Here is a 113,680-nt window from a genome sequence, read left to right as displayed (position 1 = left end):
TTCTAATTCGTTTGTTGCCATCATTGTTACAGCAAATATTTGATTGGTAATTGAAATTGAATCGATTCGAATTTCGATTTTTAACGGAACTACTGTCTTACAGGTGATAGAATTGCGCTGGTTATTCTGTAATGGCAACGGAATATCATGTTGTCGATGATAGCCTTGTCGATCAAATAGCGCACCTTCACGAATCCGGCTACAGCCGATACAAGACCGAAAACAGCCATTGTTGGAAGAGTTTACTTTCACTGCAAATTTTAAGAGAATTTCATTTTGTTATCCTGATTCATCGGTAGATTCGCTGATATGAGATTGTACATGGAAAATAAGTAAATATTGTCGGCCCGAAAGCACGTCGAACGTCCTTTACGCAATTTACAGCACAATTTCGTGCTAATACATTTTTTCTCTGTAAAGATAATCTGATAGAATTATACCAAGGTTCCACCAAAAATGTTACGTAATAAAATGAAATTTAAAATTTTGAAGCCAGTTGGGTAGAACAAATGGAGTGTTTTGAAATTCTTTTCACCTTCTTATCACTAAAAAAACATTTAATCTCAAAAAGAGAAATAAACATTCTGAAGTTAATCGATATGCATGTATATGGCAATAGAATGTATGGTATACACGTCGTAACGACACATGAATTTACGCTCGAAATTATATTTTTCTCGATTGATTTCAATATTTCTCGTTTTGCGAATAAGATTTAACACAAATTCTGTGACGGACTATTTCTGACAACACCCTGCGGTGCTGTTTCTTTTACTTCCATTGAGGAATGTCAACTGTTAAGAATTCCTTAGGCCATAAATGAGCGAAGTCAAAATAGCATGTTCCCTAATGGCAATTTAATGAACTTTCACGCTGCACAAAATATTGTAACGCAATGCCATTCAATTTTTGCATGAACAGCGGTTTCAGAGGTGAAACCTGATTTCGCATGAACTTTAGAATAGACCAATCAGATGACCAATTCTATTTCTGCAATATTTTCGTTCAAATTCAAATAATTTGGTTTTGCATAATCGTACCTAGATACCATAACGTCTCATTTGTCTGATGAGATTGGTATATATGGTGGATATTTAGAAGCGTTATAACTGTAAAGGTAATTTTGATGGACATCTGAAACGTGTGGGCTTATCCACGTGTAAAATGTGATTTTAATTCAGCTGTTTATGTTGGTGTGACTACATATAGGTAGAAATTGTCTTTTGTTTAGAGATGCCTTCAGTCCTTTTTAAATCGTCTTATCAATTTTTGGAAAATCATTTCAAACATCGAACAAACAGAGTCTATTACTCATGCTCTTTGACATTTCCACCCTAATATTTAACAAAACAAGTTTCTCAGGTGTGATCAACCGTTTATATCCGTAAGTGCACATTGGTCTGTTGAATCATCGATGTCGTCTATCGGGAAAATCATGAAACATATTTTTTTTAGCCATAAAAAGTCCGTATAGATGACTGAATCATATGCTCACAAAAATCCGAAAATCATGGAAATTAAACATAGCACAAAGACATATGTTGTGTTACCATAGTTTTGGTTGAGTGTATGCTAAAATGTGATTATTCAATCTGTATGTTTCCTGTGTCGACGATATTTGTTTTATATGCTTCTAAGATGGTGGGTCCGGTGGGCTTTAAATTCATTTCAATGTTAAATTCGTTCACATATGCGTCTTTGAAAGCAATCAATTATTCTGTCGGGAAATTCTAATAATATCCGATCGGGGATCTGTGTCCCTTTTTCTTTGTTTCTAACAAAACATAATAATCAAAATGACTGCCGCTATAAACGTAAGTTAAATGAAACCTGCACTTCACATCTATATGCACTCATGTTTTATAAAAACTTATTTATATACGAAATGAAAACACAATTGTGGACTTGATGAATTTAACATTGGTGTGTTAAACGCTAGCTACCTTTTGCGTTAGAATTATTTTTTTTAATATGACGGAAAACCGAAATGATATTCCGCTGGTGTGACGAAAATATTTCGAGCAAATTGTTTAATCATTCATCAAGCATTTCACATAAATTGAGTTAAATTTCATTCTTTTCGTGCATCTTTTAACGAATTCAACAAGAAGAAGTAAGAAAAAAAAACTTTAAAACTGGTTTTGTTTCCAGACGTCTTCAGGTACAGCAAGGTATATGTAACCATGTTTCATACATTTCTTGTATGTAAATTCTTTTGACCCGAGCTCGTCTTAAAGAAAAAGAAACCGTTTCGGAACCGAAATTTGTCACTTTTATCGGGCTCTGATTTCTGGCTAAATGAATTTACCTTGTTTGGCACTTTAATTACAATTTACAAGTCACTAAACATGCGAAAGTTGCTATTGTTAAAAAACTTTATTCCAACAAAAAGAAAAAGAAAAACGCAAACTTGTATATAAAATTCGAGTTGATTTGGGTTGAGGTCTTCAGCGTATACTAAATGAATGTTCAGCTTCGATTTTTCTATATCCCCCCATTTATTCGTGATCGCTGTCGTATATGGTCTTTTCATTCGTTTTTTGAAAGAGAAAAATGCTACCAATTCATGTTCTCATCTCGTTCGTTCAGACCATAGCATTGTTCAATCCATACGAATTTTCGAAACGATGTAAAATGTCTCATCGTTTGGACGATGTTATAAACATGTTGGTTCAGCACAGAAGTCTTGCATTAACATTTTTACCTGCACGTTTTGAAAGTAACTTCTGTTTCTTAATTTTATTAGTCGTCTTTGACTGTTCACTGTTCTACCTTTCAATAATAACAGACAATTCAAGGAGCGAATAGAACGTTTATCTGCACATTATGGTGACTTAAGTTAAAGTTATTGCTAATCTCAGTTTCAAAATGAATCTCAGTCGAAGCAGTTGTATTTATGCGCAAACAATTCATTGATTCACGTGATTATGAATCAAAATCTATTAACTTATTGAATACATGTTACATGACACATATATACTCACCCTTTTTCGAATGCATCGCCGGTGAATCATAATGTCCTTCGGGCGACAATGGATAAATGGGTCCGATGTGATAATTACAGAGCAGAAGTTATGTAAAAAAATAATGTTTGTTTCACATCTGTTTCTAATTGCATTAATGAATCAAACCGCAAACTCGCTAGCAATACACAATAAACAAATTATTGTCATTGCAATTGAATTGAATTGCATAAATTATTTTTACCTTATCATTTCGTCAAATCGAGGTATCAAATCAGATACGGGCTTTTTGTTTGTGTTAACTTAATTTGTATACAATGTACATTATGAAACAAAAGACCCGTACTAATATTTGCAGCTTTAAGTTTTATGCAAATTTTACATAGCTCTAAAAATTGTGTCTGCCTTTAGATCATCTATCAAGAAAAAATCGAAAAATTCTAACGATTTATTTTGAAAAACTTCAACTGCGGAGATGTTAATATCCTATTGTTCAAATTGTTATTATCAATTCAACCGGCAACATATTTCACCTGTAGAATTTTCGATTGTGTTACTTCTGCTGATCTTGGTATTTTCAATTGATAAAACTAATCTTGTACTTCGATAGTTTTAACATTTCAATAAAGCTATTCTTCGGTAGTTTTGGCTGTCTCTGTCCATAACTGACTTAACCGTCCAAATTCTTTGCATTATACCTTTGAAATATATTGCATGTGTGCTAAATATCAGTAAAACATTGAGCTGAAGGTACGATATTACAGCGACAAACAACAAGAACCGCAAGAACCTTAACAACTCATTCATGCGTAGAAATTTGGACGGTTAAAAAATGATTAGCAAAGAGTTAATGAACTCTAAGTTTATTTTGCAACGTTTACTTTGAAAATGTCTTAGTGGCTTATCCACAGAATAGAACAAGAATCTTACAGGCATTTAAAACGTTTAGCGAACGTTTAGTAAACGATGGATGGCCCCTACGAAGCAATACTTATATCGACATTTAATTGTATAGTTATAATCGAGCAGCTCTTACGTAATTATGTATACCAAAGGATTAACACTTTGTAACAATTCAGCTTGAATGTCACATGCAAAGTCGTCAGTTTAATTTATCATTTGAATGTTTTTTATCAATTAAACATTTTTATTAATTGATCAAATTGCACGCATAGGCATATCTTCTACGCTTATGGTACCTCAGATAAAAATGTTGCTTATAAGCAATAATAAAGTTCTTGATGCGCTTAAAACAACAATTTATTGTTGACCTCACTCGTTTTTGTATTTTTTTTCTATTGTTGGTGAAAATTGAACATATATTATGACGGTAGGTTACAAGCATATTCCAGTGACAAAAATGTTTACCATATAGTCTGACTATTTTATCACAACTTCCCATTTACTCCAATGCACGTAAAGTGTTTTCCGTATATGTTGAATAAAATGCATGAAGCATGAAATGTTGATAAAAGGCAACGTACGTTGGTTCAATATTTCTATTTATTTACTAATACGAGCTAGCGAACTGCACTGGTATTTAAAAAAAATCATTTTTTTAATAGTCACACTGAGTTCAGCTGACTGCGCTTCATACTATCTACATATATAATATACAACTGTTCGGTCGGTATATCATACACATTTACCAGTTCACTTGAGATCTGTGGTTCGTTAAAGAATGAGCTCACATGTTGGGCAGTGTATTTGAACTTACATTATGTTCAAAGAATTAATTAATTAAAAAAGTAGGAACAACACACAGAGTACAAGCGTCCACGTTGGAACGTGGGTAGATAAAATCAGAAAAACTAAATCACAAAATCAAGATGTCAACAGAAACGTTCATAACACTGAACAATAAAAACAAAGTTGTGCTGAAGTGGGAGAAATATAAAAATTAAAGACCTGAAATCCGGCGACAACATTTACAGATTTCTAATTAATTATTATTTCGGTCGAGATTTGCGTCGAAATCTTGGTTCAAATGTACATACGAAAAAAACATCACCAGATTCTTACAGACTACAATTACCAATACAATTTATCAAAAGAAGTAACAGATTTCTTATAATCTCAGCATTTTCAACAGATTTGTTACTGCTGTCGTTGTCAGTTCTTCGTTATATTCTCTTGGTCTAAGGACTAATGACGGAAATTGCACAAGATTTTACCCTAGAATGCAATCTCGTAAAATGGTTTTTAAAGATATTTTAGAAAGTATCCTTCATTGGAGCTTGCAAAAAAATTCGTGCAGGCTGAGAATCACAGATTCAAAAATTTTGTGAGTCATCATTTAAATCTTATAGACCTATCACCGTTATAAAGAAATGGAACAATTACAGTGGTACTTTTGTTGAGCCCTCCAAAATTATTTTTTAATTTACTGTCTTCATCTAAATTTTTGCTTGAACAAGACACATTTGACCATATGCCATTGGTAGGCCTCCCACACAAAATTCAACCACATCATTAAGAGGGTTTTTTTGAAAGTGGACCAGGAGCTGTTTGGAAAGGTACTGTCCAGGATAAACGGGGCAAGCACAAATATCTTACATGTCCTGTACCTGCACCAAAATATCAAAAATAATGTTTCTGTCAAATGCCAGAAATTTTAATTAACTTCAAAAGGTGATATATCGCATCAGGCGAATGTTTATGGTTAGATCAGTGGATGCCCTGATATAGGCTTAACATAGCTTTACAATTGTACCACAATTGTCATAAAGTCACAAGTTCAGAATACTTTTTTGGATATAAAGGGTGTAGTGTTCCTTCACTCGATGTCTGTAACCACTGATCTAACCATAAACATTCGCCATGTGCGAGATATCACTTTTTGAAGTTCATCAAAATTTCCGCCTCTTGACTGAAACTTAATTTTAGTCATTTTTGAACAATGGTACAGGACATGTACGATATCTGTGCTTGCCCCGTAACTCCTGGACGAAACCTATCCAATGAGCCCACACACATGTATGCCCAATGGGCATTGCCCATAGTCTGTAGCAACAGTAAATCACTGACAAAAAACACCCTTTTTCGACTAAAGGTTGCTGTTCACGAGCCAATAAAAGAATATTAAAATAAAACGACTGCGGTTTTAGATTATTGGGGACAAGGGCTAACTGGGCATGTAAACAAAGAGTCGCTAAAAAAAAGATCCGACGGAGCTCTAAGAAATTTAGGTGGTTTTTGCGCAAAAAGAAGGAGAAAATAAGGAATTCTGATGTTCAAATTAATGAGAAAATTAGGAGTTCTAGAACCAAATATTTCAAACAAACAAAAACATATCGAAAGAGATGTTGAGACGGAAAACATTCGTTCCCACACATATCTTTTCAACACCGATTTGTGAAAGTCCCGCTATGCTTGATTTTCGTTGCGATTTTCAATAGAAATAGAAGACCAATGATGAGTTTTGTATCTTTAATCAATAGAGCTCAAAAATAGATGAACTTGGATTGTAACTTCAGGCTATGTTAGCAGAACTTCTACCATATGAATTGATTGCTAGTTTAGTAACTTTGGAAAGGAAAGTATAAATGTGAAAAATTAAATTTTGGCAAGAAATTAAATGAAAAATAAGGAAAAATAACCAAATTTTGAAAAAAGGGGAATTAGGATGATATATCAAAAATAAGGAAATTAAGAGGAGTGGGATGCCTGCATCAGTGGACATTTACAAAATTTTAAAAAAATGAAAAATAGCCGGAAACACTTACAAATTCAGTTTTTGTTGTTGTTGTTGTAAACAAAATCCTATATGGCATATACACCGATTCTAATCATGCTTCCGCTAAACCTGCCTTCTCTTCTTATCTTATTCGATTTTATCTTATCAAAACTGGAGGATTGTAAAACATTCATTCGGCATATCTCACACGCATATTAACCGGATCACAGATATTGTGAACAGTGATAATGTTTGTGTTGTCGCGGTTGAAGTATACATCAAATTAATTATCACTAATTAGTAACGTTACACCTTGTAAATGCGACGGACAAAGTAATTTTTTTTAATTAGAGACTTTCGATGTTAGCGTTAGATTTGTCGTAGCATTGTTAAAAATTTCCCTTTTTTCTTGCAGAAAACTTTTATTAGATCTCGTTCCGAGAAATGGGCCACTGCCTGTTGATCCGAACAAGCACAGCATCGTTTCGCTTTATCATATTCATGTCACTAGTGCAGAAAATGCTAAGGCATGTTCGGTAAGTTACATTAGGTAGAAATACCGGCTTTAAAATAGAGGCAACTTTGTATCGATTCCTCATTGATTCGGTTTCAGAGTCGTGGCACGTTGAAGAGAAAGGCACAGAAGCGGACGTTCACGTATCACGTGTATTTTTGTATGCGTGATTTCGGTCATCGAATTGGCGACGATGCGGAAATTTTTTTCTTTCTCTACGATGGAAATGCTGCCAGAATGCGGCCGTTATCGGAGAGATTTCTGGTTCGAATATCGAAGGATGGCTTCTCGAACTACATGGAAAAGCTTCACAGTAATTGCACGGTTTTCATTGACTTAGGTACGATTTTTGGATTGGCTTTTAAGTTTCATTTAAAAATATCAAAATTATTCAATAGGAGAGTCAGAGATACTAGCTGATCTCTACTTGGTGGCGAATGTGATACGAGTTGGGAAAATTTTGCACTCGGAATCGACAAAAAAGGGTGACAAAACAGCTGGATCTCATTGTTATAGACGACCGTATGGGATTGGTGTGCTTCCGCTAACCGATGCATTGATAGACAAATCAGGTGGTGATCCAGAAGAAAAGGAGTTTAGCTTCAAGGTAATAGTTCTTACACTTTATTTAACTGTGTCATCAGATGCTCGCAATTCCAATTTTGTTCACCCAGATATTCCAGTGCGAAGAGAAAGACTACCATCAATTGCACGAATTAATTATTAAGAAGGCTAGCGGCAAATTTTCACCAATCAGTTCGACCAACAGTCAAGGAAGCTATCAAAAAATGCCGCTTGTTGTTTCCTTGAAATTGATTCATGGCGGGCTCAGTCAAGCTAGATCGGAACAGCCAATGTTATTTCAAGGGTCCACAATAACAAAAAAAATTGGCTTTCCCGATATAATCATGCCGGGAGATGTGCGGAACGATATATTCTTTACATTGGAGAGGGGCGAATTCGAAAGAGGCGGAAAAAGTACGGCCAAGAACATCGAAGTAACTGTAGCCGTGTATGATCCGGCTGGCAATCATCTAACCGATTGCTTGCATGGTGTGTCGTCCAGCGTATACAAATCGATGATTTTATACCACAACAATTCCCCGCAATGGAATGAAATGTTGCGAGTGAGTCTGTCGATTGATAAATTTGCCACTGCCCACATGCGGTTCGAATTTAAACATTGCTCCACGCGGGACAAGTCGGAACCAAAACTGTTTGCATTCAGTTTTGCACGCTTAATGGAACCGAACGGAGCGACAATAGCTGATGGATCCCACGAATTGATCGTTTACAAATGTGAAGATCCATCGAAATTGATCGCAACGAATTACTTGAAGTTGCGCTGTTCGGCCACCGACTATCAGTCGACTTTGGACAGTTCGCCCTTGTATCATCGCAGTCCGAAGGAGGTGTTTACGGTGAAGTCGTTCTTGTGTTCGACGAAACTTACACAAAATGCTGACCTACTTTCGCTTCTGCAATGGCGTACGCATCCCGAACGTATTCAGGACTCGTTGACTCGAGTGATGAAATTGAAAGATGAAGAGTTGGTGAAATTTTTCCAGGACGTTTTGGATGCTCTTTTCTCAATATTTTCCAACGAGGAAGGCAATAGTACCGAGAACTCTGGCTCGGTATTTCATGTCCTAGTCAGCATATTCAGCTTGTTGCAGAGCAACAAATTTCAACATTTCAAACCGGTCATGGAGGCGTACATCGAAGATCATTTTGCGGCCGCCCTTGTTTACAAAGGTCTCATGACGTCCGTTCAACATCTCGCTGAATGGGTAAGATTACGCTTGATACAAACGGAATTCGATTTAATAAATTTTTGCTTAGTTGCCGACCGCAGAACGACTGGAGCCAGTCCAAAAATGTTTCGCTTCGTTGGAATACATTTTCAAGTTGATCATTCAATCGAGGAAGCTGTTTGCAAGAGCTACAGGTGGACAGTACGAAGATTCATTCAAACAAGACTTGTATTCGATGTTCGGCGTGTTAAGTGCAATGCTAACGATACCAGCCAATGAAGACATTATTCCAACACAAGAAGCGGTACTTATGAATGCCAGTGTTGTACTCGAACAATTGTTGGACACACTACCGGCAAGCGAGCTTGGAGCATTGGCAAGAAATATACTGGATTCCGTGCCGCGGGAATCTCCTGGTCGAATAGTTCAAGCCAAATTGCAGGCCATCAAACATTTTGTTAGCGGAAAACTGTTCCACATCGACGATTGTCGATCCATTTTGCTGACGAATGTGTGCAAGCATCTTCGCTTACATTTGGCCAGACGTGATGAGTTAATGATCTGTGCCGACATCCTGTCAGAGATATTGACCCACCTATTCGACTTAAGAATGAGGCAAATGGACAAGCCATCAAATATCTTGCAGCATGATTTGAATGCACTTTGCTGTAACACCTTGGACATTCTGATGGAGACCATCATTGTCATTGTAGACGGATCACCGAATATACCACCGTCTTTGGTGTCCGCTCTGCTGGGTATGCTGCAACAATTAGACGAATCTCATTACATGAATCTTTGGGAGAAATTGTCGGCCAATGGCAATTCTAAAGATTTGAAAGATTTTCTGCACAAGAGCTTGATCGTGTTCAAAGAATTAATGGCTCAAGACTGGCAAGTGTTCCCCAGCAATTGGCTAGTGATGAAGCTGACTGCAAACGATGTTGTGCGCAAAGCCATGGAAGAATTCTCAAAGCCACTGGTCTACCGCTTTCTTTCCGATTCACAACTGTGGTGGTCATATTTTACACTGGCTGTTACATTTTTAACTCAGTCCTGCTTGCAACTGGAACAGTACCATGAAGCAAAACGACGGAAAATTTTACATTCGAATGGTGATATGCGCGTCATGATGGGCTTTCAAATACTCAGTATGTGGTCGCAATTGGGCGACTATAAATTAAACTTTATTCCGTCCATGGTGGCACCGTTTTTAGAAGTGACTCTCGTTCCCGAACCGGCATTGCGTAAGGCTACATTGACGGTGTTCTACGATATGATGCAATGCGAACAGGTAAAATGACGAACGAACGACAATGAATTCAAATTCTCCCGTACACGATGGTCATTTTATTTCCATTTAGGTGTCGAGAGGATCATTTCGTCTAGTCGAAAGTGAATTGATTGATAAATTGGATTTGCTTATCAGTGAGAACAAAGGAGATGATGAATATCGGGAACTATTTAGCACCATGTGAGTACAGAAATTCTTTGTATAGGCATAAGTCGCTTACATCCTTCCCATTTGGACTTTAGACCCAGGCTTTGTATCGAGGATTTTTTTTTACATTTTATTTAGTAAGTTATCTTATGACCCTTGAAACCTTGAGACCCTTGGAGACTTATAGACATTTTTAGGCATTATCTCGATACGAATATTTTCTTGTGCAAATTTTTCACTAAATACAAACTTATGTTACATGCAAACCATTTAGGGAGCATCTGAGCGTTGTGTAAGTGTAAATGTTTACCAAAAAGATTTTGTTTTAATTCATCGGCGAACAAATCTATTCAACGTCGATGACGATAATTAACGATAACAAAATTAACTTCAGGTTGCTTGAGCGTGTCCAACAAGACGATCCCGTTTGGCGTGAGTCGGGCGCTGCGTTTATATCGTCCGTAACGAAATTATTGGAGCGTTTATTGGACTATCGAAGCGTTATGCAAGGCGACGAAAATCGTGATAAAAGAATGTCGTGCACGGTGAATTTACTAAATTTCTATAAGAACGAAATCAATCGCAAGGAAATGTATCTGAGGTAACGTTCTGCTGACAATTTTTTGAAATTGTTTCCTTCGGTCTGAGTTAATACATTCATTGCAGATACATTTACAAGCTGCACGATTTGCATTTGCAAGCCGAGAATTATACTGAGGCTGGTTTCACATTGAAATTGTATGCGGACATGCTGAACTGGGATCGTGAGACAACTACATATGCTCCGAATGACGCAACCGGACAACCGGAATGGCAACGGAAAGAAAAACTCTACAAAGAAGTAAGTTATCTCAGTTAGTCCGTTGGTTATCGCCGAGGCGACGAACTCCTTGTGTTCACTTATACAGTAAGGTATCGGTCGAATCCGTTGAAGTGAAATATTTTGCACCAAAGACCAACAGATTTAGTGACTCGATTACCGTTTCTACACAAAATGTCTCTTCAGTGGTTGCTCGGTCGTTATAGCAAAATTTTCGCGTCTATTTTCAGATCTTAAAGTACTTTGACAAAGGAAAATGCTGGGAAAAGGGTATTCCATTGTGCAAAGAGCTGGCCGATTTTTACGAAACGAGACGATTCGACTACAACCGGCTGAGCGATACGTTGATATTAGAAGCGAAATTTTTCCAAAACATTCTGACACAAATTCGACCGGAACCGGAATACTTTCGTGTTGGCTTTTACGGCGTTGGATTTCCACTGTTTGTTCGGGTAAGCTTACAGCAATTAACTTTTGAATATGAATGCGGAGAATGCGACGCTAAAACTTTTGAATTCTTTGCAGAACAAACAATTCATTTACCGCGGTTTGGAGTACGAACGTATCGGCGCTTTCACACAACGGCTACAGACCGAATTCCCGCAAGCTCAAATTCTAACGAAAAATTCGCCTCCTGATCCAACGATTTTGGCCGAAAATGGACAATTCATTCAAATCAGCAATGTTCGACCAATTGCCAATAATCCTCACTTTCGCACATCAACGGTTGCCATACCAGAGAAAATTGCCCGTTTTTACGAGGTCAACGACGTAACAAGATTCCAACACGACCGGCCCATTCACAAAGGTCAAATCGACAAGGAAAATGAATTCAAAAGTCTGTGGATTGAGCGAACCACAGTTGATATAGCGTCTCCGTTGCCCGGAATTTTACGTTGGTTCGAAATCATTAATAAGTAAGAGTGAAGACGGACTCTCGAGTTTACATGTTTTTTTCTTTAACTTCAATTCGATCTTTGTAGGAATGTCATTGAACTGACACCCGTTGAGTTCGCCTGCGAAACGATGGAAAATGTTGAGAAGGATTTGTGCGTACTGATTGCCCAATACAAATCCGATCCAGCCAAAAATATCAATCCATTCTCAATGCGCCTTCAAGGTGTAATCGATGCCAATGTCATGGGTGGTATCAGTAAATATCAGGAAGCATTTTTCACCCCTCAATTTGCTAGTTCCAACGAGGGAAAATTTCAACATGCCAATGTACTGCGACTGAAGAGTCTCATTTTAAAGCAGATGTCCATTTTGGAAACAGCCTTGGAATTACACGGTCAATTAGCTCCCGTTGGCGTCCAACCATTGCAGAAACGTCTCCTTGAACGATTCTCCCAGCTCAAGCAAAGTCTTTCCGGTATGAACAAATTGAAGCGACAGAAATCGGAAAGCATCGTAAACACGCCACTACCGCCACTACCTCAACATCAGCATATTGAAAAACGGGCCACGAGTTTGAATTGCCAGAATAACTTCTACGAACACGACGACATTTACACACATCCATCCGATAATTCGTCATTGAAACTGGTCAACGTTGACAGTATGATGAATTATAATGAAATTCAAACGACCCCTCCGATACCATGCCGACCGAAATCGACCGGATACATTGCGACTAATAACACAACGCCCGGAATTCCACCCAAACAGCTCAAAGATAGGTCAGCACCTCCATTACCGCCAAGAGGCATGGTACCAAACGATAGACAGAACAATGGCGTTGATAAGCGGTCATCGAACGCAGCACTGAAGTATGCCATCGTTAATATTCCGTTGGATGTTGACGCTGCCGAACAAAGTTTTGACCAATGTGACAACAGGGGTGACTTTTTCGATAATGGGAACAACGACTCGAACGATCTCGACAATCCGACGAATCGCAGTTTGACTGATAGTAGTTCCGTGCCGGAATCGCTAAACATACAATCGATGGACGAAGACGGATGTCGAAACGCTCCGCCTATACCTCCGAAACCGATTGGTAATAATATCAGTGTTGCGTCTGAAGAAAATGACGTTGATGAGTAGAAGATTGCCCGGGGATTTTCTTTTTAAACAGTAAGGTAAAAGTAGTCAGAGAAAAACCAGCACAACGGAAAAATCGAAGGAAAATGAGAGTGAGAATATAATTTTTGTAATGCCAAAGAAGAGATTTTTTTAATTTATTTTTTATTTTTTATATAAATTATGCATGTCAAGTCAAATCAAACCGCCAAGTCATTAAATTTTATTCTATACAATGCAATTGTTTCATTTTATAGCACGCCGAATATACTGCCATACTCTGAATAAATATCGAACCGGAAACCGTCGCAACTAAGCCTGTAAATTATCTTTCATTCAGATCCATGTTCTCAGTGGAACGTTCGGGAAAGGACTAGAACATTGGAAACCTCCCGGAGACCAGGTCAGATTTTTTCTGTCAAAGTATCTGGGGTCCACCAGTGATTCAGGTTACTCATTTTAATTTCTACTGATGATGATGATGATGACTCGGCTAGATGGGTTTCGGTATGACAACTAGGCTAGGTGGGATTCGGTATGACACACTCTCTGGTGGTCCTATAATTACCACGAGATTCTTCAGGAGAGTATACTGGACAAAGAATGTTCCCGTATGCACAAAAACATTTTTCTACTCAATATTGAACCAACAGAGACCAGGAACCAAGACAACCAACCCAATCCTTACACCTTTTTAGTTTTTTGTTTGAAAATTTTTGAGCGGAATCCACCGGGCATTGTTACCAAAAAAGTTGGTATTTATTATCAGGACACCAAGCTCTGCCTAACCAAACATCATTCAAAATTCAAAAATTAATAGGCTAATAGTGATCGTCGAAGCAAAGTTCTTCTACTTTTCTTCCAGTCAATTGAATTGTTGATTTTAAATGGTAATTAATCACTCATACTAATGCAAACAATATGAAGGGCTCATGCCTGACTTTCGTTCTTGCACAAACATTTTTGCATGTCCGCATGTATACGGAGATGAAACAAAACGAAAGCTCGTTGACACTTACGCTTCGCTAAATATGTACATGTTAAATTGTATGACCTACTTCTTCCGTAGAGTGATTCTGCCTAGCCACCAATCGGATGAATTGGGCCCATAACAATAAAAAAAAAACAAAAAAAAAAATCAAAAAAAAATTCGGGAAAGTTTGTTTTTGTGTTTGGTTACACATTTTTGTATTGCATTGAAGAAATGCACAGCATCGAAAGATGCGCCTAATTATTTCACAAATCGAAAAGAGGATTTAAGTCTCTTCTTGTAGGGAAACATTTAGAAGTTCTTTTGAAAGAGATTGAAGCAGTTGATGTATTTTGTTACGTAGTCGCCTTGAACGAATTTGTTCTTGCGAAAATTTTATGTTTAAAACGCAGCTAAAGGTGTTTCTTTTTCTATTTGAGTACGAATCGCGGGATCTGAAATACTTTCAAGAAATCTACAAATTCTTGTAGTTTTTACCTGTGAGGTTATGAATTTTATTTTGGGAATCGAAAATGATGCTGAAATTTTGAGTAAAAGTAAAAATGGTTTCAAGCCAAAAAAAAAACGTATTGACGATGATTTCCTATTTTGAAGGCTAGTGCTGAAGTGAATTAAGTCGTGGACTGTGGCCTTGGTAATAGTTAATATTCAAATGCAAGCGAAACTGAAATTGTAATTCCAAAGCTGCAGGTTTATTTAACTATTTGAACAAAACATTTCTTCGCAATTTGCATGCAAAAAACGACTGAATTTTTCCAAAAGAAATGATTGTTTGCACAATCCGTTCAGTTGACATCCGGGTATGATCAGTGGTTTCTCATTGTATAGAAACAAGACGTCATTGTCGCCATCAGCACAGCTAAAACACAAAGTTTTTTTTTTAACAACCTGACTACTGTTACACCCAACATTACACTTACTCGTATCGCATAACTGCCAAATTTGCGGCCATTGGTGAAATTAAGCTGGTCTTCCATAACCGTTGACTTTGTTGTGCAAAGTTGTGTCGTGTCAGCGGAACATTGTCTTGGAAAGCGCCAAACGTAACCAGCATAATCATCAATGGCGTTCCATTTGTATTGTAAATTCTTGCTTTGTGATCATCAACATCATTTGATTGAAGGAAGCTCAACAGATCTTGCATGAGAAAACAAGGCAAATTTTCAAAAAGTCTACGATAATCGGAAAACCCATAGCCACTTCGATAGTAGAAATCGAGATCTTGATAGTACTCCAGTACTTGATGATTTGCAACCGAAAAAGCTCCACATAATGGTGACGGTGCGCTTAAATTAAAGACTTGATCATACTCGCAGATCGTAGCGAACATTTCGACCTCATTCGCTTTCAACGCATGCGATCCATGGAAACCTAGTTTAGCGCTAACCTGACTGAGCATTTGTTCGTATTCGGGTCCCTCTCGAAATTGTAAGTGCTCGATTTGTGCAGACGTAACATTATTCCAAAGTGGACACGAAGTCTGAGGTAGAAGGAAAGTGTCAACTGCAGGTACATCTTCGAATTGAACAAGATCAGATTTGTTTGCTCCAAATAAACCATCAGCAAAGGCACGCAGACTGAATTCAGACCGTTGTGTATTAGCAAAGCGAAAAAGATAGTCTTGCAGTGAATAAGTTGACGACAATACTGACGGAAAGGCAGACTGGTAACGTTTGGCCAGGCCTTCTAATTCATCCCAACCGGAAGTAGTTAAATGTTGCGAAACTTCTAACGTTATGTTCGTATCGAACGCCCAGTTTCTTATCAACGCAATATCGGCAGCACATAACGACGTCCTTCCATTTTCGTAATTTGACAAAACTGCTCTGTGTAGACGTTCGTAATTTTCCAATATGTTCACCAAATTCCCGACGGCAGGCAATCTCGTCCCGTGTCTGCTAACTAGCCAAAATTTAGACGGGGTACAGTTCGATACATTCGGATATATTGCCTGTCCTCGAACCGTTTCGTAGGCTGTAGTTGTTGCAAACATGCCAATTTGAGGTCGAACTGGATCTTGAGAAAAGCAATAGAACGGATTGTGCATCGATACACTTCCATCGGTTAGCATGACAGCTAAGGAAACGAAAAATAAATGTGCTATAGCGACCATTGTTAGTCTGTTTTAGAGTTTCGCTTGTAACTGATTAGTTTGACTATTTTCCATCGAAGCAGGGCACTTATGATCAAACTATTATCTATCTCTTGAACGAAATTGTTTATCATAGGCTTTCGACACAATAAGAACTAGATAGCGATACTCTCGCGCGTGTTACAGCAAAATAGTCTATTTACAAAAAATTTAATCGACATTACCAAATACAATGGTAAACCGTCTTTCGATTTTAACCTTTCATAGACAGCAAACATATTCGCAGTCAAAGCAGTGCTTTGCCGCAGTATTATTATCAGGTCTATTACTTCCTTCAAAGGCTCTATACCAGGCAAAAGTTGACCGATTTTTAAACGTTGGATTCGTTCCTTACATCCGCCGTTTATACAATGCGACAACAAATGAATGAGGGTATAGAGCCTTTGCTTCCATCGATCAAAGTATTTTTAATCTGTTGATTTCAAATCTTGTACTTCAATTTTTTTTAACATGCATTGTAATATATAAGGGACCATATTACCCAGAGTTTGTTATTATTTTTGTCGTCGTTATCGATGATAGATGAATAGCCGTATGTGACAGGTTAATACGGTATGAACGAACATTTATAAATTCAGTTATTCTGGATAAATATGCAGTTCTGAGCAAAATTATCGCTCAGAGATGATCCTATTGATCGAAAGAGCGATCATTATCGCACAGAACACCATAATATCTCCTGGAAAGAGAATGTCATTCTATGGACATAATTGCTATATTCGTGTCTTCAAATACACATTTTAGAACTTAGAACTTAGAATTTCGACAGAGAATCATCTGTCAGGAATATTAAAATAAAATCAAAGTTTGAAAACTGTGTTCAGTCCGTTCAGTCTGAGGTTGCTGTACGGTCAAAATGTGTCAAATGTGTGTGATTTTCCCAGCTATTTACGAGACTACTTAAAACAAAACATTTTGTTGATAATTCTTACCACTACATTTTTCGTTTCGTCTTGGAATTCAACATTGTGGTGATAAGAATTTCATTATTTTGGTGCTTTGGCTTGTACAATATCACGACAGAGTAAAGTTAACCAGGCAGTAGCGCTGATTTGACTAGGGACCTGAATAATCTAGTGGCCCTATATTTTTTGCGAATAAAATTTTTCAATTTTTGTCAGTATTTATTTGAGTTCATTTTCATCCAGTGTATTAGGTCCCTTATTTGACTTTCCGAAAATGAACCGTTCCTGCCTGGTTTATTTTACACTGCCGTGACAATATATAAAACTGTATGAGCACTGAGATTTCGTCGAAACAAAACAACAAAGACTTTTTAGATTTGCAATATTCGAATCTGTTTGTTTTAAGATTACATTAAGCAGGGCCATAGCACCTAGCATAGTAGTAAAATATTGCGTGTTGCAAATAGATTATTATCTATTCTATGTATGTTTAAAACAGTGTCACTTTTGCTTGAAGTGCGTTAAAAGAAATCGTGTATTTATTGAGGATATTAGCCACCAAATAACAAAAATACAAATTTTGGTACATCTTTTCAAATTGAGTAACGTAGAAATGAACAAAGTTAGTTGAACTCGCAACATAAAATCACACAACATCAATTAATGACATGATTGAAATTTTAAAAGCTCTTTCTATCTCAGGCCCTTAACTAGGTTGACTTTAGGGCTGTCTGAATCTTCAGATTTGTCAGACAACCATTTTTCAATAATTTTTTTTCGTTATGAAGTTGCTTCCATACTCTTTCCCTCTAAACCTAATTACTTTTATGTACTCAACCTTTCAGAAATGTTAAACGAACCACGATAATTACATCTGTTACGTTATTTTATTGAACGTTCCTTTTTTGCTACAAAATCTTTTACTTCGTTTATTTTAAGATTCAACCGGTCATTTGTGTAGCAACTGCTGTTTGCCATTCATTTATTCAAATTTCGTCCTATCTATGTAAAATAGCCGACAGCTTCAAGGGATCAGGTTGGGAAAGTTTACATTACAAAAAAAAAATTTAAAAAAAATCCAGAAATTATTTATTTTCACACTTAAAAAATATGTACAGCTCGCTATTATATTAATTTAATAAAATAAAAATGACGAAAACCAAAATTACAATTATTAAACTTTTCTTCATAAGCTTTAGCTCAATATGGGGAAGAGAGTATATAATCATGAACTGATAAATTAACCTTACAAGGTATATTGCTGTCGAAAAATTCGGCTAATTCTTAGGATAAAATGAAGTTATTTTGCTCAAAACACGTACACAGATCATGAAAAATGCTCGTTAGTAAGGATTTCGTTCCATATGAAGAAAAATTATTGAAAAAGTCAACTGAAACTGCGCCATCAACTACACTGCTGTCTAACATACAAAGCAGTGTTTCTTAAAGGCTCTTGAAGTTCGAACGACGTCCGATTTTTGAAAATTCGATGGCATAATTCAGACAGTTTTTCCAATCATTTTCCAACTTGTAGAACAACATTCCATTTAAAGAATTTTTCATCTGTGTACAGACCTTCAATGAATTCCACCCACCGATTAATGCATTTAGTATTTTTTGGCTGAAGTTTTCTTAAACTCCTTCAGACCGTACTCCGAATATTCACTCGGTTCATCATTGAGTGTATCGTAATACGCGTAATCGTAACTCGCATCTTTGTCGGATGGTGTTGACTTCTTGGTCGATGCAGATGGTGTGGGACTCGGCCTTGTTTGAACGACTGGATTGAATGTGTGTTTGACATCGGATTTCTGTAAATTTTTTGCTCTTAGCTCGTTACCACTGGCAGCAATATTTTGTGAATGAGCGGTTTGAAGGAACTCGTCCTCTTCGTGCTGGACGAATGAACTTTGATGCTGATTTGACTGTCTATTCTGGTAGTGATTGCTTCGGAAACCATTGTCAGATTGAGTGACTTTAAACTGATTTTCCACTTTCTTTTGCTTTAGTTTGTACTTGGGCAAGTCTTGTTCGTAGAGTTCTGGATGATACTGGCCGTCGTCCTCTATATTTTCAGTTGCAATTAATGGATTTACTGTTGTTGTGGTAGAAGTTGTGGTGGTAGTTGATGGATATGTTACTTTGCTTGGACTGTTGTAGTACGGAGCGGTGGACTGTTTCGAATAAAATTGATTGTTGTTGTCGAATTGGTTGGACGAAGCGATTGGTGATTCCGATAATGACTTGTATGTTGTAGGTTTGAATGTGGTTGGATACAAATTTTTGGGTACTAGAGTTGAAAATCGCTTAGGCGACGTGGGTGTCTGCGTTTCTGCGAACTGAGTTTCGTAATTTTTCTCATTGAATGTTTCGGTCTTCGCTGTTGTCGACGGTAATGAAAATCCACGGGGAGTGGAATTAATAACCTGCGATTTGTTTGGTACACCATTATGTTGGGGACTATAAGTGGTTGGCTTTACATCTGCTAGGGGAAATTTGTTGAAATTCGGTTGATTGTTGAAAAAACCATTCTGCTGGTTGAAGTTCGGTTGTTGATTGTTGAAGTTTGGTTGCTGATTGTTGAAGTTTGGTTGCTGATTGTTGTAGTTAGGTTGTGGATTGTTAAAGTTAGGTTGTTGATTAAAGTTCGGCTTCTGGTTGAAATTCGGTTGCTGATTGAAATTGGACTGCTGATTGAAATTCTGTTGCTGATTGAAGTTGGACTGCTGATTGAAATTTTGCTTGTTATATTGGGCATCGTTCTGTTGTATTGCAGTTGTTGGAGTTTGTGTTGACGATTGTTGTTTGGAGAAGTAAGGATCATAGTACTGGCCCGTGCTAAATCGATCGAAGTTCCTGTTACCTTGGAAGTAATCTTGTTTCGGGGACTGCACGTCATGTGACTTAGTGGTAAAAGTATTTGAAGTGTCTTTTCCGCCGGTACTGTTTTGCAACAATGTTCCAGCGTTGTAGTAATTCTTTGCGTTGTTCAAATCGGTTTCGATTCTCTTTTCGTTCTCCTGATTTGATTTGGCTACTGGCCTGATCGTGACATAAGTTGTGGGTCTTGTGGGCTGAGTTTGAAAATTGTTGTTGCTGTTCGGTGCAGTATGATTGTTTTGATTGTTGGTACTGGCCTGTGAGTTGAAATTATTTTGACGACCGTTGTCGAATTCATTTCGTTGAATAGTTTGCACTCTACTGGTTTGGCCGACATTAAATGCTGGTTTATCACTAACTCGGTTAGTGTACTGGCCGCTGGTCGTACGATGAGTAGAGAATCTATCGAAATTATAATTGTTGTTCACATTCGGTGCATTGTTGTTTTGAATTCTGATCGATTCAGTCAATGGTTCCGCTTTCGTCGTGGAAATTGGAGCCCGTGTAGTCGGTGTTCCGTTTGTAATCTGACGGAAGTTATCTCCCCGTTGCGCTGTTGCACCGAAATCGTTTCGACTTTGGAATGGCTTCCTTTCTCTGTGAATTGCATTCGACGTTGATGATCGATGATGGGATGGAGTGGTGGCTGATGTACTTTCGAAGGTAGAACTTCGACTGCCTGCTTCCGAATTCTTGAACACCTTTCGTCCGCGGTGTCTGCGATTTGGTTGAGGTGATGCGGGTTTGGCTCGAACAATTACATCGTCGAATCCCTCGTCCTTTCCGTTTCGATTGTTAAAGAAATTGGAACTGTGCGATGCTTTGAAGATTTCATCGGTGTCGTTATCTGATGAGAAAGTAATATTTTTTAGGTCAGCAGTTAGGCGACTATTGCACTGGTGTCGCTATACTGTACTGTACTTACCAATGTTCGAATCTTTCTGGGGATTTGTGTTTAGGGAATAATCTTCAATCTTTGCTGCTACGTTAACTGGCTTCACGAATGGTTTGGTTGGTGGACTTTTCGTTGTTGTTGAGGTTGTGGTGCTTTGGTAAAAGCTAACTGGATTCAATTTGGTGTAGTCATTTCGCAATGATGGCTGTGAAATAGATTGTGTTGTTGGTTCACTGAAGTGCCGATTCTGGTATATGCCAGAAACTGCCGTTGACTTGATACCACGCAGATCGTCTGAAAAACAATCAATCAACCACACAGTTTCATTGAGACAAGACAAGAATAGTTTACTTGATTCGGCACGTTGCAGATGGAATGTATCCTCGTCATCTTCAGCAGGCGCTTTCTTACTCTCGAATCCCGAACCAATTCTGTACAGATCAAAGTTATCGCTGCCATAAAATAGGGTAGCCTGGTCACAGTCGACATCTCCCCAATCGGCACAAGTTTGGGCTTCTTGATCAAAAGCTGTGCCATTGGGACAGAGGAATCGGAAATCTTGGACCTTAATGGTTGGATTGAAATATCGTTCATTTTTGGCTGCTTTTGTGTTTTAAATGCTGAATGTTAACTTACACCAACACCAGCCACTTTAACGCAAACATGGAACATTTGACATTGAGTTTCCGAATCTGCATAGTATCCACCAAGAATTTTATCACGACAGGTAAAACCCGTCTGCGGCATATTGTGTAGGCTGTATCGTGGAAATGGTTTTGCAAGCAGAGCAGAACAAATGGACATCATCCCCATAACTGAAAGAAGATAAACGCATTCGAATTTTATTGAATTTGAAGTTGCATTCATTGAAATATTAAAAAAATATTTCGCCAAGGACGGTCACGCTACTATCACTAAATGGCACTAAAATGACGATATGCGTGACCTCCCCAAAGTTTACAGCCTTGGTTTTTGCAACAACCTTATTTTCAACACTCAAATGCGGTGAGAAGATGGCATTTGGTTGACGCTCTCTGTGATTAACAGTTCAGATGTGAAAATTTTTATTTTCTTAACTCTTGTTTTTTCCCATGGGGCGAACAATAGTTTTTTCTCTCGCTACGCTCGTTCGTTTTATGTACAGAAGCTTAAAATGCTCAATATATTGTAGCAGGTATGTAATCAATATTACCTGGTGGGGCGATGAAAGTTGTGCTTAAAACACTGTTTTCGACGCATGTAGCATGTAGTAGTATTTTACATAGCTAGGGATTAAAAGATGAAAAGTAGAGTTTTCGTGTGAGTTTTGTTGATCTGAGGCGAAGCCGAGGTCAATAAACACACGAAAATGAGACTTTTCATGTTTGTCCCGAGTTATGTAATGGATTTTACATGCTGAGGGCTTCGAAAGAAGTGCTTGAAACATGAAAAGTACGGTTTTCGACGCATGCAGCATAGCATGTAAAATTATGTGTTCACCTTGGGAAGAAATATTAAACTTTCGCTCTTGTTGAAATTTCCTATTTTCTCCCCTTGGTAAACAAATAACCATTCCAACCTGAACCCTTTCGATAAAAAAATAACTAAATAATAGACTTATCCTCTCGTTTACACATTGCGTATTGCGTAATTTCAACATAAACTCAAGCCCATAAATGAATAGACAACAATTATTCCTCTAATGCATACAAATAGGATGCGCATTTAGCTGAGTTGAATAGGTTGAGTGTATGTTTTTTGCGTATTTGTTCAGCCAAATCAAAGTATGCGTACCAACAGCTCATTCTTGCGTCAAGCATCATTGCGAAAAGTCGATCTCTCATTCACTGTCCTGACGAATAAGAGTTGATTGACAATTTAACAATGTGGATCCACGAAAGTGAAGCGCACAAATATATCGCGCCTAGACGTGTGCAGAAAGGTGTTCTTCTGTTCGATCTGAAAGTCACGCTCATTGATACGGAGCCCGAAGTTTGGCGAACTGTCTCAGTTCCGTCAAATTTTACGCTGGAACAATTGGGCAGAGTAGCTGCACGGGCTATTGGCTGGATTCCACGTTACTTTCACTTCTTCGACCATGACGGAACGTTTATTGAAGGATACGATCCCTACAACTTTATGGAAGAGGACGAACAAAAGGAGCACGAACAAAGTAAAAGAAATTCGTTTATTGAATCCCGCAGTGTAGTTATACATCATCTTGTTATTCGTTTAGAAAAAGCCAAAAAGGATATTGCACGGAACATAATAATCTCGAGCATATTTTGCAACACAGACCCTGCGAAAAGAACAATCACTATGGACTATGGAAGCGATGGATGGTTGCATGAAATCACGTTCGTAGACATGAAACAGCCGGATAAGAAGTTCTATCCGAAATGCATTGATGGTAAGACTGATTTTTTAAGTAAACAAAACGTCAACTGTAATTTCCAATCGTTTCAGGTAAAAATGCATGTCCTCCGGAGGATTGTAGTGGTGGTCCGGATGCATACAGAGACATTTTGGCCGCGTTGAGCGATCGGAAACACGCTGAACATAAGGAAACGAAAGAGTGGTTGGAAAATTCCGGTTACAAACGATTCAATCCGAAAAAATTTAGCGTTGCGTCCGTTTCGTTTTAATTTGAAACACTCGCATCGTTCTGTTAGTTTTATTAGCATCAGACCAACTATAGTTATTAATTGGAAATGAATATTTTTTGATTAAAATTTCGTTTTTGATTAGATTGAAACAATGATCTGTCAATGATTGATGATAGTTCATGGTGAGATGAGATAATGTATCTTCGAATTTAAAATTGCACTGAAAAATCGACGACATGAGAAACGACGACGTTCAGAAGAAACAGCGAGTTCCTGAAAAAAAGGAGAGTAGTCGACGATTGTTCATGATCTCATTTTTTCTTCAGGAAGTCGTCATTTCTTCTTCAGGAAGTCGTCATTTCTTCTCGCCTTTTTAACATTTCGTACAAGGAATATTCTCTTCTACAGAATGTTAAAAAACGGCGATTTCTTGAAGAAAAGGTGAGTTCTTGTTGACTCGGCGACTACTCATGGCTACTCGTTTCTTCAGAAAGTCGTCGTTTCTCGTGTCGTCAGAGCAATAAATTTCAATGACGACGTCAAAGGATATTTCGCAAATTTTCAAGAGATTTAAAGAAATCATTTCATCTTTCATGAGGGGTCATTCAAATAATTCACACTCTAAAAAAGACGGATTTTAGATCCACTCCTAAACACAAAAACGCCGCTCTATCCTACCGTACAACGCATAAAAACCTTAGAGAGGAAATTTGTGATTGTTTTTTACATCATCAATATCCACTAGGCCATTCCTGGATACTCAATCAATATTCCGAAGGTACAAAACAATTAGATGGCATTTCATCTCCACTTTCGCTTCACGCGATCCATGGGAAAGGGAAGAGCAATTATGCTCTGTTTGTTTGTTCTGGTGTATTCGTTGGAACTTGATTTTTTCTGCTTAACAGAACACCTCCCCTGAATTAGTGTGTTTTCCAGGTAAAATAAAGTTTTGTACCTTCGGAATATTGAATATTGAATCTATATTTTCTCTCAGAAATTCGCCTCTCTAAGGTTTTTTAGCGTTGGACGGTGGTTTTACTTTATCAAACGAGCCGTCAGAACAGTCGGAGCGTTTGCTGCGACTGAGCCCCGTACGAACCCGTACATCTATTGCGCACGTGACCCTAGTTCGTCCGTAGGCCTACTCTTCCCGTAAACGTCAGTAAAGTAAAATTCTTATGAAACTTGTACGTCTTAAAAATTGCGTATAGGGCAATTACGAAGCCCCGTACGATGTTCCTTTCAAACGTAACACAAATTTCAAATTGACCTACAATTTCCTCAGTCCTATATTAACCTATATTTACCTATAAATAAACAATTTACTGATAAATATGCTAGTATATAGCTCAAAATAAATATCTATACCGTTATATAGCTCAATATACTATATATATTTATATACAGATATCCATATTTGGGATCCTTGAAACACCACACACACATAACCAGTCACTTCCCACTGATCAATAACTTTGTAAGAATTATTTTCACCGATTTATATTGTTTTTACAAAAATCCAAAATGGCGGCCGACGGCCATTTTGTTAGGAGGTGGAAAGTAGTACGGCTGCTTTACATTCGTTAGTACCTTTCAAACAAAAAAAAATTCATGAAATTTGGTCAAATTTTACTCGAGATATTAACAAAAAACACCACCTTCACTCTACGGCCGAGTAGCCTCATATAAGCTCACTCCAAGAGAAATAGCTCACGCTCCGGTGAACCGAATTTCATGAACTTATTTTTCCCTGATTGGTACGGTCAATACCTATCTAATAAAGCAAAATCTATCTAAATCCGTTCAAATTTGGCCAACGTTCAAGCAAAAACGGGTTGCCGCCCTGTACCTAGTTCACACCAAGGAGTCTAACTCACGAGTCGGTCATCCAATTTCCATAAACTTTTTTTTCGTCGACGTGACAGACAGACGGACAGACGGCCCAAATTTTTATTGTGGATTCGTCATCTACGAACATAGGCAAACACTTTGCCCTTACCGTCTGCTTCGAATTCCATCAATTACACACGGCATCGTAATCCTATAAGCCCCTTCGTACTTCGTACGGGGCTAAAAAAGATCTTGTTCAGAGAAATCATCAAAAAACGAATATTTTTGCGCACAAATGTAGGCTAGAAAATTGCCAAGGGGTGAGCGCTCTTAAGGCGATATTGCGATAATTGAAATATAAATTTACTGACATCACTCGTTGGCATTGAAAACCCTAAGGTTACGTAAATTAAGTTTCAGGGCCTTTTCAAGCAGAAATACGTTGCTTCGCATTGTTCTAGATACACTAACTTCGAAAAAGTGAACTAGCAGCTAACATTGCTGCAAAAAATATTTTTCATCAAAAATTGCACTTGCATGAAATTCTTTGAGTAGCGATACTGAGCATCAAATTTTCATTCCAAAACCACATTCATCGAATAGTAGTGTACCCATGCATGTTTGGTATTATTGGAAAGCTAAGACCAGTATCATATGGGGAAAACAGTCTTTTTTTCTGTTCGGATGCATGGGAACCGTTAGAAGTTCGCCGAAATTATCCATTTTTTACCCATTCTGTCAACTGTTCATAACTCAGTGTGGATGAATTTTAAACCCAACAAGACCCAATCTGCCCCGAAAGAACATGCAATTACCTTTCTAATGACACCCCACACGACTTTGTACGTTTCGTGGCCTACGAGAAATTGGTCACCTCTCACCAGCTAGGACGAATTTTTTTGAAAGTGGTTTTGGCTTCTAGAGACATCCTATCTATCTAGGCACATATCAAAAAATCCACTAGAAAATGTGTCCGATTTCGGCCGGCTGTTTTTCAAAAGAATCCCTCTTTATTTTGATATAAGTATAAGGTCATCATGAATCGTAAAGGACTTTTTGAAAAATTAAAAAAATAAGACGTTCACTTTTAACAAAAAAAAAATCAAAAGTACAATCGCCAAACCGAACTGATGTGCATACGTTATTTTGCACCAGCTGGTCCCATTTGGAATTGTATGTGACCAGCTGGTGCAAAATAACGTATGCACACCAGTTCGGTTTAGCGATTGTATACTGAATCAGCAACAATAAATAATATGTTCTAAGTTAATGTGACCTGCTTCTGCTGCTTGAAAACAGTGTACAACTGGTACAACTTCTATACATTGATTTTCGATAGTTTATAACATCATAACGACCTTGAGAGTTTTGCAATCGAAATAAATACCAACTCGGAAAATGCGAAATAAAATTGGTATTTTAGCCGATTTTCAAAGAAAATGGACCGTAGACTATCAAGCAAATTATTTAGGAGATCGATAGCCAGAGGCCCATCTCTTTATATATTTTTTTTGTCTGCGATCAGATGATTTAGCAGTTCTCATAGGTAAGCCATTGAAAATGTTGCGCGCTATAACGCATTATAGCTAATTTACGAAATCTAATCAGATTTTTTTTTCGTAACCCTGGTCCAAAACTAATAATAAAAAAAAAATGAAAGAACTGGAAAGTATTTCGGAGCCAGCAGAAATAATTACTTTATCCATCCTAGGTCAGGAGGATGCATGCATATATTCGTAGTACATAATAGATAATGATTTTGTAAAAGATTTTTGTTAATTAAAATGTTGAAATGCCAATTACATGGACTATTAATTAAAAAGTACCGAAAGAAACACATAACATCAAAAAAAAATGTAAAAATGTTCAAGTTCATGTCCCAATTACAAACAAACTGCATCGAAAAATGTAAAATCCATTGTAAATTATCTTAAAAATCTAATATTGAAAAGCCAATATATAAAATGTTGAGTTGTGTATACAACACATTGTAATTTGACTAGTAATATGCTGTGAAAAAAAGTAACACTCCGAGTTAAATCGAGTGAACTGAATATTGCACAAAACAGATATACAAAATATTCCATCTTGTGTGTACGTTATAGGCTGAAATCAAAATAAATTCTCATATACATAATTGTTTAGATGCTGTATTGCTCATGTTATTCATCATTCATGGTTTTTTTTAATACAATTTTTGTATTTATATATTTTTCTGTATGCACAACAACTAACAACAATGTTCATAGACGAGAGAGCTAAATACGTTACATGTAAACTAAAAGCAGCATACACGAAAATATTATACAGATAATTCGCAGGTGATCATTTGAGATGATACGGTGACGGTGTAATTAATAAAAAAGAAGTTTTTTTTTTATTGTAACTCACCTTTATGAATTTTTAGTGACTACCGAATGGTTAAATATGATAAATAATAATTTTTATCCCACGTTTGTAACGCTGCCATATAAACCTCTTTTTTTGTAGCATTAAACACAATTATTTAATGACTTTTTTGTAAGTAAATTCGAGAAGAAAAAAGTGTTGCAGGCAGTACAAAAACAAAAAGCAAACTTCGAATGGCAAAGATACTGTTTCCATATTACATATTAAACGTTCCGGTAAGTCAAACATATCAAGGGAAGAAATTCCAACAACAAATTATGACGGGCAGTTAAAAAACCATTTTTTATTATAAATAACTTAAAAATTGGCATGAGTCATTAATCTTTTGCCGTTAATGTAACTTAATCGTCTGTAAAACGATGCGGCGCTTATATAATATTCTCTATTTTATTTCAGTCACATTGTGAAACGACAGTGTTAAATATGATGGTAAAAATATGATTGAAGAAGAATATTATGAAGAAGCAGCGCGGTCTTTTCTTTCCATTTTTTTTTCGGTTAATTTATCAATTGAAAAGCACATCAGGTTCAAAATGTTAAAGTGATAGTGTTATTTTGTGTGCCTATACCTTTTATTGATTTTGCGGATGAATAACCGAAGATGGCTTGTATACACATTTCGTGGATATAACGTGTTATTATAGGGCTTACGTTACAATTTCGATAAAAAAAACGTAAATTGAAAAAAGAAAAACAAAAACATCGAAAAAAGGTCTGAAAAAGTGGCTACAATTCGATTCGGCAATTTTTATCTGATCTTCGCCGAAGCAAAAAGAAAAGAAACAGCACACAGCAATTACAAATATTTCATATTACGTGAAATGATGTACGAAAGGAAATAAGATACATAACACACAGGTAAAAAGCGAATGAAATTAGCAAATTGATTTTTATCAAAATCTTATGATGGATTCTTCTGAATTCCTGTTGTCGTTCATCATTTCGCGTTGTTTTGTTTTCATTGAATTTCATAATATGAACGTTCAAGAATGGAGATCATCTGTACACGAAGTAAGAAATCCCTTCGCTTTTCTCTAATCCTCTCGTCAACAGGAAGTTTGCTACCAATTCACTGACGAAACCGATTAGAGTTCAATTTTACATTAGAAGGTAAAACCATAGCACTCTCAAGAAGCGAGAGTGCTATCATGGCAGAATAAACCAGGCAGGAGCGGTTCATTTTCGAAACGTCAAATAAGGGACCTAATACACTGATTATGAACTCAAATGAACACTGACATAAATCGAAAAATTTTGTTCGCAAAAATATAGGGCTACTAGATTATTCAAGTCCCTAGTCAAATCAGCGCTCCTGCCTGGTTAACTTTACTCTGTCATGGTGCTATGGTAAAACGGAAGATAGTGTTGAAGACCGCGCTTTGACAAGATTGATTTCTTAACCTGTTACATACGGCTATTGATCTGTTATTGATAACGACGACAAAAATAATGATAAGGTCAAAGTAATGTGGTCCTTTATAGAGTAAAACTCATGTTAAAAAAAACTGAAGTACAAGATTTGAAATCAACAGATTAAAAATACTTTGATCGATGTAAGTAATAGACCCTCCAACAGAAGCTGTAGATTTAAGAAGATGTAGGATTACTGAACTAAAGCTTTCTTTATAGTAAATTAGTAAATCATCTGTTAGCGTTACCGATGACAAACTAATGAAGTGCAGGACTTTATTTCAATCTGTTGAAAATGCTTCATTACAATATTCAAGAAACATAATTGATACGAACAGTCTGTGAAACGTTTACCATAGTCTTGTATATCAGAAATAAACTTGTTAGGCAGACATGTACGCAGTTCACAGCTTCTTTATAATATAAAATTTTAACTGAAACGTGATCCATTCACGTGCGAACTTTTTTCATCAGAAATTGATGTCATATTTACCAGTCTGTAGGCAAACTATTTCAAAGAACATTTTACATGTTTCGTCATTAGACAGACACTCAACCATTGAGATGAAACATTTTGCAGAAAACTTTGAGCGATTTTGCATAACGTATACCGAGTAAGAGGTTTCTGTGAAAATATTTGAAAGTATCCTTCGGCGACAGACTCAAGTGTCTCGTTCATCTTACTGAAATCATTATTTTTTGGGGCCACATTATTTACTTTTCTGAAATTGGCATCAAAGTTTGTTTTGTTAAAACATCGATTTGAGTGGGAAATGTCAGAACTTTGTAACAGTTTGTTGTTTTAATTCAATTGGACTGGGCAAAAAATGCTGCCCATTCATTAGCATATAGGCGATCTATCTTTTCAGAAAGAAATCTCAACGAATAAATGCTGAACTTGTGTCCAGTCAAAGTGAGAATGGTTTAAACTTTTACAAACAAAGGCACTGAATCTGTAATCTCGTTCATTTAAGGTATCGCCTAGGATTTGATGAAAAATCATTTATTTCATAAGTTTTAACATACATTTTGCTATAGAAACACTAGCCGGAACTCATATTCCTTGTTTGTGTCCTTGTTGTCGATAAAGAATGACTGGTAGTTATTAGGGGTATAGAAAAAAGTTCGAATTCGGCCGTACTCTGCCATGAGGCAGCAGATACACAACAAAATAGGAGACTGATTCAAAGTTTTTTTTGTTGACTAGTGCGCCTTCATTTGGGGCAAAGAGATGCAGCTGCTCCAAGTAAATATTTGAAAGTTGAGGGTGTTAGAACAGTTAAGACTTAAATGTGTGAAAATTTGGAGGCTTTTCGACGTCTGACAGTGTACCAATACATGGAATATCTAATTATATCAGCGTGTAGCGAATCACTAACGAATGCTGGGATATAAGAAGACTCCATTCATTTTGAAAGAAAAAACTACTATGTAGCCTAATGAGAAAAGGATAGACCAATCATTAAGTAGCTTTTCGTATGGGAAATTGAAAATTAGGGTTAACAGCAGACAGTATACAAACAGACTGTAAATTAACTTTCAATGAAGTCTAAGAGATCTGGTAGCTTGTTGATTGATGATCTCTGATTTCAATATGAATAGGAATGATCGGCCGATGTTTGTTTATGTGAGAGCGTGGATATAACATGATTTCAGACATTCCCGAAAGAAATAATTTCAGTCTCGCCATCTGTACAGGTATTTAAGATGCATGTGGCTGTCATCAATAGTCGCCGATTAATATAGTACATTACGCCCGTACTTCCATTTTTTAGGTAATTATGTAGATATTTCCTCTCGTTTAAAAATTTTGAAGTTCGTCCTTACTGTGCTTTACGTGATTAAGTAGTGTAAATGCACAGCTTTTATTAGAAGACTTTGCTCAGCAAAGCGTCATTTACATGTAAAAACATTGTGCAGAACGCAATCAATTCTTTTAATTTTTTACTTGTACTCAGACACCAAATGGCAGCGGTTTTGAAACCGATTCTTCTATTTAAATCTTATCAAATCAAATAATTGCGAATAAGATATCTATCTGATGTAACAAACAAAAGATCTTATTCAGTTAAATGTTATGCTCTGTGTTTTAAAAGTTCATTCATTTCTCATGTTAATCCGGTCGCAACATTTAAAAGATGCAGAGATGCAGCGACAAAATGTGAAGAATACATTTCATTTATCCCGGTAATTTGTAGTTTTTGCTGAGCACTTTTTTTCATCTGCAAATTGTAGAAAACCATATGCAGAAGACAGAAAAAAAAACGACAGAAATTCCACCGAATCATTTTGCTGGGATCAACACAATATTCTCCCATCGTTAAACTTACATAACCATTAATTCACTTCACATTCAGATATAATTCAAAGATGAGAAATCTAAAATGACTTAAAAGGTCATAAATAACAATTACACAACCATCTGTATTCCTTTGAGTTAAATTTGTGAGTTGAATTCAAATTCAATTGAATGAAAAACGAATCAAAAATTTTATTAGCAAGGATATGAACTGCAACTTTTCCTTTCATTATTCGGTATAAAACACACATCATTCGTTCCCCAATAAAGTTAGCATCCACATTAAAGTCTGGTGAAAAACTTACGACAAAGATAGAGGATAATCCTGTAGCTTCCCATGTTAATCCTTTATTTATTTTTTTCTCCTAAATTTATTTTAGCAAAAACACACGAAACAAAAATTTCCGTTACTTTTTCAACACTTGACACAAATAAACTTATGCAACAGCGCACTTCTTGAATTCAAACCACAATGTGATAAACAAACGCACTGCATATATAAAACACCTTTTCCAACTGAAAAATTAAAATCGCGTTTCGTATAAAACTTATAGAGTAAGACTTCAATTCACATAAAAATTATAAATGAAAATGAAAGGAAGAGTAAGGTTGTTACTTACTTGATCTAAGAAGAGATTGCAATTTGAAGATGGGGTCATCAGCAAAACACGAAGACACGACAAAACCGAGAGTTCGTAGGAGAACATTATTGTGATGCTCATAATATAGAAAAAAAAGAATGGATATGGTGCTGTGCTGTATATACATTGCTTGCTACATCGGCAATGTGTTGGATATAATACACACGGCATCATCATAATTGTTCCGCAATATGGTAACATGGGATGCTAGATGTTACATGAAAATCGTTTCCAGCATACAATATGGTTTTTCGAATAATATTACCGTGCAAATAGTGCAAATAGAGAAAGAGAGTGGTTCAGGAATATTATTGGTTCGGTTGAGGTCTGTTCGCTGATGGAATATTATTTCGAGTTGTCGGTTCATGTAATTTTTCATATTGTTTGAGTGGAATCTATGAGACTATGTTTTAATAATAATATATTTTTTAGTGGGAGTGTGGGAACATATAATATCAAAAATTTTTATTTTATTTAGATACCTTCTTATTAAGAAATTTTTTGATAGGCATAGGTAAACTGTTGTGGAATTGTGCAGATAGATAGATAGATGTATACCATCCATCCAACATATTTAACACACATAACTTATATTTATGAAAAATAATTAACCTATTCAATTTACAAAGTTTTTTTTTATTATTATTATTTTCATGTATCTCTCCATACTCCAAACCGAACACACAAAATTGGAATCGAAGGTATCTCGAAGCTATTACTTGGTGGTTGACTTTCAGTATTGATTTATGAAGACTTCAATTGTGTTTTTTTTTGCTGTATCTTCTCAATATATTCCTTCTCCGTTCGTTTTCATTTCTGAAATTTTGTTTATGTATTCCGTCTCTGGGAGATGTAATAGGTAGATTCTTATATCATGTATGGTTGTTTGATGAGCACAAAACCAAACAGATTTATTCAATTAACATAACAACATTTACGAACAGTTAAAAGTTGTTTTCAACAAAACATTGCAAAACAACTTGAACACAGAACTAATCAATAATTTCCGGTATCAAAATCTCTGAAACTTCATAAAAGAGTTAAGTAACTTGTTAAAGCCAATGAGGATTTTTTGGCCGAAGTTTAAATGTAATTTTATTTTTTGATTTAATTACAATTCGTTTGCTGCTTTCAAAGAAATAACCATCATTATATTGGAGGGATCAGGTTGTAGAGATGATTAATGATAATAAATAATTGGCGGACAAAATCAAACATTTATTTAGTTATTGTTCTTTTAACTCAGTTTTTTTTTGGGATGCTATTCATTCAGGGCTATGTATTCATATTGAACAATTCGAGGTCGATTTGTCGACAATGGTACATCATACAATTTTTTTTGTGGTTAGTGTCTATTACAATTTGGCTATAGAGACATTCGAGCCAGTCAATCAATCGATAAATTAGATGATTTCAAGCAATTAACATGCATGCGGAAATGTAGACAATAACAAAAAAAAAAGAAATTCAAAAATAAAATCAATTGAATTCGGAACTTTTAGGTCATCAAGTCTTTAGTCAGGAACATGATACATGAATGTATATTGACGGATAGGAGGAAGTACACTTCAATCCATTGTGCTGTCTTTTTCTGCAAGCTGTGGTCTGATTTCTTATGTTGGAAAATATGTTTTACGAGTAAGTCTGATAGTCATTGTTATTGGAATTATAGTAATAATGAAAAATGAAGAGGAATTCTCATTTCGTTCTGTCGTACAGCCATACACCACATAGTCTCGTTATATAACAAATTTCTCTTATTTTACTAACTTCTTTATTTCTCCATAACGTGGGTGTAGTACAATTTATGTTGACCATTGAGAAAGATAGATTTGCTGAACATTCCCAATTTAGTTTTATTTCAACCTGACAGCAAGCATTTTTATTATCGGATCTATCACTTCATTTTATTGATCTTAGTGTTTTCAATCGATTATGAATGAATGAATGAATGAATTAATGAATAATAATTGTATTCTCTACTATTCTCTAGCCGAGTACAAGGCATATATATCACAGATATAAATATAAACATAAATAAATTCAATAAATCAAATTAAGCGTAAGAAATTAATCACTTAAATGCAAGAAAAAGGATCATAAAGCAAAAAGATAAGAAGAAACACAAACAAGCAACGAATATCAATATTAATCAAAAGTCCACCAAGGTGGTACGGTCAAATAACCTAATTATCAAATTGAATCACCAAAAAGGTGTCGTCAAATAGAATAAATGAAAAAATCGAAAAATGCATCATCAGCAATCAAATCAAATTAAATCACCGAAATGGTATCGTCAAAAAGAATAAACGAAAAAATCGAAACACCTGTCGTCAGTAATCAAGTCAAAAGAAGCAAACAGTATTTAGCAGGATGAAATTGAACCAAAAGTTGAATCGTTCGATAACATTTCGGCGAAACTCTCCTGAAGGTAACGTTGGGTCAGCATGGGCGGCAGCAAAGTTGAACAGACGACATGCAAAATTAAACGAAGAGTTCATCAGGTATTCACTCACGTCTGTATGTTGCTAAGCGAATCAGTGAAGGGTTGCGTAATGGATCCGCTGTACAACTCAATACGATCTCGAAGTGGTTGAGAGTTAACTTTCCTAGTCAACACATCGTGGATGAAGAAAACTACTGCGTTAACACGTTGTCATGCTAGTGATTGTAAGTGCAGTTCATTGGATCTATCAATCCGATTAATTTCAAATCTATTACTTTAACTTGTTGAGCATGCCTTTTTTGCTATAATAATAGCGTATGAAGAAGAGAATTTCGTTTATTTTGGTCGTCGTTGTCGATAACAGATTAGGAATTATCACATTTTTCGTTAGTGTGAGACATGAGGGATCCGATATTTCTAGACGCACAGATTCTGACAACTGTTATATTGTATGAAATTTTTGAATGTTTCCCAGTCCAAATTTTTGTTACACAACGACCAACTGGGATAAAAACCCAAAAAAAAAAACATTTAATCACGACAGAGTAAAGTTAACCAGGCAGGAGCGCTTGTTTGACTAGGGACCTGAATAATCTAGTAGCCCTTGATATTTTGCGAATAAAATTTTTCAATTTATGTCAGTGTTCATTTGAGTTCATTTTCATCCCATGTACATATTAGGTCCCTTATTTGACGTTTCGAAAATGAACCGCTCCTGCCTGGTTTATTTTACTCTGCCGTGATTTAATCTTTGTGGGTTTAGAAATTATGCCAACAGTGTATGATTATACAAACAAAGGAATAAGGTGGTATTTTGACAGAGTCAAAAAGAAGTTTATTTGCTGGAGAGGGTACTATTGGAGAGGACAGCAATGCAATCAATTCTTAATTTAGAAGTTGTGAATTTATACCCAAAGATTTGCAAAAATTATACCTTATTTTTTTAATTTAAATTTAAATCTCTTCGCACCGGCTACTGAACCGAATTTCGTTTTCGTTCCAGTGGCCGTTGAAACGATGGGACCATGGTGCGAAAGTGGAAGTAGATTTCTTCATGAGCTTGGTCGTTTGTTGTGCGAGAAAACCGGGGACCCGAGATCTAAGTCATATTTGTTTCAAAAAATTAGATTTCGATAATGGGCACTTTGGCCCATGAAAACGAGTTTTTGTAACTTCGTTTTTGTAACCAATTTTAATGTTTCAATAAAAGCTTCATATATTTTTAAATTGTGTTTGAAAAATGACGGGACACGAGTAGACCCGAACACTTCTTAAATAACCAATAAAAATTCATTTCTTTTTAAATTTTGTTATTCTTGTATCTTAAGGACTTTACATCTTACATGAATGCGGTCTGGTACAATTAACAAACCCACTTTAAAGGAAAATTAATTTGGTATAATTTAGGTTAGTATCGTAGAAGTGACTTTTAAATGTAATCCGTCGAGCATATACAAATGTCTATGTTTCAAGCTATGACTTAAGGGTTGCGTCTTAAATTTCACTTCAAAGAGACCAACAAGGACTATGCTGAAATGTTAAATTGTCATGCAAAAAGAGTGGATGTTTCTTACCGTTTGGTTCTACATTAACCTTTTATAACCGAATCAGTTTCACTTCATTTGTTTCAAATGCGGCTTAATATCGAACCAGTTTAGCTTAACTAAACTTTTTGCTATAATAAGAGAACACTGGCCAGAACCAATCGCTTATTTTTCCCATCATAGTTGTCGATAACAGACGCTAACCGTTTTATAAAAGGTTACGGAAAACGGATCTTGCAATAAAATTGAACAAAAAAATAATAATAAGAAGAAATAATCGTCGAGATCGAACAAAGCTAATCTGTGACAATATTTATTGTATCCAATTTGGCTCGGTATCATCATTTCTCCGTCTGCTCTTTAACTTATTTAAATATCAAACCAAATTAGGTATTCGAAAAAAAGATCATCGAAAAGAATTCATTGAAAATATTATATCTTCTCTACAGTTAGACTCACTTGATGATGAATGCAAAAAAAATGTATTGAAATGAATGAATAAAAAAAACACATACACAATTTGCTTCATCATTTATTGTTAAATGCCAATCGATTTCTTTGAAGAATTCATATGCTGTGCTGTGTGTTTCGTATAAAAATTGTAATTGTACAACTTACTGGCTACATTCGGAGGAAAATGCTATTTTTTCATAGTTTGTTAAATGTTGTTTCGCTTCAAATATATGTTCGCGATTCTGTAACTTTTTTTCTTCTTCTTCTTCGTTTTGATTTAAACGCTTGTAACAAAAATGTCATTTCAATTTGATTAATAATAATCTTTTACTCTCGCGGCATGAACTTATTTTACTTTTTAATTGATTTATGGAGAGACGTGTAGAACGAGGTCACAGTTCAGTATTCATTATTCTTTCAATAAAAAAATATCAAAACTCTGGAAAGCTGAGTTCATCTGCCTTTACTGCGTCTAACCCTAATTCATCTGATGCGATCGAGTAAATAATATGTATGTGGGCAAAGTGTTGCCAATATTTTGGCTCGGTTCACTAATGTAATTACTTCAGCGGGTTCAAATATAGTGTAGCTATACGTCATCTGGCTCAAACCCGTTTTCGCGTAGTTACTTTAACTGGTCTCTCCATGGAGGCAAAAGCACTCTACGGAGAATAGCGAAATGTTTGAATTTAAATTATAATTTTTTCAATTGACACTGTCAATAGAAAAAATAACAATTTAAATTCAAACATTTCGCTATTCTGTATGTGTAGTGTATGCACCCATTATATATTTTACTCCAGGTGCAATTTGTTGAATAGAATTTTATGTTTCCTACAGGTCTCACACAGACATAAATTCGGTCTTATTCCCGACCAACACACTTCAAGCATGAGTGGAACTCTAAATAGAGTACTGAAGCGGGACAGTGTATCAAATATCAGTAAAAAAATGTCATACAAAATAGTATTCTATTTGACAGCTAAACATTTCCGAAAAAAAGCTTCCGGAAGTACATTACTTAACAATTACATGCATCGAAAACCGTACTTTTCATGTTCCAAGTTCCAAGCAATATTATTGACTCACTCAGCACACTCAGTCTCGTTTTCGTGTGTTTATTGACCTCGGCTCTACAAGAGTCTTAGCGATATCTGGCTTAATCTTTCACAGACCACAGTCATATCAGCAATCTTATTATTGGATCAATTACTTCATTAGATCAAAGTATTTTAAAGATGAGATTCACTTCAAATCTTTTACTTCATTTTTTTTGAACAAGCGTTTTGCTATATAAGATCGCATTAGTTCAAGCTTGTCAATCAATCTTGAAGTCGTTATCGATAACAGATGATAACCATCCGTCATCAGTAGAGATCACTTTTTCCATTTTCCAATTTTTTTTTCTGTGAAATTGCAGATCTACATCTTGTAACGAACTTTATTCAGCAATTTGTTGTTACATTTTAATCGTAAAAAAATAGAAGCTCAACCTTTTATAGATGCCAAGCATATCAAGAGTGTTAATATAGGATCGATTCTTTCTTTTGATATGACAAGGCAAGGTTTTCCAAAGATTGCTAAGAAATCTTTTAATTTATTCAGGAGGACGTTGTGTTGCTGAGGGTTATCGTTTTAATTTACTTCTTTCTCTTTAGCATTTATTTTGTCATACTATTAGGGTGGGTTGTATTTTCATTTTGTTTTTATTTTAAAAGGCCTGACCCCAGGCTGTACTTAGAATTGAACAAGGAATCCGAAACTGAAAAAAAAATCAAAAATTGCCCTTGCCTCTTTTGATTTTCGAGGTCGTAGCGTGAGGTTGCACTCATTGCTGACTCAGGCATTTGGGATCAGAAAGCATTACTACTAACTGTAGTTAATAGCTTAGGAGCCCAACTATGAAATACCATAAGAACATCGCTGATCTACATCTTCACTCAAGCAGAGTAACTCTGTTAGTGTTCCCTACTAAGACTTTTCGACCGAAAATGTCAATTTTATTTGCAAATAAAGTCGACAAATTATGACATAAAACGTCGTGTGAGGTTTGTCTGAACATAAATCTCATAGAGAATCCAGTGCGGAAAAGTTTTTTGTTAACGAGTTAAAAATACTCTTTGGAGCGCTGTTTTCGAAGCCCAAAATTGCCAATTTTTTGTTAGAAAAATGAAACTAACTCCGATTCAAAATGTAAAAAAAAAATAATTTTTATTTGATTCTCTCATTTCTCCTTATTTTTTCTACGACAATTGAATATAAACGCACAACAAACAAAAATAAACAAAAGAACGGATGCGCCAATCAAAACAATTAGTGTTGTCCATTCAACATTGACCGGATCGAAGATGTGGAAGGACTGGTGCAAATTAGTTTCAAGCAAAATTGCGGTGCCATTGGGAACAGGACACGGATGTTGTATGATTATTTCCTGATGTTGAACCTAAAGGAGAAAGCAAAAAAGCAAAAATAAATTTAACAAAAGAATCCGATTGAAACTTTCAGCTTTTCTCATGTTTATTTTTACATAAGCCTTTGGCAAGTAAATATAAATAATAAAATTGGACGGTCCATAACAATGTTATGGTGTGGCGATACAATATTTGAGGAAGACGCAAGTCTTAAATCATTTAAATCGCTCTTATAATAATGGCGAAGGTAATTAATTATTTGATGAATATTCAGTGAGGAAATTGTACTTTTATTGTAATTAAAAAAGTGAACAAAAAAAAAACCGTGCCACATAATGACTGTCGTAAAATGATTGTAATGTTATCTCTTATGTACATCTATAGTACAATTTATATTTCGGTTGAACGGTTGTTTTATCATCACAATTAATGATTTAACCTTTCACAAAACGGAATGCATATCACCAGCATAATTATCGAGTCTATTACCTCTTCTGATTTTTACGAATATTTAACCGACGTCACTTTGGATTATATGGAGTGAACACCACATTACCTCCAGCATTATCTTTTTACTAATTTTTGTCTATAACAGATGAAAAAATGACTTACCTGTCTGTTTCTACACAGTTGTTGCGTAGCTGAATTAGTCAACGTATCATGACTAAATTCATTGACCAGAAGAACAGGATAAATCCAACGTTCCGGCGACACATATTCCATCCATTTCCAATAAAATGGTATCTCTTGAATATGAAGCACATATCCACCCACCGACGTTGTTAGATATATGATTATCAGGCTGATTGTGGCAGATATGGTAGATGTTGAAAATACGTGAGAGCAGAATAAGGTAATTGACTGGATGACGATGAAGTACAACAACATGTATCCTGAAAATAAATGGGGAAAATCAAAGATTAACGAAAGTTAAGCAAATTTGATGGTGGTGACGATGAACCAGATACAGTTCCATCAATGCCAATAATTTGTTTGATGTGACGATGCATCTCATAAAGAGACCTAATTTGGTGCGTAGAATGATTTGTAATAAAGTTTCCCACATTGAAAAAGACGCAAAATGGATACAACTCACCGTCACAACTCCACTATAAAAACCATTGACAAAAAGTCAGAACAACGATTGGAAACTAAGACAGAAAACATAAGGGTTCTGCAATATAACAAGCGCGATTACAAGTAACGTTAACCCATATATGCTGCCGACTCCCAGATTTTGAATTAAGTATTATATACAATATTCCGGAATTTTGGTGAATTCCATACTGAGAACTACATAGGAACGTAAATGGAGAAGTACAGTTTATGAATAGGACTCCTCCTAGCATTAAAACTCGTATGCAAGATGTCAAAAAGCCTCAAAATTTTGATACATAGTATACTTGTTTTAACTCACATTCGGAAGCACATTCGGATAAGAGTCTAAGAGTGATTTTTGTGAAAATCAGTTTACCGAAATCGGACCTATTTTTTTAGGTGATGTCTATGCGAACAGGTCTTAACCCAAATCCCTTAACACCGGCCTCAAACATTTTTTGTCTGACTTTGGTAACAAATGCTAATGTTAATGCTGGAAACAGTGTCGTGTCTAAGTTTGCTTCAATTGCTTTACCAGCTGGTCCACTCATACAAAACGCACTGCTTTTATGCCTGGTTTATGCATGGTTGTGGTGTATATGCACGCATAAGTAGAGTGTGATTATATGAGTGGTCTGGTGGTCTGTTAAAACATCAAAAAAAACTTAGAGACAAATTTGGTTCACATTAATTGTAAGCCAATTCCGTACATTTATTCAACGAGACCGAAGCGCCTTTCGATAGCAAGCCTTGCCCTACTGCAGTCAGCCCACTTAACCTATCCTATCGTAATTCACTTTACATCTTCTACAACCAATTCTTCAATTTCGCTCGCCGGTATCGGGAATACAAAAATTTGCAATTTGCCGTTTGAACCCAAAAATGTCTTTGACCGGAACCTGATTTAGTATAACACTAAAACGTGTCCTGAATCTCTCCTGAAAAATTCACATTTTCAATTTCAGGCTTCGGGTCAGGTTACACTTGACCTGATCCAAGCGTTATAACTTTCCTGTGACATCTGAAGGATGAGGGTTTTTTTTTGAGAATGTGGGTGAATGATTGAGTCGGCAGCGAAATTAGAAACTTTTCATTAGTTGTGATTAGCACTGAATTTCAATTATTACGGGGTGTTCTACCCTCTCGTTCCTAAATGATTTTTTGATCTTATTTTTTTCCAAGCGTTACATTGAATAGAGTCAAGACAGTGTCTTGAAGACATGTTAGTATTGAAGTCTTGAACGTTTTACTGTTGAGAAATATTCTGGTTCAAGTCAGATTCCCATTCAAGAATATAGGCCAAGCCAATCTAAGTTTCCAATATTGTCTAAGTTGAGGCGACTAGTTCAGTCAACCAATTTGAATGCGATTTGGAACCTGTTCCAACTATACCAATTTCATTGACCAAAAAGTTTGACACTTTAAGATGCTTTCAAATATATATATTAACTGAAATGCTGATATTACCGTATCATCACCACCGTTATTTGTAACTTTCTGAAACCATTTCACCCTACTTACCTATGTACAAGTAAATGTCGGTGTCGTTATTAACAGTATATGAGTACAGGCCAGCCATACTATGAGCTGGTAACAAATACGCCAACCAAATGAACAGACTCGGAGCGAAATTTAAAATGCACTGCAATGGAAATGTCGATTGTTTAGTGTGTAATCGTCAATCAGATTGTGGTAAATTGTTAAGTACTTGGGTCACGATGTACACAGTCCTTCCGTACAGTTTCAAATTAATGTCTTTCTCAGCAAATCGCCGATCCATTTGAATTTCTCTGACATGCATTAAAAGCAACGGCCAAAATCCTATTGCCATTATGCAGTGATGGTAGCTGAAATGTTACATGTTTTGGGATTAATCGCAGAGTTGTGAAGGATCTTCGATGTGCAACCAACCCCAATCTGTCGTTTAAATCTAACTTTGGGTCCGATGCTGGAATGTCCCAGAATATGAATCCCATGCACAATGACAATATAGCAGCAGCTATCAGCTTGCTAATCCACGTTAAAATTGATTCCGGTTGCTTGTAGGATACAAAGCGTTTTGTCAATGCAATTGATTGTTCCAGGAAACCGGAACGTTTCATGAAAATTGGTAATGCAGCTGGTGGTGGAAATGCTGGTTCGATGTTGTCATGTTCCCATGAGTTTGCCAACACATTTATTCTAGCCGATGATTCAATCATAGCTGCTGCCGACAAATCATCCAATGTAACTAAGTCAACTGAAAAATCATGGATTTCGTTGTGAATGCGAATCGACTAACCGACTATATGAGACTGTTGACTTACGATAATAATCAGCCGGATTTTTGAACGGCGGACACGGATATCCTAAAGAGCCCATGTGCAGAGGTAGATTCGATCGGCTTCCGGAAAAAATAGTACGTCCGCCCGAAAGCAGCAAAACACCCGAACACATTGATAAAATCTCGAAAGTTGGCGGCTGTAACGTCATTACGACAATTTTTCCACTATTGCACCATTGTCTCAAATATTCTACGAGGAAAAATGTGTCGAAAATGTCCATATTTGTTGTAGCCTGGTCCAAGATTAGAATGGATGCTTTAGTGAGCAATTGGCACGCAACACTAAGTCTCTGCTTTTCCGAGTGAGTTAGATGCGAAACATTTGATGTTCGCACTGCACTAAGTCCCAGATCTTCCACCAATATGTTAATCTTTTCATCCAGATCGCTTCGATCTTCTGGTCCACACAGCGACGCATGAAAGTACAGTGTACTTTGAACATTCATTCGGGTATCCAATGAACTAGATACTGGAGCCGGTACATAGCTGCATATTTTCCGCAAATTGCGTTTGGTAACCGATTGTCCATTGACAGCAATTTCACCCGATAATCGTTCTCGCAAACCGGCCAACGTTTCCATCAGCGCTGTACCTTCCGAGTGCGATGTTGCCATGACTGCAAACAGATCACCGGCTTTTGCGAACAGTGATACACCGCGTAAAGTGGAAGATATTTTCAGTGCTTGCACCATGATATTTGGATAGGCTAATCCTCGGTTTCCTGATTGATTTCGAGACAACGTGTATTCGTGCGTGCCATTTCGCAGATCCATGTCGTTTCTGAGGTCACAACACAATCTATTTGTTAGACTTAATGTTCGACTCGATGTAAAAATTGTTAATTACCTGGCCTCGTACTCTAATCGGTTGTGGTCATTGCCCAAAAGATCAGCTTCGCTATGCGATCGGTGTCCGTACTGTCTTCCTTCCATATAGCTCATTTGGTTCATTTGGGTCCCGGCTATACTGGCTCGACTGTTCGGTTTTCTCAAAGCGGCCGCCGACACATTACTCACGTGTCCATGGGCCCGTGAACTCGGTCTTGAATTATTATGAGCACCAGTCAACATTCGAAAATCTGACTCACTACGAAATTTTCGAAGGTTTTGCGTTTGACGCGCCTTAGTCGTCTCATTGTCACTGCTGTCGTACCCAGACGATCCACCATTACCACTAAATCCTTGCACGGAACTATTCCGATAGCCTCGGTTCACGTTACCGCGATTGTTTCTACTCGTAGCTTGATGCGACGATCTTTGTGAGTCATTATTTGGCGGGAAGACCCGTGGCAAACCGAATTTCAAATATGTGTACATGTTCGATCCTAACGGTGACTTTGGACCGTAACGAGGATGATTTAAAATGGATTGAACGGTTGTGTCTCTTAACTGGAAATTTCCATATGGCAAAGGAGATTTATCGGATGAGCCGAGAGCTGAATCCGTAAAGTCGGAATTTAAGTTTTGTCTGAAATTAGTTCAGGTGTGCTAATTACGTGAATCTTTTAGATGGATTTATTGCAACAAACCGGTATATACTCCAGGCGTGTAGATCTTCTGACGCAGCGATTGGAATGGGTGACTGTCCGTGCGGTAAAGAGTATCTTCTTTCTTCCGGTCCTTTCATTTTCATTGATGACATTTGATGGAGTTCCATTTCTTGAATAGAACCAAATATTTGAGTAAAATAGAGAAATTGACGTGGGGAATGTTAGAATGTTAGAATGGTTAAAGTGGTAAAATTTTCTTGAACCGACGATTACTTATAACAGAGTCAAAGATACGGTCTGGAACATCTTAGCAATTAAAAATTCGCTAATTTTAATTATCTCGACAGTAGATATACAACATCGTGAACAGTAGACAGTTTTACTTCTTCACCGGGCACGCACAACGCAATGTATTTAGCTAACGGAAACAATAAGTTAAAACTCATAACTGAATTAGCGAACCAGTGTGACACTTTTTACTTAAGACTTTTTGTTACATCACGGAAAGCCCGTAAACAACATTTTCAACATTACCGATGCGTATAAACAAGAATGTCCACCACAAAGTGTAGACGCGATTTTAATGGACATTTCTTACTTAATCGAAGTGATGATGATCATTTCGGATTGACTTATAAATTGGTTCAATGTTTTGGTATACGTTCAAAACCAGCAACGTGGTCCACATATTACGAACCGAAAAACCCGTCACTTAATTACGGTCGATAAATTACACTGTCCCCATTGTAATCACACATATCGAGTGTTTGAACTTACTTTAAATTACTAATGCCAACATTATTTCGGTAGTACAAATAAATTGTTTATGGAAAATATTGTACATACAGGTAGGCAAACTTCATTAAAAATTCTTTTTTCTTTCTCACGATTCCACAAAATTTATGCGAAATTTGCTTAACGCATGAATTAAATATTTGAATGATCATTCATCGTCTTAGCACCGTATGTACAACTACACACCCACATTTATATATATTGTATAGCTTCGCACATTCTTATAGAGAGTATATTTTAACATCAATGAAAGAATATAATATAAGAAAAAAAAACGACTAATCTTCATTTTCACAGTGTAAACGATCTTTAAACAATAAAATGAATTTTTTTTCTCCGAAGATTTTTTTTTTCGCGACACAAAATCTTTCTTTTACTGTTAGGAGTCACCGAAATATAGTCCGTCGACAATAAAAATCTGTTATCAATATCTCTTTAATAAGAATAACTTATCCACAAATATATTTCATGTTTTGTGTATATGCAACACTCAGATTTAGAACCCGTTATAAAACATTTTTTATTGATGATACACGGCCAATATTCTGTGAAACTGTGAAACGCTCCATTGTGAAACAGGTTTCACTCGAAAAATTCTCAATAGAAATTACAAACTCAAACACTTTTCAATTGCACCATTTTTTTGTTACTAAATAATGTTTGTTTGTTTTAAATTCAAATTTGTGACTTACTTCAGAATTTTGATTACACTAGTAAACCGAGCGCTAGATAATCATGAGAATAACACACAAAAATAACAAAGCATTTTAACTCTAAATTTTTGTGTTTTTTTTTCTCTCTACAATTTTATTTTAAAAATGACGTTCCATTGCTTGTTGATTTATCCACGGTATTGACTGTCTTATTCAACTTAACACATCTCCACACCTATGGGTATTATAGCGGGTATAACAATGTTGAAACTAAAGGTAGAGCAACAAGTGGTAGGGTAAATTGGATTTTCATTGGTATTTCGTACACTGTTAACCATTCAGAAATGGTTAGTCATGTGTTATTGACCAAAATAGGATATGACCTCTGGCTAGTGATCTCTTCTATAAGCAGCATATAGCTAAAGAAGTAAAAGATTGTCCGTCAAACGCTCAACGATAATTTAAACAAAACAAAGTAATAGAATTAATCGTAATATGTGGTCGTACGCCTGACGTTTATAAACGGTTACTCTTCGTCGTTTATGAATGGTAAGCGTAAGAGTGTGGTCTTTTTAGGTTGAGTGTCGAAATATAGCTATTTTCACTTTGCGTACGTAATAAATTTTCATTACAAAGGATGACAAACAGGAAATCAATTTTTAAATTCCCTCGATCTGGAATTCCTAGTTTGTTATTTCGCAATTTTTAGTTGGAATGAGGTACAACGAAATTTTTATCATCGCTTGCAAACTTTTAGGCTAATTTTTTGGAATGTTTCACACAAAAATGCGACTCTGAATTTCCTCATAAACCACGAGTATCAATACCTGCTGCATTTACCTTAATTTCTGCAAATGAAATAGCTTAGCACAGGTTTTTGAACTTATACACATACACGACACACGTACCGTACAATATTATATACACCATTAATACGACACATTGAGGATAAGGCGTGTGAGTTGAATGGAATATGCATCATAATGTGTGTGGTGAGGTGCGCAAAGGTAAAATAAAGATTCGTCTCATGAGCTAGTGTGTACAGAGTATGGAAACCAATGGATTGCATTGTAGTGGTTTTGGTTGATTAATCTGATTGTTATATCAATTCAGTTTATAATATTTTCGGATGATACCCACCTGGTTCATTTGTTTACTTCTGTAGTCCATGACTAATTAGATGCGAATCTGGGTTGGTTTCTCGTATATGATGCTCTCGATTATGTCGCGCAGGAAATTTTTATAAATATTTATTCCAGCAACTAATATTTACGATATTTACGTACGGGGTTTGATTAATCAATTAGCAACGGTTTTCCGGTTTCCGTGTAGATGCCGTAGATTAACCGAATGAAATTCCTTTACTGTTTCATTTATCGAAGAAAAGTGGTCGCAATAATATGTCTTGTTTATATCAAATCATTTTCGTGGTGGTTTGATTGAAGGATTTGCGACAAGTTCAGGAACATTTATTTCAACACATAAAAATACACTCAAAGTGTATTCGTAAACCGTGAGAGGAGCCCGAGGGAAGTATACACCGAGTGTGTATTGGTTCATTTTGAACGTTAGTTTACTGATGAAAGATGAGAGTTAGCTTTACATTAAAATGGGTTTTCATTATTTTCGAACTTAACTCTTCCTTACTTAATACCTACTCTCATCGTAACAATCTCAAATCCGTTACGTTGTACATTTTACTAGTGGAGATCCCTGGAAGCGGATGAAATATTTGTTAAATGCTACATGCGTTGTAAACTGTACTTTCCATGTTTCAAGCACTATTCTCGACGCCCTCAGCATGTAAAATCAATGTAAAATAAACCGTCCACAACAGATGCGTTTGTTCCAAGGTCATTTTGAAATGTCAAATTTCATACATGGAAGACAGCTTCAAGGTTCTGAAAAAACCTTGGGCAACTTAACCTCGACGAAAATTTCAACGAAAAATATGCAAAGAATTTCTTAGACGTTTAGGTTATGTTCATCTCTGTGGATGAAATCGTTGCCGTTCGTGATGTCAAAGTTCGGATTTAAAGGTAATTGGAACAATCCTATACAACTTTTCATGCTGAGGGCCTAAATTACGAGAAAAATTCCGAAATTTACGCCCAAGACGTGAAAAACTGATTAGCTGGGGGCTAAGAAAAAAACTTACACAATTGTTTGGAACCTCACATTTTCCTTGTGTCACAGTTCATCGCTTTTTTGTAGTCGCTGTTAACTTCAAAACAATTTTTATCAGATTATTATCTTAACAAAGGCACACACCTGGCAGTTACATGCTTCATCGCGTTCTTATCTTAATTGTACTAGAACAGCCCTGTAGAGGGCGTCACCAAAGTATATAAACACTGAAGGTCTCAAAGTTCTGAAAGATCAAAACATTTTCTATTCACTCAAAATATTCTTAAGGAAAATTTTGAGGGTTTCGAAAGCGTCATTCTTCTCTTTTCTTTCATTTTCGTACCTGTAAATGCCTAGCAAAATGGAAGTAATATCATCTTACAGAGTGATCATACAACAAACAGAGTTGAGTCTTCCCTTCCCAAACTTTGACACGTTAAGTGAATGAAAATAGCTTGACTATCAAACAGAGAACTGTTTCGACCTCAGAACTCGGTGTCGGCCCTAGGACAATATATATGTCCATCGTTATTTGTTACACAAATCGAAAACTTAGTCATGCAAACGCATGAAAAGACCTACGGACTGTTGAAATTTCAGGCGAACCGAAATTCAGAGAAAACATTCATAGAGAAAAATCAAAGTAAAAACAAAAGCAAAATCTAATCACTCACTTATTCATTCATCCGTCGTTGATTCGTCGCTGGCCATCCGATCTCCTCCGATACACAGACATCCTGTAAGATGTTATTCTGTAAGTTGATATTAGTTCCATTTTGCTAGGCATTTTACAGGTACGAAAATGAAAGAAAAGAAAGAAAAGAGAAGAATGAGAAGAATAGAAAAAGTTTTGAATTGTGTTGTCAAATTTGGTGGATTCTGAGAGCTGGTCGCCGTTAAAGAAGTATCTTTGAACCTTGACTAACTAAACTGAACGCTGCAAAGAAAGGAAAGAATGGAGGTAAAATTGTGTGAATTTGTTGAGGGATAATTTTTCTCTGTATTTTTGAGTTTTCATTTTGCTTTTGACTGAGTTCTCATGATGTTTTCCTAATTGTAGGCCATTACGCGTAGTTGCGTCTAACGTTTTGATGAATTAGCATCTAGGTACTCACTACTTGCTCAATGTGAGTTTACCGTCTGCTGTCTAGTGAAGGAACCGGTGTAACAACTGAAGATGGATAGTTCTACACTGTCCTAGGGCCGCCACCGAGTTCTGAGCCCGAAACAGCTCTCTGTCCGATAGCCAAGCTATCAAATGTCACTCTACGTGATGATAGACTGGGTAAGGGAAGAGTTTTTAACTCTGTTAAGAGATTTGCTTTCCTGCTGGCGAGCTTTATCTGTGGTAAGCCTTATTTGATTTTATTTCAAATTTGTAAGGCATTGCAGGTATAAAATAAGAAAGAAAGAGAATCGGGTAAACCCTCAACATTCTTCAAATGAGAATGTTGAGTGAATTGAAAATGTTTAGTTCTTTCAGAACCTTGGAGGGTCTGACGTTATGAAAATTATATTCACTCGACAGTAGGGATCCGCGTGTTTTTGCGAATCTGCGGTACCTTCAGTGTTTATATAGGTTTGTTCCAAGTAACTGTAAACACGAACTTTGACAACCCGAACAACGACAATTTCATCCATAGCAACGTCGCTTACGTGATATTTCATACAAATCGAGCAACGTCGCCTACGCGATTTACACAAAGATATTATTGAGGTTATGGTTCTATGGATGAAATTTGACAATTCATATGGCCTTGGAACAAACCTATACTTTGGACGTCACTAGTTCTTGTTATGCGAAGTTAATGTTAATGAAACTTCATTTTGTACATAAATAAATCAAATAAACACTTATTTGGTGAAATTTAAAAAATGGTTGACCATGATTTACTTGTGTTTCACAGATGGCCCAGGTTTCTCAGCAATTTTGTGATTTTAAAGTAAGGGAGAGATGGCATTTACAGCGAACTGATTAGGTTATATATGGCGTTCCCTCTACACTATACAGACCTCGCACTCAAAAATGGCGTGCCTTATTAAGGAAATAAGGAGGTTTTTTAAAAAAATAAGGAGAAAATAAGGAATTTTTCGGTTGAAATTAAGGAGAAAATAAGGAGCTTGGAAGTAAATTTTTGGGTAAAAATCTTGATGATTTTTTATACGCACACCCCCTGCACGCTTTTTTAGGCTCATAATCAAAAATTACGAAGTTTTTCAAAAATTCCCATACCCATATTCAACGATTTTACACTAATTTAATCCACTTAAATCCACTTAAACGCAATGGGCCACGTTCAGAAACGAAACGTTCATGACATCTGGGTAAACTTTCACGACCAAAGTACATCGTGAGAAATCTAACCTCAAAGTTAAACTTGACAGCGTTAACTCAACGAAACGAATGTTCACTCAGTGAAGAATTTTTCGTTCCTGAACGCGGCCTATGAATTACCATGGTTTAATAGTAAAAGTTAATTTAAAATTATTAACCTTAGCTTACCGCTACTTTCTTATACCATGTCAATTGTTTATTTTGTGGACTGTGAATATTTACGTGTAAATATTAATACAAATAATCCACACAACCCACAAAATAAGACTATGGCTCTTTACAACATTCCATTGGTTGTAGGTCGTGTTTTGAACCTCAGGATAAAACTGTACATTTCTCAATATGCTACATTCCTTAATTTTCTTTTAGGTGAAGTAGAGATTTGAGGTCAGAATTATATCAAATTTGTAAACAACACAATAATTTGATCAAATGAATTTAAGTTTATGTAGGTTTTTTTTTTTGTTTGATCTACCACCACATAGTTTGTTGGGAAAGTTTCCCTCTTAGTACATCAGTGAAATAATAAAATAATGATTCTTCCCATAGATGACTTGGAACAGGTAGATTCCATTGACCTTTTCAAGCCTCCAACAGGTCGCACACAAGTGGCGTCCACCAAAATTTTGAAACTTTGGGACCCCCTCCCCCACTGTGCTCTATTGTCGTTAGATTGTTGGTTAGACTGACTTTTTGTAAAGTCGATGCTTTAACTGACTTAGTATGACCGCGCTTTTTAGCGTGAGACAGAGGCAATTCTTTCCAAACATTCGTCCGTTACCTTCAATTCTACCCTCCCTCCCCTTCTTCAACACCGCTCTTCCCATTGAGTGGGAAGGTAGCAAAATTACTGTAATCCACGTGGATATTTTTCTTCAGTAAAATCGACAACAAGGAACTACATTTCTATGGTTTGTTTACTAGCAGTAGGAGATCGGGTGAAGATTTACGATGACCCTATTGCTCAGTATTCTGCCGCGCAGCGATTTTTTTTTATTATCTGTTATCCAAAAATGTAGTTTTCTCGTCAAAACTATTGAAAAATAAGGAAAAAAAGGAACTTTTTCAAAAATAAGGAGGAATAAGGTGGTTTTTTCAAAAATAAGGAAAATCAGGAAAATAAGGAGTAGTACGACCCCTGACTATATTTAACTTGGAACAAACCTATAGAGTGGATGGGAGCGAGACGACCGAATATCAGTTAATTATAACTTGCCTTGGGGCATTTGTCAAAATATGTTTTTATTGCCTGCCCCATGCGAAAATTGACTATTACACGGCTGTTTACCCCCTGCGAAAGTGATCCATTACACTAGGGATATTTGGGGTTTATTTCAAGTTGACAGTTCTTTCAAGTAAAATTTGCCTTGCTTTCATTTTATCTTTTTTGTTGAATGAATCGATCGATCGAAAAAGAATGCAAGAAATGTCGCTAAAATAACATTTTTTTTGATAAAAATATTGATCGATGAACACAGTTATTTCAGAAAAACTTGTTACGCAAGTAATCTGGCTACAACATACTTTTAAAAGAATTCGAAACACAGAATTGTCGGCCATATTTATTGTAACAATAATTTTGATGTTCCGAAGTAACACTTTATGGCCTCACATGCTTTTGCTGATAGTACAAACACTACACTTTGTTGCACATTTTTTTGAAAACATTAAAAAGGACTAATAAAATATTTGCACAAACAATGCGTCTTCATCGATACTAACTGCGAAAAACTATTCAATGTCAACATGTCACCAACGGAATTTGAACTACTGTTGCGACCGAGGTTGCGACAATACTAATGTAACATGAGTGCTGTTTTCGGGATCAATTTTTTAGGAGACGTGTAGCGTGTGAGCCGATTTCGTCAGTACACTAGATTTGTTTGTAAACGTTTTATCGGAAGAACAGATTTATTTTGTTTTGTTGGTTTTGGTTTATGTAGAATTTCTGCAGAACAGCCGTGTAATAGTCAATTTTCGCATGAGCAGGCAATAAACCAGAATACGTTGGATGCTGCGACGTAATTCATTGCTCTCGGACACAATTTTGTAGAACTCGCAAACTCACTCGTGTTTTTGAGCAACAAGCTTCGGTAACTGTTTTCTCGACAAGTGTAGTTGCATACCTCGCCTTCGGCTCGGATATGCAAACTCTACACTTGTCTCGAAAACAGTTACCGAAGCATGTTGCTCAAAAACTTACTCGTGAGTTTGCTCGTATCACAAAATTGTGTCCTTGTGTAATGAATTACTTTCGCAGCATCCAACGTAATCTACTATTCATCACACGAACTACGAAATAGTCATTTGTGTACCTGTTTTGGACGATTGATTTTAGGCAATTTCGCGGATTGTAGGCCGAACGAAGTGAGGCTTACAAGCGAAAGTGCCTTAAATCAACCGTCCCAAACAGGTGCACATGTGAGTTTTCATGCAGAGGGCCGGAAACCCGAGAAAATTCGAAAAATTGCCCTCATTTTCGGCCCCGAAGCATGCAAATTGTAATTTTCGGTTCCCAAACGGGAAGCGAAAGTAAAAAAATGCAAGTTATGTATCGACATCGGTTAATACATAATACGAAAGTCTATGAATATAATGCGAAAGTCGATGTACATAATGCGAAAGTCAAATCTTGTCAAGATGTTTACTTTGATCAATATTGAACAAACCGTGCGCCAGTGCTCTGATTAATGTTAACATACAAAGTTGATGACGAATAATTCAGAAGAATTTGTTGTTGTTTTTTACGTCTGATTGTTGTGATGGTTGATAATATTAATATTTTCTTTTACCAGGAGGCTGCCGCCCCCGTGACCCCCGCAAATGTCAGCATATCTTGGTTTCATTCATCATACGATAACGCATTTCTTCGAGTTTATGTTCCTCAATTACAATTTTCGTAGTTCTCGTGATAAAAAGTTATGTGGATCACACGGGACGACGTAAAGAAATTCAACCTGTGCGATTGCGGCCCTTGCCTTCGGCGCGGGCAGCAACTCTCGCACACGGTTGAATTTCTTTACTTTCGTCCCTTGTGATCCAAATAACTATTTCTCTTTCATAATAAGTCTCCAAGTTTGAAATGGTTATTTGTGTACCTGTTTTGGACGATTGATTTTAGGCAATTTCGCGGATTGTAGGCCGAACGAAGTGAGGCTTACAAGCGAAAGTGCCTTAAATCAACCGTCCCAAACAGGTGCACATGTAAGTTTTCATGCAGAGGGTCGGAAACCCGAGAAAATTCGAAAAATTGCCCTCATTTTCGGCCCCGAAGCATGAACAATTTATTTTGTATGCTTGCTTAGAGGACCGAAAGTAAAGCTGTCAATTCGCGGGGCGAAAGCTTTCGCTTTCGCCCCTTGAATTGACATTTCTTTACTTTCGGTCCTCTTAGCAAGCATACAAAACTTAATACGTAACTCTTTCGGCCTACTCAATCGATACGTAAATAACTATTTTATGCCAAATACTGCGAAAGTTTGTATTTTCGGTCCTCAAATGTAAATGTCACTGTCATGATTTTACTTTCGCCCCGTGGGCTTCCGTATTTGCGGGCCGAAAGTAAATGTCACTGTCATCATTTTACTTTCGGTCCTCATATGTCACGAAACCACATGTTTTTCGTCGATTCGTGATTCGTCGAAAATTCAAATTCTCAAGAGCACTTTCGGCGTAAATTAGATCAAACCGTAAGAGTAGCCTAATACAAATTAAAATCAATGCTATCACTTTAAATACAAAAATTCGGTTTTATGCGATCGATATCACTGGTAGACTGAATAAAAGCGATGGCATCGCATATATCATTTCAGTGAGTTGAGCTGAGACTACGTGTATCGAGACGTTAAGATAACTGATAGACCACAGTTATTTTATGTTCACCCTATGCGGCATATGCGTTGATTTCATAACGACAGACACTTCAATTTGGCGTGTACATCGAGCGGCATCGACGTCAAAGTACTCAAAATCGTTTGTGCGCTATTAGACTTTTGCTTTTTTTTCCGATAATACTCGATAATGGAACCCGAACAACCTAAGAAAATCCTGATCGCACCAAAAGTCTCGGTCGAAGAGGCTTCAGGCATGTCACTCGGTACGTTTTTTTAAAACATTGGAACGTAAATATTCCATTCGATGATCGAAAGCTAACCTCGCGTCCATTTTTTTTCAAGAGGAATACATTTCTGCAGCTGGCATTAAGGCCCCGTCATTGGTGAAAAGAGATAGAAACAGAAGAAGAAACAACCAAAATTTTGAATCCAACACGTCGATGGACATAGGTAGTTTTGAAAATCTAAACGCCAGTAAGACTTAACCTAACTTTTCAGATGAGTCCATGCCTGATGCATCATCACTTCAATGGAGATTGAAAGACCCAAACCGGCCGGTTGGCATGGCTCCATTGATCCCAGCCGCTGCCAGACAGAAGGAACGTTTGGGCAACAGCCAATACCGGAACCGTCGGTACTTTGACAAGCCATACGCAGACCGTGACATACCGAACGGATTTAATCGGTAAGAAGAAATTTCCTATCGTAGCCGGTTCTGTATTAAAATTGCAAAAGCCATTCCCATTTGCAGCAACAACCAGTCGAAATTCAAGAAAAATGGAATGCGATCGAATGCGAATTGTCAAGCGGGACTACGCAATGCAGCCCATGGAATTTGCAACGCTCTCGTGCCATACCATCAGAACAATTCGATTGCCACTATCAATAAGATATCCGAGAACGTTGTCGGTCTGGTTGCTCCGTTAATTTCAAATTCGAATTTCGAGAACGTGTAAGTAGTGCACTCTTTTGACTTGCAAAGAATGGTAATTGAATCAACACTGGATGTTTCTTGTACTGCTTTAGCGTCTCATTATCGTATACCTACCGTATTTGCTAAAATGCGTTGGGATTTATAGACATTGAGGAATTCTTCATAACTTCATAGTTCCTTTCACCAGCTGTGTTTAACTGATCACTTTGTGTGCTGTTTCACGCTTTTTTTTTAATATTTCCGGTTCTAGCCTGGCTCTAGCTGCATCATCAGCTGCTTCAATGCTGACACTTATTTTGTGCAATGTCATTCCATAGCATACATGTATGCAAACATCACATTGAATTCGACATCGAACCACTGAGGGTGTTCAAATATGTTTGTATCCTCCCATTCTCGATTCTGTATGATTGTCGGGCATGTAATAGTTATTTGTGTATCTGTTTTGGACGATTGTTTTTAGGCAATTTCGCTTGTTGTAGCCCGAACGAAGTGAACAAAAAAATTTTCATGTAAGGGGTCGAAAACCTGAGAAAAATATCGAAACTCCCTCATTTTCGGCCCCGACACATAACTGTCTTCCGCATCCATATTTTTCCGATGCTTGAAATTTACGTGAAATTAGTATTTTGTTGTTCATTTCTCTGGCCCATGATTTAATAAAGGTTCCACGGCACTGTCGATTGTCTTTAACAAATTTCTATTAATTATTTCATTAGGTTCAACAAGCTGTTGGAGAAATGGGAGCAAAAGAAACAATCAACTCCGAAATACAATATGGCTATGCAGAAGGAAATCTCCGAATTGCAGGTACAACCAAAGCGACTAACTGCCATCAATTTACGACATTTCTTTAAATTGAAAACATTCCAGGGAAAGACTCTTACTTTCACATGCTCTTCTGGACTGACCACTCCCGTCGTTGTGACCCAAGACGGCCAAGGTGTTGACGATTGTCAGATAAATCCTATGACAACGGAAACTAGTATGAACCAGCGGTTTGCTTAGATTTGCAAACGGACGAATTGATTAGAATAAACACGTTTTTCTGCGAAAAACACTTTGAATTTTTTTGATTTCATTTTTGAATTATGAATAAAATAATGTTCCGTATGGTAATGACAAATTTATGAATTTAATTATAAAGCAAATGCGCAAACCGATTGGTTTTTTGTTTCATTTGAAGCTTAGTGATTGGAGAATCCGCAACTTGCTGAAAGGAACTAAGTTCGACTACAAATTGAACAAAAAGAACCGGTTGGACTTGAAAGTGTAGCAGGAAAACTTTAATGATTTTTGAAAACTTTCACAGACGACAAGCATATCGACAGTATCGAGTCTGTTACTTTCTTTGATATAAGAATATTCAATATTCAATAGACCATTGACATCCTTAGTTTCAATGTAAGATTTTCTATGTAAGTCCACATAAACCAGAGCCAGAGCTGGGCTACAATACTAGTGCGTTACTTTCTTTGTTGTAAAATTTCAATATTTTTTTAGACCTAACGTTTCTTATGACATATGAGAATTATGAGTTCCTGTGAACTCTGGTAAAACCAACAAACTTTAATTTTTATTTAGTGAAACATATCATAGACATCAAAATGTGAAGTGAAAGCATTTTTGCTCGTAATGTCCACAGCTGGGCTGAACTAGCAACCTCTGGTTTATAAATCCAGCCTAGTATGTCTAGTATGTTTCACTAAATAAAAAATAAAGTTTCTTATGACGTTTGAAAGCAAAGTTTCTTATGACGTTTGATAGCAAAGTTGTTGGCGTTATGCTTGATTTCCTCTTACACCGAATACGCTCCGTTTACTTTTTAAACAATAAAAAAGAGGCGTGGTTTAGCTAAACGGAGCGTAATCGGCGTAAGAGGAAATCAAGCATTAAGATATCGAAATTTTTCAAAACAAAATGTAGCGCTCGAAGCATACAATTACAATTCATTTTTTTAAGGGAATTCTCCTAATAGACCCCCGTTTGAATTGCAATAAAAAGAAATGTGATCTAAATCAACCATCTGTGTGCGCACGTCATATCGCGGCTATCATTTGTTATCGATAACGAGACTTCAGGAATTAACGACGAGCCCTGCCTAATGCGGTCTTATAGTAAAGAGCATGTTCAAAGAAAAGCAAAAGATTAAAAATCAATGAAATACATCAAAAATTAAGTAATAGATTCGAAAGTAAAGCTTTCCTCGTGAAAAAGGTTAAATGCTCAAATATGTGAATTGGCCAACAGTTGATACATGATCTTAATTTGGCGATCCACTGGCGCCTTACCTGTTCTTGGTAGCAGGAAATGGGTATACCCTTCAACACATTGTTTGACTTTCAAGTTTTGACTAATCCTAACGTAATCGTGCAACTTCAGCAAATATTTTGTGCTTTACCTATGATTTTCATGACTGATTTCATGACTTTCTCATTTATAACAATTATTGTATAACAATTATGATAATGTGCGTTGATGTCTTTTAGCGGCAGAAGTTATAGGAACATTGAAATTAAGTGCAGCTTGCCAACTTTCGGCACCCTGGACTTTACTCAAATAGTCGAGGAATGCCTCCAAATATATTTCTGAAAATCCAAAACTTAATTCTAGATTTTTAGAAATTTATTTGGAGGTATTACACGACTATTTAATTAAAGTCCAGGGTTCCGAAAGTTGACAAGCCGCAATTATTTTGAACTTTATTTTGATAATTTTCACGAATTTTACAAGAATTTCCATTCTTAAAATGAGCCTTGTCAATGTCTACCTGTAACTGTGTATTTGTTTATACGTTTTGTCGAGAGTACTAGGATAGGAAAAAACCGGTTGAGCCACCTCCAACTTAATCACGAAGGTAGTGTTAGCAAAAGTTCCAAGTCATCCATCGATTTAGAAGAGAATGTTTGATGTGCTAAAAATTTTATGTGGAAAAATCTTGCGAACCGTATAAATTCGTAAAGTGTAGGGTACAGTAAATGCGTAAATGATTACATAACAAAAAGTCCGATACGTTAAAATTTACTCAATTTTTTTTATTTTTAGTACACATTTATACAATATAGCAAACATGATTGGAAAATAATATTTACACCAACTTGGAATAATGTGACATATTTTTCGACATTAATTATTAACATCTTTTTTTCGTTTACAAAAAAAACTCATCATGCGCGCATTACTTTCGTCTGCAGTTGTTTTTTTCTATTTTTTAGTTTTACTTGATGGTAAAAAAATCATGCGCAATGAAAGTCTACGCAGTACTCGATTCGAAAATTTTTTGTTGTAAAAACAAACTGAAAGAAAAAACTTTTTTTTTTCTGTTGTAAATTTACCTTTCCATTTTCTTTTGTTTTTCCACTTTTTTTTTGCATGGTAGCGTTATATCATAAATATTTTGTATTTTTAATTTTATGTTGTTCTGTTCTTATAAAAGTCTTTGTTAAAAATATTATTACGAAATACTTCTAATTTTTGTTATTTTTTTTTTTCATTTTCTTTAATACTATTTTTTGAGTATTTTTCTTTCATATTTTTTCAATCATAGTTTTTATTTCATTTTATTTTTAAAAAAGTGCGATTTTGGTTGTTTCAAAATGTGTGTGAGCGTGTGTTGTATTTTTATTTTATTTTTTAGTTTCATTTGAAGAGGGCGGGCGGGTCAAATTTTTATTATTTTTTTTACTTTGTCGGGGAAAGGGTGGGCGAGATTCACAATTATAATAAAAAGTATTTTTTTTTATTAATACTCTCAAATATGACACTTAGTAGCATTTTTTCATGTTTTTTTTTCATTTTTTTAATAATAATTTATTAATTTAATTTGATTTTTATTTTTATTTTGTCAATAACTAGGAAAATGGGAGATTTTCATGTGGAAGAGATTCTCCTCCGTTTCTCTAAAATTTCAAATGATTTTCTTTGTTTAGTTTGGAATAATTTGTTTGCAGCGACACTCTAATGTAGTACGTAACAAAAACGAAATGAAAATTATTATTTATCACAAAAACTAATCTCACTCATTCATTGAATAACGAAAAGAAAAACTTATCCGTCAATTAAACCCATCAATTAAAATCACGTTTACGTCTTCTTCTTCATCTTCTTCTTCTTCTTTTAAATTAGTAGGTTTCGTCATATTAGGCCGCTCGGATTTTATTCGAACTTGGATTTTTTTTAATTGGTGTATTTCGTTTTTTATTTTAATTTAAAATTGTTGTCATCAACGTTTTTTCATCTTCTTTGTTTTTGTTCTATGAATTTGTTTGTTGTTCGGTGTGTGAATCTCCCAATATTTTATGTGTACGAACAAAATAAAAATGAAAAATCAAACGTCTACACAACATTATGAAAAATAAATAAACCTTTTTTAACACAACAATAATTAGTTTTTTTTTTCATTAAATTTTTCATGTCATAATTTTATTATTTTTTTAATTTTAATTTAATTTTTTGTTTTACATTAATTGTTTTTTTTTCTTCTTCTTCTTCGTCAACCTCTACTTCCACTCTTACACTCCCCATTTTCGTAAATTTCTAAATTTGATAAATAAAATAATTTACCGATCTCGTGTTACTTTCTCTGTCTCTCACTCTCTGTCTTTCCTCCTCGTCCTAACTTATAAACGATTTTTTTTGTTGCTTTTTTTCTCTGCTTCTTCTCCTTATCTAAAAAATTCTAATATATTAAAATAAAATCTTATTTTCATCTCTTCATCTCTTTCCACTTCAATTTTGATATTAAAATATATTATTAGGATAAAACACATCAGTTATAATTATATTCTTCACTATTCTTTTTTTTTGTATTGTTTTTTCATCTTTTCTTTTCTCCAATATACATATATATTTCAGATAAATATATAACCATTTCATCAGTTAGCAGTTTAAAAATAAACCAATAAAAATAAATAGATTATGGCCATAGAGGTACGTGTTTCAAAGATTCCGTAGCTTATACATTTCAATTTAATTTCTTTATGTTAAATTTTATCATCTCCTTTGACTTTTTTTTTTAAATAAATTCAATTCGTTTCCATTCACAATTTAAGGTTAATATTCTCACTATTACCACAAAAAAAAATTGAAACAAAGGTAGCGTGTAGAATAAAGTTAAAATGTAGATTTGATGTAACTGGTGGCATTAGTTCGTTATTTTTAAAACGAAAACGTTCATTAAGATGCACTCATCCGATATTTAAAAAAATATTTTAGAAAAGAAAATGGCGTGGGGTAATTTGACACACGGTGCTAAAACAACGCATTTTTCAACTACGTAAAAGGTGAAGTCGCACACGATTTTTCGATATCAACATTTTGTAAAAGGAGTCATTAAGTCGATGACACGGCTAAAAAGCATTTGGAGCAATAAACTTGCGTGTGCGAGTTCGCCTTTTACGTAGTTTAAAAGTGCGTTCTTTTGTCACAGTGTGTCATATTCCCCGATACCAAGAAAATGGCCTACAAATATTGCGATGGTTATTTTATGGGAGCTTAAGGATTTGACTCTGAATGAACATTCCAGGAATTCATTTTTTACAGATAAGTACGATTATTCATGAACGTATTCCAAGCGAACGACGATTCAAAACGATTCCCATCATGAATTACAACAAATGTAATAGGAATTTTGGTGTAAGTCGGAAAATCTAATCGCGTAATCTTTCTCATGGTATACCATTACATTTGGCTGATTTTTACTTGACAAATGGTGACAAATTTCATGTATCAGCCACGCGTCCGAAAACCTTACAGATTTTGATTGTAAATTACATTGGTGCGAGCGATACAAACAGTTTTGTCGCGCTAACACTAATACAATTTTAATTTAACTTAAAATGGAATCCTAACGTCCGATCAGGACGAAAATCCATGTTAAGGTTCTTTTGGATAGGTGACCGTGGGTATAAGCACGAACGTTGATATGCAACATGAACCGAAAATTTGTTTCGCGAAACATATGGAATTACTATCAATTTTAGAACTTTTGAGCGTAGCAGACAAGAAGCCATCGTTTTTAGTGATCTGAGTAGAGTCTGACGACATTTCCAGTTTTCACTTCAGATCTATCAACCTAACCGCGAACCGAAAAAACTCTCACTATAGCATACCCGGCATACCTTAACAATTAAAGAGACGATATACGAAATAAATTCTCAGAGCTACGCATTAAATGGCACAAAAGCTACAACACGTGTGAGAAGCGTACAATTTGCGTTTCTGAAGCGTATTGCAAAACAATTATACGACTGCATATATAGTACCTCTATGATTTTGTGGTAGCCTAACATTTCAATCGACTAATTTACGAGAGCAATAAGTTCACATTTACACACACAAAAGATTCCGTTTACGTTCTGACATGAAGATTCTTTCGACTGACCAATCTCTCAATTTATTTTATTTATTTTTCCATCAAGGCAGTATTTAGAGAACCTTAAACTACAATAGAGGAGAACAAAACTTCGGATTCGTTTTACTGAACCCATTTCAAAGAATATGTAATTATTGACAAAAGCTCAACGATATTCTCTTCACGAATCAAAGATTTAATTTGGGCCGCGCTGTGGTAGTAATGGGTAAAATCAAGGAAATCGAAATATCGAAATGGTACAAACACAATTTCTATTAAAGCTTAAAAAAAATCGCTACAACAATATTCGACTACCTATTAACATGGATATTCTAGTATATATAAGTTGATGTTTCCATACATTTTTGTGTGAAGAATCGTTCATACATTTATGTGTGAAGGATTCTTCACACGAAAATAACAAACTGACGACAGTAAAATGCGACACTATTGTCCATTTTCATTTTATAATTCTCTTTAAACTTAGGTTATTAAGACGCAAAAGTTCAAATATTCCAGCTAAAATTGTATGAAGCGAACCAAACTTCATTGATATGTAAAATATAAAGTGAATTTTATCCTGAAGTATCTTTCATGGACGGACACTTGAATTAATTTCGTTGTGGATGATATAAATTATTGCAAATCAGTGCGCTACTTCTATCGAAAGAATGATGTAGCCGAAAATGGAGTCCAAGTAAAAAAAAAAAATATTTCAAAGAAAAGAAGTCAAAGAAGGAGCGAGTCAAAGAGGCATAAAAAGAGAATATCGATGAGCGAACTGAAAAGTTTTAATTTAATTTCGTTTATTAGTTCAGTTATTTCATTCAAATTTATTTAATTTTTTTTAATCATTCATTTATGGCGCGCTTGGTTCCACAATAATTAATTAACAGCAGTACATAGAAAATGTGTTTAATGGTTTTTTTTGTGCACTTTAAAATTCATTGATTGTGCATTATGATCACCGAGGAATTGCTTTGTTTTGTTTTCTTTTTCTTTTGGTTATTATTATGTACAGACAAGCAGTAATCATAAGATATTATTGAAGTCAGTTTTGCATTTTATGTTTTTTGTTTCTGTGTTTGTTTGTGAATCTTCCAATTTCAATGTAATTCGTAATTTAAGTGTGACTGGCTGGACAGTAATCATAATCGGAAAGCCAATTGAATTAAAAGAGAAAAAAAAATGGTGAAACATGAACCCGAACATCGTCCATTCGAGGATTGCAAGGATTCGATCTAGAGTTCCATGTTCATATTAGTTCCTCTTAAAGCACACGGATCGACAGCAACGCCATTCTGTTTTACTTTGACAGTGAGATTCAACATTAGGGTTACACTTTTGCGGTTCGACCAGCAGATCGTTTTGACTTAATTCAATCGTACGTGTAGAAGGAGAATTACGTTTACATGGGGAATGTGTATGAAAAACGACCATCTCAAGGAGAAACATGCAGGTGTGACCTTAATGTTTAATCTCACTGTACAAAACCGTTTACGAAAAAAAAATGTTTTGAATAGATAGAATGGCTGAGGATAGGCATCGTGTATTAAGAGCGCTCACCCCTTGGCAAAATTCTAGCCTACATTTGAGCGCAAAAATATTCGTTTTTTGATGATTTCTCTGAACGAAAGTCTTTTTTCGAAAAATGTAAAACCATTAAAGCATGCACAAATGTGTTACTTTTAAAAGAAAAATTGGTTTGTGGATGATAACTTAGTCCACTTGGAGAGACCTTTGCAATGTGTAAATTTATGTGTTTTGCAAAGGCTTCTCCAAGTGGGTTAAGTTATCGACCACAAACCAATTTTTGCATTAAAAGTAACACATTTTTGCATGCTTTAATGGTTTTACTTTTTCAAAAAAAGACTTTCGTTCAGAGAAATCATCAAAAAACGAATATTTTTGCGCACAAATGTAGGCTAGAATTTTGCCAAGGAGTGGGCGCTCTTAAAACGAATAGAGAAACCAAAAATCCAAACTGTTTTATAGAACGGTATTGGCGGCATATAAAAAGAAATCGATGTTTCAACCAGTCACGACAGACCAACCTTAAAATAAAAATTAATTTTTACGTTTTATTCTTCATGTGCCACTGTATCAATCATGTTTCATCAGTCGTCACTATATAATATATACGACGTGAGCTGGCTCACACAGAATCTGGACACATCCTTGGCATTTACACAGAGAAGTGCCAGAACAAACATCTGTCGTTTAGGGCAGCGTAACAATATTGTGCCGGATGTGGATTCTGGGTTTCTATAAAGCAACAATGGTACTGTCTTAAACAATAAACAAAATTCGATAAAGAAAAGCTAGATCCATATCATGTCCTTGTGTTAGCTCATTTCGAGTTAATCAATGTAATTGAGTAAAATCGTCACTGGGTATTGATTTCATACTGGGAGTTTTTAAAAGCGAATCATCGCCTGAGTCCTGTTGAACGATTCGATCGGGTCAAATTAATTTAATTTGGAAAATGTCATTTACTTCCAGCCTAGTTTGATAATACAATTGTGCGTATCGGAAATAAGAATTTTCGTTTCGGTTTTTTAATTGAATTTCTTTTTTGTTGATGATGATTTCATGTTGATGTGATTGAAGGGAAGCAAATTGTCTTTGACGATACATCAAATAAAAACTGATCCACATTCACGTCGAGTCGTACGAAAAATATATATTTTGAGAAACAGAAATATTCTGGTGAATTACTGTCATTCATTGGAAGCATGGTTCTTTTTTCATGAGTTTTAATGTCTTTTATCAAATCACAACTACTACCGAAGTTGATTGTAAAATTTAATTATTTTTTTCTTTTGTTTATTTTATTTTTACTTTTTGTTTTCATTAAAAATTATTTTTTTTCTTAAACTTTTTTTTTTTCTGACATTGAGACGGGGTAATTACAATATTTTACTGACTAACAACCGTATATCTTCTACGAAAATCGGATAAATCAGAGAATAAAACAAAATAATCACGACGATACCTACCGGTGAATTTGATTTAAAAAAAAAAATTGTTGAAAAACTGATCCCCCAAAAAAACAACGAAATAATTACACCATAACGAATGCCTCTTTACCACAAAACAAGAACGGATATTGGTCGATCATTGTTTGAACAATGTCCTCCAAGTATGGCCGCAACTGTTCGAAATGTCCCATGTCGGTGAATTCGATGGGTATTAGTGTTGGCCACCAGCAAATTGCTAAATTTTTACTGTCCATGCTATTGAGTTTTGAGTTTTCGGATACACTGGAAATGGGAGAGATAAAAAGTGTTGTTTTAATGACCTACGGTATATCGTGATCGTTTCGTTCCAAAATTACCGCACAAAGTGTTGAAAGATGTACTTCAGAATTGAAAAATTATACGGAGGAAGCTTATTCAACAAACTTCTTAACGCTAATAATCGACAACTTCTATCAGTTTTAACCTCCATATTGAGTGTTGTGGATGGCAACCCTCTGGAACTACTTATGCAAGCTGTTGACACGTATAATAATTATGTTGATCAGATGTTCGGTAGAGAGTTAACGGACAATCAAAACTTACCGGCAATTTCTTCTAATTCACTCATAAGATCTTTATCGAATAGGGGCGGAAGATGTTTGGAAAAGAAATCTTTCAGAGCAGTGGCGACTGCATTCACTGGAATGTCGAGAGCCTCAATGTCAATGCTAGATTCTGAAAAATTAAAAAAAAGAAAATTTTATTCGACAGAGTCCCTATGCTTGCTTATCTGCTCATCTCAAAAGCGGAATACGAACCTTCTTGTAACTTTTGATACAAAAGATCCACATGTGCCCTATTACCGGGCACCCGATAAATACCCTCCGAATCTAGACCTTCCTGTTCGATAAACTCTACACACTGTTCCAGAAACAGTGGAATCAGATTCTTTTCCGATTGTACGAATTCGGGCATTCCACTGCTACCGCTAGCCAAATCCGATGATTTACCCGTTTGTTTGGATTTTCGTTTCATTTTCTTCTCTTGCTCCTTCTCTTTGTCTTGCAATTTTCGCAGTTTGGCTGCATCTTCTTTGGCTCGGCGTTTGTCCAGTTTTTCTTCCTCTTTCTGGGATTTCTGTTTATCACGCTTTCGGTCGATTAGTTTGTCTTTGTCGTTTTCCTTGACCACTTTTGGCACGACTCCGAACTGTTTTAGAGTGGGATTTTGCTTTGACTTTAATTAGACGGAAACGGGAGTTTTTTTGGTTTTTCAACTTACGATTGGAGAATTATTGTCTCGTGGTGAAGATACATCAATGGATTCCTCTTCCTGAACATCTGTGCACAATGATTTGCCTGCAAAAATGGCGAATTTACAACACCAGTTTTTTGTCATCTTTTCGGTGTTTGTAGTAAAACGGCACTTACCCTTCTCAATACCAGTCGATTTCTTATCAGTTTTCATTTTCTGATAAAGCATCGGAATCTCCGGCGGTTGAACATATGTTCCGAATGGTACCTTTGGCGGTTGCACCGGTATAGCGGCACGTTTCTTTCGCATACGCTTGTGTGTTGTCTGTGTTTTGGTTCGATTCATTTTATAGTAACCGTCATAGCCTCGTGTATTCTTTCGCTCGGATGAACTTGATTCACTGTCCGTTTCTGAGTATTCTATTGAATAGGAAAGAGACAAAACGGAACTATAAATTAACGCAATTGTGTCAACGCATGTTCGTGTAAGGTGAGCAACAACAAAAATTTGAGTTTGGGAACAAACAAAAAAAAAACAATTTTTGGTGTCTGTGTGATTGTGTAAAAGCATGAAAACTATATCAGTACTTTGTCCTTTGTTATCACGTCTATGGCGAATTTTCGATTTGTTCGGCGTTCCATCGTGCGGAAAAGTGTACATGTTCTGTTCGACCAGATCATTACCGTACTCATCCTTCACTTGTGCATACTCGGCCAAATCATCGGAATCGTCTTCGGGAGCAGCAAGGGGGGCATTTTCAAATTTAAATGCTTTATTATAAACTCGAAATTTTTTGTCTTCACCTTCTGGATTATGGTCGCTGTTGACATTCATGCGAGCAATAGCTTCGTTGACAATCGCAAAGTTTTTGAGATTTAGCTTGCCAGGTTGCTGTTTCGATTAAATTTGGCAAATGAGAAATGAATTTCCATTATGAAATTGTAATGCCAACAATGCTCGTCGATATAGTTACCTTTAATGTTTGACTAGGACCCTTCGGGCGCACTTTGTTGCCGAAATTCGTTTCGTTTGCTCGTTGCTGGCGACCCGTTGTAAATGCATGATGCGATCCGAAATTATTCCACAAAATGTTTCGTCGACCGGATCCTTCACGCGACTTATCATTATCTCTTTGAATAAACAATCCATCATCTAGCCAACCTGATATGTGACCACAGAACAATTTTATTAATAAAGTTCGTGACTGTTACTCACGTAATAAAAAGTTTTATGAAAAAGTCGCTTTCCACCGAATGTCTAGTCAACAATTTAATGCAAATTTCATGATTGAAAATGAAAGAAAATATGAAAGGGGGAAAGGCGGTCGATTAATGAAGAATTATTGAATGGCGATTAGAAAGTTGTGAGGATGAAGTTTTTCGCTCATTTTGTAGGATAGACCTTTATGACAATAAAGAACTTCGTCTAATATTTACAACTGAATGACGTATTTTTCAGGGAATTTGATTTACGAAAAAGGAAAATTGAGAGTCCAAAATTATGTCCATGCTCATCATGTAGTAGTAAAGGCACCCAAATCAACTCAATGTTTTTTTTTTGAAAGGATTGATCATCGATGAAATACCGAAAAGTAAACTGCCACACCAATGTGAACCTCTCTTCTCTCTTCTCTCTTCTCTCTACCAACGTAAAGAGGAGAAACTTTTTGAATGCTCGTTTGTTGGAAGCTTTAGCTATTTTTGCTGGTAAACTTGTGTTCATTCTAAAAGTTACGTTGGTCTGTAGCTGATGGCCGTTATTCACATAAGTGTAAGCTGATCTCATTATAAGAATGTAATTTTGGTGGGTGCTTTTTTCTAAATTTTCTTGAATTTTCCCACTCTTTCTATTGTCCTTGATTTTTGCAACAAATGTTTTCGGTAAAATGTTGGAAAATTTAGAGAAGAAAATCGGGAAAACTTTGGAAAATTAGGCAAAATTTAGAAAATTTAGGAGATTCAGGAGAATTTCGTGAAAATTTAGGAAAATGTTTTTAATAAAAATTATCACTGCAAATTCATCAATTGAGCGTATTAGATCATGAGAATTTTTGTTTTGATTCGAGAGTGCAAAAGGTCAGTATTCACTTTAAATTGCCATAAGTGCGAGTGAGACAAATATAATTTGAAGTCGTTAGAGCGAGTAGGATAGACATGTTCCAAAAATCGAACATTTCAAGCGCCTGGGCTAAGAACAAACAAAACAATTTAATTGTAAAATGTCGCGGTTATACCAAAATTAATAGTGCGTATCGCCATCGCCAGTTAATAAAATTTAGATTGCATAACGTTACACTTGCAACAACCAATTTAAATAAAAATCCACAGAAACAAAAAACAAAATTTTAATATCTTTTTAATAAAAAGTCCAATAACCTGAATCATGAGTCGTTAAAGAATCCTTCGAGCCGCTAACATCAGCTGCAGAATAGCCGAACAATTTATTGGTAAAAAGCATGAAAGAAATGTTTAGTGTTAGTGATATTAAAGATGTTATCGAAGTCTGATTAAAATAGCAAAATAAAACTAAAAATATTTTCTTTGTTTCATTAGATTTGTTATTAACGTGTAGGACTACAAATATAAACAAAATTCAAACATGTAAAAATTCTAACCCATTACCATGCTAAACAGAAAAACGATAAAAGCAAATTATTATGCAATATACGAAATGATGAATAAAAAAAATCAGTCAATTGGAACAAATGAACTCATTATGTTGATTGTTAGGCAATGTAATGAATAAAGCATTAGTATAGATATATGACTCGTGGTTCGCATATATTTATTTACTTTTTTTTCTCGAGTATTTGCGTACTTGAAAATGCGCACAAATACGAGACAAAGACAACCACTAGATGAATGTTTATCAAGTGGATTTTTTTTTTTATTTACTAAAAGGGTGAGTTGGATCATCTCATAATCTGTACATTTCCCTGTTAAGTGTTTCAATTTGGTAATGAAAACCATCGTCGAGAAAATTTTTCAATACGACAAACATTGAAGGTTGGAAGACGCTCCTCGACGTAATTGAAACGACTAAACTATACTTTCACATTAGATTGCTTCGTAGATGAAAAATTGTGACCAAAACAGAGACAAATTGTCAAATGAGTTCAGTTCGACGATGCCAAATGACTTCTACTAATCGAGCAACGTAAAAGAATCAAAATCCGACGAAACGAAAATGAAAACCGGAATCAAAGAAAAAAAAGGACAAATTTTTGGTGCATTGTGACCATCAAAAATGGATTACATGTTATGTCGTCAAGACTCGATTGGGACGCTGACACCATATTTCCCTTGTACGGTCGCATCATCGACGACGGTGCCATATGATGATCTGGAGGGGCTGGTTCGGGTGGAGTAGTTGGTGGTGGATAAATCTGAAAGCCTATTGAAGGAAAGAAACAAACAAAAAAAGGTCGTCGAGAATGGTTTTGTCTTTTCGGGTGAAAACAAAAGAGAGACGGCAAAAAAAAATATCTAAATTTGTACACATGAAGGATAATGTGGATGGGCTGACGAATGAATGCTTCATTTACCAGAATGGAATGTGGATTATTTACAATATGAATGAGGAACATAAAAGGATGAAACAAAATGAACGGAAAATCAAAAACAAAAACAAAAATCGTAACAATCATACCTTGATGCAGCAATCTCGCCTTATCATCTTTGTCATCGTCGTTCATATACGTATCATCAATGCCCATATCTTTTTCACCTAACATGTACAAATGTGGATATTTCTCACTATTGTCATTCAAATTAAATTTTAAGTTATCATCCGGACCGTTTAATGAATTCATCGATCTCGTCGGCAGATGTTCATAATTCTCGCTACCCGACCCATCGGTACCGGCCGTATTTTTTAACATATAACTTTCGTGGCGCGGCGGCGGTTGCGGCAATTGGTGCATCGAATGTTCGAGCGTTCCTTCGCCGGAATCGAGTGTCACTGGTTCCTCCATATGGAATGCTTGTTCAATTTCGGGCTTCTTTTCCCACACTTCTTTCAAAAATGGTGTGTAAAATGCGACTGTGAACGGGGATAAATTGACAATCATAAATTGTAGTTACAGACAGACAAGAAGGATACCGCAATCAATGACTTACATTTTAACTGATTTCCAATTGCTGACGTCATAAAATGAGCTCGTAATTTGTCGGCAATGGCATTTCCTTCGGTAATTAACATTTGGCATAGATCATTGTTGAAGAAAGCATTCGCACCTCCGTTATCGGTGATGGCAAGTAATTGCATCGGTAAATTTGGTATGTTCATTGAAAAAGCGCTGCGATTGATTCAAAGATTACCTTTCACTGTAACATCAAACAGAAACCCTCAAAAACTCACTTTAACGTTGCCAATGATGCTCGCCGTTTCGTCGAAAAAAGCAGTATAAATCCGTGTACAAGCTCATCGCGGAATGCATTCGCGCCATGGTACGACGACATGATGACTTCAATTTTCCGCTTCGTGTCGCCCAAAAACGTTTCGAATATGATGCTTCGATCTCCAGACAATTGACATGATGGTTCCGACATAATTGGCCCCAACACACTTTCCACCGAAAACGGATCGCCGCAGAACATGCACAATATTATCCGAATATCGGGCGAGCCTTGCAAATAACGTTCGTCATTCTTCGGATCACCCATACGAATGCACTCGATCAAATGATTCAGAATGTCGTAGATGTAGTTCTGATGCTGCGATTGTCGGTGATGGTAGAAATTTAGTGATGTGTCGATGAATAGACAATGAAGCCTGCAGAAAGATTGCATTTTAACGGCAGCCCGAAATGGCAGAAATTCAAAATTCTTACATCTCAGCTAACTGTTGTCCCTCCGCGCGTAAAAGTTCCATTTCACCATCGTCTTTCTGATCCTCTGGCTGATACACCAACACCAGCGGCAAACTCTCAAACTTATCTTCCAATTCCAAATTACACAACAAACTTCGTTCGATGCTGTCCTTCAAATATTCCGATGACATTTGGTTGGAATATATGCAAACCAGGCCGCTCGACTGGAAGTCAATGTTCTTAAACGATTCCATGTCACCGTTAATGATTTGGGTCTGCAAGTAGTAGGCCTGACCATCGTAAATGTATTCGCCATCGTCTCCACAATTTAAACAAATTTCATTGATAATATCGCTAGCTAAGTGTTCCGAACCCAGAATCAGTAAGTTCAAGATGTTATCGTTGGACTGCATGGATGACGATTTCCATTGATTTTTGGATAGGCTGCAGAGGTAATTTTTATGGTTAAACAGTCGGAGTCCAATTCAATATTTGCACTACTGTACCTGTGAGTTCGCTTAGCGCTAATAATTCGTTCAATCAATGCGTCCATACAATTCGGAAATGCTGGGCAATGCTCCCGTATCGGACAGTGAACAAAACCCAAGTGTTGAAACAACATTAACTTCCGATCTTGGTCCAGACGATCCAACATTTTAAACCTGCATGATTCAAAGATTTTTTTGTGTGACTTGATTTGCCCCATAACTCACACATTTCCAACCAGCATACCTAATATCCTCCTGAAGCACGTCCGTTATCTCTTTAATATCATCCTGTGTTATCGTCCCAGATGGTTCAATACTTTTAAAATGATAAAACAGATCCGCATGCTCCAGCAGTAATTCTTGGAAATTGTGTTTTGCTTTGTCGACTATTTCTTTCTGATGATTATCGTAGATCTGTTGGCAATCATGTTCGGACAACGCTTCGAAACATTCACGACCCATAAACAGTACACGCACTTCGGACAACTGCTTACCGGGTGTGACGTATCCTGCTTCCTCTAAGAGTTTTTTGAATTGTTTCTTCCATCTGGAAAGCAAACAAACAGATTTGGCAATGTAATTGTGTTTTTCAATGGTAAAATTAGTCTGCGTATCAATCAATCGTTACCTTTTCGGCATCCTAATAGAGCGAATGATTGCAATGATTGAAAAATTATTTAGAGGCAAATTATATGTGGACAAAATGAATACAATTCGAAGATTCGATTGTATAAAAACTGTAAAACTTAGAAGACGAATGTAGGACGGTTGAAATCGTTGAAATTGTACTTTTCTTTTTCTTCACCCTCACCACCCGCACAATGTTCAACAACTAAAATTCGAGTAAACAGTTGAGAAAGTTTCCTTCTTAAGCCGATTGAAATGTGAAACTGTGATCGATGAATGATTATAGAAAATGCAAACCAACATTTCTCAGAGAAGGACTCAAAGCTAACTGACATCAGATTCATGGAGCATTTTTAGGTTTCTCTGAACAGTAACAGCCAATGGGAATCGGTGTTAGTTTGTTGAAATTATTTAGTTATAAGAGGTTATTGCGCCTTAAACAGCGTGCCTTCCTGAAATACAAATCTCATGAAAAAATGATCAACGAATGTCAAACCGATAACTGTTTATGACGTCACGCATGGTTGCTAAATCGCTTTTTTAGCATGTAGGGGATAATGCTCGAGCAGGCACTTTAGGCACGCCGGAAAGTGCTAAGGGAGTCGAGGAATACCTCCAAATAAATTTCTAAAAATCAAAAGTCAAATGTTTCCGGTGTGCCTAAAGTTGACAAGTGGCAATAACCGGCAACGTGTTCTAGCAACGCACTTCAAGCATGATTGGTCCTCTAAATAGGGTACTGAAACTGGACAGTGTGTCATACAACTGTAAAACACTGTAAAAAACAGTTTCATACAAAAAAGTACTCTATTTGGTAGCTGTCGACTATGATCACTTTTGCTTGAAGTGCGTTGGTTCTAGCCAAATTAAATCCCGTAGTGGTACCGGCTCTGAGCAGGTCAATTGCCAGGACATGGAATATATGTTCAATTGTCTTTTCAGTGGGTTCCAACAATGGATGTAAATAACATGGTTGTTAGTTGGTGTCAGAAGCTTTTTTTTCATATGTTTTTGCTGCCGTAAAGACTAAAACTAAAAATAAGCAAGCTGGCAGATTCAATTTGATATTTTAACCTAAAGTTATGACCGTTTTAACCTCACAGATAACCTTTACAGTAGCAGAGATATGTGCACCGGGAAGTCAGTGATACCGACTAACATCATTACCATTTACGTTCACCACTTTCATTAAAAGATTTAATTTAACTTTCACGACCTTAAGTGGGACCTTTTCCGCACTTTAAATTCCGCTATAGGGATATGGGGTTGAAACAAGAATACATACGATTCTGAGGCTAGCAGGTGGTTTAAGAAAATGAAGACTGACCTGAATTTCTCAAAATTAATTTTTGTCAAAACATTTACTCTGAATGAGAAGGACTTTCGGAGTTTACAACTTGGTTGAGTAGCATCTTAAACTATAGTCGCATCTAATGTGATGTTTTCAATGGTTATACAGTTCCGAAACTAGAAATTTTATTACAGAATAAACTTTGGTACACAAATTGCCATCTAGAGCTTATGCTACCCGACAAAAAAAAAACTTTTCTAACCTTCCTACTAAAGCATAAATCGGTTCACGATGTTCTGGTGAACTTGGACAGCATTAAAACGTCATCATTGTTCCTGAACAATTGTTCAATAACGAAATTAATTTCCTACACAAATGATCCAATAACAGATTATGGTGTGGGGTATATTGATTTCGGTTTGTCAAAATAATGAAATAATCGAGATACAGAAATTATAACGTGTAATTTACCTAATTCGATATAGAAAGCTATATTGCAGGTTGTTTTACGTTTCAAAAATCTTTTCAATCAGGAATATACATAATTCGTGTACAGCCAAAGTACAGGCATTACGAGAATACATATCAGAACTATTATAACGGAAACCACAAAACATTATCAGCAATCAAGCAATCAAAATTCGTAATCCAAATAGCGTTATCGACAGTGTGTGTTTGTACGTTTTTTTATAGGGAACCCATTACCGAATTAACGGAAATAAATTTCTTTCACTCAACGAATTTACGAACTCAACGAAATTATAACTTTCGGTTAGTAGAATTTTCAATCATGCTGACGACCCTTGAAATTTATGAATTGCTCGGGTAAACAAAGTGTAAAGCTTTCAACCATTCATTTCGTTCAAAAAAAAATTGATTTAAAATTACGAAATCACTCTGCAATACAACAAAAAGGACGGCTTTTAACTCATAAAATCTTCTATATAAACGTTGGTATAATTAAGACTGGTATACACTAGGAAGAAGACACGATAGTTTATTAAATTTAAAATCCAATTTAAACATTTTGTGGTAGTATACTACATTTATGTCGTTGAACATTGAAAAACTTTGAATAACGTTACTCTAATAAACCCACAAACTTAATCGCCTTAGAACAATCCTCTTCAATTGCGCTTCAAATTTATTATTTTCCTCATCGAAACGGAGTGTATCTCATCACTTTCGCAACATAATTTTGGATTCTACAGCCTTGATACAGATGCGATATAGAAATTGATTTTTTGTTAAGACAATCAACTTCACGGGTCCGATAAAAATTCGACCTGAGAATGAAAGTTGGTGCAGTTAGAAAAGATCAAATGTGTTTTCTGATCAAACTTTGCTTCTCAGGGGCTTCTTCTCGCACAGTTCTATGACAAAATATATTAGTGAAATGGACGAAAAACCAAATGCAATTTTCACGATGTATCAATGTGAATTAAAAGCCAGCTAAACCCTAAAATTTGCATCAAATCATAGCAAAGCTAATTAGAAACATATTAACCTATCGGAGATATCCAAAAATAGCCACAAATTTTGCAGGTCCTTGAACGGCTATTGCCTATTTTAGAGAATTGAATTCCCGAAAATTATAATCCTAATTTAATCGGTTCAGATCGAAGGTATGAAGAACAATTAATAATGGCCACATAAACAACAGAGTGACGCGTTTTAGAGAAAAGGACAAAATTGATAGAAAAATTAAGGAATTTTTCAGAATTTAATATTCCCTTCCTTTGAACAGACACTTCATTTCAAATGTGAGGAATCAATAAATTGCTAAAATCGAACATGAGAAGAATTTCATTGTTCGACACATATTTCTCGGTGTACCCTTGAACTCTATCCATTTTTGAACATTTAGCGACCTGTTTCGGTCAAATCCCTCATTTAACCCAATTAAGCCTGCCAAGATTAGTAAAAGTTTGCCATTTTTAAACGTCCCATGGAAATGTAGCGATGTACAAACCGAATATTTTGGAAAATTATGTAAGCTAAAGTTTCAGTATGCTGTTCATTGAAAAAAGTCTGCTGGAAGCGCTTGTTTATTCGCAGATTCAGACGGTTTTTTTTTCTTGCTTCTCTAAATGATTTTACATTAACCATTACAAAACTCATACCAAGATACACTTCATGCAGATGTTATATTGTTGTAGAAGTGCAGTAATTTACTTTCAAAACTTGAACAATGGGCATACACATATACACATTTACGAAAGACAATACCCTCTGCAATTAATATTCTTAAAATAAATAATATAAAATGACCTTAATGGTATGCAAAGAAACAAAATTTACATAATCCTAGCAGAATAGCAAAATGTTTTTGCAGTGCACAAACTGTAGATTGTTAAACCGTTTAGGTTTAAGCTTTGGTCGCTTTAGTCGACATAAAATAGAATTTGTTGCTGTTGTTGTTGTGGTTTTTTTTCGTGCTACTGCTGTTGTTGTTGTTGTTCTTGTTAGTTTCCCTTTTCATCTATATCTTCAATTCGTTTTTATTTTATATCGCTGCACATTGCATGATGGTGCATGCAATTCGTTCCTATGTGTATCGTACGATGCGTACATAGAAATTGTCATAAAATACCATTTGGAAACCAGAGAATTTCGGAAATTGCCTAATGTCAATATTAACGGAAGTCGGATGTTGCCTAAATTTCAACTACTTGAAAAATTACGAAAAAACGGGTCATTCAGTTTCGAACAGGGCTGGTGCAAAAATCAAAAATGTGCTAAGCACCAACAATAAAATGTCTTCTAAGTTTCATCCCTGTGTTTGTGTATATGCGTATTATAGCACTGCTGCCTCGTCAGATTTTATTTATTTACTTTATGTGAGTTCTGTCGAATTGAGCAGTATATTATGGTTGTCGATATATCAGTTTCAGATAAGACCATCTCCCTAGTAGTTTTTTCCTTTATCTGCATTCATGTTAATGAACTGTAACAGCGTACTATTGTAAGGTCATTTTTTTATATGTTAAAGAAAAAAAAATGAAATTTGAACAATTTGTGATTGGCGGTTCGTTTGTATTTGGGAAAAATGTCGAAAGGAAAAAGTGCTCTATGCGATCAGCTGCATGTAAACAGCTTACACAAACGGTATCGCTTTATAAGCATTAAATCCCTTACATTAGTTTCATTAAAGTATCGATGTGTGCTTAACACAGGAATCTTGTACTTCATTTGTCTTAACATTCATTTTACTAGATAAGACCAAATCGGACGTAGGTCATCTTTTGCTTTTGACGTCGTTGTCGATAACAAATGATTGGCGAAGGTCACAATACTTTATATTGAAGCAAACTTCGAATTATAATTAAATGATCCTGTCTAGATAACGGTCCAGCAGAATTTCGATACAACCAGCAGTCAACAACAGCTCTTTGTACTACTCAAACAGATCAAAAATATTTCCCATCGGTCAACCACTGAGCGCACTGACCACAATAAATAATTATTTTACCTTCCTCCCTCCCCCTACGTCTTATGTCTATTGATAATGCAAAACAAGCAAAACATTCAAAATTGTGGTACTCACTCTAATCTTTTCTGTTCCTGTTGCAATGCGTTCACATGATTCTTGAAAACCGTTTCCGCCTCAGTTGTATCTAGCACATCGAACGGTATGCGAGCCTCATCCTCCAAGTCACTAACATCACTCAAATCAGTCCACGGCGCCTGATCACACTCGAAAAAGTATTGCTCAAAGTCAATGTGATTTTTCATGAACGTTCGCACCGAATTCCAATCGCCGTTGATTTCGATGTTCACCGTATTCAAGTCGGGCACAATGTCGTGCAGAATTGCGTTGAAATTGTCCATGTATGCGTGCAGACGACGTGATACATTCTCTTCGCGCAATTTCTTTATGTGGCGTCGGAATATTCGTTGACCCGCTTCCTGGCCGAACAGTTCCATGAAATCGGTCCATTCTTTGTGGTTGGACAGCATCTTTGAGCCTTGTACCCACAATGTATGATAATCGGATATCTGGCAGCGAATTAATCGGGACACGGCTTCGGAGCTGATGTCTAAAAGTTCCTTGCGCGACTTTGCAGCTTCTTGATACGTTGTAATTTTGGTTCGGGTTTTTGCTTTATCGATAATTTGTGCGAGCAACAGGAATGCTAAATCGATGTTGATTGCTTCGTGCGATGACGTTTCCACCATAAATACAGTACCCTTGTACTCCTTACGCTGGCAAATCTTTTCCGCTTCTCGTATGTACATTTCATTAGCCTCGTCATTTTTAGTTGTCACCAGCAACACGGGTTTTTTGTTCTTCATTGCCGTCGTTATAATATTATTGACAAATTCGACTTGCTTCTCCAACGATCTGTTCGGTACTTGGCTCACATCGAATACACAAATGAAACCGTCAATCGTCAACTTTCCGTCGGGTATCACCTTCTGTTCATATTCACGTTCGATGCCTAACTGGTTCTTGCAGATGTACATTAACTTTTCGGCCGACACAATTTTCGAGGCTGTGCACCGTTTCACGTATGATTCCATTTTACCAACTTTGAACGGCTGAAATGTGGCATCGTCCACGAATTCTGTTTGCTCCACAACGTGGAATAGATATTCGGTGCCCTCTTCGGATGTTTTACGAACATCCCCCCAGTAGAGAAAATGATCATTGTTTACGATGCGACCGCTAAAGTCGGACTAGAAGTAAAGGAGAATTGTTTTGTTTTCGTTGTTAGACATTTGTGCTACACAGGTGCTGCGAACGGTGTGTGTCAATTTACCTGGCTCAATACGGATATGTGATCGATGAAATAATCGTCAGTTAGCGGACGGACGAAGCGATTACAGAAACAAGATTTACCGACACCAATTTGGCCTTTCTCTTTTTCGGTGCCAGATAAACCGACAACGGACACATTAATTTGCTTCATTGTAGTCGTATTTTCTGGAAAAATTAAAATTAAAATTTCGAGGAACATAAGCAGCAGACAGAAACGTTAAAGAAAGTGCGTAGCAATTCAATACATAAACATTTGATAGATTGGCAATTGGTGTGCATTTTGCTGTATCGAAAAGAGAGCAGAGGACTCGGAATATGTTAAATTGACTGATTGATAAAGAGTAACATGGTCAACGGATTTGGTAATCAAATCATAAATATAACAGGTAAACCTACACTCATTTTTAAAACTCGTTCGAAGAATAGAGTGAATATTTAACATTGCAAAAGAAAATGTTCAAGTTGAAAAGTTACGAGCAAAGGATTGACTGAGATAAAGGTACGTAGAATGGTAAAATTGAACGAGCAAAACTACGAGGATGTACTGACGCAATTGTGGATACACGAAGGATGAACAGTACGTGAAGTACTGTCCACACTAATGCAGCTGACAGTTCAAATCGTAGATTATTTAACATCGGAGATCGGAATCTGGGTTTACGTTAAGTGTACATGACGTACAACAATAAAGGTTACTCAAGCGTACACAGACAACAGTGAAAACTATATTTATGAATGACTGTTAACCGAGTAGTAATCTAACATGTCGAGGCTTTTATGTATATACAGTCCTGGTGATATTCGGCAAATTTTAAAGCATATAGGCACAGCGCAATTGGCTAAGCAAAATCATTAATTTGCTAGTGAATTGCTGAGCAACAGATTCTGCGATAGAAATTGAATATGAAAGAAAAAAAAAATGTTCAGCACAATGTTTGTATATATTCACTTTGTCCAGGCTGAGTTAATTTCACTTTAAATTCAATTTCGAATGCTAGAACCGCACACAAAAATACACAGCCCCAAACATTTGTCCATTGAACGCTACTACTACACGCAAATTTTCAACCATTTATAAATTCAACTAATTCATTTTGTACCGTCCACCGGTTCACTAATCAATTAAAATATTTTTATTAACTAAAAAATGTACAAATTGAATTCCACGATCGGACCACACACAAAAAAAAACTCAATTATTCTGTAAATGTGACTGGAGGGTAGTAATGTCATTGCGCGCTGGCGCATTGAACATGAAATTCATGGTAATGTATAAGCAAGCAAATAGAATAGAATATTTTGTGTGAAAATCAGACCGAACACCCTGTTGATACACATCCATTTCCCATTTTATGCAGCAAATGAGTCATTTGCGGAGACAATTCTCAAAAATCTAGAATATGCGGTGCTTAGAATTCTCTTCCAGATAACGAACGGACAAGATAAACGGGACGAATTTCGTACCGACTTTGTCATTTAATGACCACATCTTCTTACGAGTATCGATTTTTTCCGGTCTGCAGGTACATAAAGAAAAAAAAGGGCTCTCGACTCATACGTGGATTCGACAATGTCTTTTACTTGTTTCACGGGAAATAGAACCGATTGATCAATGGCACTGATTAGATTTGTAATAATCTGAATAAAATGGGAGATCATCTGATCGTCATTTATCAGTACATTCGTTCATGGTACACTATATACATACATTTGATGTTAGAATATCAAAAAAGAAAAAAAAAGTCTGCTCGAGACTGAAATTGTCTGAGCAAGGACACAGTTTAGTTTGAAACATATAAATAATTGCGAACACTAAAAAACTTTCAAATATCACTTAGCGGTCACAAACAATTGCAGCTTATTTTTACACAAATAAACACTTACAAAATCCTTTCGACAGATTAATTCTTTTTGTTTGAGTGTCAAACAGAACATAAAACATTGACTAGCACATAAACGCACATATTTCTTTGATAACTCGAATGTTAATGGATTATTAACTGTACAATCACGACGGTGATTTAATTTGATTTTTCGGAAGAACCTCTGAAAAACAATTTTATCCAAATGAATTTCGGGTCGCCATTTAAATTGTTTTCGAATTGTTCACCACTGGGGTATGACACTTCGAACACAATTTTTTTGGTAGACCGACTAGCAGACTTTTTCATTTTTGTTAGGTTGAAATTCCATATACAAACTGTGCAATACCGGTAATACCTTTCAGCTCATTACCAACAATACCATAAATGTACCGAAATGTTTTCAACCGGTGGCGGATGGTATATTACAGTGCTATAATTAACACCGAATATGCCTGTAGTTCTCCAAAATTAATTAATTAAAACCTGATTCTTTTTGTTAAAAAAAAACTTGGAAACTAGCAGAACCATTTTTAGGATCTCGAATTTTGATTACATTCCGCAAACTCAATCAAATAAATTGGCAAACATTTTAAATGCAAATTTAACCGATTCCTTGGATACAATTGGAAATTCCACGTCGTAGAAGTTTAAAGATTAAAAAAAAAACATAACTAACGCCGACCCGTACGAAACACCTGGTCGTATCAAAAGCCTTTAATGTAGAACTCTTCATTTCTATTACTTCATTTTCTTCTCTACTGAAAAGCTATTCGCCCTTTAAAATCACTTACATTATCTTTCTTTGCCTTGTTATCATATACAAATAAATTGCCGGAGGCAATATATACAGCCCCGTACGAAGTCAACTTTCATAAATTCCTATTTAAACAGCTATATACCGCTATATTTACCTATATTTTCCTATAAATAAACATTTCACAGATGAATATGCTATTATATAGCTCTATATGCCTGTATATAGCTCAATATAGGTGAATATAGATATATATAGAGGGATTCTTTTGAATTTCGACTGGCCGAAATCGGCACTATTTTTTCCGGGACTTTTTTACATATGCCTAGTTAGGCCTTGGTGCCTAGGCCCCAAAACCAGTCTCAGATATTTTTGATCTTCCATACCTGGTTGGTTGTAAGTGGCCAAAAGTCGAAAAATGGGGTTTCGTAGTCCGGATTTCATTTCCGTAAGGTGACGAGGACACGGGCGTGTGTGGGTTCGTTGGAAAGCTGAGGTCAAATACTCCTGGGGCAAATATTAATTTAATAAAATTTGCTGATTATCGGACGAAAATATGAATTCCGGAAAATTTCTCGAAATCAAAGTAACCTCGGTGAACTTTGATGAGTTCTGTGACCTCACTAATGCAATTATTTGATTAAATTATTACTTATTATGAATGTGGAGGATCTCAGCTTTACAGCGATACGCATATTTAGTAGTTTGGCGGAGTGTAACACACATTTTTATCTGTTACGTAGTCACGTTCCAAACTACTAAATGTGGGTATCGCTGTAAAGCTGAGGTCCTCCACATTCATAATAAGTAATAATTTAATCAAATAATTGCATTAGTGAGGTCACAGAACTCATCAAAGTTCACCGACATAACAATTTTCCAGTTGGGCTTACACAACGTACTTCTAGCACTGTACGCTGTAAAGTAAGAAATTAAAAACTTAATTCAGAGAGTGTATCAAATACATGTTATTAAAAATATTCAGCAACCGAAATCACACTACTACACGCGCACCATACTTTTCAAATAAGAGTAGTTTTCCTTACGTTTCCTAAAGACAAATTCTTTTAAAAGGTATTAAGCAAAAGTTAGAAAATATTTCTAAAGAGCACCAGTAATACTTGACAAACGTATCATTGCGCATCAGTGTTTCCCCACGGGAAAATTTTCTTATTTGAGTCGATAATTACGGTTTCACCAATACTCTATCTAGCAAACAAACTCTCAGCACTCTTCGTCAAATTCACGCCCTTTGTGTTCAACAAACACTATTCTACATTTTAACTGATTAAGCTGTAACTTACATGAAAATAAGGCTACTTGGCACTTTCACCACCTTAACGAAAGTAGTTTGTTTGCTAGAGACAAAGCACCTAGACCTTTTTTTCTTAATGTCATTGCTGCTAATGGTATTATTGGTATCAAAATACTACTCTATTTGACATGTAAAAATCTCTATGACTCTGCTAGGTGCTTTGATAGAGAGGGTATTGGTTTCACTCATAATTTTGAGATATTTCCTTCACCGTAAAAATGTGGTCCTCGGACAGAGCGTTAGCCTGTCTATATGAAGATTTTCTGTTACGATTTCTTTCTTAAGAAAAACAAAGAAGATCCACTCGAATTGTTAAAGTTAAACAACCACTTGTCGAATTGCCAAAGCAACTTAATTAAGGTGACTGAGTCTGTTGTGATAAGATTATAATATTCAACCATACTTAAAAATGACTTGAAAAGTGCTCATATATTTTGTCATCACTATACAAGAAAATGATAAGAAATCATAATGTTACAACTACAGTCGAAAGCAGATTTTCAGTGCGATATGTTTTAGATCAGTGTTCCGAACTGAAAAAACCGCAAACTTATGAGTGAAGGAAAAATGACTGAACACTGTTCCTTCAAGATAAGAGTAGTACTATTTTCGGAAATTGATTCGGTTCGATTTTCCAAAAAGTTCAATTTTAGTGAAACTTTTACCGTTGTACAATTGATAATGTTCCATACGATTTACAATGAATTTTCGTTCTGTATTTTTGTACTACCGGTTCGGGCCACCGACCAAAACTGACTTAGATAATAAATTTTTCTAGTGGACACTACTAACAAACACGAAATTTGAAAACTCAATACAGAAATAAAAATCTTTGTCCGTAGGAAGAATGTCCACAACAAAGCTAGTAAAAATGTTTGAATATGGAAAAGCTGGAATAATCCAATTCAATCGACCTGCCGCTTTGAACGCAATAAATAAGGAGATGTGGAAGTAAGTCTAACATTTTTCAAGTTCATATCTAGTTACACTAGTCTCGTTTCAGAAATATGCACGAGCTGATTTCGATAATGGAGCATCAAAAAGACATTGTCATACTTAAGGGTTCCGGTAAGATTTTCTGTGCAGGCGGAGATATTAAACAATTGACGAGAGCTAGTCCAGATGAAGCTTATTTCCTGTATTCGTTGGCTTGCAGAACCTTCGACCGGATCAGCAATTACAAAAAGCCTTTTGTGGCACTTGTGGACGGATTGACAATGGGTGGTGCAGCCATTTACGCAATGTCTGGAAAATATCGTATAGCTACGGAAAGAACGAAGTTCGCAATGCCGGAAACAATCATTGGATATTTCAATGACGCCGCTTCATCATATTGGTTGTCTCGATTGGAAAATAATTTCGGCATCTATGTTGGCCTGACGGGAAACTATGTGAAAGGGTACGATATGAAGAAAAGTGGTTTAGCGACACATTACATTGAAAGCAGAAAATTGGACGAGCTGGAACAAAATTTGATTCGATGTGAGAGTCATGCCGACGTGGAAAAGGTCTTAGCCGAGTCTTCATCTGATCCGCCTTCCCTTGCCACCGAACTAGATGAAATACTTCCAAGCATCAACAAGTGCTTCGGTGGAGTTACAATGGAAGAAATATTTGATAATCTCGAAAACGATGACAGTGAGTGGGCTAAGGATACTTTGGCCGTTTTAAAAATGAAGTCACCAACATCGTTAAAAGTTTCGCATCGCAGTTTTACAACTGGGAAAAATATGCCTTTAAGAGATTGCTTAAATATGGAAATGGTTTTAACAATAAATTATTGCACTGATGGTTCCGATGCGAAAGAAGGTGTTCGAGCTATACTGATCGAAAAAGATTTAAAACCGAACTGGAGTCGTAAGTCAATCTATGAGGTTGCAGACGAAGATGTGCAGAGGTTTTTCAGACCAATACCAAAGAAATATGAACTCATTTTCGATGAACAGTTAAGAATTAAACTATGAAGGTCAGCAGGTCGGCGTCATCATTGAGAAGCGAAGATGTAACCGATGCTTTGAATAGAAAATTCTGAAAAATATTTTTGAATAAGTTTCTCCTAAATAAGAATAATGAGCGAGTATTTAACAATTTGGGTAACTGGTAATGGTATGCAAGATCATAGAGTTACACTCGAGAGATGATATGACGACACTGGTATTTTTAAACATTTCTGAGTGTCCATTGTATTTTTGGGTGCCTGACAAGTATAAATCTATTTGCACTATATTCTTTGAATAGACTACTCTCAGGCGCATTTTCGTGAGTGTCTTGTGAATAAGTCGTTGCTGGTGTTTACATTATCTTCATGAAACAAGAAACGGCACTCTGAGTTTCTCATAAGGTCAGGTTAAAAACCTGTGCCACCTATGTCAAATTATCTATCAATTACCTATTCATACGGTGTTTCCGTGAGAGAGAGACGACAACCTATTGTTCTATTTCGGGGACCGCTGTCAGATTCTTTTGTATTTTTTTTTGCAGCAGACCCCGACTTGATTTTCGTTCTCGCTCTACTAAAACACTGTGTAATTAGTTGGCAGAAAATAATAAATCTGTCGAAATAACATAAGAACAATAGAAAAATGTAAATATAAACAACAAAGTTATATAGATGTGTCACAATTTGTATAGCTTTTTTGAAATGTCAACGAGAATTTTCGTTTCCACTTTGGCGTGGTATTCGCCCTCAGATGATTGACATTTTGAAAATCTTTTCTCAACGAAATTTACAAATCCTGCCCCTCAACCTTTACTCAAATATGCCGCCTAAATTTTGAATCAGACATGGCAAGTGTATCTCAATTTGTACCAGATTTGTGCGGTTTGATATCACCGATATCACGGATATCGTTCATATCACTACGCGCACTACGCTGTATCCTACTCTATTACTCATCCATACATTTTGTCATTATTGCATCAAACATCATAAATCTTGTACAATTGCCGTATATTGGATCATATTATCTGTCACCTCTGATTTAGACGCCATATTCTCAAGCCATATTTGTGAATAAATGTGAACTCTTCGATAAAATCTTACTAAAATCAAATAACTAAATGGTTTAATAAGTTCATGGTATCAATTGGAAGTGAAATTTATTTAAAATGAGTGAGAATAGCATTATAAGTGCACCAACAACGCCAGAAAATGCTAATGTGAGTGTTTCGCTTTTTTGTTCTGGTCTGATGTTGAATTTGCGGAATCAAGTAAAAAAAAAAAACTGATTGAACAGTGTGTAGACTGTCGATGTAGCCGTTAATATTATTCATTCGAAGGAATCAAGACCTTGAACGCATCACCGATAGTAATAAAAACTTTAGTTGCAAAATCAAAATTAAAAAAAAAAAACTTTGTGAAAGTAAGATGGAGGTATAGTTTTTGGTTTGACGCAAGGGGTCCGTCAAATGACTTTTGGTTATGATGGCACGCGGTATTTTTTTTTCTCTTCTTTGCAAATCTATTTTCCAATTATTTCAAATTTATTTAGCGTCTCTGAGGTAGCACGAAATGAGACGTTAAATTATTCCGGTTACTATTCACATCAAGTAAACTCATTAAGCGAAATGTCATTGAATTCGATTCAATTGCCTAAATAAGCGCTATTTTTTTCCATTTGCGTAAGTTCCGACAATTTTGCTTGTGTGTGTATTGACTGAGTGTATGACAGAGCTTACTTATCTGTTCTCACTCACATACGACACTTCAAAGAGAAAAATTATTCGAATAATCAAAAACAAAGTCCCATATGCAAAATAAGTCTGGTCGTCCCGGGAATTGAGGGAAATCTGAAAACTGATTTATTCGTGTGTGAGACAGGGTCCTGCAGAACGAAATGTTGCCGCTAAATCGTTGTTTTTGAAATGTATAAAAAATAGACACATAGTGACAACCCTGTTCCGTTTCTCGTGTGTAATATTACTTACCATAACAGAACGAGAAACTACAACATCATAAACACTTGGGTCAATAAAACCATTAGTTAATTTTCAAATATTGAAAATGTTGGAATAAGCTCGATGTGGAATTGATTACAATTATTGTTTTTATCTCCATACTCACAGTCATCGATCCACAAAGCGAAATCCACTGTCTCAAACATCATATTAAATACGCTATCCAATTCAATATCGAAGTGGTTCTCACCATCCGATCAAAATGGTAATTTACGTCGAAAGCGGGAAACTGAATCTGACATCGAACTGAATGACATGACACATGGTACTGGGGCATCAGAACCGCCAACAAAACGTTTTCGCAGCGGACAAAATCAGGTAAGGAAAATTGTTTGTTTTTCTGTTATGAAACGTTCAACGAATCGGTTTCTGACCTTGGATATTCTTGCTGATGTCTAGGACGAAGCTGAATCGCAACCAACCACTTCAACTAGACATCTTTATTCGACTCGGCAGATTTCGTCGTCGACACCAACCACAGTAACGCCAACACGACGGAAAATGTTAGTAAGAAATTCGTCGCCGTTTAATTTTAGTGAACAAATGCCAACCGATACGCGGCGGCAAAGTCAAATTGAACCAACTACAATCACACTCGACGATAATGGGGATAATTCAACGGACGAAGAAGTAACGATTCATGATGACGTGACCGATTCGTTGTCACGAGAATTAGCAAATCGCAAACGATTAAACATACCACCAACGGCTAGGCCAGCCAGTCGAACATCGAACCTCATGTCGATGTCGATGCGATCAAGTCTCACATCACGAAATCGTTTTTCGGCCAACCATACCATTGGTAATGATGCAACAAAAGACGATGACTTGGAACAAGATGCATTGTTCAATGGAACGCCAAATGAGTCGGCGTCGGAAAGTGAAGACAGTTCCAGCAGAATCACATTTACTCAACCAAATAGATTTGCAACTAAACGACCGCAGAGTAGTGCCGGTCGAATCAACACAAGTTTTGTACGCGACGAAGAGCCTGATCAGAATCAACGAAGACTTAGCGGTCTCTTTGGCACGGGTAGTAAGAGACTGAGAGGAACCAATGGACTAATGAATTTTTCAGCTCATCTTCAATCCAACAAATCGTTGTTTTCTGACAAAAATATGCCGAAATCCTTGAACAACTCGACAACATCATTAAACAGTCTGAATCGTCGCCAGTCGTTGAATGCATCACTGTACGGCAGTACGTCAGCCTTGAGCGACAGTCGATTGATCAATACAAATTCGCCTTTCTACAGTGGCAGAACAATGTTTGGCGGTGCATCTGGATACTCGCGAAGAGCCATTTCAAGTCAACCAACGTTGCGTGTTCCAACGCAAATTCGACCGTCATCGAGCTTATCAACGTTGTATTCATCGACGAATTCGTTAGCGAATGTGGACCCAAATACTTCTGCCTTATCCGACACAGCCAAACGTATTTTAGATTTGATGAATCAATGCACAACACCATTGGCCGACGTCAAGAAAATGGCTAGCAATACAGCCAATCATACACCGGCCTTAGTCAACCATCGGAAACGGTTTGATGACAATGACATGATGTTAAACCGCAGCATGCGACTGTCCACACCGAAAACACCATATTCACGGCCTGGTGCAAACAGTGCCAGAAAATCACCGCCGACAAATGAGTTGCAAGTACCGACAATGTCACAACTCTTGCAAATGAAGAAAATTCTGCAGAACAATACGGAGAAGGTCCGTGAAGTGGCTACAGCATCCAGTAGCGTTTTAAATCAGACTGGTGAATACAAACTACCGGAAAGCAACGATGTGGAAAGTGCATCAACAAGACAGTCGAAAATCCGAAATAAAATAACGACCACAAGAGCAAGCACTAAGTCAAATGTACAAGAGGAATATGTGCAAGAAGTCAATTTACCAAATATTTCCCTGCCAGCGATGAAAAGTTTGCCCGACATAACTTTGCCTTTTTCCAAACCGATCACATCAACTTACAATGTGCCGCCAGCAACAGTAACTCAACCGGCTCCGACACTAGTTAATTCGACAATTACGAAATCTGTCCAACCGGCATCGCCAAAAGTAGACAATTCTACTCGAACGGAAAAAAGTCAATTCAGCTTCGCCTCGCCGACTCAACTGAAACTACCACTATTCGACAAGAACATCGATCCGATCAACAATTTTAAATTCAGTGAACCAATCAATGTTGAGAAAGCCACTAACAACAGTAAGCCATTGCCGGCATTCGGAACGACCGTACCAAGTTCTGGTTTATTTAATGTGAAAACCAGTGCAGTTGACTCCGGGAAAACAGTGGCGCCGTTGAAAAATGCCAGTGTTTTGGAGGCACTTAACTTACCGAAACCAGCGAATGTTGCATCAACCCCAGCGGCACCGGCATCTGTGACAGCAGTCCCACCACAGAAATCATTGAGCGATCTGTTCAAATCTTCCAGCAAGCAATGGGAATGTTCTTGTTGCATGATCAAAAATGACAATGCAAAGGAAATATGTGTTGCTTGTGAAACACCACGAAGCCAGGCGTCAGCAGCACCGAAACCTATCGAGCAAACCCTATCCGCTCCACTAACGAATTCATTTGGTAGTCAATTTAAAACGAATGCGAACACTTGGGAGTGTTCTACGTGCATGATTCGAAACAAATTGGAAGCGCAAAAGTGTATTGCATGTGAAACGCCTAAGTCGGGAGGAGGACTGGAGAAATCAGTTTCTGCTTTGCCGAAGCTAGCAGTTCCTAGCACAGATCAAGGATTTAAGTCTATAGTTGCTCAACAGAGTGCCCGATGGGAATGTTCAGCGTGTATGACCCGCAACGATGCAAATAGAAAGAAATGCGAATGCTGCGAACAGGCAAAACCTGGAACTAGTTCGGAATCATCAATTGCATTTTCATTCGGCAGCGCATCTTCGTCCACACCCAAGTTTAGCTTTGGTGTGCCATTCAATGAAAAAGCTGCATCAACAGTTGTTCCGATCAGCGAGGCGAAATCAAAAGTGGATGAACCTAAGCCTTCGTTCTCATTCGGTGCGCAACCAAACGCCAGTGTTACTGACGGGCCGGCGAAAACCTTCTCGTTTGGAAGCCAAAGCAAAGAAAAAGACAAAGAGAAAAAGAGTGATCCTCCAGGTAAGAAAAACGAACTATTTCGAATCGAATCGTCCAATTTATTAATATTTCTTTTGTGCTCTGTCCCGTATAGCAACAACATTCTCATTCGGCGTTAAACCTACCAACAAATCGAATGATAATGATTTGTCCGCGTCAGCAAAAATAGCTTCAACTCCAGCACTGTCTGGATTTAAGTTTGGTGCGTCAATACCAGAAGTTAAACCGGTAACAGCAGTAACGGCAGTGATTCCCAGCAATAAACAGACTACAGAAGAAACAGCTAAGGAAACACGGTCAAATGAGTTGATAATCGGTTCACAAAACAAAAATGCTGTCATATCAGTGCCATTGCCAGTTGTTCCTGTAGTTCCTGCCAATTTAGCCTCTACCACAAATTCAACTATTAGTTTTGGATCGTTAAAAACTGATCAAAAATTGCCGTCATTCGGAGCACCGATTAGCAAAGTCGATTCTCCAGCAAGTCTTATGCAAACAAAACCAACGTTCGGATTAACAACAACAATTTCATCTTCTAATGCGCAACCGTCGACAGCAAATACATCGATAGTGAACACAGTAACTCCTGCAAGTACGGTCGCTCCAGTTTTCGCCTTCGGTCAAACTCAAAATGCTGCCAAAGGTGGATTTTCATTCGCACCAAAACCGGTCGTTAGCGATAAACAGGCATTTCCCATGCCAGATTTTGCTCAATCACAAGTGAAACCGGCAGCAACAACGACACTATCGTTTGGCTCGTCAGCCGCCACTGTTACCACAGCTGCACCTTCAGCTCCATTTGGTAATTCATTCTTTTTCGGCCAAGCTGCAACTGCATCAACATCAGAGAATTCTACTGCATCATCAACTTTCGGTTCAACCACCAGTACTCCGGCAACTGGTTTCAATTTCGGTTCCAGTTCGACGCCAGCTCAACCTGTGTCAACGACTTTTGGCACTCCACAACAGCCACAATTACCATCAACGCCTGCTTTTTCGGCAGCTGCAACCGCTATCACCTCATCCTTGCCAACAGAACCAGCTACCTCGCCGTTCATGTTTCGGTCAGCAACTAATGCTGAACCAATGCCAGCCTTCGGTCAGTCAACAACGCCAAGCTTTGGTCAAACAAACACAACGCCAGTAACTCCGTTCGGAAGTTTTGGCTCTCAAGCAGCCACTCCTGCTCCTGCATTTAGTGCTAATGTAAATCCAATAGGCAATCCAATCACAAATAATGCAGCCTCCACGACGTTTGGCTCGTCATCGCCATTCGGATCGACAGTGAATGCAACGCAAACGCCAAACTTTGGTATTGGTAACAATGGCCTTAGTAACTCGTTCGGAGTTCCACCTAGTTTCGGTAGTCCATCAAGTGGCTTCGGATCCCTGATTCATCCAGCACCAGCCAATTCTGACGAGCCGTCAGCCAAGAAGCGTTCACCCGGTTTCGGAGCATTGAGCAGTGCCAACACACAGGTAATTGTACTAAATATGTCAGCTGACATGAAAATAATGTTCAAATTTTGAACCAGAAGCCGCCCGCGTTTTCCTTCGGAGATTCGTCGAGCGGTAGCGCGCCAAAAAGTTCGTTCGCATTCAACGCAACTGCATCGCCAAGCTTTAACTTCTCTGGAAGTCAACCGGTAACTAATGCAATTCCCTTACCATTGTGGTCAAACAATTCATGTACTTGATGTGTCATTTCATTCATTTAAATAGGCACAGACAAACTCATCACAGCCGTACAAATTTGGATCCGCTACTGCTGCGCCAGCACCTGTTTTCAATTTCGGTTCGGCTGAGGTAAGTCGCAATGTGTGATTTGTTGTGTTAGTAAATGTTAACCTTTTAAAACGGCAATCACGGTACGTACGGTTCGTGAAATCTGCTGCTTCTTTTCGTTAAGGTATCGTCTAGTGTATCGATACAAAACAAAAAATATTTTACTTCGTTTGTTTCAAGCAGAATTCGATCTTTAATCTTGTCATCATCGCTGTAGATAGCAGATGACTAGCCGTTCTAAAAGGTTAATGAAGCCGACTGTACTTGGACTCGTACGACATGCGTTCAGCAAGCTGTGAAAATCCATTGATTGAATCGATTCAATTCGACCATTCGTTTTTATCCTCCTCATACTTCTGTGTGTTTTCAAGGACTCGCATTTTATATACGGAAGAAATGTGCACCATTGAAATGTCAATGATTTATCAATGTTGAATCACTGAAACGTTGTCGATCCAAGTTTAAATAAACAAAAAAAAAAACTTTCGACAAGGTCGTCAGAGTTTCAACACATAATATGAAAAATGATCATACGAGTCCATAGATACGGGCAAATTTTTTGGAGTATTTCCTAATCGTTTTTTGTTGTTATTGTTTTGATGGAATGTTTTGCCATGTGTTTGCCTAACTGATAAAAGAAAAAGAAAAAAAAAAAACTAAATTTAGCAACACTAATAAATCAAGAAATTGTGTAGTAGTTTGCGAGAAGCACATTACTAAACGGAATGGTAGGAACACCTAATCGAGATGACGAACGTGAAAAACTTGAAATCATTTTCTAATTCAATGAACTTCAGATCACATCTCGCCTTCCTTATTCTATCGACTGATTCCGAAATCAAATCTTAACCAATGTAGCCCAGACCAATCATTTCTTCGAAGATTCCATACCTGTAAATGATAACAAATGGACAAACTTTTCTTAAGTGATATCCTAGAGACCGTGGTAATTGTAATCATCGAGTTTGATCTCAAAGTATTTTTTCAAACAGATCGATACAAAATCTTTTACGGCCGTTGTTGATAACACATGCTCATAGCTGTTCGTAATAGGTTAAAAACAACAACATGACGACAGAATATAGCGAAAAATAAACATGCTCATGACCTTGGTAATGTCAGTTTTGACTATCATCGTTTGAAATATGTAATTCGAATCTGTTCATATAATTATTGTTGACGCATTCTTTGTGTACCGATCAAATAAATAATAATTATTTGTTGTCGATGCTCTACAATTTATGCTAAAATAAATACTTAGATGACCTATGACCTAGTTTATCCATAGCGGTTATTCACAACGGGTCCATCAGATTATTAGACTGTGGCCCACTCGAACCAGGAACTATTTTAGGGAATTAAAATTCCCTAAATTCCTTAAAATTCCCGAAAGTTCACATCGTTTAGTTATTCGTGAATCTTCAGATTTATCATTTGAACGGTTTGACCTAAAACAGATAAAAAATCCAGAAGTTGTTCAATATGTAAATAACTCAAAAAAATGACTAAAAAATTGAGGAATTTTAGGGAATTAATAACCTTAGAATAGGCCCTGAGTCAGGGCTCCTGACCCAAACTACATCTCGAAATTCAATGTCTTTCGCCAGAAAAATTAGTGAGGAAGTAACAACTCCTCACCTAAATTCGGAAAATTGAAAGCTTTAACGATATTGTCACGATATAAAATATTGCCTAGGCCTTAGCGTCTGGTTTGAAATATATTTTATTAAAATACAGGAGAACACAGCTCGGAGCTAACATTATCTGAGACTCAGAATCTAAGTGATAAAAAATTGGAAAACTTAAGCTAGGCAAGAGATTGAAGAAAATCGTTCAATGTAGGTCTTGATGATTTGTTGAACAGACTGTGGTTTCTTAATTTTTTTATGCGGGATTGTATCGCCTCAGCATATCGTAACTTAAAGAATCTAATATGTCGTTGAATTCATGTGTGAAATTCTCACGGCAGTTGCTTTATGTTAAATTTCCATATAAGGAAGGCAGTTTTCAACTGATGTTTCAACAAAATAGTCTCTATAAATTCAATTAAAAATGATTTTGCGTCATTCAGCAGCCAATGATAAATTTAAAAGTCGATCTTACGCGGTTAGACAAACTGAATATTAAGATGTTGAACAAACAACTGGAATTAAATCAATCGAGGTGTAGCAACCATTACTTTAAAACATACGAAAAACATATCAAGATTGACTAATTTCAACTACAAAATCTTTGGAATTTTTTACTACTCTTTGCTATTCGAGAACAATATCCCTGCCGTAATTTGCATAAAAGAATTCTCTTGTCTTATTTTTCGAAAAAGTTTTTTATGCAAGTTACGGCAGATCCAGAGTTCATCTCTTATTTTCGTTTTCGCTCTGTTTCCGTCTGCTGATCGGTTAGCATATGGTTTACGTGGACTCTATGAGACACTATTTAGACGTAGTCAACCACAAATTTTCTCAATTTTTACATTGAAACCTACCATTCCGTTCATTCTTTTCCCATCTCTGGTGACACGACAAATAAACTTTATGCAAACACACTATGAAAAAACTGCAAAATAAACAGAAATATTAAACAATTCGAAAAAATTAATAATTTTTGTTTATTTTTCAGGCCAAGTCACCCAACGCACCCTTCCAATTTGCAGGGTCGTCTGATGTTACTAACAACCCGTTTGCGTAAGTACTAATTGAATGACATTGTTTTTTTTTTAAATTAATTAATTAAATCGATGGCCAATTTGATTTTAATTTTGTTTTGATTGTGAATTTCGTTTTATTTTTTGTATTTGTTGTGATATTTGTGTTCGTTCAATAAAGTTGAGGTGTGACGCGATAAGCAATTTATCGTGACATCCAGTGCCTTGGACTCAGTTTTCGTATTTTTTTGTGTTGTTGTAAAAATATTTCTTTTACTATTTCCATACAGACCGCAAGCAGTAGCATCAAATTCAGCAGCCACCCAGCAGCGTCGAAAAATACGCGCCCGTCGAACAACACCGCGATAAACTCAAAACACATTTGGATTCGAAACGAAGATCACAACCTCAATTACAATAAAAATAGTAAAATCCATTCAGCTGCAATCAGTCCCAACAACACCGTTCAACGCAAAAAGCAACACAACCACTTTGCCATCAAATACGATCCAGCATTCGACAAATTCCATCGCTCCAAATACAAAATTGTTAATGTTAAATCGGCCAGTGTCGTTGCTAATAATAATCAATGCGAACAATCGAATACTGAGTTAACACATAATGTCACCACATCGCCGATGGTATGCGCTTATGATATAAACAAAACCAATTTTAATTGCAATGATACGTCAAAGTTCAAGTACGTTAAAAATAATAATTTGATGGATGTCCAGTCGCACGATAAATAGTGAGAAAAATTGAAAGTTTGTTGAATCGCGGTGGAAACAAACATGAAGAAGAAGATGAAGGAAAAGCTCAATGGAAAACTTTATCTGTTTGCTGATCTGTTGTCACCGTAAAAGAAAAAAAAAACTTTACATCAAGTCAATTCGGACAGGGACGCCATCAGATTATTATTCGTTTCTTAAATGGTTGTACCATCAACAAATTATATTATTAGTCTTATTGATATAGATCTAAGTTTTCAAGTACGTTGTGTTGATAATATTGAAACAATGTCTCGCTTTTCTTTTAGTGGATTCAATTTTAATTTAACCGATAGCCCCAAAAAAGAAAGAAAAAGAAATGAAAAATCAAGTCAAGTCAAGTCATTTCGTCCGGGAAGTAATGTGAATATGTGAAGCATAAACACAACATACAACAATTTATGAAAAAAAACTTCTCTTCATCAATGAAAGGAAGAGATAGATAGACAATTCCAATACAATTTTATATAGAAAACTGAATTGTTTCTATGTTTCGGAATTGTGGCGTTCATTCTTTTGTGAACATTAGCGAATTTTAGTGAAATATTTCGAAATATGCAATGTACAACTAGCGAATTTTTACCAGATCAAAGAAATTATTTCTCAAATATTTTGCCTTGTGGCGTTTTCAAGAAGCAAAAGATTTTCGTTCATCCCGTTACGTGGATCCGAAGTTTTATGATCTACAAAAAAATGCTATTTCTCAGTAGCGTAGTGGCCCGAAAGTGTGTACACAATCAGACCCTGTATAAGTCACATTTTTGTACAGTACAGAGGTGTGAAAATGCTGCATTTAATAGATTGAAAAATGTGTGGGAAACGAAAGCTTACAGAAAAGTCTATCAAAAACTCGCAAAGACGGTAAGATTTCTACCATAACATCGATTCCATTACTATCCTTGGGTCGTCACTTGATCTATAAAATGATTATAACATCCGGTTGATGAGTCTTTTATTTTGACATGTTTATAAGGCAACATTGGGCATAGTGCATCTCGTCACTGATGGCGTTAGTAAAAGATTTTATTTTTAAAGTGGCTTTCCAGTGAACTTTTGTTCGATTCAAATGATTGCATTTCCAAATAACTCACTCAGCCTCAATCAGTGCGTAATAATAATTTTTTTTTTATTTCTCATTGAACCGGATTATGCCGATTCTACTCAAAAGTTCCACCATTTCCATTGAATGTTAAGTGGAATTCATGGAATATTTTTGAAGTTTTGTCAGATCTTCCAAATACATCTTGTTGCCTGAACAGAAAATTTGAGGCGTATAAGATTCATTAAAATGCACCAACGACATTGTGCTGACCAATGTGTAAAGACAAAACTAGAAACTTAAACAGATATTGGCGTTCGAACTTCAAAAACAGAAACTCATCGACCGAATGTCCGTTACCTATACTAATCGCGTTATTGTTTTGCTTATTTTATTGTTATAAATAGGTCATGGTATTTCCGGATAATTGCCCAGTAATCATCCTAATAATGTACTCAATACGCCGTATTTTGACCTAAAAAGTAATTTAAAATCCAACGGAAAGGATTCAATTTTCTTTGATTTTGTGACACATGATTTTCGTTTTAAATTAATTTTAATTGTAGAAATAAAGAATGCGGACTAATATCGATTAGATACAGAGAACAATATCGTATAAATCAAACAAAAAACAGAAAATATGGACAATGAACTGAAGACATAACAAAACAAGACACACATCCGTTACACACACACACACATAAAAACACTCTTTAACAGTGACTTAGAACCGAAACCGAATACCTAAACTCGAAAAACAAAAAACAAAAAAAGAAAAATGTTAAAAGTTAGCTTTTCATTTAAAACAAGTAAACAACAACAAAAATAAAATAATTGAAATTAACTTATCGTACAAACAAAACCAACATTACAGTGGGAAAACTAAAGAAATAAAAAAAAAAATTAATGAAAATAACAAACAAAAAAACTTAATTATTAACACAAACAACCAATATCAGAATGTAAAATTAAAAATGCTAGTTAGGGAATAATTTTAAGTAAAAATTTAAAAGAAAACAAAAAACAAGTAAAAAAATACACAGAACACTGATTGCAGGATGCTTTAATGGAGAAATAATTAAAATAGTTTTTGGTTAAAAAAAGGGCGTTCGTTTATCGATTTTTGTTTGTTCCGCATACAATCTGTCTTCGGATATGCACACCGGACAACAAATCGGTTGAATTCGAAATCGATGACCAAAAACTATTTGTTTAAAATGTGATTCGTTTTTTAAGCAACCTCTGGTCCGGTTACATGATTTTTTTATTTGGTCCATGGACGTATGTTGTTTAAAAAACGCAAATTTAAAAAAAAAGAAGAAGAAGTGAAACGAAAAACTTTGTTAATAATTAATTCGTGTAAAAAAAGATATTTCTACTTTATAATTCTAAAATCTCGTAAAAAAAACAAAAGAAATAAAAAATGAAAAAAGAGAATGAATGAAAATAATGGTAATATTCAGGCATCCTTCGTCAGGTGATATAATTAATTTACAAACAAAAAATAAATAAAACAAAAGAAAAACGGAAATGAAGAAAAAATTATATTAAACGGAAGAAAATTGCAATAAACTTATGATGATGGAAACAATAGATTCCTTTAAAAAAAAATATTAAACGAAGTGATTATGAGAATGTGAGAATCGCAATTTGATTATTTTCTTTCAATATAATTTTTTGTTCGTTCATTTTTTTTTAGAAATTAAACCAGATGAAAAAAGAAACTATAAAATGAAGTGGAAGAAGATAAAGCTGCTAATTTAAGGAAAAAATAAAATTTGAAGAGAAATGATTCTGTTGACGTTTTCATAATTTAGTTTTTTATAAAACACTGGACAAACATGCGGATTAAATATTTTAGTTATTATTATGCAAATAACACAGTTGTATTTTAAGTCTATGGTTATGTTTATTCATTTTTCCTGTAACAAAAAAAAAAGATTTAAAGAAGAAATGATTTTCATCAAAACATTTTTTTTCACAAGAAAAGAAAACTTAAAAAAAATATATTATTTAAAAATGACGTCACATCTTTTATTTTATCGCCAACATCTCTCCACGAAGTTTTTCTCCATCGTTGCAACCAAACAGTTGAACAGGCTGAACTTAGATCCGGCTTCAGCACGATCGATCATTTGCATGTGATGAGGAACTTGATAAAATCCAACGAATACAAGATTGGCATAGTCTTGATTAGGGAAAGGAAACCGGAAGGCTTTTGGCAATACCGGTTTTCGGTAATACCGGACACTGTAATACCGGTATTACCGGTTTTTCATTGAATTTCTTTTTCTCCATAAATCTCAAATACAGTCGAATTTCAGACTGGTTTTAATGCAGATTACTATTTTGAATATTTCGTTCAGTTTGAGATATTACTTCCATTATAGGACACCTTTAAATAGAGTCATGAAGTAGAAGCGGACCTTCATTCTGTCATATTTTTGTATTGTTTAAATTCCTTGAACTTATTCTCAAATTTAAGACCTGTGAATTTAATCTGCAGAAGCGTTTACAAAATTGATCGGCATTCAATGAAATCAACACAGCTCTCAAGCAGCTACACAAATTCAAATTGCGTCTGAGTTTTCATATCTTTTTTTTCTTACAAAAAATAATGGAGAGAGTTTATCTCATTAATTTTCAATAAAATAGGGCTTTATCTGACACAGTTCCATTTTGTATCGCTGCAGTAGAGACGCTTGGTTTAAATAAGATCAATGGTTTCGACTTTTCCAAAATTCCGCAGCTGTGTATTCGCGACGAAATTTTTAATGTGCCTTTATACTTGTGAAATTTTTGGATAAAAAGAAACTGTGCACTAGAAATAGTGGATCACTTTTATGTCAACGCCTTTGTAATCTAAACTGACGAAAAGTTTTAGTGAAAGCTAGAAATAGATCTAGGTTTTGTAAATGACAGCACTATAGAAGTATGTCTCTTCAAAAGAAGTATTCGTCATGATAATTAGGGATTAGAGATCACATCTAGAAAGGAATAGTTGAAGTTTAAATTTACAATATCACAACTCAAATTTTTAGACATCCTAAGATTTTGGGTGACTTTATTTGAAATTAGCAAAGGGTGCTCTTATTATCCGAAATATTGTAATCCAGGTACTTCTACCAAATTTTAAAGGCAAAGTTATTCGTTTTCATTCGTTCTCATTCGTTCATTGATATTTTTTCAAGAAAATTACGTTGTTTTCGACAACCTTTTCTATTCCTGTAAAAACCCGTATTCACGCTAGTAAAACCGGTATTCGGGATCCCGGTATTACCGGTTTTACCGAAACCGTTTTTACCAAAATCCCTTCTCTAGTCTTGATATTCTTACTCGAAAAACCACTTGATATAGTAGAAACATGATCAATATTGGACGAATGTAGAGTGGACTCGAGGTATTCTATTATGACAATTCGTTGTGAATACGAAAATGCCACGTTTTGTATAAAGCTTCGTGAGAATACGACGAGGAGTACGACATGATGATACCATCTCTCCAAAGTTATTCACATCAACTCTAGAAAGTGTTTTTCAAAACTGGTCTAATGAAGCAAAGGAATTTTTCTATTCTGTCGGCAAGAGATTGGAAAAAGTTACCGGTGACCCAAGATCCATTCAATTTCTATATCAACGAATTTCGTTGACGATACAGCAAAACAATGCTGCATGTGTGATGGGCACAATTCCGGATGAAATTTTTTACTCATGAAATGTTATAATTTTGTCAAATATTAAACAATAATTAGCGGAAAAAAACTGGAGTAAAATGGGAGGGGTAAATCACTTTTCTTGACAAAGTTTTATTGGAAGTATTTGGTGAATTTATGAAATTGTACGGGAAAGTGATTATCCCCTCGGAATTAACAGAAATGGATCGCAGATGACATCGTTCTTCTTGCACTGGATTTAAATGAAGCTCAACTCATGTTACAACAATTGAATGAAGAGGCAAGCAAAGATGGCCTCAAAATCATGCCAAACATTGACGACGACAGAGACATCAGATATCACCACTGAAAGAGTCGACAGTTATGCATACCTTGGTCACAAACTGAAATTGGGTATGGACAACCAAACCGCAGAAGTCAGGCGTAGAATTGGTAATTGGATGGGCAGCGAACGAAAAACTCAGATGTATTTTCAAATGCAAAATGAATAATAGTCTGAAACGGAAAGTGTTTGTTCTTTTAGTATGGAGTTGAAACGTTAACACTAGCAAGGGCAAAATCAAATTGAGAGTGGCGGAACAAATTATATTTAAAATTAAGCGCAAGGACAATCAACAGTTTCACCACCATATCTCGTACGTATCTATACCCTTTTAAGCATGTAACTAAGAATATGTATAAAAGAATCCAATACAAACAAGAAGTGGGAGAAATAATCGTTTCTCACTTACAGAAATATTTCATACAAAACATTTTCGAATGAGAGCAAAATTACTGGAAAGAAGAACATAACGACGGCAAGTATTTCAAATGGAATATAAATCACTTTATCGAATGATTTTATGATGTTATTAGGTCACAGATTGTTTTTTAAAGATAATCAAATTACTGTAGAGCCTGCCTATAGTGACCTCTTTAAGAGGCCGGAAAATTCCGTCAAGTTACACGGATGATCATCTTATACAAGTCTGTCTTAACTTCTTAAGAATTTTGTCAGTTTACTGTGTTTATTGATTATTGTCAGGTACGTTCGAACTTTTCATCTGAATGAGATTTTCTTTGGTCGCCCACACATTCCTTTAATTAATTAAAATTTAATCTGATACTTCAGTTAACGCAAAATCATTTACTTCATTCGTTAATACACCTGCTGTGAAAGAGAAAACTAAAAAGTGCTCAACGTCATCAACTAAATAACTAAAAAACCAAACAAACTACGATCTGAAAGCAGTTTATTTTCTCATTATTTACATATTTTCGTAGAACACATAAGCGAATTCAGCTAATCAATTGGCATTACTCTGCAAATCATTGTCCAAATGTCTTAGATGAACTTGAACGTTTTTCTGGAACGAAACTGAAATGGGAGAGAAAGAAGACAGTGGAATTATCCGTTACAATTTCCCCGTACAAAACTCTGTGTCCTTACCAATATTTTCCGGATCTAGTCGACTTTTAGCCTCTTCCAAGCAAACATCCAATACAGTACGTGCACTCGAGCTACCCTCGTCGCTGCTCAAATTGGATGCCACCCACATAATGGTTGCTAGATCGGTGATCAAGCGTAACATTGACTCGTCCTTCACCGCCTGATTGTTCTTCTCGACCGTGTCCTCTGCCAACGATTTGCATTGTTCGCGTAGGTAGCTGGGAGTCAACAATGCGGCGATCAATGGTTCCTTTGTCAGATCTCGTGACAGCGTTTGAATTTGACTTAAATATTTGGCCAAGTCACCATTCAATTTCTCCATTCCAATCAACATGCTGGCATAGCGTCGTTGAAAATCATCCGGTATGATATCACCGGCTGACTTCAACATCTCGGCCTCAGCATTCATGCTTTTCAAATGAACCAATTTCATTTGCTTAGCAGCGATCGTCTTTTTCGTACGTATGACCATCTCGAGCAGTTTTAGCTGAAAACCACCAATCGACTCCTTCGACATCATAATCGATTTGCTGTTGTTGTATATCTCGGAGCCAAGCAGTGGATCGTTTTTGCTGCCCGATAGTAGACCAAGTTTACGGTTCAACAGCGAAGTGTTTCTTATACGAGGGTTTTTGGTGAAGGTATTGAGCGGTATCGATTCAATGAATTCGTTGGCAGCCACCTCAAAGTCAGGAACGGAGTGAGTGCCAAGACCGGCGCGATCGAATGTTATCCTGTAGATGCTGGACATGGAATCAAATGCATCGATGCTTCCGGTAAACATACCATCCTGTGGATGTCTCAAACGAGCAGTGACCTTGGTGCCTATTGGCAATGGCAACGGAATTTCATTTGGTAAATCTCGAACGAATTCCAAGTCGGCTGATTTACGGGTCTGTAACAACCGGATTTTCTGTCTGCGCCGTTCCAACTCGTGTCTCTCCTCGTCGAAGAATGCTTGTGAACTTCTGCGAGGCTTTCCCATCAATCTTCGAACCTTATTCCATTCGATGCGAGTTAGTTGTCGGTTGGTTAGAGCCGGAAAGAAATCGTGCAAGCAAATCTGAAAATCATTTTCACTCTCGAACAACGGTCGGTCCAGATAGCTGTAGAAAAATTCGTAGCCCACCCATTTGTGGGCCTTTGGCAGTTTCAAGATATTTCGCAAACGTAATCCAATACGTTGCGATCCGACACGATCGAATGTCAAAACGGTTGTTTTGCGCTTTTCTGCCGGTTCATCATCACTGTCCTTTGTGTCCTCTTTCACTTTCGCAGCCCTTGATGGTGTCATTCTGCGCTTCTTGGCAGATTTCGTCGGCGATTTTACCGGCTCCGTTCGAGCTGGTCGTTTGATTGGTGACGCTTGCGGTTTATCGATTACGACGTCATCGTCGAAGAACAATTTATTCTTTTTACGAATTCGAGCTGGCATACCACGGGCATTTAACGCTTGAAGTGGCTGTTGCTGAGGCTTTTTTGGTGGAGCACTTCCAACCCTACGAAGTCCCAGTGCAGCGGCAAATGGGACTGGCTCGTTGTTGCTAGTTTCGTCATCGATATCTTCTTCCGATTCCTCCTTTATGTTGGAATTCTTTTTTGGCATTTTCGACGGGATGAGCGACTGCCTAAAAAATAGAAATAGAAATCTAAGCAAACAGATAGTGCAGTGAAGAAGTTTAGCACTTAGAAAATATTTAAGTTTTGTTTAAATCCAAGAACATTTTAAAACCTTAACGAAGGTTCATTCGAAAATAATAAACAACACAACCAGCACACAGTCGGACAGAATGCCCAAATAAATAATTTCAAGTGAATTCATAGATTCGAAATTTCGATTTTTTATTATTGTATGGCAAGTTTGTTTGCTTTTCTCGTTTTTTCGAAATAAGAACCCGGTAAAGGAAGTGATAGCAGTGTTTGAAAACACATTTTTGAATTTGTGAAACTAAAAACGGAACCAAAAATTTCAAGCGGTTGGCCGAGGCGGTCGCAGCTCATTTAACAAGAAATTCTTGCACGTCGTCATTTTAAGAATGTAAAATTCAAAACGCTCAATATTGACACAAATTCAACAACTACCTTTCACAAGAATTATTATTTTCGATTCGCTTCGTTTTACCTGTACAATATTTACAGAAAATGTTTAATTATTTGAATTGTCAAAAACTTGATTCAAATTCAACTATTTTCGACAAAAATAGTTTCGATATTTTTTTTCGTCAAGAGGTTGCAGTCATTGCGATGTGCAGAGAAATGACACCTAATGAAAGTCGCATACCGACTCTGGTTTGCGAAGCTGATGACAGTAGAGTACAGTGCAGTGGATTACTTTGACGATTTTGTGTACAAACCAATCATAGCAGAGAATTGATAAGTTGGTACGACTGTGGCGAGAAGGAACATGTGAATGACAGTGGGCTCCTATGGAAGAGAATTTTTACAGAAGTTGTATGCGATTCTCTCACATTCTCTCCTATATGAGCCAACTGTAATGGGTTGTGATGGAAGTTACAGATTTAGCCGCAAAAATCGACTCCAGCGCCAACTTTGTAATTTTCTTTCTCGAATTTCACACGTAGTTTCTACTCAAACGGGAATAATTTTACTTAACACATTGAAATTAATTGCGGCTTGCCAACTTTCGGCACCCTGGACTTTACTTAAATAGTCGAGGGATGCCTCCAAATAAATTTCTAAAAATCCAAAACGGAATTCTAGATTTTTAGAAATTTATTTGGAGGCATTCTACGACTATTTAAGTAAAGTTTAGGGTGCCGAAAGTTGACAAGCCGCAATTATTTTGAATGTGTTAAAAAATACAAACTCCTCGGTAGAGTCAAAACATAAACAACCAGAATACATGTCTTATTTACGAGCGTCATATACCTTGATCGCAATTCTTCTTCTTCTTAAAATGGCGGAAATCACAACCCATTCACATATTCTTTCTCTCACGCCACAGGCGTACCAACTTATCATTTCTCTGAAGTCTGAATCATAGCCAACTTCACAAAAGCGGAATTTTATTGAAATTCCTGCAAATTCAGCAATAAATTTGAGACATTTTCATGAGCAACTCAATGCTTTTATTTCCATTGAATTCAAATATAAACATTTCTTGTTTACTAAAAATGTTTAATTCAATTTTACATTGGCATTTTCAATGTAACTGTTTTCTGCTCAACCCATACACTCACGCTGCTTTCTGCGTACTTAAATTTTTACTGACAGGCCTGCCATACAAGCTGAAAATTCGAAAATTTACAAGGTTCTGAAAGAACATTTTAAGAAACTTTCGAGTTGAATCAACAACAAAATTTTCCTGTGGCGCCGACTAGGTTTAACAAACTTTATATGACGATTTCAACTTTAAAAAAAAATTGTTTTCAAGTTGTGTCATACAATATGTAATGAATGCGTTTAACGAATTTGATTCGTGAGTTCTTAACCTTGGACTAATCGGCAAATTTTGTTAAACACACTCATTACAAATTGAGTTTAACAAAATTTGTCTAAATTGTCAAGTCGTTTGAGTGCGTTTAACACATTTGATTTCACCCGCCTTCGTGAGTGTCTTAACCTGTTCTTTCAGAACCTTGAAAATTTGAATGTAGCACTGGCACGACGACAGGTCTTTGAACTATAATTTAATTTTTGAATTCCATTCTTAATTTAGGACGATCAAAATAATATCCGATTTGTATATATATATTGGATTACACCGATGTATATAAGACGACTAGCAAGAGAGCTCTAAAATATTATTGGGAAATAAAAGTGAGAGAAAAAGCTGTTAATTTCAATGAATGTCAACACAAGGTATGGTCAAATGTCAAACTTTGTATGGAGCGGAGGACATATCGATTTCAATTAAACAAACTCACCTCTCATGGGAGGTGAATTTGTTTATGTGAAATCGCTATGTCCTCCGGTTTGTTTATACTTGCATTGGTTTATTTGGGTCTCTATCTGGTGAGAGAATGTGATGTTTTTCGTCCGCCAGGATATGAAATCCTTTATTCACCCTGAACCTGGACTCCTTATTTTTTATGATCCGCAGAAGGTAACCTTCAGTGTTTATTTTATGTACTTTGAACGAGCCGCAAATAAAATGTACTAGAAGAAGTTGCCATAATTTATCAACTTACTCGTTGTTGTGATCTACTCCAAAAATTTCGTTTGTCAAAACAACCATCATATATCGAAAAAATGGCGAATTAATTTTGAGATTTGAGTTGTTGTTTGGTTTGGTTTGAATAGTAAAACAGATTTTAACAATTTGAGAAACAAATTACGAGTGCTAGCAATAAACGAAAGTGAAGATAGCAGAGCACTAATAAACATTTCAATCAGAAAGGAATTGAAATTTCTAATTTTTCATCGGATTCGATTTTGATTTGGCCTAACGACATATTCAACTTTAACTACTGGTTTTTCAGGTTAGACAATTCGTTACAATTGTATATTTGTGCTGGTTCTATTGTAATCAAAATGTAGTACATCGCCCGGATGTGGTATCGTATACCGCAAAATTCAATGTTTTTTGCTTATGAAGTTACAATCTAAAAGCGATGCAAAATAATTACTTATCGCCTGAAACGCGTAAGTCGCGGGAAGTGATAAACTTACTTGGAACAGACTCTTCGTTCAATTTTCCCTTAACAAAATTTTATCTGCTTGACGTTGTTTTGTTGCTATATTTTGCCTAGGTTCTTTAGGTTTTAAAAAAACGTTCCGTCAGTCATTTCCAAAATAACCCTGCATCGTAAACTGATTCATCAACAGTTTTTCTAATTTTTTAGGCTAAATCATTCCAACCAAAATGCCTAACAACAATTCCAACATAAAGGAAGAACCGGATGAAGATATCGAAGACGACGGTGAAGAAAACGAACCAGCCCCATTTGCCGCTGCATTAGGTCTTCATAGGGTTGGCAGTGCTCCGCCGAAAAAGCCTCAGCAGCAGCCAATTCAAGCGTTAAATGCCCGTGGTATGCCAGCAAGAATTCGTAAAAAGAATAAATTGTTCTTCGATGACGACATTGTGAACGAGAAACCTCAGCGTACGTCACCAATAAAACGGCCAGTTCGAACGGAGCCGGTGAAATCGCCAACCAAATCTGCCAAGAAGCGCAGAATGACACCATCAAAGGCTACGAAAGTGAAAGAGGACACAAAGGACAGTGATGATGAACCAGCTGAAAAGAGCAAATCAACCGTTGCGACATTCGATCGTGTCGGATCGCAACGTATTGGATTACGTCTACGAAATATCTTGAAACTGCCAAAGGCCCACAAATGGGTGGGCTACGAATTTTTCTACAGCTATCTGGACCGACCGTTGTTCGAGAGTGAAAATGATTTTCAGATTTGCTTGCACGATTTCTTTCCGGCTCTAACCAACCGACAACTAACTCGCATCGAATGGAATAAGGTTCGAAGATTGATGGGAAAGCCTCGCAGAAGTTCACAAGCATTCTTCGACGAGGAGAGACACGAGTTGGAACGGCGCAGACAGAAAATCCGGTTGTTACAGACCCGTAAATCAGCCGACTTGGAATTCGTTCGAGATTTACCAAATGAAATTCCGTTGCCATTGCCAATAGGCACCAAAGTCACTGCTCGTTTGCGACATCCACAGGATGGTATGTTTACCGGAAGCATCGATGCATTTGATTCCATGTCCAGCATCTACAGGATAACATTCGATCGCGTCGGTCTTGGCACGCACTCTGTTCCCGATTTTGAGGTGGCTGCCAACGAATTCATCGAATCGATACCGTTGAATACCATCACCAAAGACTCTCGTCCAAAGAACAATTCGCAGTTGAACCGTAAACTTGGTCTGCTATCGGGCAGCAAAAACGATCCACTACTTGGCTCCGAGATATACAACAACAGCAAATTGAAGTCGATTATGATGTCGAAGGAGTCGATTGGTGGTTTTCAGCTAAAACTGCTCGAGATGGTCATACGTACGAAAAAGACGATCGCTGCTAAGCAAATGAAATTGGTTCGTTTGAAAAGCATGAATGCTGAGGCCGAGATGTTGAAGTCAGCCGGTGATATCGTGCCGGATGATTTTCAACGACGCTATGCCAGTATGTTGATTGGAATGGAGAAATTGAATGGTGACTTGGCCAAATATTTGAGTCAAATTCAAACATTGTCAAGAGATCTGACAAAAGAGCCATTGATCGCTGCAATGTTGACTCCGAGCTACCTACGCGAACAGTGCAAATCGTTGGCACAGGAAACGGTTGAAAAGAACAATCAGGCGGTGAAGGACGAGTCAATGTTACGCTTGATCACCGATCTAGCAACCATTATGTGGGTGGCATCCAATTTGAGCAGCGACGAGGGTAGCTCGAGTGCACGTACTGTATTGGATGTTTGCTTGGAAGAGGCTAAAAGTCGACTAGATCCGGAAAATATTGGTAAGGACACAGAGTTTTGTACGGGAAAATTGTAACGGATAATTCCACTGTCTTCTTTCTCCCATTTCAGTTTCGTTCCAGAGAAACGTTCAAGTTCATCTAAGACATTTGGATAATGATCTTCAGGGGAACACCAATTGATTAGCTGAATTCGTAAATGTGTTCTACGAAAATGTGTAAATTAATTTGTCTGTTGAGCCGAAAACCAGATTCTGTTCAATTAAGTCGATCAGTCCTGATTCGTGGTATCGCTGGACAGAGCAACAGGATGGACGTCGCTGAACAACATTTGGCTTTTTTTTCTTTTAAATTCTTACGTTTAGTGACAAGTTTAATTGTTATTTTAATCGCATTCAACGACATTAAATAAATCAGATTTATTCAACATATTTTATTATTTCATCTCTTATCGACAGCAACGAAAGAAATAAGCGATGACCGCTGGTTTATACAGTAAAATAAATGATAAAACACATGAAGTACCAGATTTTGTATCAAACACCGGGACGGCAATTTAAACGATAGAAGTAAAAAGATTTTGAACTGTGATACACTTGGTGAAACAATATTGACGAGATCTTTTTTGCAACTGATTTGCGATTTGCCTGTACAACTTTTCATGTCAAAGGAATCGGAAATCTTTTTTCTTGCTTTTGAGATGTACGGATAAGGTTGTGAAAATGATATAACTATGATATGAACTCTGTCTCATAAAAAAAACTCGGCCGTAGAAAATATCGTATTGGAGATGTCGTGTCAGGACATCGAAAAATATCGCCTAATTTTAACACTTGTGGCAAAACGAAAACAGAGTATTTACTTGTTGCGTTTGGAATGTAAAGAGGTTCCGTATTCCAATGTGATGGAATACATGTGGAACGAATAGAACGATCGACGCAAACAAAACCCATGAAACAATAAAAACTTGTTTTGAGCTGAGCTTATACGTTTTTAAGTTTCATTTTTAGTTTGATCTTAAAGCCATCTACTCAGTTTGATTGTCGGTCAATAAGAAATGATGTGAACCAATGACAATTTGAAAAACAATGTGTCAGTTGGAACGCCGGTTGAAAATAATCTAAGATCTTATCAGGCGAAAATTTAAGTCGAAGGCATACCCTTACCCCTTTAATTTTAAAACACGAAATCGTTTCACCGCTTTTTATAATACAATTCAGTCAATAAGAAATCAAGCTGATCAGGCATCTCATCCCACCGAGGGGCAGATAAACATTGAAAATTCTTTAAAAATCAAAAAATCCTTTATTAAATTAAATTACTCATTCCGATGTAATTCCTGTCCTTGTGTCGAACCAAAGATCTTGGGATAACTTGTTAATTTCTCAAAAGATTGAATCTTTAACTTTCGATTCTCAATTAGATAAAGCAAGATTCTTAGCATCAACGGTAAAGGAATCGAATTCTTGGCTGGCAGCCCTCCCGTCGAAATCAATTGGAACGTTACTTGATAATAACACGTTTCAAATTTCAATCGCATTGAGAATCGGTACAGACATTTCTAGTCGTCATAGGTGTGTATGCGGCGAATTTGTGAGCGAAGGTGGAACCCATGGATTAAGTTGTCCTTATAGTGTAGGCAGAGTTCCTCGTCATTCTGAATTTAATAATATTGTGGTAACTCGTCAACACTCGCCAACACTCGACAACATATCAATTCATCACAGTATGCCAATCAAATGATTCCAGACATAGTAGACATTGTATCCCCTATATATACGGTGTATTTGTTAGACTAAGATTCATTCAAATATATGGATTCAAACTGAAAGCATCTTGCCTTTTCGTTCCCCATATAATTGGTGACCCCGACTCTGAATACAAAGTCAATATCAAGCTATACGCTTCGATATATTAATTGCTAACAAGCAACTGTTTAAAATAAATTGTTAGCAATAACAAGAATAAATTCGATTGAGTTCTACCGTCCAAATAATTAAATTTATTTGTGAGAACAAAATCAATAAACGCAAAGTTTCCTTTGTCTCATCTAAAAAATATTTTGCAAAATAAAATTTTTTGCATAATCTACGATGAGTGATACAGAAGAAATTATAGTTGAACAACCCGCCAATGAAACAGACGGCGCAAGAAATGTTGTTCATGCCAATAATAACGACGACACAATTCGATCTGTCCAGTTAAAATTACCACCTTTCTGGAAAGCAAAACCAGAAATATGGTTTATGCAGATCGAAGCTCAATTTGCGACAAATGCTATAAGAGCCGACACATCCAAATACAATCATCTGGTTGGAAAATTAGACACCGATATCCTTGACAAAGTCAGTGATATTGTAATGAACCCACCAGACAATGATAAGTATTTAACTCTTAAAAATCGGTTGATCAAAGAATTTTCAGTCTCTGACCGTAAAAAACTAAAACATCTTTTCGACAATAATTCAATTAATGAAGCGTGCAAACCTTCAGAATTATTACGAAAAATGAAAGACAACACTTGTAACAAAGTCTCCGATGACTTATTACAAGAATTATGGTTTAACCGACTACCACAAAACATCCAAAGCATTTTGTCGTATAGTTCCGAACCATTGGAACAACTAAGTCTCATGGCCGACAAAATTTACGAAACCATGGATTTAGATAAAATACAGACTTTTACCAAACAACAACCAGTCAATGACTGCGATCTAGCACAACAGTTCTGCAAACTGGAAGACAAAATTGATTCTTTACAAAAAGAAATCAATAAGTCTAACTCCCGCATCAGATCTGATTCGCGAAATCGTAATAAGTCTAAATCTCCTAACCGAGATAAACAATCTCCTAGCGGATTTTGTAAAAGTCATTTAGACTACGGTAAACGGTCGTGGCGTTGTACACCACCTTGTTCTTATCCAGACAAGAGCAATATAAAAAAAACGCAACCCAAAAAACTAAACAGCCAGTCAAACCAAGCGCAATTTGACGAAGGCAAAGACATAAGTCGCTTATACATTCAAGAAAAGAATACTGGAAATACTTTCTTAATTGACACTGGTGCCGACATATCAGTCATTCCACCAAGTTATAAAGAAAGAAGCCATGCTCCATGTCAATTCCAACTTCATGCAGCTAATGGTACTCCTATTAAGACTTATGGGAGCAAATCGGTCACTATTAATTTAGGCCTAAAAAGAAATATAAGATGGATTTTTATAATTGCAGACGTGCAACAACCCATCATTGGAGCTGACCTACTCCAAAAATTCGACTTACTCGTCGATATTAAAAACAACAGACTAATTGACAGTAAAACTTCAATTTCTTCTATCGGAACAACCGTTGGTACACGAAAAAATAAAAATTCGATTAAAACCATATCGAACATTTCAGTTTACTATCAATTAGTCAACGAATTTCCAGATATTCTTGACTTGACAAAATTTAAATCAAAAGTGAAAAAGCACAATGTTAAACATCACATCGTTACCAAATGTGCCCCACTTTTTGCAAAAGCTCGAAGATTACATCCCTCTAAGCTTCCAATAGCTAAAAAAGAAATCGACGATATGCTTAAACTCGGTATATGTCGCCCCTCAGACAGCCCCTGGGCAACACCATTACTGATAAAAGAAAAACCATCAGGTGGTTTTAGACCATGTGGCGATTACCGACGTTTAAATGCTGCAACGCAACCAGATCGATATCCAGTTCCAAACATCCAAGAATTTAACTATTTCTTGCATGGAAAAAAGATCTTCAGCGTTGTCGATTTAGTCAGAGCTTATAACCAAATACCCGTTCACGAAGACGACATACAAAAGACGGCAATCATAACACCGTTTGGTTTATTTGAATTTCCATTCATGACTTTCGGTCTATGCAATGCCGGTCAGACGTTCCAACGTTTTATGAACGAAGTCCTCAAAGAATTAGACTTCTGTTTCGTCTACCTTGACGATATTCTAATTGCTTCCGAAAATGAAGAAGAACACAAAAAACATCTCAAAATACTTTTTGCTCGCCTCAACGACTACGGCGTAGTTATTAACTTGCAAAAATGTGTTTTCGGACAAAAAGAAGTCAAATTCCTCGGATTTCTAATAAATGAACACGGAACAAAACCTCTCGACAACCGAGTTAAATCAATATTAGACTTTCCCTTACCGGATACAGTCACCAAGCTCAAACGATTTCTCGGTATGATCAATTTTTTCCGTCGCTTCATGCCACACGCCGCAGAAACACAACTACCATTGTTTTCTTGCATGAAAGGCAACATAAAGAACGATAAAACACCTATCACCTGGACTGTGACCATGATAGAAGCTTTCAACAAATGTAAATCAGATTTAGCAAACGCAACTTTGCTAGCGCACCCTAAAACTGACGCACCTATCGGTTTACATGTCGATGCTTCCGATTATGCACTTGGAGGTGTAGTTGTTCAGTTTGTCAATAATAAATGGCAACCTTTATCATTTTATTCACAAAAATTAAATACTGCACAGCTTAAGTATTCAACTTATGATAAAGAACTCTTAGCCATCTATGAAGGAATTAAACATTTCCGACAAATTTTAGAAGGAATGGAATTTACGATCTTCACAGATCATAAACCATTAGTTCATGCCTTCACTCAAAAAGCTGACAAAGCAACCCCTCGTCAAATACGACAACTAAACTACATATCTCAGTTTTCAACTGATATTCGACATCTACCTGGAAAGAAAAATGTTGTTGCTGATGCAATGTCTCGAATAGAAACATTGAACATAGTACATTCAATATCACTTGATAGCTCAATTGATTATAAATTACTAGCCGAAGCCCAAACCAGAGATATGACGGTAATCGACAAAGTAAAAAAAGACACGAGTCTTAAAGTTATTAAAACGGACTATCATGGTACAGACATATTTTGTGATATATCAACTGGAAACTTGAGACCGATTGTTCCTCCTGATTTTCGCAAAATTGTTTTTGACAAAGTCCATAACTTTGCTCATCCAGGAATCAAAGCTTCTACAACTACGATAAAAAAAGATTTCGTTTGGCCAACTATGATCAAAGACATTCGAAATTATTGTAAAAGCTGTATTCCTTGTCAGAAGACCAAAGTCTCACGACACAACTCGTCGCCAATCACACCGATTGATATGCCGAATCAAAGATTCGATCATGTCCATTTAGACATTGTGGGTGCACTCCCTAATTCAGAAGGATTCAAATATGTCCTAACATGCATCGATCGTTTTACAAGATGGCCCGAAGCAATCCCTATGGAAAACCAAACCGCTGAAACATGCGCTAAACAGTTTTTCTTCCATTGGATTCCTCGCTTCGGCGTGCCAGAAGTTATAACAACCGATCAAGGTAAACAATTCGAATCAGATTTGTTCGCCGAATTAAATAAACTTCTTGGAACAAAGAGATTGAGAACAACAGCCCACCATCCTCAAGCCAATGGAATTCTTGAAAGATGGCATCGGATTGTTAAAGGAGCAATCAAGTGTCATTCAACACCTGATTGGATGAAAACGCTCCCTATTGTGATGTTAGGATTACGTTCAATAATTCTACCTCACATCAACGCTTCTGTTTCAGAAATGGTATATGGTACAAATATCCGTTTACCATACCATTTTTTCCATCATACAGAAGAAGATCTTTCAAAAGATCCAAGTTCTTTCGTTGAAAAGTTAAAACGACATATGAATGATTTACAGCCTGTCCCAAGCGCTAATCATCATAAACAAAAAGTTTTTCTTTTCAAGAACTTAGATACTTGTACTCACGTATTCGTCCGTACTGATGGTTATAGAAAACCCCTACAACCTAATTATGAAGGACCATACGAAGTAATCAAAAGAGATACTAAATTTTTCACTCTTAAAATTAAGGGAAAAGAAAAAGTTATCTCTATCGATCGACTAAAGCCATGTTACGAAATTCCGTTGCTCAACGAAATTTTTAAACAAACTAAACATGTAACTTTTGCAAACGATCTAGTACACTATTCTCTAAATGCCTATAAAAGCGGCAACAATATTTGAGAAAAGTACATTCACTTCTAGTCGTTCGAAAGAACAACAACTACAAGTAAATAAAATAAAATATTTAAATAAAAAATGATGGAAACACTTAAAGACGCAAACACCGGTCTAAAGTGTATCATTGATACCGGAAGTCCATTTTCATTATTCCCACAATTTGAAATCAATGGACGATATACATCCCTATCTATATACAACGGAAATCAAATCCTTCCAATGTATGAAAAAATAGAAAAGAATATAAAGATCAATAATATCAATTATTCGTGGCGTTTTTACACCGCCAATATTGATGAAATAATTTTGGGTGCTGATTTTATCGCAGCATACCAAAATCAAAATACATAAATCAATTGAAAAATTGACTTATATCCAAAAATCAATTATAAAATCCAGAGTCACCAGCATCATACGATACAATGATCATCAAAATCAAACAAACATTTGGAAAAACATAAATCAAAATCGCCAATAAGTTCCTTTCATAATTTGGTTGGTCAAATGGAATCAAAAGAATTCACGCCTCAAATGGATACCGAAACCTGATCCTAGGGGGGAAGTGTGTGGTAACTCGTCAACACTCGCCAACACTCGACAACATATCAATTCATCACAGTATGCCAATCAAATGATTCCAGACATAGTAGACATTGTATCCCCTATATATACGGTGTATTTGTTAGACTAAGATTCATTCAAATATATGGATTCAAACTGAAAGCATCTTGCCTTTTCGTTCCCCATAATATAATGCATTGTTCACTTAAAACAACGAATTTTCCATCGATGAGAGAACCACCTGGAATGTTCAGAGATGATAAGAAAAGAGTGGACGGAGTCACATTTATACCAATATAATGGTCAGATATTGGTCTGGTATGTAACATGTTCCGACACCTCAGCTCCGTCATACTTAGGTTTTAACTCAAAAAAGGCTGGTTTAGTCGCGAGAAAAGCAGCAGACGTCAAACTAAACCGTTACAAAGAGCTTTCGGACCAAGGTTATTTCATTTTGCCATTTGCAGTAGAGACGCTAGGTCCTTGGTGCGAGGAAGCTGTTCGGTTCGTGGATATTCTTTGCAATTTGTACTCTGAAAGAACTGGTGAAACAAGATGTAAGGCTTATTTGAAGCAAAGAATAGGTATTGCTTTACAGCGTTCAAATGCAGCTTGTGTTATGGGTACGTTTAGAGAAGATGAATTCAGACGGTTGGACGAGATTCTTTATATACTCTGATTTCATGATTTGTTGAATTGCTCCTTCGTTAAGTTGCTAGCTTTTCTCCTGTTTCTGCTGAATCAGGCCAGTTTCCATGGTTCTGGATAAATATAATAGGGCAATTCTTGTTAAGAATAGAAGCCACTCCATGGGTGGAATCTGTTTCATGCTTTGATAAAGATTTAGGATTTTATCAATAAAAATGAGTTTTCTTTAAAAAGAATCCTTAAACAAAGATAAAATCCAAAAAAATCGTGTGAGAATGTTTTGAAATTCTTTGAAATTGACAAAAAAATCCCTTTAGAGAAAATCCAAGAAAACCATTTAATGATTTTCTATAAGAAAATCCTTTTACACTCAAAATACTCGATTATCTGCCTCTCGCATCCGAATAACATTATGGATACCGGGTATAAATTCTCAGTTTCAGAAAAATTTCGATGAATTCGCAGTTGTTCACGAAAAATCATTAAGAATTTTCCC

At 36.3% G+C, this 113,680-nt stretch overlaps 11 protein-coding genes across 41 annotated transcripts in view; 6 read left to right on the top strand and 5 right to left on the bottom strand.

The window, feature by feature from the left end:
- Nucleotides 1-13,420, top strand: part of LOC119068103 (dedicator of cytokinesis protein 3) — a 27,160-nt gene extending 13,740 nt beyond the window's left edge. Inside the window, exons 1-13 of one of the 3 annotated variants that reach the window (XM_037171529.1) lie at nt 6,871-6,972; nt 7,055-7,175; nt 7,253-7,493; nt 7,552-7,760; nt 7,828-8,943; nt 8,996-10,201; nt 10,272-10,381; nt 10,623-10,640; nt 10,743-10,949; nt 11,015-11,189; nt 11,399-11,620; nt 11,694-12,085; nt 12,152-13,420. In XM_037171529.1, coding sequence (XP_037027424.1) covers nt 6,959-6,972; nt 7,055-7,175; nt 7,253-7,493; nt 7,552-7,760; nt 7,828-8,943; nt 8,996-10,201; nt 10,272-10,381; nt 10,623-10,640; nt 10,743-10,949; nt 11,015-11,189; nt 11,399-11,620; nt 11,694-12,085; nt 12,152-13,214 — 5,094 coding nt within the window. In that variant the 5' untranslated portion in view covers nt 6,871-6,958 and the 3' untranslated portion in view covers nt 13,215-13,420. Of the gene's footprint in view, nt 1-6,870; nt 6,973-7,054; nt 7,176-7,252; nt 7,494-7,551; nt 7,761-7,827; nt 8,944-8,995; nt 10,202-10,271; nt 10,382-10,622; nt 10,641-10,742; nt 10,950-11,014; nt 11,190-11,398; nt 11,621-11,693; nt 12,086-12,151 lie in introns of those variants that run through there. The other 2 variants (XM_037171527.1, XM_037171528.1) reach the window with 2 other exon arrangements.
- Nucleotides 13,421-14,829: 1,409 nt separating this feature from the next.
- LOC119068066 (multiple inositol polyphosphate phosphatase 1-like) lies at nt 14,830-16,429 on the bottom strand. The gene is made up of 2 exons (XM_037171468.1): nt 15,102-16,429; nt 14,830-15,040 (listed from the first exon to the last, which is right to left on the bottom strand). Exons 1-2 carry the CDS (start codon nt 16,292-16,294, stop codon nt 14,878-14,880), a joined length of 1,356 nt encoding a protein of 451 aa, XP_037027363.1. The 5' UTR covers nt 16,295-16,429; the 3' UTR covers nt 14,830-14,877.
- Nucleotides 16,430-18,322: 1,893 nt separating this feature from the next.
- LOC119068377 (putative uncharacterized protein DDB_G0282133) lies at nt 18,323-32,103 on the bottom strand. Of its 2 annotated transcripts, XR_005086145.1 has the most exons (6): nt 31,855-32,103; nt 21,650-21,828; nt 21,365-21,578; nt 21,044-21,307; nt 18,744-20,965; nt 18,323-18,659 (listed from the first exon to the last, which is right to left on the bottom strand). XR_005086145.1 is itself a non-coding variant. In XM_037171946.1 (5 exons), the coding sequence occupies exons 1-5, from the start codon at nt 31,886-31,888 to the stop codon at nt 18,846-18,848; spliced, it is 2,811 nt and encodes a 936-aa protein (XP_037027841.1). In that variant the 5' UTR covers nt 31,889-32,103; the 3' UTR covers nt 18,323-18,845. The 2 variants fall into 2 exon arrangements, 1 of the variants encoding a protein (XP_037027841.1); XM_037171946.1 differs by having other exon boundaries at nt 18,323-20,965.
- LOC119068378 lies at nt 22,783-30,697 on the top strand. Its single transcript, XM_037171947.1, has 5 exons — nt 22,783-23,165; nt 23,229-23,402; nt 23,459-23,689; nt 23,883-23,886; nt 30,686-30,697. The coding sequence occupies exons 1-3, from the start codon at nt 22,877-22,879 to the stop codon at nt 23,635-23,637; spliced, it is 642 nt and encodes a 213-aa protein (XP_037027842.1). The 5' UTR covers nt 22,783-22,876; the 3' UTR covers nt 23,638-23,689; nt 23,883-23,886; nt 30,686-30,697.
- Nucleotides 32,104-38,829: 6,726 nt separating the features above from the next.
- LOC119068055 (ATP-binding cassette sub-family G member 5) lies at nt 38,830-46,795 on the bottom strand. Of its 3 annotated transcripts, none has more exons than XM_037171453.1 (9): nt 46,543-46,795; nt 43,994-44,123; nt 43,312-43,932; nt 42,449-43,245; nt 42,054-42,381; nt 41,851-41,989; nt 41,664-41,784; nt 39,657-39,937; nt 38,830-39,076 (listed from the first exon to the last, which is right to left on the bottom strand). In XM_037171453.1, the coding sequence occupies exons 2-9, from the start codon at nt 44,119-44,121 to the stop codon at nt 38,858-38,860; spliced, it is 2,634 nt and encodes an 877-aa protein (XP_037027348.1). In that variant the 5' UTR covers nt 44,122-44,123; nt 46,543-46,795; the 3' UTR covers nt 38,830-38,857. The 3 variants fall into 3 exon arrangements, with proteins under 3 accessions (XP_037027348.1, XP_037027345.1, XP_037027347.1); XM_037171450.1 differs by lacking the exon at nt 46,543-46,795 and adding an exon at nt 45,442-45,641; XM_037171452.1 differs by lacking the exon at nt 46,543-46,795 and adding an exon at nt 44,728-45,608.
- A 6,797-nt stretch (nt 46,796-53,592) lies between these two features.
- On the top strand, nt 53,593-55,757 carry LOC119068059. Its single transcript, XM_037171461.1, has 6 exons — nt 53,593-53,960; nt 54,040-54,147; nt 54,196-54,382; nt 54,449-54,649; nt 55,351-55,441; nt 55,505-55,757. Exons 1-6 carry the CDS (start codon nt 53,885-53,887, stop codon nt 55,637-55,639), a joined length of 798 nt encoding a protein of 265 aa, XP_037027356.1. The 5' UTR covers nt 53,593-53,884; the 3' UTR covers nt 55,640-55,757.
- Nucleotides 55,758-63,584: 7,827 nt separating this feature from the next.
- On the bottom strand, nt 63,585-79,293 carry LOC119068052 (rho GTPase-activating protein 190). 20 transcript variants are annotated; one of them, XM_037171432.1, is made up of 22 exons: nt 79,060-79,292; nt 77,177-77,340; nt 75,961-77,093; nt 71,124-71,135; nt 70,740-71,042; nt 70,514-70,669; nt 70,029-70,451; nt 69,557-69,970; nt 69,316-69,494; nt 68,993-69,238; nt 68,846-68,923; nt 68,453-68,590; nt 67,573-67,617; nt 66,171-66,358; nt 66,001-66,088; nt 65,785-65,928; nt 65,374-65,616; nt 65,225-65,301; nt 64,762-65,152; nt 64,547-64,678; nt 64,321-64,477; nt 63,707-64,246 (listed from the first exon to the last, which is right to left on the bottom strand). In XM_037171432.1, exons 2-22 carry the CDS (start codon nt 77,324-77,326, stop codon nt 64,048-64,050), a joined length of 4,896 nt encoding a protein of 1,631 aa, XP_037027327.1. In that variant the 5' UTR covers nt 77,327-77,340; nt 79,060-79,292; the 3' UTR covers nt 63,707-64,047. The 20 variants fall into 20 exon arrangements, with proteins under 20 accessions (XP_037027338.1, XP_037027329.1, XP_037027317.1 ...); XM_037171443.1 differs by lacking the exon at nt 71,124-71,135 and having other exon boundaries at nt 63,585-64,246; nt 64,762-65,173; XM_037171439.1 differs by lacking the exon at nt 68,453-68,590 and having other exon boundaries at nt 63,728-64,246; nt 64,762-65,173.
- Nucleotides 79,294-81,253: 1,960 nt separating this feature from the next.
- LOC119068058 (3-hydroxyisobutyryl-CoA hydrolase, mitochondrial-like) lies at nt 81,254-83,161 on the top strand. Of its 2 annotated transcripts, none has more exons than XM_037171458.1 (4): nt 81,254-81,272; nt 81,421-81,469; nt 81,952-82,060; nt 82,113-83,161. In XM_037171458.1, exons 3-4 carry the CDS (start codon nt 81,957-81,959, stop codon nt 83,071-83,073), a joined length of 1,065 nt encoding a protein of 354 aa, XP_037027353.1. In that variant the 5' UTR covers nt 81,254-81,272; nt 81,421-81,469; nt 81,952-81,956; the 3' UTR covers nt 83,074-83,161. The 2 variants fall into 2 exon arrangements, with proteins under 2 accessions (XP_037027353.1, XP_037027354.1); XM_037171459.1 differs by lacking the exon at nt 81,254-81,272 and having other exon boundaries at nt 81,415-81,469; nt 82,113-82,177; nt 82,266-83,161.
- A 908-nt stretch (nt 83,162-84,069) lies between these two features.
- Nucleotides 84,070-95,571, top strand: LOC119068053 (nuclear pore complex protein Nup153). 4 transcript variants are annotated; one of them, XM_037171448.1, is made up of 8 exons: nt 84,070-84,268; nt 85,175-85,384; nt 85,466-88,202; nt 88,276-89,660; nt 89,720-89,827; nt 89,904-89,987; nt 92,586-92,650; nt 92,901-95,512. In XM_037171448.1, exons 1-8 carry the CDS (start codon nt 84,218-84,220, stop codon nt 92,977-92,979), a joined length of 4,719 nt encoding a protein of 1,572 aa, XP_037027343.1. In that variant the 5' UTR covers nt 84,070-84,217; the 3' UTR covers nt 92,980-95,512. The 4 variants fall into 4 exon arrangements, with proteins under 4 accessions (XP_037027343.1, XP_037027342.1, XP_037027341.1 ...); XM_037171447.1 differs by having other exon boundaries at nt 89,717-89,827; XM_037171446.1 differs by lacking the exon at nt 92,586-92,650 and having other exon boundaries at nt 92,901-95,571.
- Nucleotides 95,572-99,304: 3,733 nt separating this feature from the next.
- On the bottom strand, nt 99,305-101,732 carry LOC119068057 (protein lin-9 homolog). Of its 3 annotated transcripts, none has more exons than XM_037171457.1 (3): nt 101,641-101,732; nt 99,519-101,146; nt 99,305-99,446 (listed from the first exon to the last, which is right to left on the bottom strand). In XM_037171457.1, exons 2-3 carry the CDS (start codon nt 101,122-101,124, stop codon nt 99,376-99,378), a joined length of 1,677 nt encoding a protein of 558 aa, XP_037027352.1. In that variant the 5' UTR covers nt 101,125-101,146; nt 101,641-101,732; the 3' UTR covers nt 99,305-99,375. The 3 variants fall into 3 exon arrangements, with proteins under 3 accessions (XP_037027352.1, XP_037027351.1, XP_037027350.1); XM_037171456.1 differs by having other exon boundaries at nt 99,519-101,156; nt 101,647-101,713; XM_037171455.1 differs by having other exon boundaries at nt 101,601-101,698.
- A 1,976-nt stretch (nt 101,733-103,708) lies between these two features.
- LOC119068056 (protein lin-9 homolog) lies at nt 103,709-106,347 on the top strand. Its single transcript, XM_037171454.1, has 3 exons — nt 103,709-103,960; nt 104,324-105,958; nt 106,029-106,347. The coding sequence occupies exons 2-3, from the start codon at nt 104,344-104,346 to the stop codon at nt 106,097-106,099; spliced, it is 1,686 nt and encodes a 561-aa protein (XP_037027349.1). The 5' UTR covers nt 103,709-103,960; nt 104,324-104,343; the 3' UTR covers nt 106,100-106,347.
- The last annotated feature ends 7,333 nt before the right edge of the window (nt 106,348-113,680 follow it).

This window comes from Bradysia coprophila, assembly GCF_014529535.1.
Source record: "Bradysia coprophila strain Holo2 chromosome X unlocalized genomic scaffold, BU_Bcop_v1 contig_173, whole genome shotgun sequence".
Lineage (NCBI taxonomy): Eukaryota > Metazoa > Arthropoda > Insecta > Diptera > Sciaridae > Bradysia > Bradysia coprophila.
The sequence above is the reverse complement of the archived record's forward strand: the minus strand, read 5'-3'. Positions and strand labels throughout refer to the sequence as shown.

What these genes read in the sequence shown, in the direction of transcription:
- LOC119068066 (XM_037171468.1), bottom strand. Translation starts at nt 16,294, where the DNA reads ATGGTCGCTATAGCACATTTATTTTTCGTTTCCTTAGCTGTCATGCTA. An exon ending in TTGGCAGTTATGCGATACGA is followed by an intron (nt 15,041 to 15,101) that starts GTAAGTGTAATG and finishes TTTGTGTTTTAG; the next exon opens with CTGTGCTGATGGCGACAATG.
- LOC119068056 (XM_037171454.1), top strand. Translation starts at nt 104,344, where the DNA reads ATGCCTAACAACAATTCCAACATAAAGGAAGAACCGGATGAAGATATC. An exon ending in ACTAGATCCGGAAAATATTG is followed by an intron (nt 105,959 to 106,028) that starts GTAAGGACACAG and finishes CTCCCATTTCAG; the next exon opens with TTTCGTTCCAGAGAAACGTT.
- LOC119068057 (XM_037171457.1), bottom strand. Translation starts at nt 101,124, where the DNA reads ATGCCAAAAAAGAATTCCAACATAAAGGAGGAATCGGAAGAAGATATC. An exon ending in ACTAGATCCGGAAAATATTG is followed by an intron (nt 99,447 to 99,518) that starts GTAAGGACACAG and finishes CTCCCATTTCAG; the next exon opens with TTTCGTTCCAGAAAAACGTT.
- LOC119068055 (XM_037171453.1), bottom strand. Translation starts at nt 44,121, where the DNA reads ATGGAACTCCATCAAATGTCATCAATGAAAATGAAAGGACCGGAAGAA. An exon ending in GATTTAAACGACAGATTGGG is followed by an intron (nt 41,990 to 42,053) that starts GTTGGTTGCACA and finishes GTAACATTTCAG; the next exon opens with CTACCATCACTGCATAATGG. An exon ending in AACTGTGTAGAAACAGACAG is followed by an intron (nt 39,077 to 39,656) that starts GTAAGTCATTTT and finishes TTTCTCCTTTAG; the next exon opens with GTTCAACATCAGGAAATAAT.
- LOC119068052 (XM_037171422.1), bottom strand. Translation starts at nt 77,326, where the DNA reads ATGAAGCAAATTAATGTGTCCGTTGTCGGTTTATCTGGCACCGAAAAA. An exon ending in ACGTGATAACAAAGGACAAA is followed by an intron (nt 65,617 to 65,784) that starts GTACTGATATAG and finishes CCTATTCAATAG; the next exon opens with AATACTCAGAAACGGACAGT. An exon ending in GAGACAATAATTCTCCAATC is followed by an intron (nt 65,153 to 65,224) that starts GTAAGTTGAAAA and finishes ACTCTAAAACAG; the next exon opens with TTCGGAGTCGTGCCAAAAGT.
- LOC119068377 (XM_037171946.1), bottom strand. Translation starts at nt 31,888, where the DNA reads ATGGGAAGCTACAGGATTATCCTCTATCTTTGTC. An exon ending in TTAAAGTGGCTGGTGTTGGT is followed by an intron (nt 21,579 to 21,649) that starts GTAAGTTAACAT and finishes CCAACCATTAAG; the next exon opens with GTCCAAGATTTCCGATTCCT. An exon ending in CCAGAAAGATTCGAACATTG is followed by an intron (nt 20,966 to 21,043) that starts GTAAGTACAGTA and finishes CTTTCTCATCAG; the next exon opens with ATAACGACACCGATGAAATC.
- LOC119068378 (XM_037171947.1), top strand. Translation starts at nt 22,877, where the DNA reads ATGTGGATCCACGAAAGTGAAGCGCACAAATATATCGCGCCTAGACGT. An exon ending in ACAAAAGGAGCACGAACAAA is followed by an intron (nt 23,166 to 23,228) that starts GTAAAAGAAATT and finishes TTATTCGTTTAG; the next exon opens with AAAAAGCCAAAAAGGATATT. An exon ending in CTATCCGAAATGCATTGATG is followed by an intron (nt 23,403 to 23,458) that starts GTAAGACTGATT and finishes CAATCGTTTCAG; the next exon opens with GTAAAAATGCATGTCCTCCG.
- LOC119068053 (XM_037171445.1), top strand. Translation starts at nt 84,218, where the DNA reads ATGAGTGAGAATAGCATTATAAGTGCACCAACAACGCCAGAAAATGCT. An exon ending in TTCGCAGCGGACAAAATCAG is followed by an intron (nt 85,385 to 85,465) that starts GTAAGGAAAATT and finishes GCTGATGTCTAG; the next exon opens with GACGAAGCTGAATCGCAACC. An exon ending in TCAATTTCGGTTCGGCTGAG is followed by an intron (nt 89,988 to 92,900) that starts GTAAGTCGCAAT and finishes ATTTCCATACAG; the next exon opens with ACCGCAAGCAGTAGCATCAA.
- LOC119068059 (XM_037171461.1), top strand. Translation starts at nt 53,885, where the DNA reads ATGGAACCCGAACAACCTAAGAAAATCCTGATCGCACCAAAAGTCTCG. An exon ending in AATTCGAATTTCGAGAACGT is followed by an intron (nt 54,650 to 55,350) that starts GTAAGTAGTGCA and finishes TTATTTCATTAG; the next exon opens with GTTCAACAAGCTGTTGGAGA. An exon ending in AGGAAATCTCCGAATTGCAG is followed by an intron (nt 55,442 to 55,504) that starts GTACAACCAAAG and finishes AAAACATTCCAG; the next exon opens with GGAAAGACTCTTACTTTCAC.
- LOC119068058 (XM_037171458.1), top strand. Translation starts at nt 81,957, where the DNA reads ATGTCCACAACAAAGCTAGTAAAAATGTTTGAATATGGAAAAGCTGGA. An exon ending in ATAAATAAGGAGATGTGGAA is followed by an intron (nt 82,061 to 82,112) that starts GTAAGTCTAACA and finishes GTCTCGTTTCAG; the next exon opens with AAATATGCACGAGCTGATTT.